Source organism: Schistocerca americana, chromosome 6, assembly GCF_021461395.2.
Source record: "Schistocerca americana isolate TAMUIC-IGC-003095 chromosome 6, iqSchAmer2.1, whole genome shotgun sequence".
Taxonomy (NCBI): Eukaryota; Metazoa; Arthropoda; class Insecta; order Orthoptera; family Acrididae; genus Schistocerca; species Schistocerca americana.
The window spans coordinates 306,471,025-306,615,203 of record NC_060124.1 but is presented as its reverse complement, the minus strand read 5'-3'; positions in this window follow the sequence as shown (position 1 = coordinate 306,615,203).

Sequence of the window (144,179 nt, the reverse complement as noted above, 5' to 3'; positions counted from 1 at the left end):
AATCGAACCGTATCCAGGAAAACGTCTATTCCCACTGATCTTGATGATGTGACATCTTTATCCCCCACGCCAAGCAATCTGCGCCCTGGTGGGTCCCATTGCTTACGCTTCACCAGATCGCTACTGACGACGGACGCATACACACCTCAGCCCAATAATATCTTGCAATCCCTTTTCTCCCTCTGTTCCCCTAATCGCAGAATTCACCTCTGCATACGATTTCGTAGCAACAAATCTCACCGGGAATGACCGTAGGTGGACCTCGGTTCCCGTTGATGTTTAACAGCTTATACTTCCCCGGTCCTCTGCTTTTAAAATACTATTACTTCCTCTTACTTTATTCATAACATCCTGAGGCTAAAAACGCTGCTCCTTACACGGGCTGTTCGTCCACGTCTGAAACATTTTATGCCAGCTGTAAACACTGTCTGTTTACCCTGCATTCCAGTAGACAGATCGAACTCCTCACACTCCACAGCTGACAGCACTGCTGTGCGCAAATATGAGAAACCCCCTGTCTGTACACGTCTTGACATCACCACATGCAACCCTCTTAAAAAAAACGTCGAGCACCCTCTCCTCATCTTCTTGCAAAATAATCCATAGGCACATCCATCAATTTCCCTTATCCTACTAGCGAATTGTTCCACAGTTTCCATACTTCTCTTAGTTATTACCCGTAATTGTTCCCTACAAAAAAAATGGCTCTGAATACTACGCGACTTAATTTCTGAGGTCATCAGTCGCCTAGAACTTAGAACTAATTAAGCCTAACTAACCTAAGGACATCACACACAACCATGCCCGAGGCAGGATTCGAACCTGCGACCGTAGCGGTCGCTCGGCTCCAGACTGTAGCGCCTAGAACAGCACGGCCACTCCGGCTGGCTGTTCCCTACAGTATCCTCGTCTCATATATGTCTGAATTAACCCTGATTTAAGTACTTTGAATGTTGTGGTTCCCTACAGAGCTTCTATATACCATAGACAAGTTTTAGCTTCCCCAATAAGTCTCTGTTTTGCAACACTCAATAATTCCTTATCAGACCAACCTTCCAACTCAGCCAGATTTCCGAGATCTCCAGCAAAAGCCTGTACATCCTCGGTTACATTACCAGAGAAAGGAGCAATTAAACTTGCGACTAACATAGCCACACCTCATTGGGACGACTGCGATTCTACCAACCCACAAAGTTCTCTATAATCCGCTGTTAACTGTGCTATCTTTTCTAGCAAGATGTGTACTGCTTCCAGCTCTAACAAACCTTGTGTCATTTTGAGGACTAACACTCACAAGACAAAATACACTGACCTGATTCTTATATCTAATCATGAGCCATCTCGACTCCCCACACTGCCTGGCTATACGCCCGCAACGAGTTCATGTAAAACATTTTGCCGGAACTGATTCCACGCATGGCGCTGAGTGGCACTCAAGGTTCCACTGTGCACAGCTGACAGGCACTAACCAATCGTGACCTCTAAAACTGTACAAATCCACAGGTTCTCAATTCGCAATAAAATCCACTTTACAAAAGGCATGGCCGTCAAACCTTGTCTCCAATACCAAAATACTATCTGTAGGTTTAGACGCCTTAAGAAGGCGACGTCAATGATCTGACACCAGTGTTAGATGACCCATAGAATATCACGTTTGGAGAGTGAAATGAGACGTCAGGACGACAGTGTATTTATTTAATCAACTTCTTTATTCTGGCCCTCAGCCATAGTGCATCAGGCACAGCTTGGTGGAGGTGCCCAGTTGCCTCTACGTGAAACAATAGACGACCAGCAGTGCTGACAGAGCAGTGAATGGGGCCGAGTGTGGTGCCACTCGAATGCCTCTGGCAGTGACATCTCGGGCTCCGACTGTGATGATAGCAAGGCAATGCAGCTGACTATTCCACGGGGAGCGATCGTGACCTTCCAGCGAGTAGGCGGCACTCTGCTCTGGTGGCGGCTGCTTTCGTGCCTGAGAACATGCTGGCCTGTCCAGTGGTCGAACAGCAGACCCCGTACGGCATTCCAGGATGTCGCTCTCAGCGTCATAGACTCATGATGCGGGCAGTGATACTGAGACAAGAATATTTTAGTACACAAACGGCTGACTACTTATATGTTCCAGACTATGTTCCTTTAGAGATTAAAGCACGTACTCTAAACAGACCATGGTGGCAAGTGACAAAAGGCTTTTGTCTTTAGCTTACTGCACCGTCGGCTGTTGCTATATCGCACCCGGTTGGCTCTTCAAAACGCCTGTCGGCCATGTTTTGCTTCACAATGCTTAGAACACTTGCCTGCCTGCAACTGGCTCAGCTACAGCGCACTTCCGCTCTGGCGTAATTTTTGACTGAATACGGTCGATACGCTACACTGGAAACAGATATCAGAGAAATTGATAAAAAGTGCATACCAGGTGTAGAAGTATGAAACCGGAATATACCTGTTGGTGGTGCTAGCCGTCAGTGTAGGACCCGTGAGACCGCGTCTGCAGTGGCATCTGCTTCCTGTAACGGCTGACGACGAATGTCAACACACGTTAACCCAAGTTCCATACATCGGTATCTGTTAGCACCCCGTATACATGCCGAATTTTATGCCTACGAACTACGATTTGCGGACAGCATTGGTTTTCTGTTAACATTTGAAGAAATCTGCTGCAGAATCACATCGAATGCTTGTCGAAGATTTCGGCGAACATGCTCTTGGGAAAAAACAGTGTTTCAAGTGGTTCAAAAAAATAAAAAATTGTGACTTTGACGTGAGAAACGACGAACGTGGGAAACCATCGAAAAAATTCGAAGACAACGAATTGCAGGCCTCATTGGATGAAGATGATACCCAAACTCAACAGAAACTCACGAAACAATTGAATGCGACGCAGAAAGCCGTTTCTCTTCGGTTGAAAGCTATGGGAAAGATACAGAAAGTGGGAAGACGGGTTCCGCTTGAACTGAATGGAAGACAGTAAGTGAATCGAAAGACCACTTGTGAAACGCTTCTCGTCAGATGCAAAATAAAGTCGTTTCTCCATCGAATACTGACAAGAGATAAAAAATGTATATATTTTGAGAATCCTAAACGTCGTAAATAATGGGTGAATCCAGGAAAAACATCGACATCCACTCCAAGGCCAAATCGTTTTCGAAAGAAGAAAATACTCTATGTTTGGTGGGATCAAAAGAGTGTCATCTGTTACGAGCTGCTAAAACCTGCTGAAACCGTTGACACTAATCGCTACCAATAACAAATGATTGATTTAAATCGAGCATAACGCGAAAAACGACCTAAAAAGGTAACACAAAATCATATTGCTCTATGATAACGCCCCATAACACACAGAAAAACGGGTCAGGGAAACCATCGAGGCGTTCAGTTGGGAAATACTAGGGTATGCACCAAATCCTCCAGACTTGGCTCCTTCCGATTATCATCTATTTGTATCTTTGCATCACTGGGGCACGATCTCACTGAACAAAGCTTCAGTTCATATAAAATTATACTAAAATGGCTCGCTGACAGCTTCGCTTCAAAAGAAGAACTGTTTTCTTGGCGTGGCACTCATAGCCTGTACAGATGTACAAATAGCAATGGAGATTATTTTGAATAGAACATTGTTTATCAGTTTCAAACAACACGAGTAATTATTGCAACCAAATTCCGGTTTGATACTTCTACACGTATTAGTATTTAATTTGGAGGAAAACAGAACCGAAATTGGCAATCAGCAATCAGCAATAAATAACAGCGAAATCGGCAAAAAATTACAAAATATGTAAAAAGTAACGACGAATTTGGCCTTAAAATTTTCCTGTATCTAATTACGATGCGTCCTATTGTCGTATCCCTTCTTTTAATCGAGCTGTGCCACAACTTCCTTTCGTTCCCAACTCCGTTCAGTACTTTCTCGTAAGTTATTTCACCTAGACATCTAGTCTTCAACATTCTTCTATACCACCTCAGTCCAAAATATCACATTCCTTCTTCTCTGAACAGTTTATCGTCCACGTTTCACTTGTGATCCAGGTTACACTCCACACTGCTACCTTGCTAACATTTAGACGTACATTTTTAGCTGAGATGTGCCACGTGGCGGATTTAGGCGCCTTTTGGGAAGGGCGTTTTTCTTCCGTACATATTGGCCCTTTTTCGTGTGGAGACATAAAGGAAAAATTAGAAATAAAACACGCAACCCCAAGCCGCGGAATAATATATTTCCAAGGTGGACATGGTCCGACTCCAATACATTTGCATCGGAGGAGCAACCGTCCGACCAAGAAAGCACATATGGAAAAATTGGCTCCCCTGAATACGTAATACTACACTGCACTGTACATACACAGGATGGACGACAAAGGATGATACACGACAACATATACAGCTCCCTCAGCAATCCAGACAAATAGACAGATCGAGAAAGAACGGCGGGTACTTTTTCAAGAAGATTACAAAAAGAATACGCAAGAAAGGGGCCGTATAGAACCACACCGTTACCAAACTAACCATAACACATGACAGTAGTGATGAGAAAGAAAATAAAACCTCATAGAGTGATCCAGAAACAGAAAATGAAGCAAGCACACTCTAAAACAAGATAATGCATAAAACAAATGTAGCTACAAAAATACGTAAATACATAGAATAATATTAGAAATAAAAACACATACAAAAATAACTACATAGACACTTACAAATATAGACAATGCTGGTCAGAAATGCATAGCTCGATGACCCTGTTCGGAAATACTGTATAAATTCCTACGAGCTGAAAAGCAACTGACAGTAATGACTACTATAATAATTGTCCGTAAAGTGTATTTCACAGTAGTACGCAAACAATAATCAAGTATTGTTGCTCAAGAATGACATAAAAAATCAAATTAATTAATGAAACTAAAAATTAATATATTATCAAATTTGCTTACAGAGTGAGACAGCTAAAACAGCCCACCCCAAATAAATCCAGAATGAGAGAGAGAGAGAGAGAGAGAGAGAAAGTCGAGAATAAAATACGATAAGAAGAAACAGGAGGAACTGATAAAAAAAAGTGAAACTACCATTTTAGCAGCGGTAACATCCAATGCAAATGTTACTAAGAGGCATCTCGGAAATAGGAGAGGGATCGATCACACGTATGTTCTGCAGTCCATCGCATCTCGTCCTCTTCACATTTCGCAGCATCTACAGCTTCGTGGCAATGGCTCTGAGCACTATGGGACTTAACATCTATGGTCATCAGTCCCCTAGAACTTAGAACTACTTAAACCTAACTAACCTAAGGACATCACACAACACCCAGCCATCACGAGGCAGAGAAAATCCCTGACCCCGCCGGGAATCGAACCCGGGAACCCGGGCGTGGGAAGCGAGAACGCTACCGCACGACCACGAGATGCGGGCTTCGTGGCAATGACTTTCAAAACTGGCTGTAAGTCTCCGAATGTTATCGGCAAAAAGTAGGAAGTGACGAATGTTCCATTTTTTAAGAAAGCATTTGGAGAGGATTGGAAAGGCGTTGAGAAAACACAAACTGGTCTGCACACTCATCAAATTTAACACTTCTATACTGTACTCTGTCTACATATACACTCCTGGAAATGGAAAAAAGAACACATTGACACCGGTGTGTCAGACCCACCATACTTGCTCCGGACACTGCGAGAGGGCTGTACAAGCAATGATCACACGCACGGCACAGCGGACACACCAGGACACCGCGGTGTTGGCCGTCGAATGGCGCTAGCTGCGCAGCATTTGTGCACCGCCGCCGTCAGTGTCAGCCAGTTTGCCGTGGCATACGGAGCTCCATCGCAGTCTTTAACGCTGGTAGCATGCCGCGACAGCGTGGACGTGAACCGTATGTGCAGTTGACGGACTTTGAGCGAGGGCGTATAGTGGGCATGCGGGAGGCCGGGTGGACGTACTGCCGAATTGCTCAACACGTGGGGCGGGAGGTCTCCACAGTACATCGATGTTGTCGCCAGTGGTCGGCGGAAGGTGCACGTGCCCGTCGACCTGGGACCGGACCGCAGCGACGCACGGATACACGCCAAGACCGTAGGATCCTACGCAGTGCCGTAGGGGACCGCACCGCCACTTCCGGGCAAATTAGGGACACTGTTGCTCCTGGGGTATCGGCGAGGACCATTCGCAACCGTCTCCATGAAGCTGGGCTACGGTCCCGCACACCGTTAGGCCGTCTTCCGCTCACGCCCCAACATCGTGCAGCCCGCCTCCAGCGGTGTCGCGACAGGCGTGAATGGAGGGACGAATGGAGACGTGTCGTCTTCAGCGGTGAGAGTCGCTTCTGCCTTGGTGCCAATGATGGTCGTATGCGTGTTTGGCGCCGTGCAGGTGAGCGCCACAATCAGGACTGCATACGACCGAGGCACACAGGGCCAACACCCGGCATCATGGTGTGGGGAGCGATCTCCTACACTGGCCGTACACCACTGGTGATCGTCGAGGGGACACTGAACAGTGCACGGTACATCCAAACCGTCATCGAACCCATCGTTTTACCATTCCTAGACCGGCAAGGGAACTTGCTGTTCCAACAGGACAATGCACGTCCGCATGTATCCCGTGCCACCCAACGTGCTCTAGAAGGTGTAAGTCAACTACCCTGGCCAGCAAGATCTCCGGATCTGTCCCCCATTGAGCATGTTTGGGACTGGATGAAGCGTCGTCTCACGCGGTCTGCACGTCCAGCACAAACGCTGGTCCAACTGAGGCGCCAAGTGGAAATGGCATGGCAAGCCGTTCCACAGGACTACATCCAGCATCTCTACGATCGTCTCCATGGGAGAATAGCAGCCTGCTTTGCTGCGAAAGGTGGATATACACTGTACTAGTGCCGACATTGTGCATGCTCTGTTGCCTGTGTCTATGTGCCTGTGGTTCTGTCAGTGTGATCATGTGATGTATCTGACCCCAGGAATGTGTCAATAAAGTTTCCCCTTCCTGGGACAATGAATTCACGGTGTTCTTATTTCAATTTCCAGGAGTGTACATCTATGTGATTACTCTCCAATTCACAATTAAGTGCCTGACAGCGGGACCACCTTCAAGCTATTTCTCTACCGTTCCACTATCGAGCGGTGTGCGCTAGAAACGAGCATTTAATTTTTTCTGTGCGAGTTCTAAAGTCTCTTACTTTATAGAGGAGCTTCATATGGCTCTAAGCACTATGGGACTTAACATCTAAGGTCATCAGTCCCCTAGATTTAGAACTACTTAAATCTAACTAACCTAAGGACAACACACACATCCATGCCCAAGGCAGAATTCGAACCTGCGACCGTAGCAGCAGCGCGGTTCCGGACTGAAGCGCCTAGAACCGCTCGGCTACAGCTGCCGGCTATAGTGGTGGGCATGTCTCCCTATGTAGATGAGCGCTAATATAATATTTTCGCAACCGGATGAGAAAGTTGGTGATCGAAATTTCACGAGAAAATCCTAGTACATCAAAAAACCCGTTGTTTTAATGATTGGCATCCCAAAATGAGCGTGGCATTCTCTCTCCTATATCTCCAAAATACAAAACGAGCTGCCCTTCCTTGAACTTTTTCGATGTCCTCAAATGGTTCTAAGCACTATGGGACTTCTGAGGTCATCAGTCCCCTAGACTTGGAACGACTTAAACCTATCTAACTTAAGGACATCACACACATCCATGCCCGAGCCAGAATTCGAACCTTCGACTGTAGCAGCAGCGCGGTTCCGGACTGAAGCGCCTAGAACCGTTCGGTCACAGCGGCCGGCTCGATGTCCTCCGTCAGTCCCATGTGATGAGAATCCCACACCGCACATCAATATTCCAGAATAGCGTGGTGTAAGCAGTCTCTATAGTAGACCTGTTGCACCTTTAAAGTGTTCTGCCAACGAATAGCAGTCTTTGGTTTTCTCTTCTCACAACATTATCTATGTAATGGTTCCAGTTTAGGATATTTGTAATTGTAATCCCTAAGTATTTACTTGAATTTACAGCCTTCGGATTTGTGTGACTTATCGTGTAATCGAATTTTAGCAGATTTCTCTTAGTAGTGTTGATGACTTCACACACATTGTTGTTTAAGAGTCAGCTGCCAAATTTCCACCATACAGATATCGGGTCTGAATCATTTTATAATTGGCTTTGATTGACGAGACGGTGAATGACATCACTGCAAGCAATCTAAGAGGGCTGCTCAGATGGTCTCCTATGTCGTTTATGTAGACCAGAAACAACACAGGGCCTTTAACATTGCATTGGGGAACGTCAGATATTACTCCTGTTTTAATCGATGACTTTCCATCAGTTACTACAGTGTTTGACTTTTCTGACAGGAAATCACGAATCCAGTCACACACCTGAGGCGACGCCTCATAGGCACGTATTTTGATTAGGAGTCGCTTGTCAGGAACTGTGTTGAAAGCCTTCTGGAAATCTAAAAATATGGAATCAAATTGACATCCCCCTGTCGATAGAGCTCATTAATTTGTGACAGTAATGAGTTAGTTGTGTTCTACAACAACGATACTTTCTGAATCCGTGATGACTACTTCTCAATAAAACGTTTTCTTCGGGGCAATTCATAATATTCGAAATCAACCTATGTTCCAAAATCCTACAGCAAATCGGTGTTAATCATATGGGTCTGTGATTCAGGGATTGCCGGCCGGGGTGGCCGAGCGGTTCTACAGTCTGGAACCGCGGGATCACTACGGTCGCAGGTTCGAATCCTGCCTCGAGCATGGATGTGTGTGCTGTCCTTAGGTTAGTTAGGTTTACGTAGTTCTAAGTTCTAGGGGACTGATGATTGGTTCAAATGGCTCTGAGCACTATGCGACTTAACTTCTGAGGTCATCAGTCGCCTAGAACTTAGAACTAATTAAACCTAACTAACCTAAGGACATCACACACATCCATGCCCGAGGCAGGATTCGAACCTGCGACCGTAGTGGTCACGCGGTTCCAGACTGAAGCGCCTTTAACCGCACGGCCACACCGGCCGGCGGGACTACTGACTTTAGAAGTGAAGTCCCATAGTGCTCAGAGCCATTTGAACCATTTGATTCAGGGATTACTCCTGTTTCGTTTTTTGGGTGTTGGTTTGACTGTAACTGTGGTGAAAATTAAAACAAGACGTTGCCGTTTTAGCGAACGACGCTCGGGCTGTAGACCACGTTTTACTTTTCATCCGTCGTAGCAACATGGCGAAGGACATTTAATTTTCAGTTCTGGACCTCCGTTTCTATATGACGTATTTTATAGACGTTTCTCCACCTCCTTGTTTATAGCTGTCTTCTCTTCCGTCGATTGGGATTGACGTATATTCGTTTTTACTCCTCTCTTTTGTCTTCGTGTTTCACAGTTTTGACATGGGCGCGTATACCCTAGTTGTTTTTGTGCCCTAAAACAAAACAAACTATTAAGAAACACCGACGACTTCCGAAGGAATGAAATACCTTATAGCACTGGCCTGTGCTGCCGTTAACCCCAGAAGAAATTCAGCGTTCAGTACTGTGTGTCCTGAGTCACTTACAGCGTATAGCAATGCTCAAGGTAAATGTTTTGAGCACTTGGTATGAACACACTGACCGCACACGAGTTACTTCATTGATTACATTTGGTGCAATTGGGCAGGCGTTTGTGAAGCCTCATCTCCTGACGGCAGGACGGTGGTTTGCGGCGCTGCTATCTTGATGTTATTTGATCAAGTCCCTTTTATGTTACGTCGTCGAAGTTATCTTGGAAACTTTTTCAAATACCAAAGAAAAAATGTGTAATTTTAGTAGAAAAAAAAGTCGATGTTGTAATTTGACGACAATAAACGATAAAAAATGCTTGCGAACGTGAGGAAAATCATCTTATTTCCCGCTATAACTTGGCGAAAACCGCACCTCGATATATTTATTCAATCTGGATGTATTTGGAGTGGCCAGTCTTAGCTGCCTCAGCCTGTATAAAACGTGTACTGTAAATCCCAAAAGAAAAAGGCTCGCTGCATTTCCGAAGCTTTCCCTTGCGATTATTGACGGTGGCGAGCAACCATTTTATCTATTTCCTAACCCTTTTTTACTCTCTTCTAAATTTCTAACATTTTTACTTGTAACCCTTCGTTTTCTAAGTAATCTGCGGTTTATATTTTGTTATACTTTCTTTTCAAGTCATTACTATTACTATCATTTTCCGTTTCTGTTAATAATATGTGTCTGTATAATGGAAAAAACTGTTTTATTGCATCATACCATAGTACGTACAACCTGTTTTAAAATAGTAGGTAACAGGTCTTCAAATATACAATAGATGAAAAGAAAATTAACTTGCATATTTATTTGGTGTGTCGCATTTGTGATACGTAAGGTGTAGGTGAGTATAATAGGTATGTATAAGTGTAGTGATATGACTGTGTTGTATGATGATTATGAGAGAAGAAACAGAGTGAAACCTAGTGCCACACATAGCCTATTCCTGTCCAATAGGATCAAAGGGGCCGCCGAGCTTAAGTTCCCCATCCGATCGGCGAATCACCGTCAACAGTGTCATATGTCACTTCGTGAAATACTGTGAAGAGGTTTGGAATTTAATCCAAGACACTGGCGCAAAGACTGGAGATCAGGAACTCTATGCCACCACCTGTCCTTCCCTTGCTGGCCAAATACTGACAGCGAAAACTTCATTCGCCACGAGGATTCCAGCGGGCTTATCTAGTAGTCGAGCGTCACCACACAGCGTACGTTAGCTCCCATGTTACGGAGGTAAGTAACATCTAGATTTATACTAGCAGGCCGCCCCGGTTCCGCATTTGTAGCACTAACTCTCCACGGCCATAGGACTTGTCTGGTGTGGCAGTAATGAATTATTATATGCCAACAAACCTCGTGAATCAATCTATAAATGAAAACTGTGTCATAATCCATAAATTTTTTCTGAGATTAGCTTTCGCATACAGCCAGAAAAATGTGGGAGGGGGCGGAGACACTGGTGCATGCACTGTACAGTCCTGATCTTGCTCCACGTGATTTCACGCCTTTGGTCCCTTAAAAATGGGACTGAAGGGCCGACCATTCCTGTGGGACGAGGATGAGGAGCGGACAGCTGAGGACTTCACACAGTAGGAGACCGTGTTTTACCAAATGGGTGTCTTCAACCTCGTGCGTCTGTGGAATAACTGTACGGCTATCGAACGGAAACTTTTTGATTGCCCCTTATATTACACATCCGTCGTTTCTAGAATTATAAATTACAGACACAGCCTTCATGTAGAATCAATCTGATTATTAGTGAAAACCATATCAAAATCTTTACAGTAGTTAGTGAGAATAGCCTTAGCACGCAGAAAGAAAAAACGCGAGAGGGGACTTAGTAATACGTATAGCTTCCAAGTTTACAAATTTCTCTTTTGACAAACGATTTTCTTGCTTGTCGCAGCCTGCGTTTTACATCCTCTCTATTTAAGCCAACATCAGTTATTTTGCTGCCGAAAATTCAGTACACATCAGTTGGTTTTAATGTCTCATTTACTAATTTGTATCTCTCAGAAGCGACGTATTTATTCGAACACATTACAGTACTGCGTTTGTCATTTTGTTGATATTCATCTTATAACTCATTTCAAGACACTATCCATTCCGTTCAACTGATTTTCTGCCTTTGACAGAATTCCTTTGGTCGGCAAACATTAACTTTTGTTTCTTCACCCTGAACTCTGTTTCACTTTCAAAATTTATCCTCGGTTTCCTGTAATGCTTGCTCATATTACACTCCAGTGTCACCCCTTCTCAACCACTTTTTCCCTTTCATATCCTTCGATTCTTATAAGTTCAGGCTTGTTTCTTTACATTTCGTCCCCTGTATTTTATACCAGTTACCTTCATAATTCGTAAGAGTGCATTCCATCGATTTTCAAAACTTCCTCTAAATCTACAAATACTATAAATATTGGTTTGCCTTTGTTCAGTCGATCTACTAAGATTGTCATAGGGTCAGTATTGCGTCGTATCTCCCTACAGTTCTGCGAAACCCAACTAGAACACCTCCCCTAACCTCAGATCGACCTCTATGGGTCTTTCACTTATTCTACAAACAATTCACATCAGTATTTTGCAGCTACGGCATATTACATTGACCTTTACGTAATATTCGCTCCTGCCATGTGGAGCAGCGATATGCCTTGAGATTAGGAAGCTACACTAGTGGCCATTGAAATTGCTACACCAAGAAGAAATGCAGATGATAAACGGGTATTCATTGGACAAATATATTATACTACGACTGACATGTGATTACATTTTCACACAGTTTGGGTGCATAGATCCTGAGCAATCAGTACCCAGAACAACCACCTCTGGCCGTAGTAACGGCCTTAATGCGCCTGGGCATTGAGTCAAACAGAGCTTGGATGGCGTGTACAGGTACAACTGCCCATGGAGCTTCAACACGATACCACAGTTCATCAAGAGTAGTGACTGGCGTATTGTGACGAGCCAGTTGCTCGGCCACAATTGACCAGACGTTTTCCATTGGTGAGAGATCTGGAGAATGTGCTGGCCAGGGCAGAAGTCAAACATTTTCAGTATCCAGAAAGGCCCGTACAGGACCTGCAACATGCGGTCGTGCATTATCCTGCTGCAATGTAGGGTTTCGCAGGGATCGAATGAAGGGTAGAGCCACGGGTCGTAACACATCTGAAATGCAACGTCCACTGTTCAAAGTGCCATCAACGTGAACAAGAGGTGACCGAGACGTGTAACCAATGGCACCCCATACCATCACGCCAGGTGGTACGCCAGTATGGCGATGACGAATACACGCTTCCAATGTGCGTTAACCGCGATGTCGCCAAACACGGATGCGCCCATAATGATGCTGTAAACAGAACCTGGATTCATCCAAAAAAAAAATGTCGTTTTGCCATTCGTGCACCCAGGTTCGTCGTTGAGTACACCATCCCAGGCGCTCCTGTCTGTGATTTAGCGTCAAGGGTAACCGCAGCCATGGTCACCGAGCTGATAGTCCATGCTGCTGCAAACGTTGTCGAACTGTTCGTACAGATGGTTGTTGTCTTGCAAACGTCCCAATCTGTTGAATCAGGGATCGAGACGTGGCTGCACGATCCGTTACAGCCATGCGGATAAGATGCCTGTCATCTCGACTGCTAGTGATACGAGGCCGTTGGGATCGAGCACGGCGTTCCGTATTACCCTCCCGAAGCCACCGATTCCATATTGTGCTAACAGTCATTGGATCTCGACCAACGCGAGCAGCAATGTCGCGATACGATAAACCGCAATCGCGATAGGCTACAATCCGACCTTTATCAAAGTCGGAAACGTGATGGCATGCACTTCTCCTCCTTACACGAGGCATCACAACAACGTTTCACCTTATAAACATCGTGGAATATTCCCGCTTCTGCCCCTATAGTTTCATAAGTTCCGCTATACGTGGCCTACAAGATGGCATCTACAAGATGGCAAGCAGAGAGCTGTCACTGAGTTTCCTCTGGCGCAAAACCAGAGCATCGTAGATATTCAGAGGCGCTTACAGAATGTCTACGGAGACGTGTCAGCGAACAAAAGTACGGTCAGTAGTAGAGTGAGGCGTCTATTATCACCTCAGCAAAGTCCTGCAAACCTGTCCGGTCTCCCACGTGCCGGCTGGCCGTACACAGCAGTGACTCCTGCTATGATGGAACGTGCGGACACTCTCATTCGAGGTGATCGATGGATCACAGTCAAACAACTCGCTGCACAGCGGGATGTCTCTTCTCTGTAATGCTGACACACTTGACCTCCAGGTGCGGTGCTCAAGTGTGTGTACCCGCTGCGTTCCCCGTCACCTAACAGAAGACCGTAAAGAGCAACGAAGGACTAGTTGTAATGAGTTACTTGAGCGTTACAAGTCTGATCGCGACACTTTTTTGTCGAACATCCTCAAAGGCAATGAAACCTGGGTCCATCAGTTCGAGTCGGAAACAAAACGGCAATCCATGGAGTGGCGCCACATCACCTCTTCTCAAAAGGAAAAGTTCAAAGCCTCACCCTCCGCCGCTAAAGACATGCGACGGTCTTGTGGGACTTATTATTCGGTTATTCGGTTTAACCTTCTCTCTCCTGGTGCTATGATCAACGCAGAAGTGGACTGTACTACTCTCAGGAAATTGAAGAAACGACTTCAGTGTGTTTGTAGCCACAAAAACGCAACCGAACTTCTCCTTGTCCATGACAACCAAGGCCGCACTCATGTCTGCGCACCCGAGCGGAGCTCACAAAATTTCGTTGGACTGTTCTTCCCCATCCACTCTTCAACCCGGATCACACACCCTCCGATTTTCATCTCTTTGGCCCAATGAAGGCTACACGCCGCGTGAAGCAGTACGTGAATGATGGGGAGGTTACTGATACAGCAAGAAGTTCGCTCCCACGTCGACCAGTAGAGTGGTACCATGCAGGCATACACGACCTCTCAGGAAGATAGCATGTCGTACTGGACGAAAGTTTTGGTGAAAAATAGTATTTTGTTAAGAAAAGAATGGAAATAATATGATGTATTGGTATCCCGAATAAAACCAAAAAAAAAAGTGGTGTATTGCTTATTATCAGGTGTAGACCTATGAAACCGGAATTTGGTTGCTTATTATCAGGTGTAGACCTACGAAACCGGAATTTGGTTGCAGCAGTTACACTGATAAACAATGTTTTATTTAAAATAATCTCCATTGCTTACATTTCTCCCACCTCTCCGGCAGGCTATGAATACCATCCCAAAAAAACATTTCTTCTTTTGAGGCGAACTAGTCAGTGAGCCATTTTCGTACATTTTCGTACGAATTGAAGAGTTGTTCAACGAGAGCGTGTCCCAGCGATGCAGATAGATGATAATCGGACGGAGACAAGTCTGGAGAATAAGGCGCATGTCCTGGTATTTCCTAACTGAACGCCTCGAACATTTTCCTAACCCGTTTTGCTGTGTGTAAGAGGACTTATCATGGAGCAATATGACTTTGTGTTGCCTTTTTCCATATTTCGGTCGTTTTCCACGTAATGCTCGATTTAAATCAATCATTTGCTGTTCGTAGCGATAAGTGTTAACGGTTTCACCAGGTTTTAGCAGCTCATAATAGATGACAGCCTTCTGATCCCACTAAACACAGAACATTCTCTTCTTTCCAAGGCGATTTTGTCTTACAGTAGATATCGATGACTTGCCTGGATTCACTCATGATTTACGACTCTTAGGATTGTCAAAATACCTCTCTTTTACATCACCTGTCACTATTCAATGCAGAAACAACTTCCTTTTGTATCTGGCGAGCAGCAATTCACAAGTGATCTTTCGATTTAGTTACTGTCTTTCATTCAGTTCATACGGAACCCATTTTCCCACTTTCTGCATCTTTCCCATAGCTTGCAACCGAAGAGAAACGGCTTTCTGCGTTACATTCAGTTGTTCCGCGAGCTCCATTTGAGTTTGGGTATCACATTCATCCAATGAGGCCCGCAATTTGTTGTCTTGGAACTTTTTCGATGGTTTCCCGCGCTCATCGTTTTTCACGTCAAAGTCACAATTTCTGAATTTTTTGAAGTACTTGAAACACTGTGTTTTCCCAAGAGCATGTTCGCCGAAATCTTTGACAAGCATTCGATGCAATTTTGCAGTAGTTTTCTTCAAATGATAACAGAAAACCAGTGCTGTCCGCAAATCGTAGTTCTTAGGCACAAAACTCGACATATTTATGGGTTTGAAACAGAGACCGATGTATGGAACTTAGGTCACTGTGTGTTGTCATTCGTCCTCAGGCGTTACACGAAGCAGATGGCGCAGAAGACGCGGTCCCACAGGCTCTATCCTGACGGTTAGCACCACCTCTATGGATGTACTGGTTTCATACTTCTACACCTGGTAAATGCCCCTCGTAACGGTGGAAGTTACGTACGTTTCAGTTTTCAAACCACAGCTATTGTTTTCACTTGTCTGGCATTACTATTTTCTTTTCTTATGTTGTCAGAGTGAGTGAGGAGATGGATGGAGCATGTACGCGACGCATGAATCTTCAAATTTATTAATAATGCGCTTCTGAATTGCATTGTTATTGAGCAGAGTGTCGCATACATGAAATGATGTGCTTAATGTGAAGCAACCAATTTAAGAACCCTTGAAGTAATTCTTTTCTTCTGTTGTCACGATTAGTTCTATTTAAGTACCCTAGTAGTAGTTCTTTTCTTCTGTCGTTACGATTAGTAAAGATGAGATTATTTTCAGCTTATTTGCTATTTGGTAAATTCTGTGTTTGGAAGATCATTAAAGTAAATAAGGAAATTACTGGGTCGTCTACTAAAATCTGCCAAGCTGACTGGCTATAATACGGTCAAGTCAGTCGTCACTGAGAAGTTTGCACATCCCCTGGACAGAGGTTCGCGCGTGGCAGCCTCGACAAGTCGTAATTCAACCCTCGTGATGCGCGGAGCTTTGTCTAGGTGTTCTAGTAAAAATGTTTAAATTTACTTTTATTACGAATCAGTGTTTCGAAAAATGATTGAGATGTGACATAAATAACGTATCTGAACGTTTCGAGAATTTTAGAGAATGTTCTGAATGTGTTTCGATGGGCTGAAAAGTTCCGCTTGGCACGCTATGCAGTTTTAATTCAGAAAACGTCGGATTACTGAGTGCTCGTGGACTATGTAGTATTGAGCGTGCATACCGAAATTGATGACGATAGTATGAACTTTACAATGGTTTATTGATATTTAAAAAGTTGCGTTTCTTTAGGCAGTACGTGGCGAGTTGTGTACTTAAGCTGATTATTTGTGAGATAATTTGACAGCCGGCCGCTGTGACCGGGTGGTTCTAGGCGCTTCAGTCCGGAACCGCACTGCTGCTACGGTCGCAGGTTCGAATCCTGCCTCGGGCATGGATGTGTGTGATTTCCTTACGTTAGTTAGGTCTAAGTAGTTCTAAGTCTAGGGAACTGATGACCTCAGATGTTAAGTCCCATAGTGCTTAGAGCCATTTTAACCATTTAGAATTTGACATGTGAGTAAACGTTATAGTACAAACTATGAGCAAATACTTGCTTTTGCGTCAAGAGCAGTATATGTGGACGGAATTGGTAGCAACTTGTGTATTGTTAAAAAGAGAATATAGGACAAACATTTCAGTAGCCTCGATTAGCCTGTGTTAAAGAACCCTCTATGCAAAAAGAAACAAAGTCTTATGTACCCTACTGGTACATGTAGTTCAGCCTTTCTTTTAAGTAGTTTTTCCAGGCTTTCCTTTGGGTCTAAGGAGACAGTCAGACAGATCGTCGCCGCCAGAGTCGTTATCTACCTTCTGTGGGTATGAATTATTACCCACTTATTGACGTCTGTGTATGTTTCGTCTATCTGGTATACTTTGCTTACTTCCCAAGTATCGATATAGTTGTAAGGGAATATGGTTTTCTGTAGGTGCCTTGTATCGACTTAGGTATATGGTACTGGGTAAAACTCTTTTCGAAATATCACATCTTCATCTACTTTGTCTTCCCATCCCACAATATTGTCTCCAAAAAATGGCTCAAATGGCTCTAAAAACTATGGGACTTAACCTGAGGTCATCAGTCTCCTAGACTTGAACTACTTAAACCTAACTAACCTAAAGAGATCATACACATCCGCGCCGAGGCAGGATTCGAACCTGCGACCGTAGCAGCAGCGTGGTTCCGGACTGAAGCGCCTGGAACCGCTCGGCTACAGCGGCCGGCAATATTGTCTTCAAGTTTCTGTGCTTTACATAGTCCTCCTATATATTCCTTCCCCGTTTCTCTCTTTTCTTATCTGCATAGTACTAGAGTTCCCCCTGGTCTCTAGATATTCATACAGTTGTTCATCTTTTCTCCTAAAACTTCTTTAATTTACCCAAATGCGGCACCTGTCTTCCCCCTGGACACATTTGCTTTTACAGTTAATCAAATGATCGGATTTTATTTTGTATGATTTAGGAAAAGCATTAAAAATAGTGGAAAAACGTGAAAGGGAAAAAAGGAATGAAATTTCTTGTTGGCTACATGAATTTTTTACAGAGTACATTGCAAGCACTTGATTTAATAATCCGAATGAGGAACTATTTTACTTTTGGTATATTTTACCCGAGTGTGTGCCAACACAATTAAACATTTCAGTACAACTATACTTCGGCACGAAATATAACAGGCAAACATATGGTTCCTGAAGAGGGGCACAACCTTTTCAGTAGTTACAGGTCAGTAGTCTGGATGATTAACTTATCTGGCCCTGTAACATTAGCTAACATGGCCTCATAACGCCATTGTTTCCTGTGAGTGGTACGTTGTCTCGCTTCTCCACACATAGGATTCGCTTTGAATTTATGTTGGGAGCATGTTAGGTCGTATGAACAACTCTATAAGACTGGAAAGGTTCAATTCTTTCTTAACCAACAGCGTTTTTTTTTTTTTTCAAATCACGTCTGAAAGATTGTAGAGTAACCAGAGTGTGTGTGACATTCTATTCAGACTGTCAGTGCCTCATCCTGACTAGTGGGCTAACCAGTGTCCTCGGTGTACACCTCCAAGCGCATGTCACTGCTTTCTGCCATGGGAGGATACATTCTGCGGACTACTGGCTTTCCTTGTGTTCTCATTCGTAGATAACATAAAAGGAGAGTGTTTTGAAAGAAACATATTCCTTGATCATAAAACGGTCGCCTACTGTCACATGCGGTATTAATAGGGATATTTTAAACAAAATTTATACTCGTTTCTTGTTTCCATGTGCCCTTCGACTAGTGTGAGACATCTGAATCTATAAATACGTAGTCTGAATCTGTATAGTTACATTGCCCCAATAATATCATTAAATTGAGTCTATGTGCAATAGATAAACTTATTATTAACATATGAACTCATGGTACATGGTATCATGTGTAATGATGTAATATAGATTGCAGAATTACTTTCATTTCTCTTTTTCAAATATTCGCCATATTATTGGAGCAGTTTAAATGAAAGGAAGTTATGAAGTTTCAGTTCATACATGGTATGAATAAAATGTGAAGAGATGGTAACTACAAACGATGGCGGTTTATTGGTTATTAAGATATGCATTTACCATCAGTCTTTACAAAAAAATAGATGGAAACGTGTTGAACGAATGGATACCCAGATAATAAGGTTAATGACAAAATCTTAATTACATGGTATCCTGAAATGAAGTTCGTGAACATTGGACTTCAATTACAGACGTAGTTGCTTCTTGTAAGTCGAAGACATGGAGGATGGTATGCAACAAGGGCAATGGCAGTAATCTATACAAACTCTAATAAATCAGCAGGTTAGGCTTCAGATATAGACGTGATAGGATTATGCAGGTGCTCAACCATTATAATCAATCCCTTTCAAGTAAAAACGGGGGTGCAGAAGCACGTTACCAGTCAGATGCCATAATGGCAGAAAACACATTAAATTCTATAAATGCAAGAAGATAAAAAATTCGTTATGCATGTTGGTACGCATTTACAATATTGAATACAACCACATGGCATGATTTCCCATCAAGAACAAAATACGATTTCACGTATTACAGTCACACAGTTCTGAGACAAAGATCGACAAGCTTCACTTTCCAATAAGTATTTAATTTAGAAATGAACCAGTGCATGACAAACTCATTTTTATATATATATATAGGTACGCATGAGAGCATCTTATCACAGCAAAAATTCCCTCATTAAACTGCATGTAAAAGTTGAATAAATACCGGTACAACCAAAAATGTTATTTCACTGTAACCTACTGAATTGCAGCACCAAATGAAGCTGATTGAAATCTACCTACGGTCTAAGGCGCTGCAGTCATGGACTGTGCGGCTGATCCCGGCGGAGGTTCGAGTCCTCCCTCGGGCATGGATGTGTGTGTTTGTCCTTAAGATAATTTAGGTTAAGTCGTGTGTAAGCTTAGGGACTGATGACCTTAGCAGTTACGTCCCATACAATTTCACACACATTTTTTGAAATCTACCGTGTGATGAAATGAATCAATTCAGTAACTAACGCTTAATCATATCAGATAGCTCAAAAATGTTTACCGCGTAATACTCATGAAGCCTCAACAAAAGTGCCTGGCAGTCAGCAAATTTCGGTGGGTCAGCATCGCCAGCAAGTGATGGGGACGGCCAAACTGTTACTCGCTACCAACTGCAGTTCAGCGGCCTTAAAAGAGTGCGATACATCCTTGACTCGCCAGCGTTTACTCCTTAACACCGACTACCAGAATATTCTTAAGTTTGGTAGAAAATGTTCAAATGGGTCTGAAATCTTATGGGGCTTAACTGGTAAGGTCATCAGTCCGTAAGCTTACACACTACTTAATCTAAATTATCCTAAGGACAAACACACACACATGCCCGAGGGAGGACTCGAACCTCCGCCGGGATCAGCCGTAAGTTTGGTAGAGACCTTGCTTACAGGTGTCAACTCTTTGGTCCATTTCGGAGCATTCGAAATTGACTGATTCGTTCCTCCAATCATGTGGAAAGATTCAAGATATGGAACGTGGATCAAAAAGGATTACTGCATAATAAATAAACACATCTTCCCACTCTTTCATCCTCCAAAGGCTCGTCACAACAGCAGAGCAGTGACACACTGTATGACCCACACGTTAACATGCACATACAGCTCATCTATGACGCTGCAAAGTATTCAGTCTGTGTCTGGACAGAAAGCATTGCGTAGTCGCCATCTTGTCTGCACGTCACTGTATTTACGAAAAAATAAATTACTGATTTAAAACCAGTGAATCAAAGCAGTTTTCGTCCTCACTGATATTTCCGAAGGCAACAGTGGCGTAATGAAGCTATCATGGATAAACTGAAATATAAAGTGCAAAACTTAATTTCTTCCCACATATCTGTAGACAGTAAATATCGTTATCATCACGCAGTGTTGTATCAACAAAAAATGCGACTGAGTTACAATGATGAATTTGGTCGACTACAAGCGCAAAAAAAAAGTGAAGATACGTGCCAACGGTATAATTAATACCTACGACGCCAGTAGAAATACGTCGCCGTGGATAGCGATCGCAGTGCGCGAATACGCCGCATCCGCGCCGCTGATTGGCTAGCCTGTTCACTTTGTCCTGTTACACGCGAGTCCCCAGGGGGAAGTCCCCTGTAGCGTTAACGAACGCCCAATTACGGCGCGCGTCCTGACGATCTGCCGCCAGGCGTGCCAACCGACGCGCAGATAACGAGTTGGCGCTCCCCAGCTGACAGATTTTGTTGATCCCAGAGGATAAAACGACGGCCTGAAGTCCCAATCCCACTCCACACACCGCAAAAACATTCTGCGTGAATGCTCTCATCTGATATCATTGTTTATGCTTCTATTCAGAACTGACAGAGGACTGCAGACTTTTGACGAAATATGGTGTTCCACAAAAGTACAAAGTCAAAATAATGACCATAACTTGTTTTGTGGAACCGACTTGCTTGTTTTATTCATTCTGGAGAAATAATCTGCTACATATCAGTCATTATAGGGCAGCTTTTCACAAACAAAACGTTCAGTCACCATATTTCTAACGTACTATGAAACTGCCTTTTATCATCGGTTTTTATATTTGTTCCTGTTGAAATATCAACACAGAGGCAAAATATCGTTTTTATTCGCTTCGCTGCCCAAGCGGAAAGTTTCCGCCCTGTTGGTAATTGTTAAACACAGCAGAAATTCCCAAATATTAGGATGTAGCCTATCAAGTAATAGCAGAAGCTGTTGTTAAGGAACATGAAAACATTTCTTTATCGCTTTTATAGCTTCAGCTGCTGTGGCAAGGCAAGAATGTATTAAATTACACGATTAAGTAATTGCTTTTTTATTTCTTGCTTTGCGTTCATGCCTCATCTTCATATACGTAATTATTTCACATACCCTACATCTATATAAATAAAAATTAAATGCTGTTCATTGGTAAGTTTATCAGTTGAGAACTGCTATATCGATTTGGCTATTATTTTTAAAATGTTAGTCCGAATAAGGCTTTTAGGAGAATACAAATTGGAAAATTTGCCTGGAAATTTGGGGAAAACCTGAAAGTGCTTTTTTTCTATGGGGTTTTTGTACGAACTGGAGACCATAACTCATAATTAGAACGATGGATATGTGGATACTTTTTTTTTTCATTATGTTCCTGCGATTAAGATAACTCATGTTTTCGATGTTCGCAGCAGACAACAAAACAAAAAATTTCTTGTATCATAAAGCATTGCAGTGAGCGAGACTATGATGTCACAAAGCACTTCCTGTTTTGATTGTTTTCTCAAACATCGATCTTGCAATCGTAATGTAAATAAAACACCTTGAGATTCTTTGTGATTTCACATATAACGGAAGAAAATAAATAATTTGGTTGACATAAAAAGATGACTTGATTCATCTGAGCCTCAAATTTTGGAACAAAACCACATGGTTCCAAGTCGATGCCATTGCAGGCACATCATACATCTCCAGCATTCCAGTGTCGTAATGAGAACAGAACTGGCGTACTTCCAGACGTACTCCTCCTCAAACTGAATATCCATGGCCACAGTCGTTAATAGATAGAACGCTAACTCAAAACTACCTTTTTCTTATTGTTACTTTGTTTCCACATTTCCCATAGCTTTTCACCAATAAATTATTGAAATTTGGATAGGATAACATCTGTCGGGGCAGCTAGAACAATCATACTTTTCTGGAAAAAATGTACGTTCTGAAAGATAGACCATAATACACTCCTGGAAATGGAAAAAAGAACACATTGACACCTGTGTGTCAGACCCACCATACTTGCTCCGGACACTGCGAGAGGGCTGTACAAGCAATGATCACACGCACGGCACAGCGGACACACCAGGAACCGCGGTGTTGGCCGTCGAATGGCGCTAGCTGCGCAGCATTTGTGCACCGCCGCCGTCAGTGTCAGCCAGTTTGCCGTGGCATACGGAGCTCCATCGCAGTCTTTAACACTGGTAGCATGCCGCGACAGCGTGGACGTGAACCGTATGTGCAGTTGACGGACTTTGAGCGAGGGCGTATAGTGGGCATGCGGGAGGCTGGGTGGACGTACCGCCGAATTGCTCAACACGTGGGGCGTGAGGTCTCCACAGTACATCGATGTTGTCGCCAGTGGTCGGCGGAAGGTGCACGTACCCGTCGACCTGGGACCGGACCGCAGCGACGCACGGATGCACGCCAAGACCGTAGGATCCTACGCAGTGCCGTAGGGGACCGCACCGCCACTTCCCAGCAAATTAGGGACACTGATGCTCCTGGGGTATCGGCGAGGACCATTCGCAACCGTCTCCATGAAGCTGGGCTACGGTCCCGCACACCGTTAGGCCGTCTTCCGCTCACGCCCCAACATCGTGCAGCCCGCCTCCAGTGGTGTCGCGACAGGCGTGAATGGAGGGACGAATGGAGACGTGTCGTCTTCAGCGATGAGAGTCGCTTCTGCCTTGGTGCCAATGATGGTCGTATGCGTGTTTGGCGCCGTGCAGGTGAGCGCCACAATCAGGACTGCATACGACCGAGGCACATAGGGCCAACACCCGGCATCATGGTGTGGGGAGCGATCTCCTACACTGGCCGTACACCACTGGTGATCGTCGAGGGGACACTGAATAGTGCACGGTACATCCAAACCGTCATCGAACCCATCGTTCTACCATTCCTAGACCCGCAAGGGAACTTGCTGTTCGAACAGGACAATGCACGTCCGCATGTATCCCGTGCCACCCAACGTGCTCTAGAAGGTGTAAGTCAACTACCCTGGCCAGCAAGATCTCCATATCTGTCCCCCATTGAGCATGTTTGGGACTGGATGAAGCGTCGTCTCACGCGGTCTGCACGTCCAGCACGAACGCTGGTCCAACTGAGGCGCCAGGTGGAAATGGCATGGCAAGCCGTTCCACAGGACTACATCCAGCATCTCTACGATCGTCTCCATGGGAGAATAGCAGCCTGCATTGCTGCGAAAGGTGGATATACACTGTACTAGTGCCGACATTGTGCATGCTCTGTTGCCTGTGTCTATGTGCCTGTGGTTCTGTCAGTGTGATCATGTGATGTATCTGACCCCAGGAATGTGTCAATAAAGTTTCCCCTTCCTGGGACAATGAATTCACGGTGTTCTTATTTCAATTTCCAGGAGTGTATGTATCCGTGGAAATAAATTGTTACATGCAGAGATAAGTGTTTTACAGTCTTGCGTTAAGTAATAAACATCAAAAGATTTCACGATGTTTTGGTATCATAGTTTGAGTTATTTTTCGTATTTGTAACCCTGTTGTTTTGTACCTTTGAGTATTCCAGATTTATGGAGCTTATGATGTTGTACCGTTTCATAATTTCTCCACATCTACTCAACATCGACACTCTTGAAACTTAAATATTTCAGACAATAACACATAGCTACCAGGAGACCATTTGGTTATTATTCTTGGCATGTCGTAGTAGTTTCGTTCAAAATGGTTCAAATGGCTCTGAGCACTATGGGACTTAACATCTGAGGTCATCAGTCCCCAAGAACTTAGAACTACTTAAACCTAACTAACCTAAGGACATCACACACATCCATGCCCGAGGCAGGATTCGAACCTGCGACCGTAACGGTCGCGTTTCCAGACTAAAGAGCCTAGAACCGCTCTGCCACTTCGGCCGCCCAGTAGTTTCGTAGTGTGCTCTTTGTTCTCTAACGTATCTGAAGATGACATTTATTAAACACGTGTCAATTTATCTGCATCACTAACGTGTGTACGTCCTTTGTTTGCTGAGGAATATCCTTAATATAGAGTCTGGTATGAAAATCCAGCCCAAGACCCTACAATTGCGCAAGTGGCCTACTGTGAACAGAGAGAAAATTGAGTTGTGGCCATTGTAGTGGTAAACTTACGCGAGAATTTTGAATGTTCAAATGGTTCAAATGGCTCTGAGCACTATGGGACTTAACTGCTGAGGTCATCAGTCCCCTATAACTTAGAACTACTTAAACCGAACTAACCTAAGGATATCACACACATGCATGCCCGAGGCAGGATTCAAACCTGCGACCGTAGCGGTCGCGCGGTTCCAGACTGTAGCGCCTAGAACCGCTCGGCCACATCGGCCGGCTATTTTGAATGTCTTTATGATACCTTTGGTTACAAGACATCTTCCTTAGAGTTATGTCACAAACACAACACCTCACTTAAGTCCGTAACTACAAAATAGATTTCTAATTTGTGGACAAACGGCAACTAATTTATTTTACTTGCTACGAGAAATGGTCATAGGTAATAGTCGCATAGAGGCACCCCTTTTATTTTTTCATGATTTATGTACAGTATATGTACATCTAATCGACAGCCTGCTATCTAATATACAGCCTCTTGGCAGCATTTTACCGCATCTCTAAAAGCTGGGGATTAGAAATGGGAAACTGAAAATAAATGCTCGTTCATTATACTTATGTTACTTTGTAGGAACATTTATCAGGTAACAGTGCATTAACGTACAGTACACTAACAATATCCAATTACCTGTGAAAGGTAACTTTGGTTCCTTACTCGATTTCACTTGTACAATTACACCCTGTGTACCTCTTCATCATTTTCCTTCACGTAGACTGAAATGTGTAGACAGTACAGTTACGAGTAACAAATAACATATGTATGTCCCAATAAATATGTGTTTCATTACAAGCCACAATACAACTCAACTTACGAGACCATTACCACCATAGCGACGTCCAACCTAAGATTCAAAATATAGCATGACTGCAGCTTCTCTTCAGAGTGTAGCTATTTCTACAGAGTCTTCGGGAATGCTCGACGTTGTTGACACAGAGTAACGGATTCTGTCTATCTTGCTTTGCAGTCAGCACATTTCATGGACTATTTTGTGAAGGCATTGAACACCAACAGTAACAAACGTGATATCACTGAACCCGTCTCCTAAAGAGCATTTGAGAGCCGTTAAAATGATATAAGCCTTCCGCATGAAAACCTTACCGTTGTCTTAATACCTCGATTAGTCACGCATGACTCTTCTGCATATCTAAGTGCTGGTCATTGAAACTGGAACATCAGGTAACGTGGCAAGTAATGAAATGCTACTGTTATCGTTCATACGCATTATAGTAGAAAGAATACATTATTAAATATGTAGATGATTCGTGGTTATACGAGGGTCATTCCATCAGTCATAGCAACAGTAGTATAAATTACGATAATGTGACAACATGGTAATTCCATGAAGTGCTTTGAACCAGTAAGGCGGCATGTACCCGAATACCAACATACAGTAGGTTTCCAGTACTGAAGGTCCAGCAAAGTGTGAACGGAAACAAAATCACTGGAATTCTGTGTAAATTTTCTGTGCACGTTCGAAATCAACTGTCTTTCTCTCTCTCTCTCTCTCTCTGTCCCTCTCTCTCTCTCTCTCTCTCTCTCTCTCTCTCTCTCTCTCTCTCTCTTTGTCCCTCTCTCTCCACCCGAACTGGCCTCGGAAGGCCCCACTGTATCGACAGACCGCCGTGTTATCCTGAGCAGATAGGCATCACTGTATGCGGATACGGAGGGGTATGTGGCCAGCACACCACCAGGACGTTGTCAGTTTTCTTGACCAGAGCCGCCACTGTTCAGTCAAGTAGCTCCTGAATTAGCCTCACAGGGCCTGAGTGCACCAGCTTGCCTACAGCCCTATGCAGACACGGACTATCACCCATCCAAGTGTTAATCAAGCCCGAGAATTCTTGACTTTGGTGATCCGACGCAATCTGCGACAAGGCTGTTGGCTCAAAAACAACTGTTGTCTTTCCCCCAGTGGATCTGAACAATGTTTTCATGCCGAAGGCGCTGAAATGGTGCTACCTATCGCTGGAAATGCCGTGAACACATCCGCCCTCTCACAGAATGGTTTCTTCAGCTGTGGAATGAGATCGAAGTAGCTTGGATTTTGGTCAGGTGAATAGGGTAGATTGGGAGGATTTTCCAGCCCAACTCTGTATGAAATTTTTTATGACTTGTGATATGTAGACTGTAGCGTTATCGTGCAGTATGGTTGCATTTTGCAGTAGTGCTGGACGTTTTCGCCGTCACCCGCAGCTCCTCGTGGTGCACATGACACCGAGTAGCATTTCTGCCAGCGACAAAGACAATTCTCACCTATCCCGCTGTTCCCCTCTGCTGGCAGAAGACAGGGAGTTCTTCACGCTTTCCTGTCCTCTGCCATCCTCTTCAGGAGCGCTTAATTTCCGCTTCCCTTTATGTCCTCTCAATATCCTCCCACAAGCTAGACCTTCCAAAGAGCCTGTTAGCAAGCATTCCCATCTCAACGAATGTCCCGTCCAGCTCTTCTTCCTTTCTCTCATAACTTCCAACAGTCTTCTCCTCTCACCAACTCTTCCAGCACTCTATCGTTACTCACTTTTTCCATCCGGGATGTGAAATGTAGTACAGAGAGCTGCTACCGCTGGTACTTGCAGCAGTCTTCTCCTGTCACCGACCCTTTCTATCGTAACTCACTTTTTCCATCCTGGAGGTGAAATACAGTACACAGAGATGCCACCGCTGGCATCAACAACAGCTCTGTCCGGCTGGGCACTGAGTCGAATTGAGCTTAGATGACTGACACGGGTCGGGTCTATGTTGCTTCAACAGTATGTCAGAAATCACCAGTTGTCGCTGGCGTTCGGAGGCATGCAACCCGTTACTGATGCTTTGAATGGGTGAGAGATCTGGGGAACGCGCTGGATAGGGAAACAGTCAAACATCCTCTGTATCGAAGTAGGTCAGGATAGCGAGGACAGTCTGCAGTCTTGCGTTATCTTGTTCAAAGATGTCATGGAGACCTGGAAGATAAGGACAGCCAACGGCCATAATATGTCATAAATGTTCCTGCTACTGTTAAAATTACCAAGTATGCAAACCAGAGGTGATGGTGTCGTGTAACCCACTACTGGGCCCATAAGTCGACGACAAATACAATCCGACAACGTTCATTTTCCTCCGAGTCATCACATACATGTACGTAAAAAACAGTATTCCGTTTGAGTCCATAGACGTATCACGGCACTGCACTGAACTGATATTCGAATGTTGTGCGGGAGCAGTCGCATTTAGTAAAACTAAAATTCTAATTTTTGTTGTTTATAGGTTCCCTAACTCTGACTTCAGAGCATTTCTGTTCAAGCTAGAGAGGGTTCTTGATTCACTTTATAGGAAGTACAGGAAATTAATTATATGTGGTGACTTCAATATTAATTTTGTATATGATTCTGCAAGAAAAACGATGTTGGTAGAGCTCCTAAATTCATATGATCTGATGCAGACTGTGTTTTTTCCATCTAGGCTGCAGGGGAATGGTAGCACAGCCATAGACAATTTTTTTTTTTTCATTCTTCATTACTAGATGGGCATTCTGTTAGTAAAAGGGTGAATTGCCTTTCAGAACATGATGCACAAATTTTAACACTAAAAGGTTTTTGTACTCCAGTAAATGTCAGATATAATTACAAACTATGTAGGAAAGTTAATCCAACAACAATAGAGCGTTTTTTAAAACTCGTCAAGGAACAAGAGTGGCAGGATGTTTATAGTGCCGATAACATAGACGACAAATATAATGCTTTCCTTAACACATTTCTCATGCTCCTTGAGAGTTTCTCTCCACTACAAAGTTCTAAACGGGGTACTAGCAGTAAAAGGCAGCCTCGGTGTCTCACTAGTGGGATACGGATATCATGTAGAATATAGCGGGTATTATATCAAAATGTTAGAAGCAGTCACAATCAAGCATCAGTGGCCCACTGCAAAGAGTAATGTAAGGTGCTTAAAAATGTTATTAGGAAGGGAAAGAGTAAGTGTTACGCAAGTAGAATAGCTAAAACCATATAGTCAGTTGTGAAGGAAGTGTCTAGACAGCAGTACAATGTCGATAATATAATCTTTATTTAATTCACCGGCAGTGCTCAGAAAATGATAGTTAAATACTGTACATATATCTGTAGGAGGTAGGAGTAAAACAGTAATAATATCTGGCGCTCCCCACGGATGTGTTACAGGCCATCTGCTGTTCCTCATCTTCATTAATGATTTAGGAGACAATCTGAGTAGCTCTCTTAGTTCTTTGCAGATGATGCTGTCCTTTACAGTTGTGTAAAGTCATCAGATGATCAAATCGAATTGCAAAATGATTCAGACAAGATATCTGTATGGTGCAAAAAGTGGAAATTGTCTGCAAATCATGGAAAGTTTGTTGTCCTCCACATGAGCAATAAAAAGAGTCCACTAAGTTTCATTAGCGCTAAATCACTCAAATTTAAAGGCTGTAAATTCAACTAAATACTTAGGGGTTACGATTACGAATAACTTAATTTTAACGATCAAGTAGACTATGTTGAGAGGAAAGCAAACCAAAGACTGCGATTTATTGGCAGAACAATCAGAAAATGTAGCAGTCTACTAAAGAGACTGATTATACATTACGCCTGTCCGCCCTCTTTTGGGTTAGTGCTGTGCGTGTGGGATCCACATCAGATGGAACTGACGGAGGACATCGAAAAAGTTGAAAGAATGGCAGCTCGTCTTGTATTATCGCGAAAAAGGGGACAGCGTGCCAGTTATATCATAGACGAAATGGCGTGGCAATCATTAAAACAAAAACGTTTGCCGGTGCTGTGGGACTTTCTCATGAAATTTCAATCACCAACTTTCCCCTCAGAGTGTGAAAATACTTCGTTTGCGCCGAACTATATAGGGAGAAATGATCATCATAATAAAATAAGAGAAATCAGAGCTCGCACGGAAAGATTTACGTGTCCGTTTTTCCCGTTCGCTGTTCGAGAGTGGAACGTTAGACAAGGAGCTTAAAGGTGGTTCCATTAACCCTTTGCCAGGCACTTAACTGTGAATTGCAGAGTAATCATGTATGTCTAGATGTACACGTAGATCCGATTTTGATGAAATAAAGCCTACACTGTGCTCTAAACTAAGCTCAAGCCACCTGTAAATACCACAAGAAAATTTGTCTAGTAGTTTTGGAGATCAGCGCATTCAAACAGAGGAACATACAGATACAACTGTTTTAGATAAAACAATAAATCACATTTTTTTCTTTTCGTGATCCGATTTTGATAAAATAAAGTCTACACAGGTCCGAAGCTATGTTCAAGCTACCTGAGAAAACCTCATGAAAATTCTTATTAGTTAGTTACATGTTCCATTGATCAATCTCACGGAAACCGTTATGATGTGGAGCATGTCAAGTTCATAAGAAATGCACACATGAATCAAGTATAAAAAAAAGGCTTAAAATTTTTATTACCTACCCCATTCCCTTAGATGCCACAAAGTGCATATAATGGCTGCAGATTTATTTATTCCTATTCAAGAATTCACATGTGCTATAGAAGGAGTTGTCAAGGAGACATGATTTCAATTTATTTTTGAAACTATTACTGCTATCAGCCATTTTATTTCATCTGGTAATTTATCGAAAAGTTTTACAGCAACATATTTTACCCCTTTCTGTGCCAAATATAGGTCAAATGGACGATAGAGTAAGTATTTCGTTCTTCTGGTATTATAATCATGCGTGTCACTGTTTTTTTAAACTGGTCAATGTTGTTGAGAATAAATTTCATTACTGAGTAAATGTACTGTGAGGCTGTTTTAAAAATTCCTAACCTTTTAAACAGATGCCTACAAGAAGTGCGACTATGAGCCCCACACATTATTCTAAACACTTTTTTTGGGCAGTGAATACTTTTTGCGTAAGCGTTGAGTTACCTCAAAATATTATTCCGGAGGACACCAGAGAGTGAAAGTATGCAAAGTATGTTAGCTGCTAATTTTTATATCCTCAAAATTAGCAATTATTCTGATTGCAAAAGTTGCTGAACCTAGTCGCTTTAGGAGATTCAAAACATGAATTTTCCAATTAAGATTCTCATCTATATGTACACCCAAAAACTTAGTATGCTCTACCCTGGCTACTGTCGTCTGTTGATGTGTTATATTTATGGAAGGAACAGTATTCCTTGCGGTAGAAAATTGTATGTTCTGCGTTTTTTCAAAGTTCAGAGCAAGCCTATTCGCAAAAAAAAAAAAACAATCAATAATTTTTCCAAAGATATTATTTGTATCATTTTCTATTGGAGTTTCTTTTACTGGATTAATAATAATGCTTGTACCATCAGCCAACAGTGTCAGTTTAGCTTCTTGTTTCAGATAAGAAGAGAAGTCATCACACACATGAAAAACAGAAGGGGACCCATGATCGATGTAGTAGTTTTCCAGAAGCGTGTTCAAACAGACAAACAGACACGACAGTTTTATAGATTTATTATTAGTATAGCCCACACACGGCAGCAGCATACACAAATACAAATACAATAATACACATGAATACAAATGTGCAACATATATAAGAGAACATGAAGGGCATAATAAGTGTCACATAATAAACTCACAGAACTAAGATATGTAACATGTAAGACAATTTGTTGACTACACATTGATGTCCGTATCTTGCATCCATTTCATAGTATGATGCCTGGCTTCTATAATGTTTTCATCTGATCCACTATATCTTCTTATATGGCACACTTTTATGATATCGTCCAGAGTGTGATCAGGTGCTCCACAGATTCCCATTGGCAAGGCCACTTCCGAAAAGTTGAGTCTAGTCCAATATTTTCTTGGGAAGTTGAATTCTCGTGGTGTTTTTGAGGAATTAGTTATGAGATGATGGTTACTGAGCTCTCACTGCCTTTTCCCGCGTGTCTGTTAGGTTCAAGATGTCCTGCCCTCTTCCATAACAGCTGTTCCATACTGGCTTCAGTGATATCAAGCGGGTATTTGGTAAATTCGTTACTATGTGCAGAATAGGTGAATATTTTGTTTGATATGTCTGTGGCATTTTTTCCTGTTCTTTAGTAGTTATTTATCCTTGCCTCAGCTCTGTTGCCAATGAGGGAGAGTCACGGTATCGGAGAGATCTTAATGAACCGGTGATTATATTCACAGTTTCCTGGACCTATACGTATGGCTTGTTGGTAAATGGCTTCTTTGCCACAACGGAGCACAGTCTCCGACAGTGTTTCAATATAAGGGTGAGTTAAATGAAAATGAGACAGATAGAACAAAAGTTGAGTAAACTGTTTACTACTTCAAAAGTCATCACCATAGCTGTTATTAGATTTATTCCAGTGTGAGATGAGATGGTCAGTGCCTTCATGGGAATTTTTTTGCGGTTGTCTAAGGAACCACGATAACACCTATGCTTGAACCCCTTTTCCGAAGCAAATCGACGGGTACGAATGTCTTTCTCTAAGGCTCCATTCCACTAACATGGTAATCACATGGGGAGAGACAGGGAGTGTAGGGTGGATGTGTAAACGCTTTCCAGCGAATAATTTGCAGCATAGTCGAAACAACAGACACGCCTATTCGGGAAGTCAGTATGGGATTCGTACTAGATAGGACTGACAGAAGCAATAGAGAAGATCCAAAGAAGAGCAGCACGTTTCGTTATATGGTCACTTAATAAACGCGAAAGCGTCACGGAGATGCTCACCCAACTCTATGCGTTCTGCATCGTGTTATGGTCAACAGTCAAATTTCTGAGAGCGTACCTTCTTAAAAGGATCAACCAACACATTCCTTCCCCCTATGTATACCTCGCGGAAAGATCATGAAGATAAAATTAGAGATATTCGAGCCCACACGGAGGCTTACCAGCAATCGTTCTTCCAGCGAACCATGTGCGAGTGGAAAAAGAAAAGGAGGAAACGACACTGACGTACAAAGTTCTCTCCGCCACTCACCATAAGGTGGCTTACGGAGTGTAGCTGTAAACGTAGATGTAGACATTTTTCTTTGATTGCAAGGGCCCCTGCATGTTGCCTTTCTGGCAGACGGATCCACAATTAACAGGCAGGAGTACGTGGACACTTTGCAGAAATTGAAGCGTGTCATCAAATCGAAACACATAGGAATGATGACGGACGGCATTATCCTGCTGCAGGATGTTCGCCCACATCTTGCCAACATTGTTTCAACTACAGTGCAGAAGTCTAACTGATATGACCTCATAGATTCTCCACACAGTCCCAACCTCTCCCCATGCGTCTCCATATTTGTGGAGCCCTGAGGCAAGACATTCGTGGCCGTAGATTTGCTTCGGAAAAGAGATACACGCCTGGGTACAACCATGGTTACCTGGATAATTGCAATCATTTTTCCACAAAGGCACTGATTGTCTTGTCTCACCTAGGACAAATGTCACATTTGTGACATGGGAACGTTCGCTATCGTGAAGCAGCAACACCCAGCACGGAACTTGGTCCAGCATTCCACAGTGGTGATTTTCGACAGACATGATGTCCCATACACAAAATTCAAATTGAGACGTCCCCTTAGAAAAATTGTAAATGACTCTGCTTAAACTGACACACAATTTTTAGCGCAACGCAATCTGACTTTTAATAATCCCTACAAAAGAATGGCCCTGACTAACATTAACCTATACCTTTCATGAATCACTTACCTCACAAAAATCTTCGTTACTCGAACTACTGCAATACAGCGACCGCCACTACTGCCAGCTAAATGAAAGATTCTAACTACTGAAGGGACTAACTATTGATAGGCATAGTTAGCAAATGAAAGATTTTGATAGAGAACAAACAATGTATTTACCTTAATAGTGTTCAAAAGTCATTATATATATATATATATATATATATATATATATATATATATATATATATATATATATATATATATATATATATATATCAGTTCATGACATCCAGTCTTACAAATTTACTGTCTCTGATGGACACACGTCCAGATCATCCGCTCTCAAAACTCCGCCATTTCTCTCCCCACATCCACCACTGCTGGCGGCTCACCTCCAACTGCGCAACGCTACGCGCTGTTAACAGCCAACTGCCCAACACTACAATAGCGAATATTACAACAGTTCCAACCAGCCACAGACTGCACACAGCACATCCAGTGATTTTCATACAGAGCACTACGTGGCGTTACCAATATAAAACCTAAACAGCCTACTTACAAAATGGCTCTGAGCACTATGGGACTTAACATCTGAGGTCAGCGGTCCCCTAGAACTTAGAACTACTTAAACCTAACTAACTTAAGGACATCACACACATCCATACCCGAGGCAGGATTCGAACCTGCGACCGGAGCAGTCGTGCGGTTCCAGACTGTAGCGCCTAGAACCGCTCGGCCACACCGGCCGGCTGTCCCATACACAGTCTTCATTCTTGGATGGACGGAGTGTAACAAAAATGTAGGGCACAAATTGCAGGACACGTTTTTCACACGTAGACGAAGAAATTATGTTATGTGAACATGGGACTGGAAACGTTTTGACCCCATGTTGCAACTCATTTTCTCCAACGACTTTCAAGGAGGTCAGATTGTAAATTTTCACAGTCGGCATGTATGGTGTGAGGTATGGGGCGAGTTGGCATGGCCGCGCTGGCCGCTCGCCGGCCAAGGGGCTCCACGGCGGCCGCGTGAGATAGAAATATTTCGTAGTGCCAACTCGTGCACTTGTGGGAATTCCGTGGCCTGTGCAGTGAAGACGTAGTATTCATTTAGGAGTGAATATCTTGCAAGCTATATTGTTGTTCATAACTAATTACGTGGAGTAGGAATCTATTGTTTCCCTGTTATGCAACTCATATTTTATTTAATTACTGGACCATCGACCCCAATAAACTGCATTCTTAAAGGTACTCCTGCTTTTGTACTCATCATTTAAAGTCGTTAAAAATAGTACCTGTAGATTTCATTTAATGGCAATCTTTCATTTATAAATTTCTGTGTTACATTCAAAATTCGCAATTGCCGAGTGATAGGAACCCTCGACCATTCGATTCATGTACATATTCATATTGTATATTGTAGACTAGCAGTATTTGGCTTGTAATGCGGCAACTACATATCCCGGCTCCTAGACAACGAAACCAGCAAAAACTTTTAATATTTCAACTCTGAGTCTAAGGACACGTAGTTGAGGGCCACACCACATTTCATTTTCTTTCAGTATTACCGCAGTGGGCAGGCATCAATCCTTAAGCAACTGGTGAAGCAAGTCATCAACAAAGATTTTCTGTCAGTGTTTTAGCTGGTATTGATGGTGACTGTTTGGTTGGACCTCCCTTTCTTCCACCCAGGGTCAACGGAAAAAGTTAGCATAAGTTGATAAAGAATTTTCTACCTGATCTGTTAGCGATGTACGTTAGCTGTTCTTCATGCACGATGAAGCATGTTCTCATTTTAATGTTAATGTCCGTTGGCTTCTAAATAACAGATTCGGTGACAGCTGGATAGGCATAAATGAACCAATTGCGTTGCCTCTACGCTCTCCAGACCTAAACCGAGTGGACTTTTACTTGTGGGGGAAGTTGACAGTTCTTGTGTGTATGGAACCCCAGTACAAGATGCTCAGTCTCCGTTCCGGTATGATGGAAGTTGCGAAACCACACATAGTATTCCTTGCCTACATCAGCACATCCGAGATTTACTACGACGGCAGGTTGACACATACATCAACGCCCACAGAGGGTGTATTGTCAGAAAGAGTCGCGTGGGTATGCTGGTGCGTTCTGTTCGTGTGTTTTCCCTTATTAATGGGTTAGAGAAAGTGCGTTGTAACCTGGGAACAATGTGTTTTCATACCCATGTTCATATAACATAATTTCTTCTTCTGCATGTGAGGAACGTGTCCTGAAATTTGTGTCCTACACTATGTATATCCCTAGAGCAGGGAAATTACTCTTCAGTGTTTAAAAGAGTCGAACGCATGATAGTCTTGCCCGTTGCTGCTTTTCTCTCCTTCTCTGCAGGCAGCTATATGTAAATAAAGTGCGAAATGATTAATGGTGCCTGTCATCGACATTGAGTCTGGTTTTTGCAAATGGCCTTGCAAAAGAAGTGAGCGTTATAAGACTACACGAGACTCGAAGCATTCACGCCGCGTGTGCCTGATACAAAAATGCCGTACAGGACTCACCAAAAAGCTGTCTGGCAGGCCATCGACACACTTTGCGCGATCCGTTGGGCGTTTTAGTTTTCCAGTGCACCTGCTTTGATCGATGGGTGGAAAAAGGAAAGAAAGTGGTAAGGGCGTGGGCGGGCAATCGACGCTAATTGAGGGCGGAGTGGGTGGGGGCGGGGGGAGGCGGTGACGGATGGGCGAGAAATGCGGACACGAGCGGCAATCTGTAACACTCGACGCGGCGCCGGGCGGTCAGCGCGGCCGGGCGGCGGCGGCGGCGATCGGCTCATCCATCACGGCAGGCGGCGCTGCCCGGCTGTCCACGTCGCGCGGCGCCATCGGGCTGCCCCCGATGACGCGCGATTTAATAACCCGGGGTCTTCTTTTTCTCTCACGTGTAAATACAAAACACACACCGGACGTCGATCTGTATATTGCTTGGATATGTTAAAGTCGCGATTCTACTGAGCAAAGCCGGCCGGCTACAGTCTGGATCCGCGCGACCGCTACGGTCGCAGGTTCGAATCCTGCCTCGGGCATGGATGTGTGTGATGTCCTTAGGTTAGTTAGGTTTAAGTACTTCTAAGTTCTTGGGGACTGATGACCGCAGCTGTAAAGTCCCATAGTGCTCAGAGCCATTTGAACCATACTGAACAAAGAGGGTACGAACCAGTTACTCCTGCTGTGAATCTTACCTTTCTATTGTCGTGACAATAGTTCGGCAATGGAACTGCGTTTTGGGTAAGATAATGTTCCAGATTCACTAATACGAGCGTGCATCAAAAGTAATGCCTCCTTTCCATGAGAAATTTAATAAAGAAGGTACATAGCCCAGTAATATTAATGTGACCACCGTCTATATTCGACGTTAACGTGCAGCAACCATCCACAGAAGCCAAGTGGAAGCACTAGCAGATAAGGGTGTATACAGGGTGGTCCATTGATCGTGACCGGGCCAAATATCTCACGAAATAAGCGTCAAACAAAAAACTACAAAGAACGAAACTTGTCTAGCTTGAAGGGGGAAACTTGATGGCGCTATGGTTGGCCCGCTTGATGGCGCTGCCATAGGTCAAACGGATATCAACTGCGTTTCTTTTCAAATACGAACCCCCATTTTTATTACATATTCGTGTAGTCTGTAAAGAAATATGAATGTCATAGTTGGACCACTTTTTTCGCTTTGTGATAGATGGCGCTGTAATAGTCACAAACATATGGCTCACAATTTTAGACGAACAATTGGTAACAGGTAGGTTTTTTAAATTAAAATACAGAACGTAGATACGTCTGAACATTTCATTTCGGTTGTTCCAATGTGATAGATGTACCTTTGTGAACTTATCATTTCTGAGAATGCATGCTGTTACAGCGTGATTACCTGTAAATACCCCTTTAATGCAATAAACGTTCAAAATGATGTCCGTCAACCTCAATGCATATGGCAATACGTGTAACGACATTCCTCTCAACAGCGAGTAGTTCGCCTTTCGTAATGTTCGCACATGCATCGACAATGCGCTGACGCATGTTGTCAGGCGTTGTCGATGGATCACGATAGCAAATATCCTTCAAATTTCCCCACAGAAAGAAATCCGGGGACGTCAAATCCGGTGAATGCGTGGGCCATGGTATGGTGCTTCGACGACCAATCCACCTGTCATGAAATATGCTATTCAATAGCGCTTCAACCACACGCGAGCTATGTGCCGGAAATCCATCATGTTGGAAGTACATCGCCATTCTGTCATGCAGTGAAACATCTTGTAGTAACATCGGTAGAACATTACGTACGAAATCAGCATACATTGCACCATTTAGATTGCCATCGATAAAATGTGGGCCAATTATCCTTCCTCCCATAATGCCGCACTATACATTAACCCGCCAAGGTCGCTGATGCTCCACTTGCTGCAGCCATCTTGGATTTTCCGTCGCCTGCCGGTTTACGCTACCGCTGTTGGTGAATGACGCCTCGCCGCTAAATAGAACGCGTGCAAAAAATCTGTCATCGTCCCGTAATTTCTCTTGTACCCAGAACTGTACATGACGTTCAGAGTCGTCGCCATGCAATTCCTGGTGCATAGAAATATGGTACGGGTGCAATCGATGTTGATGTATCATTCTCAACACCGACGTTTATGAGATTCCCGACTCTCGCGCAATTTGTCTGCTGCTGATGTGCGGATTAGCCGCGACAGCAGCTAAAACATCTACCTGGGCATCATTATTTCTTGCAGGTCGTGCTGGAAGTTTCACATCTGGCTGAACACTTCCTGTTTCCTTAAATAACGTAACTACCCGGCGAACGGTCCGGACACTTGGATGATGTTGTCCAGGATACCGAGCAGCATACATAGCACACGCCCGTTGAGCATTTTGGTCACAATAGCCATACATCAACACGATATCGACTTTTTCTGCAGTTTGTAAACGGTCCATTTTAACACGGGTAATGTATCACCAAACAAATACCGTCCGACTGGCGGGATGTTTTCGTGATACCACGTACTTATACGTTTGTGACTATTACAGTGCCATCTATAACAAAACGAAAAAAGTGGTCCAATTAAAACATTCATATTTCTTTACGTACTACACGAATATGTCATAAAACATGGGGATTCCTATTTAAAAAACGCAGTTGGTATCCGTTTGACCTATTGCAGCGCCATCTAGCGGGCCAACCATAGCGCCATCTGGTTTCCCCGTTCAAGCTAGACAAGTTTCGTTCTCTGTACTTTTTTCGTTTGAGATATTTGGCCCGGTCACGATCCATGGACCACCCTGTATGTTCTGTCTGGGGGGGGGGGGGGGGGGGGGGGGAGCGGGAAACAGTTCAGTCGCTGTCGTAATTCGGAAACAGAGCGATTTATCTGAGTTCCAATAGGGAGATGATCATTGACTTTCGGGCCAAGAGTGGAGCCATTTCAGAAACGACCAAGACTGTAAACTGCTCACGTGCCGCAGTGCTTAAATCAAACAGCGCATGACGAACTGCCACTACCCGAAACCGGCGCCGAGAAAATTGTGGTGCACCACTGGCCATTGATGACAAGAGCGAACGACGGCTGCAGAGATGTGTCCGGGTGAATACACATGCAACTGTTGCTTAATTGATCGCCCAGATGAACCAAGGGATTACCAACACTGTCGCCTGAATGACCGTTCTGCGAACGTTGCTGGGTATGAGCCTCCACAGCAGGTGCCCGGTTCACGACCCCATGCTGACTGCCGTTCAACGGCCACGAAGGCTGAAATATGCAGACCAAAACCGCAACTGAACGTCATCTGAGTGGCGATAGGTGGCCTTGTCAGATGAATCACGTTTTATGCCTCATCGGACAGAAAAGAAACGCCCTTAAAGAGACGGTGCGTTGTGTTCTGGGGAACGTTTTCGTTCCATTCCCTGCTTACTCTTGTCATTCTGAAAGGCACAACCGATCAACACAAGTATGCATCTACCCTTCGGGACCATATCCATCCCTACATGCAGGTTGTTTCTCCTCGGCGCGACGGCATCTAACAGCAGGACAATGCATCGTGCCACACGACTTGCACTGTAAGTGCGTGGTTCAAAGAGCACCACGATGAGTTCTCTCGTTAGGGCTGTTCGTGCTATAGCAGCTGGTCTCGGTTGTGTAGTTGACATAGCTCCACTTCCCTGTCAGGATCTTCCACAACCTGATTGACCCTCTTCCTGCACGTGTCGCAGTGGTCAGCGCTGCAAAAGGTGGTTATTCATAATTTTTACAAATGGTCACTGTATAGCCTCAACTGTCCTCTATACAAGATTACTGTTCAGCATAGTCGCCATGGATTTGTACACATCTGTATCATTGAATCCAGGCATCAAAACCAGTTTGGAAAATTCAAGATGTTGCCTATTGACCCACGATATTTGAAACTCAGGCTACGCTTTTGATTGTAAACTCTACCGCGTCTGCCCCCTAGAAGCATTTAATCAGCACCTTCTCCATTGGTATCTGTAACGACGCCGTCGGCTGGCCGGTGATAACTTTATCTCCAGTGTCCGTTCCTCTGCTACGAAATCACTTCGCGCAATGCCCCACTTCGTTGATGTCCGTTACAGTGCACCATACAATTTATTCATAGATGAAATTACAACAGCTTTTAAATCACGTGTCAGGAAGCCAAATCAGGAATTTTTCCGAACTGGTTTTGACGCCTTGATTCAACGAAGGCGCAAATGTCTACAAAAACAAAGCGGCTAAGTTGAACTGTGGTGTAGTGTAGAGAACAACTCTGGCTATCATCTGTACTGAGCTCACCACACAAAAAATAGTCTCCCCTATAGTAAACATTTTAAGCGTCATGTAATACCGTGTAATTCTGCTCCTGGCCTTGATAACCGCCTGGATTCGGTTACGAAGAGACTTCGCAAAATTGTGCAGATTCGTCGCATACAGGTTTAACCACTCGCTGAGAATTTGAAAGCGCAATTCTCCCAAATTGCAGGCATACTGATGTTGTCGTTTTACCCCCTGTTCCAACACAGCCGGTGGATTTTGTATGGGGTTCAAGTCAGGTGGAAATTGAAAATTTGTGGTAAGTTCCTATGGGACCAAACTGCTGAGGTCATCGGTCCCTAGGCTTACTTAATCTAACCTAAACTAACTTACGCTAAGGACAACACACACACCCATGCCCGAGGGAGGACTCGAACCTCCGACGGGGGGAGCCGCGCGGATCGTGGCAAGGCGCCCAAGATCGCGCGGCCATCCCGCTCTGCAAATAAAAAATGGAAATGTCGTGTGGCTAGGGCCTCCCGTCGGGTAGACCGTTCGCCTGGTGCAGGTCTTTCGATTTGACGCCACTTCGGCGACCTGCGCGTCGATGAGGATGAAATGATGATGATTAGGACAACACAACACCCAGTCCCTGAGCGGAGAAAATTTCCGACCCAGCCGGGAATCGAACCCGGGCTCTTAGGATTGACAGTCTGTCACGCTGACCACTCAGCTACCGGGACGGACACTCTGCAAATGAGGTGCTTTTGCAGGCTAGTCAAGATGTGATATGGTGGGGGGTTGTCAGAAAATCATTCATCCAGCCGAATTAACTTTGCTGTCATCGTCTTTATGTGCCCGTATGAGCAATGGCCTCTTACAAGGAGACCGACTCCCAATGTTCATTGCATGCGATTCCCGTCGCAATGTTATTTCGCTAACGGTTGGGGATGGACCTTTGTTCTCTGCCGGCACCAATTCTTGTAAGGTTTTGAAGCGATTTTGATTCAAAAACCGTGAAAAGCTTCCATGATCCCTCTCAGTCAAGATCTTCTCCCGACCACAATTCTGACGTCGCCTTTCGTGGCCACGTGTGTTTCACCACTGCTTGTAGAAACGTTGAACAGTCCGCCTTGAAACACCAGCAAATCAACTAAGTGCACCGTATCGCCTTGGGCGCGGCCAAACACGATTACTCCGTTTTGCCACTATGTCACGTCCTTATATTTTCCTGTATTTACATACAATGTCCGCTTGAAACATAATTGTCTCGCTGATGGCTACTGCCATATGCTCATGTACAGGCAGTGCGCTGTCGGTTTGTGCACGTGACTCGATCGCTGCTGCATCTGTAAAGGCGATTCATCCGTGCATGCGCATTGGGGTGACAGGCTTTTTTTCCGGTGAGCTTCATTTACAATTTGTACAGAAACCAGATGGCAGTTACAAGAGTCCAGGGGAATGAAAGGGAAGCAGTGATTGGGAAGGGAGTGAGACAGGGTTTTAGCCTCTCCCTGATGTTATTCAATCTGTATATTGAGCAAGGAGTGAAGGAAACAAAAGAAAAATTCTGAGAAGTTATTAAAATCCATGGAGAAGAAATAAAAACTTTCAGGTTCGCTGATGACAGCAAAGGACTTGGAAGAACAGTTGAACGGAATGGACCGCGTCTTGAAAGGAGGATATAAGATGAACAACAACAAAAGCAAAACGAGGATAATGGAATGTAGTCGAATTAAGTCGGGTGATGCTGAGGGAATTAGATTAGGAAATGAGGCACTTAAAGTAGTAAAGGAGTTTTGCTATTTGGGGAGCAAAATAACTGATGATGGTCGAAGTAGAGAGGATGTAAAATGTAGACTGGCAATGGCAAGGAAAGCGTTTCTGAAGAAGAGGAATTTGTTAACATCGAGTATAGATTAGATGGGTAGATCATGTAACTAATGAGGAGGTATTGAATAGAATGGGGGAGAAGAGGGGTTTGTCTCACAACTTGACAAGAAGAAGGTACCGGTTGGTAGGGCATGTTCTGAGGCATCAAGGGATCACAAATTTAGCACTGGAGGGCAGCGTGGAGGGTAAAAATCGTAGAGGGAGACCAAGAGATGAATACACTAAGCAGATTGAGAAGGATATAGGTTGCAGTAAGTACTGGGAGATGAAGAAGCTTGCACAGGGTAGAGTAGCATGGAGAGCTGCATCAGACCAGTCTCAGGATTGAAGATCACAACAACAACAACAACAACGAGCTTCATTCCGCTGTTACGTGTCCAATATGAAATTATGACACGGGTAGCATTACTTTTTCATCCTATACCGTATAACCCTCTCAGAGTCGGAACTTAAAAGGTTCCTAGGCGCAGACGGACTATAACTACACGGTGACAGCTATTGAAATATATGGAATAAAATTATCATAGCTTACGAGCGGTTTCCGTTAGGACATTGAAACGGCACGTTGCTGGCGTCGCATGATGGGAATTGTATGATCTGGTTTACTGACGAAGCCCACTTTCATTTAGATGGGTTCGTCAATAACCAAAATTGGCGCATTTGGTTGACTGAGAACCAGCAGTTCGCGATCCAGAAGTCTCTTTACCCTCAACGGGTGAGTGTGTGGCGTGCAATGTCCAGTCAGGGAATATTCGGTGCAATATCCCTTGATGTCACGGTGTCTGCCGAACGGTACGTGAAGGTTTTGCAAAATGATTTCATCCCCATTATCCAAAGTCGCCCTAATTTCGAAAAGATGTGGGGGCTCGACCCCATCGAAGCAGGAGAGTGTTTCACGTCCTGGAGGAGCACTTTGGGTATCGCATTCTGGCTCCGGGGTACCCAGAGGCCACCGGCATGGGCCTCCAGTAGCCGCCATGTTCCCTGGTTCGGAACAAATGCTACTCCTTTCTGTGGATCTGTATTAAAGAGAAGGTTTACAGCAATAATCCCGAAATCATTGCTGAGCTGAAAACAGCCATTCAGGAGGTCATCGACATCATCGATGTTCCGACGCTTGGCGGCGCATGCATAATTTCGCTACTCGTCTGCACCACATCATCGTAGATAGTTCAAATGGCTCTGAGCACTATGGGACTTAACTGCTGTGGTCATCAGTCCCCTAGAACTTAGATCTACTTAAACCTAACTAACCTAAGGACATCACACACATCCATGGCCCAGGCAGGATTCGAACCTGCGACCGCATTGTTGATGATGGCAGGCATATTGAACATGTCATAACCTAAATTCGAGTATCTGTAGAGTGACGTTTACATGTTGGATAAAGTGTGTGCACGTAGTAGTTTGTAACTAATTTACATTTTTTTTTATATTGATCAATAATTTTCACCCTGTAAGTAAGCTTCCGGGGGGTAAGCCACCACCTCTGCTATCGTATTCACCTGGGACAGTTAGCACTGATCTTTCGCAAAAAGACAACTTTCAACTAGTGCAGTGAATACATTTGGCCGGCCGGAGTGGCCGAGTGGTTCTAGGAGCTTCAGTCTGGATCCGCGCGACTGCTACGGTCGCAGGTTCGAATCCTGCCTCGGGCATGGATGTGTGTGCTGTCCATAGGTTAGTTAGGTTTAAGTAGTTCTAAGTTCTAGGGGACTGATGACCTCATATGTTAAGTCCCATAGTGCTCAGAGCCATTTGAACCATTTGAATACATTTGTCCAAGTGAGGAGTTACCTCAGAATATTACCTCGTAACACATCAGCCAACGAGAATATGAAAAATATGTTAACTTATTGAGTTATATATGCACAAAATGGGCAGTTATTCTTATAGGAAAGGTAGCCGACTCTAATTTGATGATTTCTTTCCGTTTTTTTAGCTTATGGAGAGGGGAATGACTTGTTAAATGTTGCTGTGCGAGCGTCAATCAGTGTAATATTGTCTTCATGATCGATACCTACTGGACTTATCTCTACATTCTTCAGTTAATGTTGGTATTTGGAGTATTGTAATTAGGCATTCACGGGACAAATTATGTCTATCTTGAGGACTTTGTCAGTTCAGATGTTGCAACGTATTGGTATCTCTCTCCTGTCAGTCAAAGAAAGCTGTGACGATTGGTGCTGCTTTTCTTAGTCTATGTTCAATCTCCCCTTAAATGTTATTTGGTGTAAGTCCCACACACTGTAGCGGTATTCGAAGATTGCCTGTGCGAGTGCCTTGCAAGTTGTCTCCGTTGTACACAGGCGGAGCATACAGGGCGAGTAAAGTATCGAATATTCCTGTAGCCGTTGCAGTGTGATACCTTGTGTGGTTATTCACACAGGAAACTCATTCAGTAATATATTTAATTATACCACATCCGATTCTTGTTACTTTTGTCAGTCAGCCATGCTTTGATTGTGCAATAAATATTTGAAATGTTCGTTGATTGCACCGTGGGTGTTAGTTCACACCGTTCCAATTAAATTAAACACGTCGTTGCAAAAATAAACAGGCGGCCGTAATTTCATTTAATTTTCATTTTAAATATTCCGTCGAAATGCTTTACCGAATACTGCTACAGATTTTTTTTATTATTATTATAATGTGGCGCGAGGTACGCCAGTTGAGATTTTTTTCCCAGCCGCTATGCGTAGTATAGAAGAACCAGCCCATACTCGCTACATCGCCTCACCGGATGAGGTGGCCAGCCCTCAGGATATGCAACCAGGAAAGCCGGCTACCGCAGGGGCACGCAGAGGCAGGCCCGGACAGCTAGGCCGCCGATGGCGATGGCAGAGCGGATAACTCCTAATGGCGGAGGCCGGCTTCAGGCAAGGGAAGCGCATCTGTGCTGTGTTCAGGGGGAGGGGAAGTGGGCGGAACTTCCAGTAACGGTTCACGTTCTCCTCCTAAATTGCGCCGGCTACGCATCACTATAAAGCGTCGGCACACAACCTCCGTATCGTACTGTTGTCTGTTCAATATTTTGCTTTGATAAGCAGGTTGCTTTTATGAATATCAAGATCTCAGATGGAAACCCTGTTCTAAGCAAAGAAGGGAAAAGCAGAAAGGATGAAGGAGTATATAGAGTGTCAATACAAGGGCGGTGTACTTGAGGACTATATTATGGAAATGGAAGAGGGTGTAGATGAAGATGAAATGGGAGATATGATTCTGCGTGAAGAGTATGGCAGAGCACTGAAAGACCTGAGTCGAAACAAGGCCCCAGGGAGTGGACAACATTCCATTAGAACTACTGGCAGCCTTGGGAGAGCCAGTCCTGACAAAACTCTACCATCTGGCGAGCAAGATGTATGAGACAGGCGAAATAACCTCAGACTTCTAGAAGAATATAATAATTCCAATCCCAAAGAGAGCAGGTGTTGACAGATGTGAAAATTACCGAAATATTAGTTTAATAAGTCACAGCTGCAAAATACTAACACGAATTCTTTACAGACGAATGGAAAAACTAGTAGAAGCCGACCTCGGGGAAGATCAGTTTGGATTCCGTAGAAATATTGGAACACGTGACGCCATACTGACCCTACGACTTATCTTAGAAGCTAGATTAAGGAAAGGCAAACGTACGTTTCTAGCATTTGTAGACTTAGAGAAAGCTTTTGACTGGAATACTCTCTTTCAAATTCTGAAGATGACAGGAGTAAAATACAGGGAGCGAAAGGCTATTTACAATTTGAACAGAAACCAGATGGCAGTTATAAGAGTCGAGGGACATGGAAGGGAAGCAGTGGTTGGGAAGGGAGTGAGACAGGGTTGTTGCCTCTCCCCGATGTATTTCAATCTGTATATTGAGCAAGGAGTGAAGGAAACAAAAGAAAAATTCGGAGAAGGTATTAAAATCCATGGAGATTCGCCGATGACATTGTAATTCTGTCAGAGACAGCAAAGGACTTGTAAGAGCAGTTGAACGGAATGGATAGGGTCTTGAAAGAAGGATATAAGATGAACATCAACAAAAGCAAAACGAGGATATGGAATGTAGTCGAATTAAGTCGGGTGATGCTGATGGAATTAGATTGGGAAATGAGACACTTTAAGTAGTGAAGGGGTTTTGCTATTTGGGGAGCAAAATAACTGATGATGGTCGAAGTAGAGAGAATATAAAATGTAGACTGGCAATGGCAAGGAAATAGTTTCTGAAGAAGAGAAATTTGTTAACATCGAGTATTGATTTAAGTGTCAGGAAGTCGTTTCCGAAAGTATTTGTATGGAGTGTAGCCATGTATGGAAGTGAAACATGGACGATAAATAGTTTGTACAAGAAGAGAATTGAAGCTTTCGAAATGTGGTGCTACAGAAGAATGCTGAAAATTAGATGGGTGGATCACATAACTAATGAGGAGGTATTGAATAGGATTGGGGAGAAGAGGAGTTTGTGGCACAACGTGACGAGAAGAAGGGATCGGTTGGTAGGTCATGTTCTCAGGCATCAAGTGATCACCAATTTAGTATTGGAGGGCAGCATGGATGGTAAAAATCGTAGAGGGAGACGAAGAGATGAATACACTAAGCAGATTCAGAAAGATGTAAGTTGCAGTAGGTAGTGGGAGATGAAGAAGCTTGCACAGGATAGAGTAGCATGGAGAGCTGCATCAAACCAGTCTCAGGACTGAAGACCACAACAACAACAACAAACAGGTTGTGTCGGGAGGGTAGGTACATGCTTTGAAGGGTGGCTTTGATTCGGGACAAAAAACTTCATATGACTTCCGAGATAGAACACTTTTAATGTTATGTGAATTGAGTGCAGAGGGGCGGAGGGGAGGGGCGGGGCGGGAGAAAGGAAGCGAAAGGTAAGGAACTGATGATATCAGCTCCATCGGGACTTAATGCGGAATCAGCAGCGACGAGCGAAAATATGTGCAAGACTGGGACCCGAACCCAGGTCTCCTGCTTACTAGGTAGTTACATTAATCACTGCGTCACCCGGACGCAGTGTTAATCACAAATGCGCGGATTATGGCACTCTTCTGGGCCGACCCTCATTCGCACCCAGTGCCAACACTTACTCACATTCCTTGACCATGTCCTCCGTGCTCCCTAATTTTAGATTTGCGCTGGAGATCGAACGTACACGTGCATCCGCACTGATGGTTGTAGATTCATAGCCCACCGATGCATATCAATTATACAAATGCGTGGTGTGCGTTCATGTAGACATATCCGAAAGAACAGACATAATGTATCGATGTAATACATTTAATTTTGTTTGAGAACGAAGTCTTTCGCAATTGCACTGTTGTATAAAACATTCTCGGACTTCTTGCCGCGCAAATTCAGGGTAAAACCTCGTGCTTTCGACGATTTGCACCATCGTCTTCGTCAGAAGCAACTGGCTGTCAAAACTGCTGCTGTGGTATCCTTACACGGCCCAAAGGCGGATTCTGATTAGTCGCTAATCGCGTCATGGTGTCGCAGATGGTGTCAACGTCTATGCTGATGGCACCGCCGCTCACGCCGTAGCGTAAAAATTGCTATGAATATCTCTGGCTCTTCTCTGCATCGAGAGCTCGCTTCCGTGCACCGCTAATATTGAATCCGCAGTCATGGTTGAAGGATTTTTCACACCAGTTTGCTTTTGTTCTACAATATTATTTTTATTGCTAACCGGTTTTCGGCTTACAAGGCCATCTTCAGGCATTTACTGAGTATTATCACCAAAGAAGTTAAATGTTAGCAGACAACACTGGAAGAGAAGTAACACATCTAGAGTGAAGTAGAAACATACAGTGAGTAACATCTTTGCAATGAAATAGTAAAAACTGAACAGTACATAAATAACAATGGAGTTGACAGGAAAACCTTTAGCACAATATAAGAATAACATGCCTACATAACGGTATCTATTGATAAACAAAACTATTGAAATAAGATAAACTTAGTACTAGGCAAGTCTGTATCAAGAGGTATGAAACATGGAGAGTGATACACAACCAATTAAAAAAGAAGAGACAGTTGTCAATGTAAATACAGAATACACGAAGAACTTAAGCTATATTAATACGATAAACAGAAATTAATAAATGCAGGAAAATTGAGGTGTTTGAGGGAACCTACAGTTTGAGAGTGTGGTGGTACTGCTGTATACAGCCACTGCTTTGATTATAAAGTTAATGTTAAAATGCAGTACCACCACACTCTCAAACTGTAGGTTCCCTCAAACACCTCAATTTTCCTGCATTTATTAATTTCTGTTTATCGTATTAATATAGCTTAAGTTCTTCGTGTATTCTGTATTTACATTGACAACTGTCTCTTCTTTTTTAATTGGTTGTGTATCACTCTCCATGTTTCATACCTCTTGATACAGACTTGCCTAGTACTAAGTTTATCTTATTTCAATAGTTTTGTTTATCAATAGATACCGTTATGTAGGCATGTTATTCTTATATTGTGCTAAAGGTTTTCCTGTCAACTCCATTGTTATTTATGTACTGTTCAGTTTTTACTATTTCATTGCAAAGATGTTACTCACTGTATGTTTCTACTTCACTCTAGATGTGTTACTTCTCTTCCAGTGTTGTCTGCTAACATTTAACTTCTTTGGTGATAATACTCAGTAAATGCCTGAAGATGGCCTTGTAAGCCGAAAACCGGTTAGCAATAAAAATAATATTGTAGAACAAAAGCAAACTGGTGCTTTTCATTTATTATTATAATGTTGTTCTACCAAGAACCGACGGAAGATTCTGTTAATATGATTTTTCACACATTCTTGTTTCTACAGCATCTTTAATTATAGAGTCCCAGTATGTGGGAGACTGCTACAAAACTTTTGTTTCGTCAAATAGTATTTTATATCAGTTTATGAGGCTGTGCTCAGCAACTGCAGGTTTCTCCGTATCTCGACTTTTAATATGCCATTGATGTTCTGCACAGAGATCGGAATCGGTCCAAATGCACTAACCGATGTAACTGCTTCCGCGCACAGATGGGATGCTGTAAACCCGGGAATCCTGACGCCGAGACTGTCCTTAACAGGGCATACCATACGTTTTATCCACACTCCTGGCCATTAAAATTACTACACCAAGAAGAAATGCAGATGATAAACGGACAAATATATTATACTAGAACTGACGCAATTTGGGTGCATAGATTCTCCTCTGGCAGTAATAACGGCCTTGATACGCCTGGGCATTGTGTCAAACAGAACTTGGATGGCGTGTACAGGTACAGCTGCCCATGCAGCTTCAACACGATACCACAGTTCATAAAGAGTAGTGACTTGCGTATTGTGATGAGCCAGTTGCTCGGCCACCATTGACATGACGTTTTCAATTGGTGAGCGATCTGGAGAATGTGCTGGCCAGGGCAGCAGTCGAACATTTTCTGTATCCAGAAAGGCCCGTACAGGACCTGCAACATGCGGTCGTGCATTATCCTGCTGAAATGTAGGGTTTCGCAGAGATCGAATGAAGGGTAGAGCCACGGGTCGTAACACATCTGAAATGTAACGTCCACTGTTCAAAGCGCCGTCAATGCGAACAAGAGGTGACCGAGACGTGTAACCAATGGCATCCCATACCATCACGCCGGGGGATATGCCAGTATGGCGATGACGAATACGCGCTTCCAATGGGCGTTCACTGCAATGTCGCCAAACACGGGTGCGCCCATCTTGATGCTGTAAACAGAACCTATATTCTTCCGAAAAAATGACGTTTTGCCATTCGTGAACCCAGGTTCGTCGTTGAGGCGCTCCTGTCCGTGATGCAGCGTCAAGGGTAACCGCAGCCATGGTATCCGAGCTGATAGTCCATACTGCTGCAAACGTCGTCGAGCTGTTCGTGCAGATGGTTGTTGTCTTGCAAACGTCCCCATCTGTTGACTCAGGGATCGAGACGTGGCTGCACGATCCGTTACAGCCATGCGGATAAGATGCCTGTCATCTCGATTGGTAGTGATACGAGGTCGTTGGGACCCACCACGGCGTTCCGTATCACCCTCCTGAACCCACCGATTCCATATTCTGCTAACAGTCATTGGATCTCGACCAACGCGAGCAGCAATGTCGCGATAAGATAAACCGCAATCGCGATAGGCCACAATCGGACCTTTATAAAAGTCGGAAACGTGATGGTATGCATTTCTCCTCCTTACACGAGGCATCACAACAACGTTTCACCAGGAAACGCCGGTCTTCTGCTGTTTGTGTATGAGAAATCGGGTGGAAACTTTCCTCATGTCAGCACGTTGTAGGTGTCGCCACCGGCTCCAAACTTGTGTGAATGCTCTGTAAAGCTAATCATTTGCATATCACAGCATCTTCTTCCTCTCGGTTAAATTTCGCGTCTGTAGCACGTCATCTTCGTGGTGTAGCAATTTTAATGGCCAGTAGTGTACTTACGAGATCGGAAAACAGATCGGATATCTCATCTTCCCAGGACTCTGCCTATTTTGCTGGATGTAGCATCACATGGCTCATCACGTGAATGTTAGACATTTCCACGTTTCGTTAGATATATGAAGTCAGCGTTCTTCAAGGAAAGAATATACGAAGTCAGCGTCCTTCAAGAAAAGGAAACGTGAAAATGTTCAACATTCATGTGGTGAGCCACCGACTGCATTCCTTCCCTTATGTGGTGCTACATCCACCGCAATAGGCAGCGTCCTGGGAGGACGAGGTATCCGACTGATTTTCCGACCTCTCAAGAAGACAAACCAGATGCTATGCACTGTTACGGACAGTCTCGACCTCAGGATTCCTGGGACTTACAAGATCCCATCTGGGAGCGGAAGCAATTACATCTGACCGCTGTGCAGAACTCAATGGCATATTAAAAATAGAGAACTGGAGAAATCCTCAGTTGCTGAGCACAGCCTCATAAATAAACATAAAATACTGTTTGACGAAAAAAAAGTTTTGTTCCAGGCTTCCACATACTGGTACTTTAACTATAAAGAGTCTGTAGAAATAAGAATGTGTGAGAACACCTTCAACCATGACGGCGGATGTAAGCTTAGCGGTGCATGGAAGCGAGCTCTCGATGCAGAAATGAGCCAGAGATATTCGTAGCAATTTTTACACCAATTATCGACCAGTCAGAATCAGTCTTTGGACTATATAAGGCCATCATAGCAGCAGTTTTGACAGTCAGTTGCTCCTGAAGAAGACGATGGTGGAAATCGTCGAAAACTCTAGGTTTTACCCTGAATTGACGTGGCAAGAAGTCCGAGAATGTTTCATGAAATTTAATTCTGTTATTTGTTTCCCGTATAATTCAAACATTATCATTGTGTACAAACTGCTATAGTAGTGTCGAGTAAGTTGAGACGAATAATTTGATATGGGATACTTACAGTCTATTAATTCGGTAAACTACCTAATTGGCCTACAAAAACTACCTAAGCTACGGCGCGTATGCATCGCGTGATGTTTTCAATATTCTTGAGCTCTCTTCGCGCAAACTATTAGTCCTAAAAAAAAAAGTAATAGAATCTTTTTTGTAAGACTTTAATGCAGTTTAATTTTGTACTGCGGCAGGTTTCACTTGGTACGAACAAAATAAGAGGGCACGTACATTCGCGAGTGAGTGGTTCAAAATATGAATTAATACTGTAAGGGAAATGGGTCAAAGTATTGTTATGTCTGTAAATACTCAGTTGTGTGCGAACGTACGATCGGGACAGAGGCAAATACGTTCTAAGTACTACCATTCCCCGTGGCCTGGGTAAAAAGAATTGTGGTTAAAATGCATTTATTCATCAGAGAAAGAAAATAATCGGACTTCGTGATAGAATGAAAAGAAAGGCTGCAGGTTCTGAATGTAGCGGCAAATATGACCTAAATATTGAAATTGTCATTGGCGGTCATGAGGGGAAAGAGATGAACACATTCACGTACCTCTATTGTTGAGCAGCGCCATCGTGAAGATCGTCGCCTGCATCTAAATTCTCCATGCAAAATTAAAATTACAATAACATTCCAGAGTTACAGGAGCTGGGATCCAAGGTATCGTAAATGAGAAAATCGTGTTGTTTCAGAAGTTGCTTTCATTGTTTAGCACAATTTCACTTGAATTTGACGAGCGCTTCGTTTATACATCTAATCACCAGGACATGAGAACAACGAAAGGTAACTATTACTAAAAGTAATAAACGAAGAGCGTGAATCTTCTTTTGTCCGTCAGTGTTAAATACTTTTGAAATATATCTTTGATATGAAAGTCAAATAATTATCTGTAAATTTATAAATAATAAAAAATTACTATAAATGAAAAGCACCAGTTTGCTCTTGTTCTACAGTACTGTAGAAGAAAATTAATTGGTGCTTTTCATTTTTTATAATGTTGTTCTACCAAGAACCGAAGGAAGATTCAGTTAACATAAAAATTTATTAAGTTCCTTTACATCGCCCCCTTGGGCGAATTGTCCGAAGGAATTTCAAATTCCAGTCAGTGAGCCGAAACACTTCACACATTGGTAGTTCCTCCATTCCTTTACACACGTAACTGAATTGTCGTGTCTTTTAAGGGATTTCTCATCACCACTTTGCTTATAAAGTTCTGGTGCCGGCCCTGGCATTTAGCTAATCACTTGTAACATTCCTTTCTTTCATACACTGGACATTTATGGTTTTTTAGCAATGACAACAAAACATATACACTAGGGTACACAAAACATAGATTAACTTACATACTACACACAAAAATTACTGCATCGTCTTTTACATCAAATACATGAATATTACATTACATTTTATAAAAGCCCATACTTCAGTACTTTATGATTGGTTTGTAGCGTCATTTTTCCTACGTGCAAATAACATTTTCAATAGCACGTTGACAATAAAATTACATTTCACAAGTCTGTTCTATAGTCCCACAATTACATTCTTCATGAAAATAAAAAAAAATGTTTCACAAGAACGTCGTATATTTTGGCGTGTCGATCCTAGCTATCGGGTTACCAAGGATATCTGGAGTGGTAAGTGTAATAAATTCTTCCCTATTGTTGCTTATACTCTTCACTGCCTCCCTCTTTTGTACCAGAATCTATTTGATAACGTCCCAGTATATCTTCTCGCTGGGTTTTACAGTTGTCTCATCATGGGCAACATAAACATGTAACAAATAAAATTCGCAGGTATTAGTACTTAGTTTAACTTAACACTAACACATACATAAAAATAGGTGCTGTTTTGCCTTACGTTCAACGAACATGGGTGTCGTTTTTATTTCGTAACGTGGGACTGTATTTAGTGCGTCAGGAAAGCGTGTCTCTACATCTCTTTGCACTACTGTGAGTGTCCATTTGAATGTAGATTTTGCTTTCTATTCAAATTGCCGTCCTGTATCACGCCGTCAGTCAATAATACGTCAGTTGTTAGTAACCGCACACGCAACAATTAGTCTGGCAGCCTGCTACGCACCGTTTGGAGTCCAGTAGCCAGGTACCGATGCAGTGCATGCTGGTCAACACAGCTTTATGAAATGTTTTGTGCAGCGTTCACAGTATTTACAAAACTACTGTTCCTGCTTCAACTCGACATACACCGTGGCTGCGAGAAGGGACCACAGGGCACCTCGTACGTTCACTGCACGAAGGTAAGTACTGCACTTTATTATTTAGCTTGCGAACGGCACAGTGTCCTAGTGCACAAACACACGTACCGTAGTAGGCTTCTTCTATTCACCAAGTCTTATTTATTTCGAAGTAGAGGGCTCATGGTATAAAACTTGTTCTCACTTGCGTCTATACGTATAACTCACATATCACTAAATAAATCAATGTCACTGAATAACTCACTGCCATTGGGGACTATACACTGTTCCATTCATATTTACCATTCAAAAAATGTAGCTCATGAGACCACTGGCTAGGTTTTAGAAGTTTATGCCCACGTTCGTTATTTGTTCCTGTGACCTCTTCCAAAACTTTACCTGCGAACATACAGCTCAAAATATTTCATTACACAAGTCGGTAGTTGAATGCGCTCTCAGAAAATACGTCCTCTAGTTTTACAGTCCGTGATCGCGATACTACACACATCAAACAAAATTTTGCATCACCCTGGTTCCCAGAACTCCTGAAGATAGACATTGACTGTGGATATTGTATCACAGGCACAGTACCTTTGACTGGTCATAGATGTCACTAAACCCACGCAAAAATGTAATCAACCATGCATGAACCGCGCCTATTAGACCGGAGGGGGTCCGACAGCCGATCAGTTCCAGTCATTCCACCAGGAAGGAGGTACACGGCTCGTGTTGTCTGTAGTTCAGCCATGCCTAGACGGTCAATACCGCGGTTCGATCGCGTCTGCTTTGTTACTTTGTGCCAGGAAGAGCTCTTAACAAGAGAAGAGTCCAGGCGTCTCGGAGTGAACCAAAGGGATGTTGTTCGGACATGGAAGAGACACAGAGATAAGAACTATCGATGACATGCCTCACTCAGGGCGCCCAAGGGCTACTACTGCAGTGGATGACCGCGACCTACAGATTATGGCTCGGAGGAACCCTGACAGCAACGTCACTAGGTTGAATAACGCTTTTCGTGCAGCCACAGGTCGTCATGTTACTACTCAAAGTGTGCGCAGTAGGCTGCATGATGCGCAACTTCACTCCTGACGTCCATGGCGTGGTCCATCTTTGCAACCACAACATCATGCAGCGCGGTACAGATGGGCTCAACAACATGCCGAATGGACCGCTCAGAATTGGCATCACGTTCTCTTCGCCGATGAGTGTCGCATATGTCTTCAACCAGACAATCGTCGGAGACGTGTTTGGAGGCAACTCGGTCAGGCTGAACGCCTTAGACACACTGTCCAGCGAGTGCAGCACCGTGGAGGTTCTCTGATGTTTTGGGGTGGCATTATGTGGGGCCGACGTACACCGCTGGTGGTCATAACGACTGTACGATACGTGAATGCCATCCTCCAAGCGACAGTGCAACCATATCGGCAGCATGTTGGCGAGGCATTCGTCTTCATGGACGACAATTCGCGCCCCCATAATGCACGTCTTGTGAATGACGTCCTTCAGGATAACGACATCTCTCGACTAGAGTGGCCAGCATGTTTTCCAGACATGAACCCTATTAACATGCTTGGTATAGATTGAAAAGGGCTGTCTATGGAGGATGTGACCCACCAATCACTCTGAGGGATCCACGCAAAATCGCTGTTGAGGAGTGAGACAATCTGAACCAACAGTACCTTGATGAACTTTTGGATAATATGCCACGACGAATACAGGCATTCATCAATCCAAGAGGACGTACTGTTGGGTATTAGAGGTACCGGACCACCACCTCTGAAGGTCTCGCTGTATCGTGGTACAACATGCAATGTGCGGTGTTCATGAGCAATAAAAAGGACGGAAACGATATTTATGTTGACCTTTATTCGAATTTTCTGTACAGGTTCCGAAACTCTCGGAGTCGAGGAAATGCAAAACTTTTTTTGATGTCTTTAACTTACATCTCACAGGGCGTAAGAGAACACGTTTTCGAGAACATCAGGACTCCCCTAACTTAAGATCGTGCTACAAATGCACTTATACATCGAAACGGCTATACAAAAAATGAATGCTCCAAAATTGCTTATAGAAATTGTCTCCAAATGAGGTAAAATCTGTGCATTAATTACCCGCGAGTTACTGTGTGTGTGTTTGTGTGTGTGTGTGTGTGTGTGTGTGTGTGTGTGTGTGTGTGTGTGGAGGGGGGAGGTGGGGAATTTCATCTTTACGTCACACAACATTATAACAAGTGGAATGAAATGAAAACACATAAATAAACAAATCAGTATACTTAAATTCACACGTAAATAGAAAATTAAAATGCTAGGTAATAATGAAGCTTGGCTGCTATACACTATACTGCTTCCTAAGTCTGTGTCTATGTATGTACATGTTTTCATGTTCGTTTGTTCGTCATTCCACAAATTATCTTCATCTCAGATTGTATAAAATATTATACACATAAGAGAAAATCAGTGTATGTCTTCTTCTAAAGTCAACATAAATTCTTAGTACTTTCATGTCGAAGAAAAGGCAAATTATGACAAATCTCTGGTGTTATTGAGCGTCAAGTAGTGTACTTCTCAGTAATATTTTATAACGTCGATCGTAGATCGTAGTGATGTTAGTGTAACTTACCAGGAAAGTACTTGGGCTCGAACAAACAGATCTGTATGAACGTTTGGTTACAAGACCATTACGTACCTTTGAATGTGCTGGTGGGTGTCGTTTTTCTGCAAAACTCTGCAGTCATGCTCTAGATATCACTGTAGATGTAATTGTAGACGCCATACGCAATGCAGCAATCTTAACCATAAATGTAAATGCGGAATGTCAATAAAATGCTCCTAGCGATACAAATGACTGCAAAACGCACAGTGAAGAAATGCAAGTTGATCGCATGGCGTATTTCCACATTCTGTAATATCAGTGTTGAACGCCACGTCAATGACACTTTTGAAGTTGTTCACTGGTTCATCATTATCGTAGCCAGCGTTCTGCCACGCGTAACGAAGCATTTGTCTGTATACTCCCCCAAATAACTGATTGTAAATGACAGAATGCATATTCATGATAAAGAATCTGTCGTGCAATTTCGGTTGCATATTACTGGAACGTAGATTAATGAAGTCTGTTATTCTCTTGGCATATATTTTATATTGCCTGAAGAAATACACATCCAGAGGTTGTGCATATTTTGTAGTTTTAGGCGGAATGATTTTTAAATCTACATGTTTTCCGCCAGATGCTTCCAGTAGTACTCGTTCATCCTTATGTCCAGACCAGGAGTCACAAAGTGCTAATGACTTTCTCGAAAAATGTTGATTCAAAACTGACAGAAAAAAAGTCTTCAGATGTTGTTTCGTCATCTTCCCACTCACACTTGCATCGACGACGATATTTGGAGGGCACCCCGTTTCTATTTCCCTTGACACACGGGGTCCAAACTTTCCACTGGATTCTTGGAAGCAAACATTGAGTTTGTCTGCCAATCGTCCGTCCATTGATATAGCAACATCGATCGTGTAACTATGTGTTGCACAGTTAACTGATTGCAACATCGCGACAGTGTTAGGTTAGGTTAGTGGTGTTTAACGTCCCGTCGACAACGAGGTCATTAGAGACGGAGCGCAAGCTCAGGTTAGGGAAGGATGGGGAAGGAAATCGGCCGTGCCCTTTCAAAGGAACCATCCCGGCATTTGCCTGAAACGATTTAGGGAAATCACGGAAAACCTAAATCAGGATGGCCGGAGACGGGATTGAACCGTCGTCCTCCCGAATGCGAGTCCAGTGTGCTAACCACTGCGCCACCTCGCTCGGTCGCGACAGTGTTTCTCTCCCCTTTCATGGATAGTGTTCTGTCACAAGAAAGTTCATAGTTGAACTGACTCTGATCACAGTTCCACGTAGAACTAATATCGATGTTTTCTCTCGTGATATGTTCATTGACGCCAGCAACATACGTTTGAGCTCTTTCAATCAGCTCTTCTTCGTCATCCTTATCTTTTCGTGCTTGGAGCATAGTGATACGGCGTGATGTTATCCTAAACTCTTTTTTCAAATTAGTAATAAATCCTAGTGAATCTGAAAAGTTTGTACACCCGAGATTTCTGGCTACGTCCAATGCCCAATGTTGTAAGTGCCAATAATGAACGCCGGAACCGCATTCTCGCGCTTCATCGAATTTCGCCATTACACGCTCCTTGATGGTCTTGAACAGCAGTGTACGATTTCCTTTGAAAACTGTATTTCCTTCTCTTTTCTTTGCCACGTAATCCAGTATGTTTTTAATATTGCTTTTAGATTTCAGTTTAGGGTATCTTTTCAGAAGCTTGTCGTATGTGTCGAAACTTCTTACGTAATAATCAACGTACAGGTTCTCCAGTGTGTTGTCATCAAACGCCGTAATGATACTTGCAACTTTAACCTTCTTCTTCGGAGACGGTTGGTATTCACTGTCACCGCTTCCATCGCCTCTTCCCGCACTTGCCGTAGCACTACCGTTTGCAATGAGTTGTTCGTCATTATCATCCCTATCATCATCATTATGTGTTAGTGTTACAGCAGTATCTGTTTCTAACTTATGCTCATATTTCTGCACTGTAATAGATACCAGAAAACATGCGAATGATTCGTCTTCTACATCAATACCATCTTCACGAAGAAGGGTTCTTCGTAACTTCATCTCAACCAATCGCAATACATTAGCAGGATTGATTACCAATCGCCGAGCCATCTGACGCTTCAATACACAAATAATGTCACAAAACGCAACTTCAGAGGCACACTGCACCGTCCCTACTGGTCCCGACTGGCGTACCGGCAGGTCAGTGTGCAATGCGGCATAGCATACGCAGACACCTCTAACGGACGACTGCAGAGTTTTGCAGATGCGGGAGTATCACTAGTGCAATAAGAGACCTTTACATTACTTCTCACACGATTTTTGTGTATTTGTGTTTGTTCGAGACCAAGTACTTTCCAGGTTAGTTGTTTTTCATCGCCGGTTGAAGTTTCGTAGCATCTCGAGCAAGGCCACCCGTAAAGAATTATGTTTGTTTCGCGTTACCTTAATTTCTCTGCCGGTCAGTTTCCTGTAAATTACTCCGCACACTTTTTTTTTTAATTGTAAGAGACGGTGTTAAGTTTGCCTCAGATAACGTTTAAAAATCGTTCCTCAACGGTGTATTTGCACTCTAACGTGTGTATAAAGTTGAAAAATTACTTGTATTTCAGTAAGATCACGCTAGTTTTTATTCATAGGTTATATCTTTAGATGCACTTTACTTAGATTAGGTTGCCATGCCTATGGTATGTACCACGCTAAACTTTCGTTAGCAGCCATAAATCATTTAATGATCGCAACATTAATAGCGTTTTGCTCGATCTATTCATAGATAATGCCTAGCGGTGTGGATACATAAAAAAAAAGTTCTCTCTACAACATGACATGTACTCGCGTGACGATAAACTCATGCAGTACCTTAGGGAGTCCAACATTTTCTGTAACTTACGCTGTACCTTACAACCTTGATGCACAAGTGCCATAAAAAAATCTTAATGTACTTTGTTCCGAGGTCTGTGCTAATTGTTCGCTCCAGAATCCTTCCTTCATAAACTAAAATACCACTGTTCTCATAAACTGTTAAATCAAACCTTCCAAGTACACTCTGTGCTGACATTACTAGTTATCAATTGATGTGTATGTCCTAGCTTGCTTGTGTATTGTGTACACGGTCACTGACAAATGTAAACAAAGGTAATTCACGTAGCTGCATAAAATATACTTACTTTAGCCTAATCGTATTCCTTCTTTTTACCATAGGTTAATAATTTCACTCGTGTGCGTAGGTAGATGTGAAATATTGTACTTAAACATGCTAGAATTTCCTCAAGTCCATGTATGCATGGAGTCCTTTGATTTACCGTTGTGAGGATACGCAAGTAAATAACATCTGTCATGAGGAATATGTACAATAATGTACGGGCCAGTATACCTTATTTTCTGCTTAGCGTTTTTCTTGGCTAACAGAGAAGATTTCACATGGGTTTTAAGTAATAGTTTTTCTCTGACCACAAATCTTAACACCATGTAGTTGTTTGTCAAAGTGTTTCTTACGACGTTGAGCTTGTTCTGTAATAGAAATCAATATCTGTTTTGATATTTTCATCTTGATACCTTAGCAAATTACTACCATGGTAGCATGGATCGCCCACACGACTACCCATGGCCAACATTGGGGAGCATGACGAGGCCACGTTTAGTTTAAATCCATGTTATTACTGTTTGTAGGTGTTTCGTTTGTCACTTCGATAGTATTCACTCCCGATGTGTTGTTCGTCTGTTGCGCATTCTGATCGTGATTCTGCCCTGAGTTTATAGGCGTAATGTTACTTTGCACTTGGGGCTGACGGGACTGATTACTAATTGGATAATGCCACTGCACATTTCGTGGGTCAGCCGTGTTGTTGTTGCTAAATTGAGGCTGAAAATTACTATAAGCATTACCCCACTGATTCCCGTTATCGTTTCTATTCCAATTTCGTTCCCGGTTACCGGAGTAGCCAGAGTAGTTTCTGTCACTATTTTTTCTTTTCCTATTATACCATGGGTTAAAATTTTGGTTATAGTTATTACTAAAATTGCCTCCCGAACTCGGGCCTGGCATATGCGCTGCTGTGGCGATTCGACAAAAGCCGGTCGTGACTCAGCCGCGCACGCTACATTGTTGAACCCGTACTGCGGCTGGCGCTGCGGAGGCTGATTGCCACCACTGCTACGGAAATTATTTTGGTTGGTGTGGCTCTGTCTTGCACCTTCATTAATTAAGTCAATAGTGTCCAAGACAGATAGAAAATACTCCAAATTCCTTTCGGGTATTTGTACTAGCTTTTCCCGAATATTAAGGAGTAGTTTAGCTTTCAGAATGCGCAGGGCGTCAGTGTGTGTCAATGGCTCGTACGGGAACGTCGTCTTACTTAAATATTTCTCAAAATACTTTCACAATGATCCAAATTTTGGATTATATTGTTTTGGGTTGAATAGGGCTTTTCTTAATCTCTCTTGAACACCATGTGACCAGTACTTTGAAAGAAAAGCGTTTTCAAACTGTTCTAATGTCTGACAAGTTTCTGACATTATCGTCACCCACAACGCTCCATTGCCTTGCATGTGACCCGTAACATATTGTATCTTTTGCTGTTCCGACCACGTTTTTGGTAATACATTTTTGAACGACTTTATAAAAATTGCGAGATGCACAGACTTCTTTTCAGGGATAAACACTTGAAATTGACGGTGTTTTAAAAGACTCTCTTCTAACAAAACTGATGACAAAGTGGGTTCCGCTATTTGAAGTTTATTTCTTTCATCACAGTGTCTTTGGTTACCGTACATCTCATAATTTGGTGAACACACATGTACATTTGGGGTAGGATAGTCACTAATTGCACTATCGCTCTTACCCGTGGGCAGGTTGTCAAGCTCTTCTTCCGTGTCTTGGTGTCGTTCTTTCATTGTACTAGGTTTCCTGTTAAGTTGCTTGATTATTTGATTCTGCCAGCCTGGTAAGTCCTATGTCAAAGTTTTCTGTATCAGGCCTATGTCAGTTTGCAGTTTAACTACAGATGTATTTTTTGTAGTGTATACATGTTCCATGTGTTACTTATTGTTTTTTGTAACTCTGTTTCTAGATTACGGTTTATGTGTGTGTCTTTTTCTTCTAGAAAGTCCTCAAACTACTGTTTTTGCTGCTTTGTCATGCCCTCGACTTCATATAGAGGTTCCTGCAATTTTGTATTGAGCTCGGTTTGTTGTACTCTCATGGCATTGAAATTTTCAGTTAACTTACGTATCTGATCTGGCACATCCTTAACTGTGGTTTTCAAATTGTCAATATCCTGATTCATGGAATCTAAATGTTCACGTAGCCTACCACTTCTATTACCTGATCCGCTATTTCTATTTTTAGTCGCGTCAGTTGTGTTGTCAGGTTACTGTACATATCACTAAGGGTTTTTACATCACTGCCTAGCTTGCTCATTTGAGTGATTACACTCCGTATCTGTGTTGTGACATTGTCCACCTGTGTAGTGACATTGCTTATCTGAACTGTTACATTCCCTATCTGTGTTGTGACATTGTCTAGCTGTGTAGCGACATTGCGTATTCATTTGAGGGGTTACATATCCTATCTATGTTGTGACATTTCCTATCTGTGTATTCGTTTGGACTTTTATCTGAGTTACAAATTGTGACATCAAATCTGTCTGCATTACTCTAAACATTTGCATAATGTCTGGCTCTGCTGGACGCTGTACATATGCGGAATCTGGAATAGTTTCCAAAGTTGACATTTTATCGTCTGTTGCTAGCGACTGAGTACCACTAATCGCTGCGACTGCGTTATCAGTATAAGTATCAGTACATAGGTCATCACACACATCCATGGCCGAGGCAGGATTCGAACCTGCGACCGCAACAGTCGCGCGGTTACGGACTGATGCGCCTAGAACCGCTCGGCCACAGCGGCCGGCCGTCGTCATCTGACCGTGGTGATTGGCACTAGAGATAGTAGAGTGATATGACAGTAGATGGCGCGACCAATCCGATTCTCTGATTGGTGTGTCCTATAAACAAGTACCTGTCAGTTACTTTGTTATTCTGATCCAGGTGCAGTTTAGCCAATTTAAAGCAATGGCACAGACGAAGACAGTGTCACTAAATTGGTGAAACATAACTTTCCCTACCAGACTAAGACTGACAAACAGTTAAACGTGAAACCTCGCATAATACCGTTTAGGTAATTTGAAGATTAATGTGAAGTTTGGCACACAGCCAAAGAAACACCTCTCAGATCTATGATAAGAAATCTCTCTTTGGACTAAGATCTACCTATGTGGGCTAACATTGTAATGCCGGCACAGAAACTGTAAACGCTGTTGTCAGCAACTGCAGCAACTGCGTCGATGTAGAATAAGCAGATTTCATGCACTGAACAATGCTTTCTTCATCCCCCTCATCCTACTCTTTACTTATTTTCCATAGTCTCTGCTGTGAATACGAGAGCTTTTTAAAAAGTACCACACCTTTATTTATAAAATCAATCTTTGTTGCGATACTGCTGTTTGACAGCAGTCACCTTCAAAGCAGTCCCCTTCAGTTTCCAGGCATGTCTCCCAAAGCTGCAGTCACCGAGAGAAGCATCGTTGCGATGCCTCTTTTGGAACTATGGGCAGCTGCTCCGTCAAATTCTGCATAACATTCTCCCTGTTCTGAAGTCTGGTCACGCTTGCACAGTCTTTTTCAGTTTAGGAAAAACCCAAAAGTCGCGCGATGCTAGGTCAGGGGAATAAGGAGGTTGTGTTTGGCCAAAAAACTCTACATTAATGGAGAACGATGAGCAGGTACTTTATCTTGATGAATGTGGCAACTGCCCGCTGCCCACAGATATGTTCGTTTGCGCCTCAATGCTTCTCGAGGGCGACATAGAACTTCTTGGTAGTATTCCTTTGTACGTGTCAGGATGGGTTAAGAAGCATATGTGGGCATCCAGAACTGTTCCTGGTCACTCTACAATATCGAATGAAAAGTAGAGTTGCCAAAACAATTCAGATTTATTCTCCCTCTCCTATTCTACGGGGTACATTTTGGCTGTCTTCTGCTACGACCGCGGAGGGAACCGCGCCTGGTGTAGGTAAGCATTTCACTCTCAATGGGAGGAGCAGGCGGACACGTCCGCAGGGTAGAAGGGCTGGTAGACGAGAGAGGGATCCGCTGCTGCGGCCACTGTCCCGCCGGCCAACCCGCACATCCCACGTGACCGGTCACTACTCTCCCATTGGTTGGCTTTGAACTTCCTGATGGCGTTACTCAGTAGCCCCGTGGATAGCGCCCCTGGCTCAGCAGAGACGAGTGTAGGACCCATCTCCGTTGCCGTAGAGCAGCTTATGTAACATACAACACGCCACTGAGGGGCAGTGGTGATTGCAAGAAAGTATTGCAAAATATGAAAAAGAAAATAATGTTCTTTCCTATCCTGAACATCATTTTCTGCTGCACAAGTCCCTCCCCCTTCCGTGGGAGCCGGTTACGGGTCGTTAATTGATTACATCCTGTTTGATAATCAACAAGTGGCTTTCCAGAAGTTGGTCGACATTTAATGTTTTAGTAAAAGGGGACATCCTAATATGGGGTGTAAATCAAATGTTAAAAACATACTAGGGACAGGGACAAAGTTTCAGTATTGTAATAAATCGTGTTCACAAGCATTGTTTGCTGAAGCGCCTTGCTTAAGAATTTTATTTGAAATGTGACTTTCCAAATGTGCGACCTGGTCGGAGTTGGTGCAGTGGCCGGTTGTTAACTGGGCGTTGCTGTGAGCGTGGTAGCGGCAGTCAGCTGGGCTGTAGCTGGGCCGGCGCATGGTTACACAGGCACCGTGATACGGTCCCGGTGTCAAGTCTGACGGGCAACAACTGGGTCGGCTGTTGGTGACTGCAACACTCGCGAACGGGAGTCGCATCAGCAGGGGACTCAGTAGTTTACGTTTTATACAAAAGCGCGGTAGAAGGGTAATAATTACCACGACCAGAAATACAGTAATTTGTCATTGAAGGAGTGATTACAAAAGAAACGAATTGAAGAAACTTCACATAACTCATAATAGTTGCCGGCCGCGGTGGTCTAGCGGTTCTGGGCGCTCAGTCCGGAACCGCGCGACTGCTACGGTCGCAGGTTCGAATCCTGCCTCGGGCATGGATGTGGGTGATGTCCTTAGGTTAGTTAGATTTAAGTAGTTCTAAGTTCTAGGGGACTGATGACCTCAGATGTTAAGTCCCATAGTGCTCAGAGCCATTTGAACCATAATAGTTGGTAAACTCTTGAAATTTAAAGTTAACAAATATAGTTTTCCCTTTACAAACCAGGTCTGATTACACCTGCAGAACAACTGGACTAATTAGAAGCAGAGTTCGTACCTTAACCTAAAGGAGGGCTACGCCTATGAAGTGTCATTGTTTACCCCGACATTGACCAGCCGGTTGGGGATCTGGTACAAGCTGTGGTGCTGGCTTACGTGACCGTAGCCATATTTATATAAAATCCACGCAGTAAAGTCAAAGAGAAGTAGAGCTAAAGGCACAGACTTAATACTCGGAATGACCACTCGATTGTCCGCAGCTCGTGGACGTGCAGTAGCGTTCTCGCTTCCCACGCCCGGGTTCCCGGGTTCGATTCCCGCTTGCGTCAGGGATTTTCTCTGCCTTGTGATGACTGGGTGTTATGTGATGTAGTTAGGTTAAAGTATTTCTAAGTTCTAGGGTGACTGATGACCATAGATGTTAAGTCCCATAGTGCTCAGAGCTATTTGAACCATTTTTTTGACCACTCGATTGTAATAATTTTGAGTGTGCCATTCAGCAAGGTGTGCAGTAGCACTATCGAGAGACATTTGTCCATGCTCCTTGGCTAGGAGTTTATTGATGGACTCTAAGAGGTGACTCAGTGATGTGTTGGATAACATAGGATAGCTGTTCAGTTGTGGCAAGGATAATGGCACTTCAGGCAGTTACAGGAGGAATGGCCTAAGGCTAACGTTGTGTGTGTAAACTAAATGAGTTGAAAATTTAATAGTAGGGCAATTATGTCACACGAAGAAATATTAAGTACAAGACCACTGTCTGCTAATGCGACATGATAGGTCTGGGACATGGCAATGGGCTGGTAACAAGTTAAAAATATGGTAGTGGGTTGATGCACGGAATATATTAAACTGTCGCCAACAGGGGCGAACCAAGGTCCATGCATTGCCAGACCAATGCGTCGAGTGATAGAGTGATACAGTAGGACACATGTAGTAATTAGTACGTGGACAAGGGTGAAGTTAACAGACTGACATTGGGATGTCAGAGAGTGACACTTTACAGAAAAAAGTAGCGAAAGAACAGAGATGTTTGGGGTCACCAACAAGGCAGAATATGTGTCCGCGCTAGAAGGTCCACCCGGTGCACACCTAGTCACTGGTGCTATCAGCATAATGTCGAAGTAGGGGGCTTTTATTGGCGTCTTTAACACGACGAAGATAGTCGTGTGTTATCGTGTTTCACTTTCTTTAAGCGGAGTTGGTGTGCCCGACTGGCGGTTGGTGTGGCGGCTGGTAGTTCACGATTTGATCTCAATAAAATAATATGGATACTGCAACAAGGGAGGATCGCCACCTCGATATTAAATGACAGGGAAAAAATGGTATTGCTAGTACTGTCGGAGGGCTTAATCCCGATTAATCCAGCTAGCTCCTCATGGAACGAACAAAGAAATACAGAACAGAGCTGACAACACGGCAGTAGGGTAAGTAATTAAAAGGGGGGTGAGGGGGGAAGGCCGGGGGAGTCTCAAAAATTAACCGCAACGACAATGCGGTCGTGGGAGCCCCCTGGCCGGCCGGTGTGGCCGTGCGGTTCTAGGCGCTTCAGTCTGGAACCGCGTGACCGCTACGGTCGCAGGTTCGAATCCTGCCTCGGGCATGGATGTGTGTGAAGTCCTTCGGTTAGTTAGGTTTAAGTAGTTCTAAGTTCTAGGGGACTGATGAACGCAGATGTTAAGTCCCATAGTGCTCAGAGCCATTTGAACCATTTTTTTGAGCCCGCTGGCCAATCCCAGCAGAACGGATGCACACGTTCCGTGTCCCGTCAGTAGTGTGAAGGAACCGTGTTATCAAGATTGTTCAAAATTTAGCCGGTCCAACCACACACGGAAACATTCTAGTGCGTATCTTGCATTGATTACCAGTACGCTGTGCGAAGGTCCCGTTTGCTTATGGGCTAGATAGCGATATTTAGTACGCTTTAGTTCAGGTGCGAGGTAGAGCTCGTGGTGTTACGAAGGTAAACAAAAGTACACACAGGTAACTACTGCCAGTTCTTAAATCCGCTGTAATCCGTAAGATGGAGATTATTACCATAACCCATATATAAATGAAATGCTTCTGAATGCGAGTATTGTGCCTCAGGTCGGGCACGAAAGACGTCCGTAATTCACGGAACGAATATTTATATGTCCCATTACAAGGACAGTAATACATTACAGTATTAAGTTCAAGAAGAGATATGTCCTCGAAGCTAGCATTTTCCCCCTAGATATTACTTACAAATAAACCAAGTTGCTATCCCAAGCACTAACTACATTTGTTAATTCCTAAAGGCTCGTGCGGTGCGATATATAACTGTACTGAAATACTCACACACATTGACATCATAAAATCTGTAAAAATGGCGGGTAAGTTCAGAGAGAGGGGTTGGACTGTCAGACGAAATTCACCAACATATTATATGAAATACAACACTCTAAGGCGGAGCTCCAATCCTTAAATTAACGAAACATATACATCCGTAAATAACAAACGTAAATGGCAGCACAGCAGGAGCAGATGAAGTATTGGTTTAGTCCTCATGTCCAGTATTGCATATTTCTGACTCTTTATTAGCGTAACTTACATGAAAGTACTGAGCAGTGTCTCATGGTCTATTATGGCCCTATACATCAATAAGATTAATCTCACGTTGTAGAAGAAATGCGTGATTTTTCTTACGTATTCCTAGCAATTCCTGGCTCTCTGAAATGAGTTAATAACTGTGCGGTATATTCCTCAAGGTCTGGTATCTGAGCATGTTTTTATTCCTTGCGCCTATGTTCTTCATTACGTAGTCTTTGCTACCAAGTTATCCTTCAGTGCTAACACCTCAGTGGTGTTTGCGGCGATTACCTCCAGTATCTAATCAGTTATTGAGGCAAATTAAAGACTCTCGTAGACGACGGCTGCAGATTCTCATGCGATGAACTTACTTGCTCGTCGGTACAGTATATTGAACACAAATCGGCTATAGCGTAAGATATTTGTTTCAGGACATCGTGTGTTGTGTAGCATCTGATAGAGGGAATAAAATTAATTCCAGTTAAATTGGTCGTTCGTATCAAATGTATTGTTCGCAGATGTGTAGATAGTTACGTAAAATGTCGTTTTTATTCAGAAGTTTTTAAGTGCTTTATGTACGCTGTTGAGGACTGCAGGCAGCGAGGCTACGCTCGATGCGGGGGGTGTGCTGCTCAGCACTTATCAGCAGTGCTATGGGAAACCCAGCTGGTCGGATGTCTTTCCGGTGGCTAGAACGTCGCTTCTGGAGCGCATGCAGCTAGCGGCGCATATTGTGCGAGCAAAATACGTTTATTTGCGCGTTAACGAGATCAGTATTGATCTATGGTAACGCGCAGATTTCGTTTGATTCTAGGTGAAATGCATATGTATTTACCTTTACACAAGTACGTCAAGGAAAACGAAATGCAAGTAAAACTAACATTTCATTGGACTGGACACGCATGCTTGCTTTAGAGGTTCAGATTCTCCCACTTCAAGTACAGCTATTAACGAATAACAAGTTTTGTCTCATTGTGTGAAACGTTACTGCATATTGTCAATAATAAACATCATTCACATCGTACTACGAAGTAAGATTTTATGACTTTGAATTTCCATTAGGAATCGCTGCTTGGACTAAACTCTGTCTTAAGACATCGATCTGCCTGGCAAGTTCTGACTATACTGTAGTTTATTGTATTGCCCCTCTCTCACGTCGCGAGAACTTTCGCGAAAATGCATACTTTAGCGTCACCGGCTAAAACATGACTTCCGTTATTCATATCGACTAGGGCGACAGATAGAACGGCCAGATCTGCGGCAATCAATAATTGAACAGGGCCGAAATAATTCCGTTTATTCAAGGTTATTGGCATTAATATCTTGAGTTTCCAGTCACACAACGCAGTTAAACTACAATGTTGTTGTTGTTGTTGTTGTTGTGGTCTTCAGTCCTGAGACTGGTTTGATGCAGCTCTCGATGCTACTCTATACTGTGCAAGCTGCTTCATCTCCCAGTACGTACTGCAGCCTACATCCTTCTGAATCTGCTTAGTGTATTCATCTCTTGGTCTCCCGCTACGATTTTCAACCTCCATGCTGCCCTCTAATACTAAATTGGTGATCCCTTGATGCCTCAGAACACGTCCTGCCAACCGAACCCTTCTTCCAGTCAAGTTGTGCCACAAACTCCTCTTCTCCTCAATTCTGTTCAATGCCTCCTCATTAGTTATGTGATCTACCAATCTAATCATCAGCATTCTTCTGTAGCACCACATTTCGAAAGCTCCTATTCTCTTCTTGTCCAAACTAGTTATCGTCCATGTTTCACTTCCATACATGGCTACACTCCATATAAATACTTTCAGAAACGACTTCCTGACACTTAAGTCTACACTCGATGTTAGCAAATTTCTCTTCTTCAGAAACTCTTTCCTTGCTATTGCCAATCTACATTTTGTATCCTCTCTACTTCGACCACCAGCAGTTATTTTGCTCCCCAAATAGCAAAACTCCTTTACTACTTTAAGTGCCTCATTTCCTAATCTAATTCACGTAGCATCACCCGACTTAATTCGACTACATTCCATTATCCTCGTTTTGCTTTTGTTGATGTTCATCTTATATCCTCCTTTCAAGACACTGTCAATTCCGTTCAACTACTCTTCCAAGTCCTTTGCTGTCTCTGACAGTATTACAATGCCATCGGCGAACCTTAAAGTTTTTATTTCTTCTCCATGGATTTTAATACCTACTCCGAATTTTTCTATTGTTTCCTTTACTGCTTGCTAAATATACAGATTGAATAACATCGGGGAGAGGCTACAACCCTGTCTCACTCCCTTCTCAACCACTGCTTCCCTGTCATGCCCCTCGACTCTTATAACTGCCATCTGGTTTCTGTACAAATTGTAAATAGCCTTTCGCACCCTGTATTTTACCCCTGCCGCCTTCAGAATTTGAAAGAGGGTATTCCAGTCAACGTTGTCAAAAGCTTTCTCTAAGTCTACAAATGCTAGAAACGTAGGTTTGCCTTTTCTTAATCTAGCTTCTAACGTAAGTCGTAGGGTCAGTATTGCCTCACGTGTTCCAATATTTCTATGGAATCCAAACTGATCTACCCCAATGTCGGCTTCTATCAGTTTTTCCATTCGTCTGTACAGAATTCGCGTTTGTGTATTGCAGCCGTGACTAATTAAACTGATAGTTCGGTAATTTTCTCATCTGTCGACACCTGCTTTCTATGGGATTGGAATTATTATATTCTTCTAGAAGTCTGAGGGTATTTCGCCTGTCTCATATATCTTGCTCACCAGATAGTAGTTTTGTCAGGACTGGCTATCCGAAGGCCGTCAGTAGTTCTAATGGAATGTTGTCTACTCCCGGGGCCTTGTTTCGACTTAGATCTTTCAGTGCTCTGTCAAACTCTTCACGCAGTATCAAATCTCCCATTTCATCTTCATCTACATCCTCTTCCATTTCCATAATATTGTCCTCAAGTACATCGCCCTTGTATAGACCCTCTATATACCCCTTCCACCTTTCTGCTTTCCCTTCTTTGCTTAGAACTGGGTTTCCATCTGAGCTTTTGGTATTCACACAATTGTTTCTCTTTTCTCCAAAGGTTTCTTTAGTTTTCCTGTAGGCAGTATCTGTTTTACCCCTAGTGATATGCGCCTCTACATTCTTACATTTGTCCTCTAGCCATCCCTGCTTAGCCATTTTGCACTTACTGTCGATGTCATTTTTGAGACGTTTGTATTCCTTTTTGCCTGCTTCATTTAATGCATTTTTATATTTCCTCCTTTCATCAATTAAATTCAATAACTCTTCTGTTACCCAAGGATTTCTACTAGCCCTCGTCTTTTTACGTACTTGATCCTCTGCTTCCTTCACTATTTCGCCTCTCAAAGCTACCCATTCTTCTTCTACTGTATTTCTTTCTCCCATTCTTGTCAATCGTTCCCTAATGCTCTTCCTGAAGCTCTCTACAACCTCTGGTTCTTTCAGTTTGTCCAGGTCCCGTCTCCTTAAATTCCCACTGCACTAGAGGTCCCCAATATGGCGGTTTTTTTCTCCGGAAGAGACTCAAATATTGGCTTGCTATACAAAGATTCTACCAATTAGCTGGGTTAGTGCTGTACCTTTCAAAATTGAGTAGCACGACGCAGAGCTTACGGCTTAAGGTTCTGTGATGTCACACAGCAGCCTTTTGCTGTTTTGACGTCACGGAGCCACGCGGCTACACAATCTGGCGATGAGAGCGGCGTCACACGTAGTGGCGACGGAACTCTTCCACTCATATTTTCTCCCATATTCCTTACGGAGAAGAGGTGAAACGCATTTATTGATTAACATGTATGTGATGCTACGGTTTGACGGCCTGTAATGATACATTCGGAGTTCTGCTGTCTCCAGGCTGGCAAAAGTTGTTCAAGGTTTTTTCGTAAGTAGGCACACGGGGCACAAAAGCATTACTGTTGTGAAGAACTTCAGCGGTTCTTACGAATTATTCCAGTTCTGTATCAAGTATCTGAATGAATGTGTAATCAGTGGTTACAAGTGTTGAGCTTTGGTGTTTCATGTCATATATAAGTATCCTTAAAAGCTTGCTCGTGGCGATGCAAATCTTTTGCTGAAAACATCTGTAGTTGACTCCATCAGGTAGAACTGCAGTGTACGTAAAATACTCAAAGAAAGTGTAAAATACTGGGTTAATGATGCACAGATGTTTCACTTAAGTGTGTGTGTGTGTAGCTCTTGGCTCGTTCATATCATCGAGATACAATGACTCGTCAACTCATGTGTGTTGCAGGTTATTTGTTGTTAATATTCGTAGCTGTGATTACATTATAACAGTGTGATTTCCGTGTTCGGGTAGCTTCAGCATTTTGTGACGTAGCAATTAACTGAGAGTGAACATTAGAATAAAATTAACACAACATCAAATACGTAAGTTGAGTATCAGGTCCTCTTGCAGGAAGGCTGAGTCGATAAAATTCAGCAGTTATTGTCCAGAAGTGTTCAAGATGTAGCACAAGATGTATTTTATGATAAATCGTCTCTGACGTAGAGCAATTTCTAGTGCTTAAATGTATTTAATGCTCGACTTGCACGTATGCACTCCTGAATGATGGTTACTGGTAAGCATTTGAGAGGGCTTTTGCGACATCTTACGTCTGCTTCTACTGCCAATAATATTGTGTACACTAAATACCTACATGATTGACAGAGGTCTTTTGTGTTACATGACTTGTGAATGGAATGACATTGTAATTACTTAGTCTTTTCTACGCGAGGTATCCTCGTCCATAACCATAAACAGTCGGTTGGCAAATACTAGTCGGTGTAACTTAGAGACTGTTGTCTCAAAGTCTCAGCTGTACTTTCAGGCTTTCTTGCAACTGACATGATTTTGCCACGTTTGCGAAAGCAGTTACTATTACTTCCATTGACTTTTAACCCCATTTCCCATTGCTAATTTCAAAATTATTTCTCTCTGTTCTGGCTACTAATTCTCAAAAATATGAGTTATATAGAACATGTCACAAATACAGATACATATGATCATAAACACGAAAAGGGCAAGCAAATTCTTACTGCGTTCAGGGGGCAACAATTCATCTTCTTGGCAACTGTCTTCGTCCTCCGAGTACATTGCGTATACAAAACTTCCAATAAACGTCATTCAGCAATAACATTGATGTTTTTGCTCACTTACGAAACGTATTTAGTCCCAGGAGCGTAGGGCATAAGCGTGCTTATTCCTTAAAGCATAGCGGGGACGAGCTGGTATCAGGCGTCCCGTCTTGTCCTTTAGCTTCGCCGTTGCGGCATTTTCGCGGGCTGTATGGTTTAGAAGAAGAGGCAGGCGGAGCTAATCGAGACGGCGTAGCTAGTCCGCGTTACGGCTTTAACCGGTCAAAATATACTATTATAGTAAGATCAGATAACTGTAACACAATGGCGGCAGGTAGTGTCAGGCGTTCCCCAAGGCTCAGTATTAGGTCCTATACTCTTCTCTCTGTATGTCAATGATGTGTCATCGGTTCTCACCCATTGCAAATATCATATGTATGCTGATGACCTTCAGTTGTATCTAAGTGCGAAACCAAGCAATCTTAAGAAAGCTGTTGAAAATTTCAATACTGACCTCGATGCACTATCAAAATGGGCACAGGACATAGGACTAAAACCAAACCCATCTAAAACCCAAGCGGTACTTGTTGGTCACTCTAAGCTCATTAGCCCAAAACATCGGGAATCCGTACCATCTCTTATCCTAAATGGAACAAATATTTGGACAGAGCACGTAACTGCAGTGTGCAAAAAAGCATCAGCATCCCTTTATGTCGTACAAAAATATAAAAACTCTTCCCTTTCGATCTGAAAAAGAAATTAGTACAAACGCTTATACTCCCAATCATTGACTACAGCGATATTATCCAAAAAGGCCTCTCTCAGGAAAATTCGCGACGTCTGGAACTGGTCATGAATTCCTGCGTCCGATATATCTGTGACGTTCGACTTTTTGATCACATTTCACCAGTATATGCAAAATTGTCCTGGCTGCGTGCAGACAAACGCAGAGATTTCCATACACTGTCTCATCTACTGCTTTATAAATGTACACTGTCCCTCATATCTCTCCTCGTCCTTAACGCTTATGTCGGAACAACATGACAGAAACACACTTCCCATCATAATAAAATCCTCTCTGTTCCACTGCATAGCTCAGTCATCTTTTCCAAGTCCTTTACAGTAGCGAGAACCCGACTCTGGAATAACCTCCCTCGTTATGTTAGAGAACTTAAAAACATGTCCGGCTTCAGTAAACAGTCAATGATGTATCTACTTAAGCAACAGTAATGCCTTCCTCTGTACATGAATGCACTTCACCTCATTACTTCCCTCTTTCCCCCTCCTTAAATCTCCCTTCCCCAAAAGTCGCTGTACTAGCAAACATCTACTTTACACACCAAGATATTAATGTACATCTGCACAAATCTTCATTACTATTGCCAATTTTTCTCATGTTTATCATTATTATTTGGTTTTTTTACTGTTATTAGTACTGCTTTTATCATAATTTGTATGTATAGCATCTGTTGTAAAAGTACTGCCAGCATTTACTTTATTAGGTCTTAGTCATTACTCTTTATTCATATTGTCACTAGAGTAATCTAATTTTCTTATTTGAACTATTGTCATGAGGTAACTCTGATGTGTGAAATGCTGCATGTGTGGAACGCTGGTCCGATGTAAGAGAGGGCCTCATGGCCCTAATCTGATCAGGTTAAATAAATAAATAAATAAAATATTTCAGAATTTACCGGAGAAGTTATTGGTAAGAGTGGGTAAGAGCCCTCATAAGGAGGGGTGAACTTCTTGGTTCGCCCTTTCTTCAGCACGGGATTTCGAAGCAATACTAAATCGCCGGACTTGTACTGAGGGAGCGTAGCGCCTTCTTTGCTGCGTTCCAAAGGTTTTTGTGTGGCCTTTTGAGTTACATTGTTTAACCTGTTTCAAAATGGCTCTGAGACCTCGGGCTAGCATTTTCACTTCGCCTACGTAGGTGCACGGGGGCAATTTGTCAACTTCAAAAGATCAATTCATGTGTCTCCAAAAACGGTTTCATATTCTCGTGGACACGACTGTTATACGCAGAAGCGAATAATCCTACATACAGGAGATAGGCAGAATAATGTGAACAGTGGTAGTAATGGGATGGTTGTGTTTGACGGTCAACAGTGCAGGTAAGGCACGTGTCGTGCTGGACTGTGGGTGTTCAGTATGGACTAGGCGTCAGTGCAAGTTGTTTACGTGTAGTGCACTCTTCGTACTTGCATTCAGAGGCCGAGGTCGACGAGCAGTGAAAGACCTAGAGTTCCAAAGAGGGCAGGTTGTGGGGGCCCGATTAGCTGGAGCATCAGTAAGCAAGACAGCCAACTTATTGAGTGTTTCAAGAGCAACTGTTTCAACGGTCATGACATTCTACGCAAAACATGGAAAGACATCATCGTGTAAACGTAATATTGTGCGCAAATCAAAACTAAATGACAGAGATAGTCGTACGCTAACACGAATTCTGTTGAAACAACACAAAACTACTGTGGCTAAAGTGACTGCAAAACACAATAGCCATCTTCGACACTTCTTATCTATCGACACTGTCCGCTGAGAACTCCATAAAGCGAATATTTATGGACTGGATGCCATATTGAAATCATTAGTGGAGACAACCAACGCAAAGGAGCGTAAAACATGGTGTCAGGAGCATACATCCTGGACCGTTGATCAATGGAAACACGTCATATAGAAGCCTACAATCCTGATTGGTTGATTTCAACTGTTAAGCGTGGAGGTCGAAGTGTGATGGTGTGGGCGGCCATATCATGGTATTCCGCTGGTCCCATGATCACTCTCAAAGGCCTTGTTACAGCTAACGATTATGAGAACATTTGTTTAGGTGATCAGGTGCAGACCATGAACCAAATGTTGTTGCCCAACAATATCGCCATATTCCAGGGCGATAATGTACCCATTCACACAGCCAGGACAGTACAATCGTGGTATGAGGAGCACGCAACTGAACTGCAGCGTCTTCCCTGGCCAGTACAGTCCCCGGACTCGAACAGCATGGAATCCTTGTGGGCGGTATTGGAGCGCAAACTCTAGAGCAGAGTTCAGCCTCCATCGTCACTACAGGAGTCAGAAAAGGTTATGATCGAAAAGATGCATAACATTCCTCTGTAGACTATACAATCATTATATGCCAGTATTCCAAGAAGAATCGCAGCTGTATTACAAGCAAATGGGGGTCCAACCCCTTATTAATATACCATTCCCAAGTAAGTACAAGTGTTCACATTATTTTGCCTATCCCCTGTACCTGCCCCAATCTATGTGTGTTTTCGATACGTACTACGAAAACACTCACTCAGTAGTTCTGTGCACGCGCTTCAGGCGTCTGTTAGCTTTAGGATGAAACGACGTAGTTCACCATTTTTTTTTATTTCTAACATTTTGCAAACTTCTGCAAACAGTGCAGACAAGAAATTTGAGCATTGGTCACTGAGTATTGCATGGGGACTTACAAAAGTCATTACCAAGTGATTGTCAAAGGCGCAAGCAACAGTTTCAGTGGTCATATCCACAAGTGGGATCAAAATTAAGTACCTTTAAAAGTGATCAATAATTGATAATATGTGTTTATTATTCTTACTGCTTTGTGGAAATGGGCTGCAGGTATCCAAGGCCACAATTTGAAATGATTTCGATGCTTCTCGTTATATTTGTAAAGGAACTTTAGTCCTTGTTGGAGGCGATCTTTTCGCACAAGGCAGAAAATTTTGTATATACTACCGAACGTCGATTTTTCGACCTCTCCGCCAGTAATTTGTGGCTATTCTGCATTCGTGGCTCGTCGTCCATTATGGCAGGGCTGAAACTGTCATGACACTGTGCTATTATTCGTTGTTGCTGTTCTTTATGTATTACTATTCTGTTACCCAACAGAATCTTGCGGTATAGTATACTGTCTTCTGAAACAGAACAAAGTAGTGAAGCATATCGGTGCATTCTACATCTCTCGCGTGTAATTCTTTCAATTCTTCTATGGAAACATCATCTGTTTGTGCAACTCTAAATTTTCTGCATCAGCACTTCTTTGCAAATGGCTGGGTTTATGGTCAACTGTATAATCATAGATAACCTTAATGCCCACCTAGTCAAACGACTGCTGAGGTGAATGGGCATCCAGGACTGATCCTGTCCACTCCAGCATATGGAATGAAAAACAGGGTTGCCAAACAGATGGAGATTTATCCTCCTCCTGCTCTTCTATGGGGTGCATTTGGTCTATCGTCTGCTACGACCGCGGAAGGAACCGCGAAAAATGGCGGAGAGCATTTCGACCTCAATGGGACGAGCAGGTGGACATATCTGTAGGGTAGGAGGGTGGTAGAGTTCCGCCGCTGCGGCCACTGTCTCGCCGGCCAACCCGCACATCCCACGTGACTGATCTCTACTCTCCCATAGGTCGGATCTGAACTTTCTGAAGCCGTTACTTACTGAGCAGCCCCGTGGATAGCTTTTCTAGCTCAGAGGGACCGAGTGTAGGATCCTTCCTCGTTGCTGCAGAGCATCTTATGTAACCTATATCATGCTCTGAGGCGCAGTGGTAGACGCAAGAAAGTATTGCAAAATCTGAGGAAAAAATAATGCTCTTTTCTACCCTTAACACCACTTTGGGCTGCACTCCTTATTGACATTAGTACCCTCTGGGGCGTACTCGTAATGGATCACGCTACTGGAGTCAAAAAAAGACAGTCAGCATGACGTTCACATCGCTACTGACCTACCTCGCTTTTGTTGGATCTCAGGAATGGTTGATGCTTTCATTGCAATGACTGGAACTTTGTTTCTGAGTTGTACCCATAAACCCAGGACTCATCACTAGTGACCACTGTGATAAGAAAGTTGGGATTACTGTTCACAGTACCCAGAACGTCCGGTGCGATCTCCGACGTTTCTGGTGCTCAAATGTTCCTTCAAAACAGAGTGAATGGATCTAATATTTATTTTAACTTCGTCTAGAAATTCTCTGATAGTGATTCGTCTATCCTGCAACATCACGGTTCCTATGTGAATGGTGAGGGCCTCCCTGAACGCGCTTCACTCTTCACGGATGGGCGTTCATCTTTGACGAGTTATACCACTCCTCTATTTGTTTGCTTTATCTCCTTACTCGAGTCGAATCTTGCGAATTGTTTTAACTTAAGAATCGCCAAGCTTAAAAGAAAATTTGGTGCAATAACGTTGTTCACTCTTTCCTTCATATTGTCCACAACACAAAGTGCGTCAAAGGCTTGCCAGCGACTGATAGTTTCCACAGTCGTGAAAAAAGTCAGGCATGCTTGCTATGTATGCCTATAGACATAGTGCTCGTGCGAGCCCCGATACCATTGTTGGTTTCACCAATAAAAAATAAGATCGAATATTTTTTGAAGAGCCCTCATATATTCCGACATAAATTACGATTAAAGTATTACCGTCATTGGTATCTCTTCCACATTTCCACAAGCGTTCTCACGCAGGCCTTTAAGGAGATGGCAGTTTATTCATAGAATCACGTAATGGGCTTGTACCAACACACTGTTACAGCAAAACGCGAAGCTATATGCAGGCGCTGTTATGCTGCCCTATTAGACGAGTAAACAAGCAACGTGAGCGCGTGCATATAGGCCCTGTTTGACTGTTTACCCGGCCCCTACCCAACATAAACAAGCGGCGACGTGGCAAACTGTTGTGCGTTGTGGGGAGGGAGGAGGGTGGACTGGCTTGATGGTGGGGTTGGGAGAGGGTTGGAGTCGTTTGTCTTGCGGGACCCCACCCAGAGGCTAACAGGTGCGGCCGCGAAAATTACAGGAGAGGCGCTTCGCCTTAAAGTTTCACCCCACACTCCCCTAAATAGGGCGGTTCTCGGAGAGAGTTGCGTTAGTACTTAGAGCAACAGCGGCCTCTGCTATTAAACGAAATATATTTCTGATATTATGCGGGCAATCCTGCAAAGAGCTAATGCTGTGAGCTTTTCGCAGCAGCTGCGAGGTTTTCTCGGGGCCCATCTCATTATTTCACTCTCTTGGGGGTTTATCGGACGTATGAATATGTATGCACCACATTAATAAGCCAAAGAGTTAGCTGAACGAGGACAGAGGTGGGCGGAAATCGTAATAACTGCTAGTGGGCTATCTTGTTACCCTGAAACATTATTAGACACAATACATTCATCATTTCTGTTCTTAACAAAACTACCTGCTTTTTCTTTTCAAAGGACTTGAATGTACATCTACTTACCTGACAAATCATCTTGTATTTTTCAAGTTTAGTTCATAGCATAAAATATAATTAAGGCATTACACTTTCTAGCTGAACACAATTATATGTTTGTGTTTATTAAAAATGTTACACGGAAGGATACATTAAAAACGAAATGTAATCTGAAGCTAAGATAAAATTAGATAGACATAATACAAACTGTGAGAATGAGTTAGTGCAGGCAGTGTCCGTCACTGCTACAGTTACTTTGATGTAAACGCAGTCGTATTTAGTATGCTGAATATATGTATTATTTTATTTCCAACTAGCATTCATTGGAAACTGAATAATGACATTAGAAATGTTTCAGATGTAGCATCAATCAAATTTTGAAAGTCGAACAGTACAAGTTTCCCATAGCTTGCTTGAGTTATTGTAGTGATTCACTAGATCCAATGTAAATCACTTCTAAATGTGTTAGCGTAATTTTTTTTTAAATTACCTTGTCTAGTGTTAAAATCTCCCATTAAATCACACTCTTAAATATTTCCGCACGTTCAGTGAATTGTATTAAGTAGCTTAACGTCATTCTTATACAGTCTAGGTTATACGTAGATGTTCGCCAAATATGGCTGCAGAGGTATCAGTCAGGTTAGGCGTTTAATTAATTAGATGTTAAATTAATTTGTTAATATAATGTTGACAAGTGTGTTTTTCTATTACTGTTCCTTGTTTCATAGGGCTGTTGAAAATGACATAAGTACCGATATCGTAATACTTAAGAAACAATATGCTTAAGCATTGACTGATAACCTGCGTAGTCAAATTTAATGAACTCACAGGCTCTCTACGCCAACAACATGGCAAATATGAACAAATTACTAAGTAGTTCTTCTTCATAGCAAGCCGGTGTGGCCGAGTGGCTCTAGGCGCTTCACTCTGCAATCGCGCGACCGCTACGGTCGCAGGTTCGAATCCTGCCTCCGGCATGGATGCGTGCGATGTCCTTAGGTTAGTTAGGTTTAAGTAGTTCTAAGCTCTAGTGGACTGATGACCTCAGATGTTAAGTCCCATAGTGCTCAGAGCCATTTGAAACATCTTCGCCATGGCATAAGTTTAATTCTGAGCATCGACCGCCATTCTGAGCGTGGAAAGCGTGTCCAATGTTTCGGGGTATAGCTCTGTGTTGCCCAGGCGTGCTCATCGTTGACTTTCTCCGAGTAACTGGAACGCATTTATCATACTGTATTGGACCGTTTTGAGACTTATATTGTTACCAGGAAGACGGAGTGTGGAGCGCGATGCAGCAGGCCGTTTGGCGCGCTGGGAGCTAGTAACACAACATTAGCGGATTTATACTTTGAAGTCTACAGGTGTATATTGTCTTCTGTGCCGGCGCCCAGGCTGGTGGTGGTGCTACCTCGTAGCCTCTGAATTTGCTGCTGCGTTTCTGCGAACTCCGGTGGGTGTCGTCGTGGCGTGCGGCTCACGTAATCACAAGTGTCGTGTGAGTGGCAGTCCTTGTGGCGAACGGCGTAGAACGTCCGACAGGCAACGCTGGCCCATGCGAATTACCAGAGCAATCTCGCTGAGGTCGAAGGGGATGTGCTCAGGTAATCTCCCAGCAGCACTGCGTGGTGTGGAGTTGAGCAACAGCGTAGTCCCTGTACCAAGGAAGGCCAAGGACGTCGATTACTGCCAGTCGGGGGCATCAGCGATTAGAGTGCCTCCTGAATATTGCAGTAGGTGTACAGTGCGTCAAGTACGATCAGTTAAACTCAGCAAACCATAGCTAGATATCTTCAAATGTCCTCATCAGCGGCTGTGATGTCGGCAGCTCACAGCTCCAGAGTCCAGTAGACCAGACAGATGACAGCAGCGTATCACAGGTTCAGCCTCGTATTTGGTGTACTGCAACGTAAAATACTGAACAAAAATGCTCAGAAGCCTGAGTATTTATTACTACTCATTTCATACAGTGGTGCTTTTCTGTCACATCAGTAGGCTGATGCGTGTTCTTATGAAATTTTTACTCTCTCTTATTAAATCAAACTGAGCTGTGACAATGACGTGATACCTTCTGCTCGCGTAGGTCTTGCTGCTGAGGTTACATTTTAAGATTATCGCTCACGCGATGCTAGGAAATCGCTTCTGGGTTAGTTCCGTTTTCCGATGTGTCTGCTTTGTGTCCGTTCGTCGTTTTGATTGCAACACGGAACGTTTACCTGGTTTGCCTGGCTTGGTGGTAGCTTGAGAGGACTTTGAAAAAATCTTACGTTTGTTTACATTTCTGCTGCGTAACATTACCGATAAGGGAGGTAGTCTTAAAGTATAAACTATCGCCCCCAAAAAACTCAGTCACCTCTTAGTTCTATAACACACTGAAATACCACCGCCACAGTCCTGCAGTATGCTTCTAAACAATCTAAAAACCAAATAACGCAGCCTATTGGTAAGGCGAGATATTTTGTTGTCGCTGGAAGTGTGCTACGATACTGTACTGTGGTAGTTTCAATATGCACCAGGACTGTGGATATGTACCTCTAAATGAATAAAAAAATAATTACGTATCTTTACATTTACAATGTGATAGTTAAAACTTTATAACAAGCGTTCATAATCACGGTAGTACTGCGCGTTGGTTTTTCCCAAGTAATCATTTTCTTTAGAACTGCGTGCACTGTGTGTTCGTGACTAATTTTGTAGCTCTGGTTTTACCTCACTAACATACATTTTGACGTTTTAAAGACTTTGGAAAATGATCAGTTATTAGATAGGTATGAAGGTTAGGGTTTAACGTCCAGACGATCACGACGCCTTTAGAGGCGGAACCGAAGTTCAGGATGGGAAGGATTCCCTCATTTTCCTTAAACGATACGAGGAAACCATTGAAAACCTAACTATAGAAGTCCGCGTCGGGGACTGAAGCGCAATCCACCCGAATGCAAGTCCAGTGTCTACACCTCGGTGCGCCGTTGAGCGCCCATAAAGTCAAAGCACATACATTTACCTCTGCGCCACCGGTTTCTGCAAAGATTGCATGAAAAAACTTGTTCTGCTTCTAGCAGTTGTGTATCGTAGGTCGCTGCAAAAACGACGAGTCCCCAGCTACTGAAAAAGAGCACAGGTCATTCCCGTTTTCAAGAAGCGTGGTCGGCCAGATACACGTAGTTAAATGCGTACGTCGCTGACGTCAATCTGTGTTCTGTAGTGAAACTTTGCAGCAGAGAACTGTTAAACAAAGGTTAGAAACAACTTGTGCTTAATGTCTTAGAGAATTTACTTATAAAATCATCCATCTCTACCAGTACAGCTGGCTCCATAAATAACATCTGAGTTCACCAGATTTCTGTGACATGTGTATTAGACGCACTAAAAGAAAAGCAGAGCACAGTAATTTGGAGTTTTGTCGTTTCGCTGTGAGAATACGTTATTGGCCCAACTGTAACCTGCACCTGTATCGGAATAACAAAGTGATTAGGAGTTTAGCACGGCAGGGAGCGATGTTTTCGATACACGTTTTGTCTGTACAAACAATGTGGCTGCAGCAGCAACAGCAGGGCGTTTCTATTCTTGATTCCGCCTTAACTTGCAGTATTAGGTTTGCTTAGCAGAGTGGTAATAGACTTACGTTATTTCTGCGCAGTTTCCCAACTAGTTTAGAGCGCTCTGTTGCAAAAAATAAAAGCGTTTCACGGAGACGCTATCCAAAAAATTTGAAACATAACATATAAAAGGATCCGCACCCAGAAAACCCGACCGATCCACTGCATCCTGGACAACTACAGTGAATCGCCAAAGAAACTGGTATAGGCTTGCGTATTCAAATACAGAGGTATGTAAACAGGCAGATTACAGCTCTGCCTTCGGTAAAGCCTATGTAAGACAACTAGTGTCTGGCGCAGCTATTAGATAGGTTGCTGCTGCTACAATGGCAGGTTATCAAGATTTAAGTGAGTTTGAACGTGGTGTTATAGTCGGCGCACAGTATCTGCGAGGTAGCGATGAAATGGGGATTTTTCCGTACTACCTCTTCACGAGTGTGCCGTGAATATCGGGAATCCGATGAAACATCAAATCTCTTGACATCGCTGAGGCCGGGAAAAGATCCTCCAAGAATGGGACCAACGACGACTGAAGAGAATCGTTGGACGTGACGGAAGTGCAACCCTTCCGCAAATTTCTGCAGATTTCAAAGCTGGGCGATGAACAAGTGCCAACCTGAGAACAGTTCAACGAAACATCATCGATGTGGGTTTCGTGTACTCTTGATGAGTGCACAACACAAAGCGTTAAGCCTCTCCTGAGCCCGTCAGCACCGACATTGGACTGCTGGTGACTGGAAACATGTTGCCTCGTCAGACGAGCCTTGTATCAAATTGTGACGAGCGGATGGACGTGTACGGGTATGGAGAGAACCTTATGAATCCATGGACACTGCATGTCAGCTGGAGACTGTAGAAGCTGGTGAAGGAACTGTAATTATGTGGTGCGTGTGCAGTTGGAGTGTTATGGGACCCCTGATACGTCTAGATACGACTCTGGCAGGTGACACGTACGTAAGCACCCTGTCTGATCATCTCCATCAGTTCATGTCCACTGAGGATTCCGAAGGACTTGGGAAATTCCAGCAGGACAGTGAGACACCCCACATGTCCAGAATTGCTACAGAGTGGCTCCAGGAACACTCTTCTGAGTTTAAACACTTCCGCTGGCCACCAAACTCCCCAGACATGAACACTGTTGAGCATATCTGGGATGCCTTACAACGTGCTGTTCAGAAGTGATCTCCACTCTCCCGTACTCTTATGGATTTATCGTCAGCCCTGCAAGATTCATTGTGTTAATTATCTCCAGCACTGCTTCAGACATTAGTAGAGTCCATGTCACATCGTGTTATGGCACGTCTGCGTGCTCGCGGGATACCTACGCGATATTAGGTAGGTGTAGCATTTTCCTTGGTTCTTCAGTGTATGTTGCACAACATCAGATGTGCCAATGATTACGTTTGCGCTGGCAGCCGAGCAGTCGAGAAACGTGGGTGAGGCTGTGGCGTCTTGTCCACTGGTTGACATAACAGGCCCACAGAGGCCGACAGACGTGCTGCCTAGTACGACAGTGGGTAGTATCATTAGAGCAACACCTGCATGTGCACTCTGCCCAGGCGACAGGCTCGACAGCGAGCTGACAAGCTGAACGAGATGGAGAGGGGGCACAACGTGGGATTGCAGGAGACTGGGTGGTGCCCCACACAGTTCGTACAAACATCACTATCTACCGTTATTGGTGCAATGGGTACAGGAAAGCACGCATCCACGACACGTAGAATCTGGACGTCCGATATGCACCATGAGGAAGGAGCACCGACGAAATGTTTGCCAGGGATGAACAGATAAAACGACAACTACAGAGGCCATTCAGCGGGCTGTCCTGCCTTTTATGCAACACCCCGCAATTGCTAGTACTATCGGCAAGCAGTCGCATGAGGCAGGGCTCGCCGGACGCTGACTGTTACGACGCCTGCCACTCACACCCTCGCGTGCCACACGCACCCCCTCGCTTGGTGTCGGCAGTGATGGACACAGGAACCTGCAGAATCGAAGTGGGCCATCTTTAGTGACGAGTTCAGCATCTGCGTCGAAGGTGACAAACACGGGTTCGTGTCTGTAGGTGGAGAGAAGAGCGCCAAGGAAGAGTGGTTTGTGGCCTCCCATCACGTTTCCCGCCGGGCTGTTGTGATACTGTGGCGTATTCTGTGCTGCCCATTCACCTTTAGTATCCCTTGCCGGCTTCGTGACAGTCGAACGGTACCTGGAGGATGTTATGCAGTCGTGGAATATCTGCAATTTTTGAACGCCAACGCCCATGCTCTATTTCAATAGGGCTACGCTCGTTGTCGTACAGCTGCCACCTCCTAAACGTTCCTCACAGCTGTGAATACTCTGTCATGGCCGGTCGCATCGCCCAATCTCTCCCCGCCTGCGTGGATTGCCGAGCGGTTCTAGGCGCTACAGTCTGGAACCGCGCGACCGCTATGGCATGGCATGGATGTGTGTGATGTCCTTAGGTTAGTTAGGTTTAAGCAGTTCTAAGTTCTAGGGGACTGATGACCTCAGAAGTTAAGTTCCGTAGTCCTCAGAGCCATTTGAGCCATTTGAACCAATCTCTCCCCGATCGAGAATGTGCGGGGTGCCATGAACCGTGTCATCAGGACTCCACTTCCACGCATCAGTCTGCAGGATCCGTGCGCTAAGATTCAAGCAGCTTGGGATGGAGTGTGACAGGAATACCTCCGGGACCTGGACGACTCCATGCCGCGCCTCACTTGCATTACAACAACTTGGCCCTAACACCATACTAACAGGTACGTTGTGTGGCCGTGAAGTGTAATAAATATTGCTTCTTCAAAGCTGAAAAAGTAATCATTTCTTATATGTGGGATCATCTGCACTGTCCTCCTGGACGCAACTTTTTTTACAACGACCAGTGTAATTCCTAATCTTCTTTCAGCTTTCCCTCTGTAACGTTCTTGACGTCAAATATTTAAGTCGTCAACTCATTTGTAAAGTAAACGTAAGTCTGAAGCTGCTTTATACATCGGAGTTCAATTCTTTAAAGATTCGGGGGTTCAATAGTATTATTTACTAGGGGATGTTCAATAAGTAATGCGACACTTTCTTTTCTCTGCCAGTTTCGATTGAAAAAATGAGGAATTTGTTGTGGAACATCGTGGAATATTCCGGCTTCAGTCGCTATACTTCATGAAGTTCCGATACGTGGCGGCGCCACACGTAGCCTTCAAAATGGCGTCTGTAACGGAGGTGCACTCCAAGTACAGAGCTGTCATTGACTTTATTTTGGCGAAAAACGAAGCATTCTAGATAGTCACAGACCCTTGTAGAACATCTACAGAAACCTAACAGTGAACAGAAGCAATATGACTCATTGAACGAGGCGTCTATGATTGTATAAAACAAGGTCGCGCAAAGCTGCCATTTCTCGCGTGTCCACCAGTCACGCAGTTGTGGCTGCTGCAATGTTGCAACGTGCGGACACTCTCATTTGTGGTGATTGACGGATCGCAACCAAACATCTCGCTGCACAGCTGGACGTCTCTGTTGTTAAAGTTGACACACTCGCCTACCGCGCCGCCTGGCAGAAGACCATAAAGAACAACGAAGGACCATCTGTGCGGAACTGCTTGCGCGTTACGAGGCTCATCGCGCCAATTTTTTTTTCGAACATCGTCACAGACAATGAAACATGGTTTCATCACTTCGAATCCTAAATAAAACTGCAATCCATGGACTGACGCCACACCACCTCTCGTCCCAAGAAAAAGATCGAAGCCGCACCCTCAACCAGTTGTCATGACGACGGTCTTCTGGGACTCGAAAGGGGTTGCTCGGTTTGATCTTCTGCCTCATGGCGCAACGACCAACTCGGAATGTATTGTGCTGCTCTCAGGAAACTGAAGACCTCAGCATGCTCGTCGCCACGAAAATGCAAACGAACTCCTCCTTCTTCATGACAACACTAGGCCTCATACAAGTCTGCGCACCCGAGAAGAGCTCACAAAACTTCATGTTGGAATGTTCTTCCTCATCTACTCTTCAGCCGGGATCTCACACAATCCGACGTCCATGAGTCTCTCAATGATGGATGCACTCCGCGGACAAAAGTATGTGGCTGCTGGAAGGTTATTGTGCAGCAAGACATTGGTTCTGACTTCGACCAATAGAGAGGTACATTGCGTACAGGCCCCCCAAGGTGGCGTATGGCCGTCGGATTGAAGGGAGATTATGTTGATTGTACCTGTAGTCCAGGGATAGCGTCTTCGATTCATATTCAAAGCGTTCTCGCACCCAGCTTCGAAACCCGCCACCACTTAAATTTTGATTAATAATCAGCATTGGAGGTCGAAGAATTCTGGCATAAGAAGTCACCCTCATTCCACCAACAGCCTTATCAAATAAGGAGAGGAGCGGAGAGAGGTTCAGGGCACTCTCTTGTCCTTGGGGTGGGAACTGCCGCTAAAGGCGGAAGAACCAGCAATTATCAACGGCATGAGGATGCAGAAGGCAATGGAAACCACTGCATGAAGGACGCACAACGTGTATCCACAGGACATGTGACCTGTAACTGAAAAAGTGTCATGATGATCTCACATTGGCAAAAGATCCCGCAATAGGCCCCCTACCTCGGATCTGGAGGAACCGTCATGGGAGAGGTGAGCACGAGGAAAAGGTGAATAATCAACGAAAAAAGGATAACATTCTACAAGTCGGAGCGTAGAATATCAGAAGTTCGAATGTGGTAGGGAAGCTAGAAAGTCTAGAAAGGGAAATGCAAAGAGTCAATCTAGATACAGTAGGGGTCAGTGAAGTGAAATGAGAAGAGGACAAGGATTTCTGGTCAGATGATTACAGGGAAATATCAACAGCAGGAGAAAATGGATAATGGGAGTAGGATTTGTTATGAACAGGAAGGTGGGGCAGAGAGTGTGTTACTGTGAATAGTTCAGTGGTAGGAGTATTCTTATCAGAATCGACAGCAAGCCAACACCGACAACGACAGTACAGGTATACATGCCGATATCGCAAGCTGAAGATGAAGAGAGAATACGCAAAGACAGATCAATATCTAAAAGTCATGGCAGACTGTAATGCAGTTGTAGAAGAGGAGTAGAAGAAGAGTAGAAGAGTAGAAGAAAAGGATACAGGAGAATATGGGCTTGGGACAAGGAATGAGAGAGGAGAAAGACTGATTGAGTTCTGAAATAATTCTGTTCATGAATGACAAGAGGGTGAGATATACTTGGAAAAGGCCAGGTGATACGGTAATATTTCACTTAGATTACATCATGGTCAGACAGAGATTCCGAAATCAGATACTAGATTGTAAAGTGTACCCAGGAGCAAACATTGACTCAGATTAGAATGTAGTAGTGGTGAAGAATAGGCTGAAGTTTAAGAGATTATTCACGAACAATCAATATGCAAAGAGTTGGGATTCTGAAGTGCTAAGGAATGGCGAGATACGCTTGAAGTTCTCTAAGATTGTAGATACAGCAATAAAGAATAGTCCATTAGGCAGTACAGTTGAAGAGAAATGAACATGAAACTTCCTGGCAGATTAAAACTGTGTGCCGGACCGAGACTCGAACTCAGGACCTTTGCCTTTCGCGGGCAAGTGCTCTACCAACTGAGCTACCCAAGCACGACTCACGCCCCGTCCTCACAGCTTTACTTCTGCCAGTACCTCGTCTCCTACCTTCCAAACTTTACATAAGCTCTCCTGCGAACCTTGCACAACCGGTGCTCCTGAAAGAAAGGATATTGCGGAGACATTCCTTAGCCACAGCCTGGGGGATGTTTCCAGAATGAGATTTTCACTCTGCAGCGGAGTGTGCACTGATATGAAACTTCCTGGAAGATTAAAACTGTGTGCCGGACCGAGACTCGAACTCGGGACCTTTACCTTTCGCGGGCAAGTGCTCTACCAACTGAGCTACCCAAGCATGACTCACGCCCCCTCCTCATATCAGCGCACACTCCGCTGCAGAGTGAAAATCTCATTCTGGAAACATCCCCCAGGCTGTGGCTAAGCCATGTCTCCGCAATATCCTTTCTTTCAGGAGGGCCAGTTCTGTAAGTTTCGCAAGAGAGCATCTGTAAAGTTTGGAAGGTAGGAGACGAGGTACTGGCAGAAGTAAAGCTGTGAGGACGGGGCGTGAGTCGTGCTTGGGTAGCTCAGTTGGTAGAGCACTTGCCCACGAAAGGCAAAGGTCCCGATTTCGAGTCTCGGTCCGGCACACGGTTTTAATCTGCCAGGAAGTTTCATATCAGCGCACACTCCGCTGCAGAGTGAAAATCTCACTCAGGAATGAACATCTCTAAAAGCGGCAATCACACAAGCCGGAAAGAAACATGAAAGTACAAAGAAGGTAGCTCCAAAGAAATCATGGGTTACCATGTGTATTACTACATCTCTTTATCAATTATTCGTTCACTACACGTGCAGGGTCTTAACGCATTCTGACTGGATTGTAAAACATTTAAGCCCTATGATTTTGATAGATGTGACCGAACAAAGTAAATGCAACGCAAACGCAAAATGCGGGACAATGATATAGTGAAGAAATTATTTACTTTACTTCAGTATGCGCTTTGAGTACGCCATATATCTAATATGTTGTCTCCATAAAAGTAATGGGATTCGGAATAATCTTGATGGACAAAAAAAGAAAAACTTCAGCTGATCGATGAGAGAAGGAAGTACAAAAATGTTTAAGGAAATTCAGGAATACAGAAATACAATTTGCTGAGGAATGAAATAAACAGTAAGTGCATGGAAGCTAAGAGGAAACGGCTGCATGAAAAATGTGAAGAAGTCGAAAAAGAAATGTTAGTCGGAAGGACTGGTTCAGCATACACGAAAGTCAAAACAACCTTCGGTGAAACTAAATGCAAGGGTGGTAACATTAAGAGTGCAACCGTAATTCCATTGTTCAATGCAGAGGAGAGAGTGGGTAGGTGGAAAGAGTACACTGAAGGCCTCTGTGAGGGGGAAGATTTGGTTGACGTGACAGAAGAAAAAGAGGAGTCAATTTAGAAGAGATAGGGGATCCAGTATTAGTTTAAGAATTTTTAGAGGTATGGAGGACTTAAGATCAAATAAGGCAGAGGGGATCGATAACATTCCATCAGAATGCCCTTTTTGCCAGTGCTAGTCTGCTTTTCATGACCACCTTGATCCGTCCGTCATTGGTTATTTTGCTCCATAGATAGCAAAATTTCTTCACTTCATCTACTTCGTGATCATCAGTCCTGATGTTAAGTTTCTCGCTGTTCTCATTTCTGCTACTTCTCATTAGCAGACTAGCACTGGCAAGAAGGACATTCCTGGTCAAGGTTCAGGAGTGGAATTAAAATTCAAAGTGAAGGGTATCAATGGTTCAAATGGCTCTGAGCACTATGGGACTTAACATCTCAGGTCATCAGTCCCTAGAACTTAGAACTACTTAAACCTAACTAACCTAAGGACATCACACACATCCATGCCCGAGGCAGGATTCGAACCTCTGACCGTAGCGGTCGTGCGGTTCCAGACTGAAGGGCCTAGAACCGCTCGGCCACCAGCGGGCGGCAGGGTATCAATGATACGATTCGCTAATGACATTGTTATCCTGAGTGAAAGTGAAGAAGATCTGCTGAATGGAACGGAGAGTCCAATGAATACAGAATACGGATTGAGAGTAACTCGAAGTAAGACGAAACTAATGAGCCTTAATTTGAGGATGAAATTTCAGAGAATATACGTTTGGAGCCGGCAGTGTATTGTAGTGAAACATTGCCTGTGGGAAAACAGGAGCAGAAGAGAATCGAAGCATTTGAGATCTGGCGCTGCCGACGAATGTTGAAAATTAGGTGGACTCATAAGGTAAGGAATGAGGAGGTTCCGCTCAGAATCGGAGAGAAAGATGTGAAAATCATTGACAAGGAGAAGGGACAGAATGATAGGACATCTGTTAAGACACCGGGGATTGACTTCCATGGTACTAAAGGGCGCCGTTGAGAGCAAAATTGTAGAGAGAAACAGAGATAGAATACATCCACCATATAATTGAGGAAGTAGGTTGTAAGTGCTACACTGATATGAAGAGGATGGCCCAGGAGAGAAATTTGTGGTGTACTGCATCCGACCAGTCAGAAGACTTATGTCTCAACAAAAACTGTTGAGTGGGGAATAATATGGTGTAGCGCAATCCTGAATAAAACTAATCTGCTTTCAGAAAAAAGTGTTACATTACTTATTCAATGCCCCTCATATTAGGAATGGAAATTTTTTGGAAAATTTCACCAGTTATATTAAGAACTGAAGTGTCAGCCCTTGCCATTCAAGGAGTGTGCTCGAATGTTACCCACAACGTTTCATAATATAATGGACGCTATGAAACCTCTTCTGAAATTGAATTTCATTAACTTCCAGCGACCTATATCTACTGATGAACGTTTTATGGTGAAGTCAAGGTAAGAAAACAAGTAAATAATAAATCAGTTCTTTTATTCATTAATTATCATAAAGATGTTAAAGGTTAGTGGTCTCTAAATAATCATGTTGCTGCATTTGTGGTGTGTTTAGATTCAACAACTCATTTAATAACAACTCCTGAATGGCAGTACTAGAATGTTCTTTTGGTTCTATAATATCTAAATCAAGGATTTTGCATAAACCCATCGGAACCAGTGTATAAAGTGCAGTAAACATCACGAAACTTATAACTTTATTACTCAACATCATACGTCACCTCGAATCAATAAACGAGGCTAAGGTTGCATTTTTCCAGGATGTATACTCTAAACACCTCAAGACATTTTATGAAACAGACATAAAGCTTTATCGTGAGCAACCATGCAAATGAGGGGAAACTTTAAATTCTATTTTGAACAATACCCGGTACAAAAAATGTAAAACACGCCCTTAGTAAACGTGTTATACGAACTTATTTGCAGTATTAGCTGTTTTCCAACAGAAAGGAATATTTTAAATTGTATGTTGAACAAAATCCTTTTCAGAGAATACACTGTTTACTAAATGTAATATACGTACTTACTTGCAGCACCACTTATTTCGTCAACTGCCGGCCGGTGTGGCCGTGCGGTTCTAAGCGCTTCAGTTTGGAACCGCGTGACCGCTACGGTCGCAGGTTCGAATCCTGCCTCGGGCATGGATGTGTGTGATGTCCTTAGGTTAGTTAGGTTTAAGTAGGTCTAAGGTCTAGGGGACTGATGACCTCAGTAGTTAAGTCCCATAGTGCTCAGAGCCATTTGAACCATTTCGTCAACTTCCTCCCATTCGCGGTACGATAGTAAACGGTTATTATCTTTTTTCTTTCTATTTTAAACGGATGCATGTAGTTTTCGTCTATACTCTAACTAATTTAGCGTGGTAGTGGCTATTAAATTAAAGTCCTAGGTATTACCACATCTCTTTATCAATTATTCGTTCACTACAAGTGCAGGGTCTTACCGTGTTCTGACTGGATTGCGAAACATTTTGATAGATGTGACCGAACAAAGTAAATGCAAAGGAAACGTTAAAATGCGGGACAAATATATAGTGATGAACTTATTTGCTTTACTTCAACACGCGCTTTGAGTACGCCATATATCTAGCATGTTCCCTCCATAAAAGTAATGCATTCTGAATAGTCTTGATGGACAAAAAATTTACCGTTCACGAATTTATTAATTTATTGACATGGGCTATTTCGGACCAAAATATTGTCATTATTTCTCACTGATCAATCATAACTGCTGTAGTTCCATACCTATACACGAAGTAGAGGAATAAGGTGAAGTTGGGTAGCCTCATTATAGACACGGATTATGATATACTTGTGAATGGGCTTATTGCCATACATAAGAATAAGCCTGTCAGATCAACAGCGAAATGTAAGAGGGGAAAACTGTGACTTACATGAACAGTAAAAATTGTACAAGGATTCGATTAGTACCAAATAATGCAACTCGTTAGATTGGCGGGCTCTAGACTTCTCCAGCAGAAAAGGCCACTGACTAAATAACGGTTATAGCTGATCACGTGCCGCTCTCTGCCTCAATAAGACCTAAGTGTGGAGATTCAGGAAACTGCAGCCTCTAATCGCGCAGGACGCTGATCCTGGAGTGCTGGAATGTAGTCCGGTTGAAACGACTGAGGGCACAGTGATACAGCATTTATTGTAAATACATTTGTATTCAGGATTTACAGATTGCAAACAGTTTCTCCATGGCGTTGACCGAGGGCGGCAGGGATGCGCACGCAGTCAAGAGTTACTGATCCATTCATTTCAGCAGCGTCTACGTTGCCTGAATTAACGCTCTGCTCATCTAGCAGAATTCAGTTATCTTAGAGAGAGAGTGTCGGTACAAATCTAAGCAGAACGAGCATATAGCGTTTATACCAAAGGATACAAGACCCTACAACATATTGAATGCATAATTCCAAGATTCACCCGAAATAACACAATTTCACACGCAAAAAGTACTTTAGATATGAATGTAGTAACTTCCTATCCCTGAAACTGCTGGCTTCAACATGTTTCAAAGTGTCCTAATACACAAGACATTCGGACTTAAAACTGCACCTCAATGTTTAATCAGAGCGTCAATTCACACCCAGTTCCCAAATCACAGTGTCCACTGAGTCTTCCGCCGCAGCCCTGGGCGTTAGTTCTCTACGGAGGGGGAGGCCAATTGGCCAGTTTCCAATGCCCACCAGAGCCCGATGCACTAATCCAATGAGGGGGGCTAGAAAAGCGCAGGCTTTCGTTGGCCTCAGCACTTTCAGAACAGAGAAAGCTTCGAGAATGTTCTCGAATAATTTATGTGGCAAACTGAAGGATCAATCAAACGTCAACATTTTAAAGACGCGGGAAGCTTCGGTTCTGTACTGAGACTTGGACCACCAACCAAGTTTGAAACAAAAGGCAAATGAATCCTCTCTAACTCCCAGAGAAGGAAAGACAGGAAATCTCCAATGACTTGGAGCTTCGCTGCCATATTCCCATTTCCTGCAGATGCTACTTCGTTTATGAGTGCACAAGAAGGCATCAGGCTGGTGATCACAGACGACTATATAAAAAAAGATGAATAAAATCAAGCGTTCCACAGAATTCCTTCTCCAAGCAACGACGTATGAAAGTGAACCTGACAGAAAAATAAACACAGAATGGTAATAATTGAAAAAACAACAAAATTATAGAACAGGTACGAAAATAACGTACGTCTTTCATCTTTTCACACAATACACAACGTTCTTGAATATCACTGGCCAAAAATTCAGACGTTGTAACCAGGAACACAAACCGCAGACCGCTTCGACTTCGAGCGGAAATACTAAACTCATTTATCGTTCAGCTTCGTTGCATCCCGTGACGCGCAGTACCCTGTGTGTGTGTGTGTGTGTGTGTGTGTGTGTGTGTGCACGTAAGACAATTCGGTGGCTGGCGAATCGCCTAGTAGTTTCATTTCGAAAAACAAAGTTCATACTGAATCTCTATAAGTAACATAGCTATGAAAAGGGACTATACGTGATTTGGTGAAGTTTTCCTCACAATTCATACGGGTCAAATCAGAATTACGGTATCCTAAACGGTTCAGAAATTATGTAAGGTATCCATCTTAACCTAAGCACTCCATATAGAAAGTGTTCAAATCTTTAGTTTCCAAACTGATAGAAAGGATTACGGAGATACCAACAAATATATTTCGTTAAGCACGCAGGTGTCGGAAATGCGTATTGAGTGAGCACTAAGCGTGTGTTAGCACGCCTTTGGTCAGAGGGACGTAAACTGAAAATTGCCTGTTTGAACTACGCTAACACAAAGTTGAAGTGTTGTCCTATTGTTCGCATTTAGCCGGTAAACAGCTTGTAGTCTTGTAGTGCCTGGGTGATGGTCGCAGTACATAACATGGAGCACTACAGATTGCTCTCAAGACCTCCACACTGGATTTCTTTATCTGGGGCTACATGAAAACCAAAGACTATTATTCTACTCTTGTGGGCTCAGAGGAGGAATTAGTTGCAAGAGTTCTTGTTGCGGCCACACGTGTACAGAACATGACACACATTTTCCATTGAACGCGGGATACCCTGCAGTATAGATAACCGATCTACGCTGAAGTTTACAGAGCTAATTTTGAACATTTGTTGTAACACTATTTATACACAGCCATGCGTTGCTGTGGATCAGTCTGATTAAATGGAGAAGAAAGAAAAGAGAAAGCAAACGCTTCTAATATGTATGGAAATTGCATATACAATTATCCCAGTCTCCTCTACCCCTGTCTCCGTCCATCTCTTTCTCCCCTGTTCTTTGTCCATCTCCTCCTCCTTCCCTCACCACTTCCCATCACCTCCTCCCAGTGTTCTCTCTTTCCATAACCTCCTCCCCTCACCACTCTGTCGATCTACTCTCCCACCCCTCTCTGACTTCGTTTATTGTTATCGTAAATTCAGATTCCGTATTAGTATCCTAATCACAAGCTGATAAGCTCCAAATACAAATTTCCTTTCTGTCCGTGGGGAAGAAAACAAAATAGAACATTGCTGTCAATACAATTTATGTTTAAAAATTTACATAGTGTGTTCAATTTATTTGAAAACACTGAAAAATCTAGAAAACTACAAGTTGGATCCAAAAATTTATAGTTAAAATTTGTTCGTCTCTGAGGAAGGAATTCAGTGCTACCGAACTCCATCCCCCATCCCACCTTGTGTGTGAAAGCGGATGGGCAATTTTTAAATCTTAAATAGAAACCTCCTTTTTTGTTGCTGATTAGGATTCTACGGACAAAAATACGTAAGTTTCGTCTCAAACGTATTTTTCGTTTCACGACGTATGACGCTGTGATCGGAAAAATCAAAATGGGTAAACAATCGTATGCTTCAAAATACTATTCAATGAAAGTTGAGTGAACGCCCCACTTCCACTGTACGAGGGTAAGACAGGCAATTATTTCAAAACTTTTAATGGGCAACACCGTTCGTCCGACAAAACGAAAAAAGAACTGATCGACACGGCAATGTGGCCGTGAAACGAACTACAACTTATCACAACAGGGAGTGCAATCTCGTTAAAAGCTACGAAAGAATTGCCTGTCTTACCCTGGCAACGTAGAGATGAGTGGTTAACCCAAGTGTCATTGGACAGCATTTTGAAATATAAGATTTCCCACCTATCTTGATTTTTACGAATGCAGCTCCATCTATTGCGTAAGAAAAAATGTTTCATACAAAATTCATCAATTTCTTTCAGTAGAATCTGAATCTCCAATAATGAATGTGTGCTTCCGTTTAAGATTTCAGAGTTATCCTCCCTGGTCACCTCACGGGATGGGGAGGGGGCTTGAATTTGGTATAATTGGATTTCCTCCTACGAAACAATCAAATTTTACGTAAAAATTGTTTGAATCCTATGTGTAGTTGTTGAGATACTTCGATGTCCTGAGATAAATTGAACACCCTGGGTATCCTATACTTGCCCTAATGTTTATTTAGTGCTCTTTGAGATTTTTTATAACAATGATACCCTATCATATATGACATATTACATACATTAAATAAATATATAGCCTACTGTCTGTCTGAATGTTCATTAGAGCATCGAGTACAATTTTAAGTAAATCTGCCAAGAACGTTTCGAGATTTTTGGTAACAATGTTTCCTCTGTATATGTTACATAATATATACTTATACGTATATTATCCATACCAAGAATATATACCCTATGTCCGTCAGATGTCCATTAGAGTACCGTTAAAAAATTAAACTTAAGTCAATCAAGAACTTTTCGAGATTTTTGTATATTACATATTTACTTATATACGTATGTTACATGTATTGAAAATATGAATATAAAAGAAAGCGCATATTCGCATACAACGTTGCGTCGAAATTTCAAGTCAATCGATCGATCTCTTTTAGAGTTTTGCGAGCACAAACATAAGCAAGTCAAATTTTTATTTATAAAGATTGATAAGAAGGATAAAGGACTGAAACATATTTAACATTGCTTTTTCCTCAGTCACACCCAAAGATGTTTCGGATACTCCGCGCATACTCAACATGCATCTCCGAAATCTTGTTGCGTAATGAAATATATTTACTGTTATCGCGGTCACCCTATCTGTGAGACATAGCGTGGAATGTTTGAACACCACGTGTGAACCATAAAGAGAAGCAGCGCACGAACCATCCCACGACTTAAATACTTAGCTCCCTCACTGTACCAGTGGCAGCCACGTTGTCGCTTGGTCTCGTTGCAGGCTCATTATGATGCCGACCGCGGCGTGGCAATTTGCACGCTCAGCGGCTACGGCGCAAAATTTCGCTGCGGCCCAATGAATGGGCCATCACTGACACGTGATGGCTCACCCGAACACAGAGCGAATGGCAAAAGACTGAAAGGCCGGCCCTATAACGCAAGTGGATCGCGGTAGCACCACTGCAGTAGCATTTCCACGATCTTGAATGAAACTGCACATTATCGTTGCTGTCACTTTCTCTGTGCTTCAGATCATCAGACTTTTTCGTATTGGGAATTTATTATGCCTTCAAATTCATTCTGGTCATTTTTTCATGGAATCACGCGTCTCTCCTACTACAAAGTTAGCAGTAATCCTAATGTTATTTATGGTTGAACTGTGTAAGCATTCACTAGAGCACGAACAACTGCTACAATTCCGCACTCCATTGATAATGACCTGACACAGGTCGAAATCTGATCTGCGTTGTGACTATAAATGTCATATTAAAGCAACTTAATTCTACTACTCATTGCTGCTCTATCTAACCCAATATAACCACAGTCGTTGCGTGCACTCACCCCATAGAGGGCAACCTGATGAAATAATTAACTGTTCAGATGCAAATACTATGAAAGCTTAAGTGGAATTGTGGTCACAAAAAATGAAGAATAAATCACATCACTAACTTACGTAAAGTACCTTCAGCCATTGTCCACTTTCAGCAACATCAGCCACTGCAAATGAAGAGGTAGTTATAAAGATGTATTTAGCACCTCGAAAAAAATACCAAGCTGCGACTACAAAGTTTGATGATGGCGTAATTCTTCTCTAGAGATTGACCTCTTCTACACGACACATTTTTGTTTCCTAATGGCGACAACAGGTCGGAGATCTTGAGTAGAGAAGCCCGCAAATTGACTGTCGAACAAAGTTTCCACTTCGAAAATTGGCTCATTATCACTCTGGAAATTCACATTTTCTACACCCAGCATGGCTCTGTGCTAGAGCGCCTACCTCCTATGTGAGTGGCGTGCGTTCCATTCTCACCTGCTTCAAACTTTTAAACAAAAGTGCATATTCTACCAGCATTTCCTTAAAGTGTAAAATACATGAAGGTGGGGAAAAAATCGGTAGCGTTCTCATTTCGTTCATTGTTTTGTTCGTTTTTCCCGTTCAGTTCCATAACTTACATCATTTAAACTAATTAATTCAAGAAATGTGTGCTAATTAACACATATTCAACGGTCATTTTAAGAAACTTCACCTCTTCTTATTTCTTAACATATTTTGCACACAAAATGCCCGTTTTATTGATAACTCAAATTTTCAGTCGTCGCCGTTTTATCGATTTTATCAAGGTCGTTAGAATTTAATAAAAGTCTTTTTTCGTTTTATTTCTCATAGATGAATTTTATAGTTAAATGCAATAGATATTCGACAGGAACGAAGGTAACAAAAGAAAAAATCATCGAAACAAGACTGGATCCAGTCTTTAACAGTCTCGAAATCTAAATTTTTTTTAGACCTTGATGTATTTTTTACTTCACCGACATTTTATGCACCATACAGATTTTGTATAACATGCACACTTCCCCAAAAATTTAAATGCATCAGAACTTGATGACACAACCCACCAGACGGCTTTCAAGCTGTCTACAACATAGCCGCTCTACATATCGAAACATTATTGTTATCTTAGCGTACTGTAGAGAGTCGTGAGGAGAGGAGAGGAAAGCAGAGAAGAAGAGAGGAGAGCCCAGTCGGGCCGCCTCTACCCTCCTCACCACTCCAGGCTAGAGCTTGCTGGGCTGGGACGAGCTGTTGTGGGATGTACGGTGCCAGTCCTCCTCTCATTCTACCTCCTCTCCAGGCCGGGACACGCAGGGCTCGGATGGGCCAGGCCAGGCCTCGTCCCTCTCCTCATGAAGTTCTGCAGTGCCAAGATGGGACAGGATGGACCAAACAGGTCCCAGACCTGGTAGGGCCTGGCCAAGCTACCTCTCCTCTCTTTTCCTCTCCATGAAGGGGCAGCTAGGCTGGGAGGGAATATGCTGGGCCACCTTTTTTCTCCTCTCTTCTCTGGGCCAGGCCATCAGTGACTGGGCGAGCTAGGCTGGAATTGGCCAGTTCAGCCTCCTCTCCTATGCACTCCTCTACAGACCAGGTCACACTGAGCCAAGATGGGCTGGGATGGGACAGGCCTGATAAGCCTCCACCCCTCTCATCTCCTCTCTGGACCAGGATGGGCCGGGCCAGGCCTCCTCTGCTCTCCTCTTCTCTGCTCTCCAGTCCAGGCCCTGCTTGACAGGGACAGGCTAGGTCAGGACAGGCCAGGCTGAGTCCTCTCCCCTCTCATCTCATCTCATCTCATCATCTCAACTCATCATCTCATCTCATCTCATCATCTCATCTTCTCATCTCGTCTCATCATCTCATCTCATCTCATCATCTCATCTCATCATCTCATCTCATCATCTCATCTCATCATCTCATCTGCCGCCGTTGGATAAGCAGCTGCAGCAGCAAGTCGTATACTCCTAGCTCACTCATTTGTTACATAGTTTAATTCTTAATTTCTTTGCGTGTTTTTGGTACTTGCATTGTTTACTTCATAAATTTCGGGCGTATTATAGTATTTGAGAGTTGTAGCATCGCAATTTAGTACCTGAATAGTGTAAATTCGCGTAGTCGTTTGTCTTCTGTTTTTGTTTTGAACGGCCAGTGTCGGTTGGTCACAGTCAGTGTGCTCCCTGCCGCCGTTGGATAAGCAGCTGCAGCAGCAAGTCGTATACTCCTAGCTCACTCATTTGTTACATAGTTTAATTCTTAATTTCTTTGCGTGTTTTTGGTACTTGCATTGTTTAATTCATAAATTTCGGGCGTATTATAGTATTTGAGAGTGTAGCATCGCGTTTTAGTACCTGAATAGTGTAAATTCGCGTAGTCGTTTGTCTTCTGTTTTTGTTTTGAACGGCCAGTGTCGGTTGGTCACAGTCAGTGTGCTCCCTGCCGCCGTTGGATAAGCAGCTGCAGCAGCAAGTCGTATACTCCTAGCTCACTCATTTGTTACATAGTTTAATTCTTAATTTCTTTGCGTGTTTTTGGTACTTGCATTGTTTACTTCATAAATTTCGGGCGTATTATAGTATTTGAGAGTTGTAGCATCGCAATTTAGTACCTGAATAGTGTAAATTCGCGTAGTCGTTTGTCTTCTGTTTTTGTTTTGAACGGCCAGTGTCGGTTGGTCACAGTCAGTGTGCTCCCTGCCGCCGTTGGATAAGCAGCTGCAGCAGCAAGTCGTATACTCCTAGCTCACTCATTTGTTACATAGTTTAATTCTTAATTTCTTTGCGTGTTTTTGGTACTTGCATTGTTTACTTCATAAATTTCGGGCGTATTATAGTATTTGAGAGTTGTAGCATCGCAATTTAGTACCTGAATAGTGTAAATTCGCGTAGTCGTTTGTCTTCTGTTTTTGTTTTGAACGGCCAGTGTCGGTTGGTCACAGTCAGTGTGCTCCCTGCCGCCGTTGGATAAGCAGCTGCAGCAGCAAGTCGTATACTCCTAGCTCACTCATTTGTTACATAGTTTAATTCTTAATTTCTTTGCGTGTTTTTGGTACTTGCATTGTTTAATTCATAAATTTCGGGCGTATTATAGTATTTGAGAGTGTAGCATCGCGTTTTAGTACCTGAATAGTGTAAATTCGCGTAGTCGTTTGTCTTCTGTTTTTGTTTTGAACGGCCAGTGTCGGTTGGTCACAGTCAGTGTGCTCCCTGCCGCCGTTGGATAAGCAGCTGCAGCAGCAAGTCGTATACTCCTAGCTCACTCATTTGTTACATAGTTTAATTCTTAATTTCTTTGCGTGTTTTTGGTACTTGCATTGTTTAATTCATAAATTTCGGGCGTATTATAGTATTTGAGAGTGTAGCATCGCGTTTTAGTACCTGAATAGTGTAAATTCGCGTAGTCGTTTGTCTTCTGTTTTTGTTTTGAACGGCCAGTGTCGGTTGGTCACAGTCAGTGTGCTCCCTGCCGCCGTTGGATAAGCAGCTGCAGCAGCAAGTCGTATACTCCTAGCTCACTCATTTGTTACATAGTTTAATTCTTAATTTCTTTGCGTGTTTTTGGTACTTGCATTGTTTAATTCATAAATTTCGGGCGTATTATAGTATTTGAGAGTGTAGCATCGCGTTTTAGTACCTGAATAGTGTAAATTCGCGTAGTCTCCTTCCGCCGCCGAGCAGTGTCAGCAGTGCGCAAGTAGCAGCATTATTGCATTTACTAGGCAATCTTGCATTTTAATAACCGTTTAAATTTTGTCGATTTGTTTGCACTCTCTGTAGATCAGTTCAGACGTTCTTTGAAAAACAGTTTTTAGCATGGATAGGGACTGCAACTCCTGTGTTCGGATGCAGGCTGAGTTGGCATCCCTTCGCTCCCAGCTTCAGGCAGTGTTGGCTTCGGTCACACAGCTTGAGGCTGTTGCCAATGGGCATCACTTTGGGGGTCCGGATGGGGGTTTGTCGGGGACGGCCAGCTCGTCCCACGCATCCCCTGATCGGACTATGACTGTGGTTGCCCGGGACACTGCCCGCATTGAGGCTGATCCCTCACCTGTGGTAGAGTGGGAGGTCGTCTCAAGGTGTGGCAGGGGGCGAAAGACATTCCGGAGGGCTGAACAGAAAGCCTCTCCAGTTTGTCTGACGAACCGGTTTCAGGCTCTGTCTCAGGCTGATACTGATCTTCGGCCTGACATGGCTGCTTGTCCTGTTCCAGAGGTTGCCCCTCAGTCTGCAAGATCCGGGCAGTCGCAGAGGGTGGGCTTACTGGTAGTTGGGAGCTCCAACGTCAGGCGCGTAATGGAGCCCCTTAGGGAAATGGCAGCAAGAGAGGGGAAGAAAACCAATGTGCACTCCGTGTGCATACCGGGGGAGTCATTCCAGATGTGGAAAGGGTCCTTCCGGATGCCATGAAGGGTACAGGGTGCACCCATCTGCAGGGTGCTGGTCGCTCATGTCGGCACCAATGATGTGTGCCGCTATGGATCGGAGGAAATCCTCTCTGGCTTCCGGCGGCTATCTGATTTGGTGAAGACTGCCAGTCTCGCTAGCGGGATGAAAGCAGAGCTCACCATCTGCAGCATCGTCGACAGGACTGACTGCGGACCTTTGGTACAGAGCCGAGTGGAGGGTCTGAATCAGAGGCTGAGACGGTTCTGCGACCATGTGGGCTGCAGATTCCTCGACTTGCGCCATAGGGTGGTGGGGTTTCGGGTTCCTCTGGATAGGTCAGGAGTCCACTACACGCAACAAGCGGCTACACGGGTAGCAGGGGTTGTGTGGCAAGGGCTGGGCGTTTTTTTAGGTTAGATGGCCTTGGGCAAGTACAGAAAGGGCAACAGCCTCAACAGGTGCGGGGCAAAGTCAGGACATGCGGGGACCAAGCAGCAATCGGTATTGTAATTGTAAACTGTCGAAGCTGCGTTGGTAAAGTACCAGAACTTCAAGCGCTGATAGAAAGCAGCGAAGCTGAAATCGTTATAGGTACAGAAAGCTGGCTTAAGCCAGAGATAAATTCTGCCGAAATTTTTACAAAGGTACAGACGGTGTTTAGAAAGGATAGATTGCATGCAACCGGTGGTGGAGTGTTCGTCGCTGTTAGTAGTAGTTTGTCCTGTAGTGAAGTAGAAGTGGATAGTTCCTGTGAATTATTATGGGTGGAGGTTACACTCAACAACCGAACTAGGTTAATAATTGGCTCCTTTTGCCGACCTCCCGACTCAGCAGCATTAGTGGCAGAACAACTGAGAGAAAATTTGGAATACATTTCACATAAATTTTCTCAGCATGTTATAGTCTTAGGTGGAGATTTCAGTTTACCAGATATAGACTGGGACACTCAGATGTTTAGGACGGGTGGTAGGGACAGAGCATCGAGTGACACTATACTGAGTGCACTATCCGAAAATTACCTCGAGCAATTAAACAGAGAACCGACTCGTGGAGATAACATCTTGGACCTACTGATAACAAACAGACCCGAACTTTTCGACTCTGTATGTGCAGAACAGGGAATCAGTGATCATAAGGCCGTTGCAGCATCCCTGAATATGGAAGTTAATAGGAATATAAAGATCAAAACGAAAATTTCTGTTCCGACATTGACAATGTTGAGTGTTTATGGAAAAAGTTCAAGGCAATCGTAAAATGCGTTTTAGACAGGTACGTGCCGAGTAAAACTGTGAGGGACGGGAAAAACCCACCGTGGTACAACAACAAAGTTAGGAAACTACTGCGAAAGCAAGGAGAGCCCCACTCCAAGTTTAAACGCAGCCAAAACCTCTCAGACAAACAGAAGCTAAACGACGTCAAAGTTAGCGTAAGGAGGGCTATGCGTGAAGCGTTCAGTGAATTCGAAAGTAAAATTCTATGTACCGACTTGACAGAAAATCCTAGGAAGTTCTGGTCTTACGTTAAATCAGTAAGTGGCTCGAAACAGCATATCCAGACACTCCGGGATGATGATGGCATTGAAACAGAGGATGACACGCGTAAAGCTGAAATACTAAACACCTTTTTCCAAAGCTGTTTCACAGAGGAAGACCGCACTGCAGTTCCTTCTCTAAATCCTCGCACAAACGAAAAAATGGCTGACATCGAAATAAGTGTCCAAGGAATAGAAAAGCAACTGGAATCACTCAATAGAGGAAAGTCCGCTGGACCTGACGGGATACCAATTCGATTCTACACAGAGTACGCGAAAGAAATTGCCCCCCTTCTAACAGCCGCATACCGCAAGTCTCTAGAGGAACGGAGGGTTCCAAATGATTGGAAAAGAGCACAGATAGTCCCAGTCTTCAAGAAGGGTCGTCGAGCAGATGCGCAAAACTATAGACCTATATCTCTGACGTCGATCTCTTGTAGAATTTTAGAACATGTTTTTTGCTCGAGTATCATGTCGTTTTTGGAAACCCAGAATCTACTATGTAGGAATCAACATGGATTCCGGAAACAGCGATCGTGTGAGACCCAACTCGCTTTATTTGTTCATGAGACCCAGAAAATATTAGATACAGGCTCCCAGGTAGATGCTATTTTTCTTGACTTCCGGAAGGCGTTCGATACAGTTCCGCACTGTCGCCTGATAAACAAAGTAAGAGCCTACGGAATATTAGACCAGCTGTGTGGCTGGATTGAAGAGTTTTTAGCAAACAGAACACAGCATGTTGTTATCAATGGAGAGACGTCTACAGACGTTAAAGTAACCTCTAGCGTGCCACAGGGGATTGTTATGGGACCATTGCTTTTCCCAATATATATAAATATTTATATATAAATGACCTAGTACATAGTGTCGGAAGTTCCATGCGGCTTTTCGCGGATGATGCTGTAGTATACAGAGAAGTTGCAGCATTAGAAAATTGTAGCGAAATGCAGGATGATCTGCAGCGGATAGGCACTTGGTGCAGGGAGTGGCAACTGACCCTTAACATAGACAAATGTAATGTATTGCGAATACAGAGAAAGAAGGATCCTTTATTGTATCATTATATGATAGCGGAACAAACACTGGTAGCAGTTACTTCTGTAAAATATCTGGGAGTATGCGTGCGGAACGATTTGAAGTGGAATGATCATATAAAATTAATTGTTGGTAAGGTGGGTACCAGTTTGAGATTCATTGGGAGAGTGCTTAGAAAATGTAGTCCATCAACAAAGGAGGTGGCTTACAAAACACTCGTTCGACCTATACTTGAGTATTGCTCGTCAGTGTGGGATCCGAACCAGATCGGTTTGACGGAGGAGATAGAGAAGATCCAAAGAAGAGCGGCGCGTTTCGTCACAGGGTTATTTGGTAACCGTGATAGCTTTACGGAGATGTTTAATAAACTCAAGTGGCAGACTCTGCAAGAGAGGCGCTCTGCATCGCGGTGTAGCTTGCTCGCCAGGTTTCGAGAGGGTGCGTTTCTGGATGAGGTATCGAATATATTGCTTCCCCTACTTATACCTCCCGAGGAGATCACGAATGTAAAATTAGAGAGATTAGAGCGCGCATGGAGGCTTTCAGACAGTCGTTCTTCCTGCGAACCATATGCGACTGGAACAGGAAAGGGAGGTAATGACAGTGGCACGTAAAGTGCCCTCCGCCACGCACCGTTGGGTGGCTTGCGGAGTATAAATGTAGATGTAGATCTCATCATCTCATCATCTCATCATCTCATCTCATCTCATCTCCACTCCGCTCTTCTCCGCCCCTCCCCTCCCCTCCCCTCCCCCCCCTCACCTGTCCTTCCCTTCCCTCCCCTCCCCTCGCCTCCCCTCCTATCCCCTCCCCTTCCCTCTCCTGTCCTCCCCTCCCCTCCCCTCCACTCCCCTCCCCGCCTTCCCCTCCCCTGTGACAGAAATGGTGGGCCCCCTCTCCTCTCCTCTCCTCTCCTCTCCCCTCCCCTCCCCTCCCCTCCCCTCCCCTCCCCTGTGACAGAAATGGTGGGCCCCTCTCGCCTCCCTCCTCGATGGACCAGTCTACACCAGCCTGTGTAGGGGTTCCTCTCCTCTGTGAGATGGGATGGGCAGATTAAAATGGACCAGTCTGCACCTCCTGTACAGTGCTCTCCTCTTTGTACCACACTTCACCGCACTATGATCGGTGGGCCAGTCCTCCTCTCCTCTCCTCTGGGCCTCACTGCACTAAGCAGGGATCTGCTTCATCTCATCTCCTTTCCTCTGTGGGCTGGGCTTCATCCTGCCAGGCTGGGCCTCCACTCCTCTCCAGACCAGGCCACTCCAGCCTGGGTCAGGTCTCTTCTATGAAACTTCCTGGCAGGTTAAAACTCTGTGCCAGAAAGAGACTCGAACTCGGGACCTTTGCCTTTTTCAGGCAAGGAGGCGAGGTACTGGCAGAAGTAAGGCTGTGAGGCCGGGGCGTGAGTCGTGCTTGGGTAGCTCAGTTGGTAGAGCACTTGCCCACGAAAGGCAAAGGTCCCAAGTTTGAGTCTCGGTCCGGCACAGAGTTTTAATCTGCCAGGAAGTTTCATATCAGTGCACGATCCGCTGCAGAGTGAAAATCTCATTCAGGTCTCTTCTAGTCTCCTCTCCTGTGAGCTGGACCGAATTGTGGTGGGACAGGCCAGGAAATGATGGTCTGGGGCAGTCTCTCGCACCTCCCCCCAACTTGGCTGAACAGGGCCAGGCCTTTACACCTCTCCTCTACAGGCAACGCCATCGCTTAATGGTCTGGAATTGGATGGGTCAGGATGGTCCTCCTCCTTTCATCTCTGGGCTGGAAACGCTCCCCTCTCCTTCCTTCTACAGGCCAGGCAAGGCAGACTGGGAAATACTGGGCTGGGCCACCTCTCCTCTCCTCTCCTCTCCTCTCCTCTCCTCTCCTCTCCTCTCCTCTCCTCTCCTCTCCTCTCCTCTCCTCTCCTCTCCTCTCTGGGATGGGATTGCTAGAGCAATATCGACCAAACCAGGTCTCCTCTTCTCTCGAGGTAAGGCAGGAAGGGATGGGCTGGGCCAAACCTCTTCTCCCCCTCTCTCTCCTCTGCTCCTTGCATGGCTGAGCTGGCACAGGACAGATCACTTCTCACCTCCTCTCCCCCCTGGGCTAGGCTCCTTTGGGCCAGGGTGGACCTGGCCTAGACAGGCCAGGACAGGTCTGCTCTCTGGGCCTGGAATATCTGTGCTGGGTTGGTGCCAGGCATGGCCTCCTGTACTCTCCTCTCCAGGATGGATCCTGCCAACCAAGGATGGGTCTCCTCTCCTCTCCTTTTGAGACCAGGCAGCACCAGTGATAGGACCCCTCTCCTCTCCTCTCGCCTCCAGGGGTGGTTACATCATACCGGAACCTACTTCCTGTCCTCTCCTCTCCTCTTTTCTCTGGGCTGGGCTGTGCCAGTCCAGGACGGGTCAGTAAAGGACTGGCCAGACAGGCTTCATCACCTCTAATTTCTGGGCTGGGATGTGCCAGACAGAGATTGTTCTCCTCTTATTTCCCCACCTCTCTGGGCTGGGCAGCTTTGTACTGCGACAGACCGGGCCAGGGTGGGCACCGTTTTCTCTCCTGTCCAGGCTGGGACTGTCTGGGCAAGAACGGGCCAGGCTGGATCTCCTCCCCTCTCCTCTCCAGGCTGGGCCACACCTGCCAGAGAAGGCCCACCTCCTCACCTCTGTTTTCTGGGTCAGGCTGGAATGGGCCAAGCCAGGCCATTCCAGGCATGGCTTCCCTCCTCTCCTCTCCTCTCCTCTCCTCTCTGGACCAGGCTGCGCCTGGGCAAGAACGGGCCAGGCTGGATCTCCTCCCCTCTCCTCCCCAGGCTGGGCCACACCTGCCAGAGAAGGCCCACCTCCTCACCTCTGTTTTCTGGGTCAGGCTGGAATGGGCCAAGCCAGGCCATTCCAGGCATGGCTTCCCCTCCTCTCCTCTCCTCTCCTCTCCTCTCTGGACCAGGCTGCGCCTGACCATGTCAAACGTAATCTCTTCTTCTCTGCTCTTCATGCTGGGCCACGCCAGTACTGTGCCACAATGGGCCTGGCCAGGTGATTTTCCCTCTTCTCTCCTGTACTGGCCAGGCCAGACTAGTCAGGGTGAGCTGGGCCAGGACTTGTTGGGCTGGGCATTGCCTCCTTTCATATCCTCTCTAGGGCATGTCTCCTCTGATTTCCTCTTCTCTCTAGGCCGGGATGGGCCACACTGGGACAGAATGGTTTGGGTTACCTGTCCTCTCCTCTGCTCAGGAAAGACCAGACAGTGTCTGGCCAGGTTGGGAAGGGCCTCTACTCCTCTCCTTTCCTCACTGGGTCGAGCTGCACCAGGCTCTGATGGGCCTGTCCTGGTCTGATGTGGCTCCACCGAGAGAGGAAAGAAGACTAGAAGAACCAATCCCAGTCTGGCGCAGACTGGTCCAGAGAGGAGAGAAGGCCCAGCCTGTTCCATCCCAGCATGATCCATCCAGCCCAGAGATTAGAGGGGACGAGAGGAAGTCTGGCCCAGCCTGGCATGACCTGACCGACTGGTCCCAACCTGAAGAGAGGTGGGTGTTCCCAGCCCAGAGAGTCTGCAACAGCAATAAAATGCAAGACAGACCTTATTTTTTTCTCGACTTTGTCTATTTATGGACACGCCCACAGAACTCAAAGTGAGTCTGCCCCTGTTCACTCCAGGGTCCTTTCCAGTAACCCTGTGTTTGGTCCACTTTCTAGACCATGTTGGCTTAGCCTACTGTCGGGGGTTGCTGGCTGCATCTGTCCCAAAATAGGCTATCTCGCCTCCTTGCACGTCGGTTACTGTTGAGTTAATTCTGATAGTCTCACTGAATTAAAAATCAAATGTCTCAACTGTACACACCTTGATCGTCACTTTGTTTTCGCCATTCGCGTTTTAACAAAGTACTGCATCAATTAACATGTTTACCAACTAATTGCTTTTGTTAATTATAGTACTTAATTATTTACATTGTTTAATTATTAACTCCAGCATGCACAGTGTTGTGACTGACGTTCTCATATCTCATGTATCTTGCACACCAGCTAGAATAATTTTGTCATTCTTGCCTCTCCCAAGAATGTCAGTAGTTCTGATGGAATGTCGTCTACTTCAGAGACCATGTTTCCAGTTAGGCCTTTCAGTGCTCCGCTAAACTCTTCTGCAGTAGCATGTATGTCATCTTATCTTCACATACTTGTTCTTCTGTTTCTGTACTAATGTCCTCAAGTGGCCGGCCGAAGTGGCCGTGCGGTTAAGGGCGCTGCAGTCTGGAACCGCAAGACCGCTATGGTCGCAGGTTCGAATCCTGCCTCGGGCATGGATGTTTGTGATGTCCTTAGGTTAGTTAGGTTTAACTAGTTCTAAGTTCTAGGGGACTAATGACCTCAGCAGTTGAGTCCCATAGTGCTCAGAGCCATTTGAACCATTTTGTCCTCAAGTTTTTTCCCTTACACAGACACTCTACATATTTTTTCCACTTCTTTGCTTAGTATGGCCTGCCGTCTGAGCTCATGATATTCATACAGAAGCTTCTCTTTTTTCCAAACGTCTCTTTAATTTTCCTATAGGTGACATCTGTATTTCCCCTAGTTATGCATGCTTCTAGAGCGCTGCGTTTGCGCTTTAGCAATTCTCGCTTTGCCATTTTTCACTTCCATTAGCCTCATATTTTACACATCTGTATTCCTTAACGCCTGCTTCATTTGCTAAATTTTATATTTGCTCCTTTCGTCAGCTCAATCGTCTGTTTTATCGAGAGTTTTCTACTAGAGTTTGTCTTTTTATTGACATGATTGTCTGATGCCGTCCCCATATCACTTGAAGCTATTCACTCGTTTTCTATTCTATTCCTTTCACCTGTTTCTGTCCACCATTGCCTAATGCTCTCTCTGAATCTGAACAACATTTAGTTCTTTCAGTTTATACACGTTCCATCTTCTTCATTTCCTAACTTTTTGCAGTTTTTTTTAGATTTAATCTGCAATTACTAACACATAAATTATGTTCTGAGTCCGCATCTGCCTATGAAAACGTATTCTAGTTTGAAATCTGACCTAGAAATCTCTGTCTTACCATTACATAACCAATATGAAACCTTCCAAAGTCCTCAGACCTCTTCCACATTTACACCCCTATTTTACATGATTTTTAAACAAGATATCAGCAATGATTAAATTGTGCTTGGTGCAAAATTTTACCAGGCAGCTTACCCTCTTTCATTGCTCTCAATTAGTCCATATTCTACTATTACTTTCAGTTCTCATCCTTTTCCTTTTCCTTATTGGTAAATTCCAGTTCTCATCTCCATTAAATTGTCTGAATAATTTCCTTTATCTCTTCATACATTACTTCAATCTCTTTATCATCTGTGGAACTAATTAGAATATAAAATCCTTTTCGTATGGTGGCTGTAGGCTTCCACTATGCTGTTTATAGTTGCTTACACACATTCCTATTTTCTTATTCATTATTAAACATTTTCCTGAATTACCCCTATTTCATTTTGTGTTGATATCCCTACACTGACCTGATCAAGTCCTGTTCATCATGCCTCGGCATGTCACTATATCTTCTTTCAACATATCTTTTCCTTTTCTAAAGTTCTCTAACCTACTTACCCAATTAAGGTACCTAACATTTCAGGCTCCGACGCATGGACTGCCAGTTTTGGCTTCCTTGATGATGACATTCTCCTGAGTAGTCTCCGGCCAGAGACCCGAATCGGGGACTATTTTACTTCCAGAATACTTTGCCCAAGAGGATGACATTATCACTAAGCCATACAACAGAACTGTACGCCCTCGGGGACAAAAATAGCGGCTGCAATTTCCACTTACTTCAAGCTGTCCGCACTACGAGCACATGAAGGCCATATTGGCTAATATTACAATGCCAGATGTGTCAATCACCCAGCCCGTTGACCCCGTTGCACCTCTTCCAGAACTACAGGTTAGTCTGACCTCTCCACAGCTACCTCCCCCCCCCCCCCCCCCCCGTTGTCGTTTCGCCTATGGTATGGTTATCTGTATAGTTGATCTACACAAGCCACCCTACCTTGTCAAGATCCGTAGTTTGTGGGATGGGGATGGGGGTGTATATTATTACTGTTATCTAAAGCTACCACCATCAGCATGACATTCTATTCCACCATCAGCATGACATTTTAGTTCCAGAGTAGCGTTTTTCTTAATTGTCTGTATTTTACTTAATTTTACTCACGTAAATATGTTTGCAATAATGATACCTGACAAATTTACGTCATCAACATGGTTTTTGTGTCGTAGCTGCTCTCCAGTCTGCTGTGAACAGCAACAGCGTAGACGGTATAATCATACAGGTACTGTAGCTGAGCCTGCACTGTAGGCCTCATGTTACACCTGTTCGACGATGTCAGGCGAAGTTTGCAATTATCTTCTGGCGATTTCACTTTGTCTCAGACAGCTGGGCTACCCCGCGCGGCTGATGTAGGGCTTGTTCTGCTTTTTTTTCGGTTATGTTCCATCACATATACATATTAATTTGGAATTTTCTTCACATATGAAATCAATACGTCTTCATTATTCTATACTTAATTGTTTGCAAGACGTATATTGTCCAGCAGTTGCATTTGGTTTCCCTTTTGCTGACAGATCTGAAGATGGTTATTATGGTCCGAAATCGACAGTCTGACTACAATTTCTTTGTGGTCCTTACCTGGAATTAATTAAAGAACAATAGAGGGCAATAAAAGAGGGTAACAGGGCATATACACTATGTGATCAAAAGTATCCGGACACCTGGTTGAAAATTACTTACATGTTCATGGAGTCCTCCATCGGTAATGCTGGAATTCAATATGGTGTTGGCCCATCCAATATGGTGTTGATGACAGCTTCCACTCTCGCAGACATATATTCAATCTGTTGGTGGAAAGTTTCTCAGGGAATGGCAGCTCCATTCTTCACGGAGTGCTGCGCTGAGGAGTGGCATCGATGTCGGTCGGTAAGGCCTGGCACGAAGTCCGCGTTCCAAAATATCCCAAAGGTGTTATACAGGATTCAGATCAGGACTCTGTGCAGGCCAGCCCATTAAAGGAATGCCGTTGCTGAGTAGCCACTCCGCCACAGGCTGTGTTACATACAGGTGCTCGATCATGTTGAAAGATGCATTCGCCGTCCGCGAATTGCTCTTCAACAGTGGGAAGTAAGAAGGTGCTTAAAACATCAATGTAGGCCTGTGCTGTGATAGTGCCACGCAGAACAACAAGGGATATAAGCCCCATCCATGAAAAACACGGCCGAAATTTACTGTTGGCACTGCACACACTGGCAAATGACGTTGAGGGGGCATTCGCCAAACCCTCACCATGCCATCGGATTGCCACATTGTGTAACGTGATTCGTCATTCCACACTAGTTTCTCCACTGTTAAATCGTCCAAAGTTTACGCTTGTTACACCAAGAGGGACGTCATTTGGCATTTACCGGCGTGATGTGTAGCTTATGAGCAGCCGCTCGACAATGAAATCGAAGTTTTCTCACCTTCCGCCTAAGTGATACTACTTGCAGTGAATCCTGATGCAGTTTGGATTCCTGTGTGATGGTCTGGATAGATATCTGCCTATTACACATTACGACCCTCTTCAACTTTGGCGGTCTCTGTTAGTCAACAGACGAGGTCGGCCTGTACGCTTTTGCGCTGTACGTGGCTGTTCGCGTTTTCACTCCACTATCACATCGGAAACAGTGGACCTAGGGATTTTTAGGAGTATGGAAATCTCGCTTACAGACGTATGACACAAGTGACACCAATCACCTGCCCACGTTCGAAGTCCGTGAGTTCCGCGGAGCGCCCCATTCTGCTTTCTCGCGATGTCTAGTGACTACTGAGGTCGCTGATATGGAGTACCTGGCAGTAGATGGCAGCACAGTGCACCCTCTATGAAAAACGTATGTTTTTGTGGGTGTCCGATACTTTTGATCACATAGTGTATGTTCAGAAAACTAGATAAAGAGGCAGTAGCGTAGTGTCTAGAATAAGGAACCCAAACGGAGACTCAGTTTCGACCGTGTACTTGGCAAATATTTGTATGTACCTTGCAGAACACTTGATCGTGGGAGGGACCCTCCGTGGCATACAGTTACCGCAAAGACTACTGCGTAATAGGTGTAAAAGAAAGCGGAGGGCTATAGATAGTTAGATGCCGAATGAAACGAGTTCGGCCGTCAAGAGTACAATGCGTGAAGGCATACCCTAGCAGAATATTATCGAAGGACTTCTCACAAGCCGGCCGGGGTGGCCGAGCGGTTCCAGGCGCTACAGTCTGGAACCGCGCGAGCGCTACGGTCGCAGGTTCGAATCCTGCCTCGGGCATGAATGTGTGTGATGTCCTTAGGTTAGTTAGGTTTAAGTAGTTCTAAGTCTAGGGACTGATGACCTCAGATATTAAGTCCCATAGTGCTTAGAGCCATTTGAACTATTTGAGGCAGGGCCTTGAACTGAGGGCAGCAAGACAAAAGTAGGAATTCTGAGCTCGGTTTTCAGCTATTTCTTTACAAAGCAAAATCAAGGGCTATTGCCCAAATTTAGTTCTCGCAGCATTGCAAATAAAATTTATGTTCCACAAGACAAACTGCATCTAGACCATTTCGTCATAAGCGGATGTGCTAAGGCTGAAAAGATATAGCACTGATCGGTAATTAATCCACAGTTTTGGCGCCTTCTGTTTGTTCATTAAATCCATGTTTGCGGAGAACGAAGCCGAACCTCTCGATGCGGAGGTGTTACTGTTCCGAGCTCTGGATTCAAGCATTGTAACTGCTCCCTTCTACACTCATAGAGATTGTATTTTTAATGACTGCCTTCACTTGGTTTGGATTCGGGTACGTGTAATATGACATTGTTTAAGTCTGCGTGTGAGCGATTTGTTTTTGGTTGATGCATTTATTTGTACTGAGAATTATTGGAAATTTTCGTGTGTTCTAGTATTTCCCACTTGTACCGCTAAGCTTAAACCACGGTTACGTCACTAGACTGTCATTCCGCGGGTGGATATGACATCTTATTTACTCGTGTACTCACTGCTGGAACTGTGGTGGTGGTGGTGGTGGTGGTTAGTGTTTAACGTCCCGTCGACAACGAGGTCATTAGAGACGGAGCGCAAGCTCGGGTTAGGGAAGGATTGGGAAGGAAATCGGCCGTGCCCTTTCAAAGGAACCATCCCGGCATTTGCCTGAAACGATTTAGGGAAATCACGGGAAACCTAAATCAGGATGGCTGGAGACGGGATTGAACCGTCGTCCTCCCGAATGCGAGTCCAGTGTGCTAACCACTCCGCCACCTCGCTCGGTGGAACTGTGGTAAACTGTAAGATATTGACATTTAAATTGCCTTCTTTTGAGTTCTGGAATTTTAAGTGTAGCATATTGCGCGGAATTGCAGGTCTTGATAATGGAAATTTGTGACTATCTGTTACATTACTAAAACTTTTTTCGATTTCTATAAATTTCTTGTGCTGTCTGCACATAAAGTTAGTGGCATTTTATCGTGTTTGTTCATATTATTGAGGTTTCAAGGTCGTAAGGCCCAGTTATTTCGGGCTATTGCTGAAATTTGTTACAGTCTCAAGCGTGGTGGCCTGGTACAAAGTTTTCCTAAAGAAAATTTAATATTCATTCTGCTGTTCAAATTTGGCCCATCCCTCTTTGCAGTTAACACGAGGTTTCCTTCCTGTATCTCGACTAATAAGTTTTGTATCCTAGATCTGCCTTCCATCCTAGTTGTTGATATACTTCCTTGCGTGGAGCTACGTTGCTTGCGTTAGTCGTCCACGCATGGGTCGCCGAGAGGTTCCCGCTGGCCAGTTCGCAAGTCTGTGATCCGCAAGGGACACCTACACATAGCGTGACCCGCCTTGTTGTGTGTAACTGTTCCAAAGGGACTCCTTCAGTACATTGTATCTGTTGCAACCAGTTCACGCAAGAAATTGACGAAGTTAAGATGTTGTTCATCGTGCTTTGAACCTGATCTTGGACCTTTAATATTTCATGTAATAACTGAAACTTGTTTTTTCTGTTCCAAGAAGATGCTTACTGTACTGTTTGATGTCCTTGCATCTCCCCTGTTACTGTGCTGATTAATACACTCCTGGAAATGGAAAAAAGAACACATTGACACCGGTGTGTCAGACCCACCATACTTGCTCCGGACACTGCGAGAGGGCTGTACAAGCAATGATCACACGCACGGCACAGCGGACACACCAGGAACCGCGGTGTTGGCCGTCGAATGGCGCTAGCTGCGCAGCATTTGTGCACCGCCGCCGTCAGTGTCAGCCAGTTTGCCGTGGCATACGGAGCTCCATCGCAGTCTTTAACACTGGTAGCATGCCGCGACAGCGTGGACGTGAACCGTATGTGCAGTTGACGGACTTTGAGCGAGGGCGTATAGTGGGCATGCGGGAGGCCGGGTGGACGTACCGCCGAATTGCTCAACACGTGGGGCGTGAGGTCTCCACAGTACATCGATGTTGTCGCCAGTGGTCGGCGGAAGGTGCACGTGCCCGTCGACCTGGGACCGGACCGCAGCGACGCACGGATGCACGCCAAGACCGTAGGATCCTACGCAGTGCCGTAGGGGACCGCACCGCCACTTCCCAGCAAATTAGGGACACTGTTGCTCCTGGGGTATCGGCGAGGACCATTCGCAACCGTCTCCATGAAGCTGGGCCACGGTCCCGCACACCGTTAGGCCGTCTTCCGCTCACGCCCCAACATCGTGCAGCCCGCCTCCAGTGGTGTCGCGACAGGCGTGAATGGAGGGACGAATGGAGACGTGTCGTCTTCAGCGATGAGAGTCGCTTCTGCCTTGGTGCCAATGATGGTCGTATGCGTGTTTGGCGCCGTGCAGGTGAGCGCCACAATCAGGACTGCATACGACCGAGGCACACAGGGCCAACACCCGGCATCATGGTGTGGGGAGCGATCTCCTACACTGGCCGTACACCACTGGTGATCGTCGAGGGGACACTGAATAGTGCACGGTACATTCAAACCGTCATCGAACCCATCGTTCTACCATTCCTAGACCGGCAAGGGAACTTGCTGTTCCAACAGGACAATGCACGTCCGCATGTATCCCGTGCCACCCAACGTGCTCTAGAAGGTGTAAGTCAACTACCCTGGCCAGCAAGATCTCCGGATCTGTCCCCCATTGAGCATGTTTGGGACTGGATGAAGCGTCGTCTCACGCGGTCTGCACGTCCAGCACGAACGCTGGTCCAACTGAGGCGCCAGGTGGAAATGGCATGGCAAGCCGTTCCACAGGACTACATCCAGCATCTCTACGATCGTCGCCATGGGAGAATAGCAGCCTGCATTGCTGCGAAAGGTGGATATACACTGTACTAGTGCCGACATTGTGCATGCTCTGTTGCCTGTGTCTATGTGCCTGTGGTTCTGTCAGTGTGATCATGTGATGTATCGGACCCCAGGAATGTGTCAATAAAGTTTCCCCTTCCAGGGACAATGAATTCACGTTGTCCTTATTTCAATTTCCAGGAGTGTAGTTTCACGGTCCTGGTTTTCACTTAATTATATATTTTTCTGACTCATATTTTTTCGAGACTATATTATTAATAAGACGTTAATTATTCTTGTAATTCTAATCCAATTACTTTTCTTAAAGAGTGCAATTTATTCATCTAGTTGTGCTTAAGGAGCTGGTTTCATGAGGTAAGTGAATCTAATTTTTTCTTTCTATGCAAAAAAGAAATAAAGTAATGTACAGTTTTATTCTGAGTTTTGTCCAACCCGGAAACCCTGATTTTGATGTTATTGATTATAGTGACATTGTTTAGTCTTGAGATTCATAAAGCTACTTCTGGATTAATTAATCGTTGAAAGTCACAATTTCTTTTGTTGTTGTTATGGTCTTCAGTACTGAGACTGGTTTGATGCAGCTCTCCATGCTACTCTATCCGGTGCAAGCTTGTTCATCTCCCAATACTTAACTGCAACCTACATCCTTCTGAATCTGCTTAGTCTATTCATCTCTTGGTCTCCCTCTACGATTTTTACCCTCCACGCTGCCCTCCAATGCTAAATTTGTGATTCCTTGATGCCTCAGAACATGCCCTACCAACCGGTCCCTTCTTCTTGTCAAGTTGTGCCACAAACTCCTCTTCTCCCCTATTCTATTCAATACCTCCTCATTAGTCACGTGATCTACCAATCTAATCATCAGCATTCTTCTGTAGCACCACATTTAGAAAGCTTCTATTCTCTTCCTGTCCAAACTATTTATCGTCCATGTTTCACATCCATACATGGCTACACTCCATACAAATACTTTCAGAAACGACTTCACTTAAATCTATACTCGATGTTAAGGAATTTCTCTTCTTCAGAAACGCTTTCCTTGCCATTGCCAGTCTACGTTTTATATCCTCTCTACTTTGACCATCATTAGTTATTTTGCTCCCCAAATAGCAAAACTACTTTACTTCTTTAAGTGTCTCATTTCCTAATCTAATTCCCTCAGCATCACCCGACTTAATTTGACTACACTCCATTATCCTCGTTTTGCTTTTGTTGATGTTCATCTTATATCCTCCTTTCAAGACACTGTGCACTCCATTCAACTGCTCTTCCAAGTACTTTGCTGTCTCTGACAGAATTACAATGTCATCGGCGAACCTCAAAGTTTTTATTTCTTCTCCATGGATTTTAATACCTACTCCGAATTTTTCTTTTGTTTCCTTTACTGCTTTCTCAATATACAGATTGAATAACGTCGGGGAGAGGCTGCAACCCTGTCTCACTCCCTTCCCAACCACTGCTTCCCTTTAATTCCCCTCGACTCTTATAACTCCCATCTAGTTTCTCTACAAATTGTAAATAGCCTTTCGCTCCCTGTATTTTACCCCTGCCACCTTTAGAATTTGAAAGAGAGTATTCCGGTCAACATTGTGAAAAGCTTTCTCTAAGTCTACAAATGCTAGAAACGTAGGTTTGCCTTCCCTTAATCTTTCTTCTAAGAAAAGGCGTAAGGTCAGTATTGCCTCACGTGTTCCAACATTTCTACGGAATCCAAACTGATCTTCCCCAAGGTCGACTTCTACCAGTTTTTCCATTCCTCTGTAAAGAATTCGCGTTAGTATTTTGCAGCTGTGACTTATTAAACTGATAGTTCGGTAATTTTCACATCTGTCAACACCTACTTTCTTTGGGATTGGAATTATTATATTCTTCTTGAAGTCTGAGGGTATTTCGCCTGTCTCATACATCTTGCTCAGCAGATGGTAGAGTTTTGTCATGACTGGCTCTCCCAAGGCCGTCAGTAGTTCTAAAGGAATGTTGTCTACTCTCGGGGCCTTGTTTCGACCTAGGTCTCTCAGTGCTCTGTCAAACTCTTCACGCAGTATCGTATCTCCCATTTCATCATTTACATCCTCTTCCATTTCCATAATATTGTCCTCAAGTATATCGTCCTTGTATAGACCCTCTATATACTGATTAAATTGTTTTCTTTCTGCATAATTATGATAAATATGTATTTGTGTTTGAAATTGTTTGTAACATCCCCATTTCACAGCTTTGTGGAGCGAAAGTTTCGGAAGGCTAATTACTATTTGGATCTACCTACGATTTTTTGTCATCTTATTTTCATACACGTACTGGCCTGGAATTGTTCCTTGTTGTCCTACATACATCAGGATGTTGGGATTTTCGGTGTTTGCCGACACATTTCTCTTAACCGCTTTAACAGTTTCACAATCGCTGGGTGTTTTCCTTAAAAACATGTGTTAGTTGTATTTTTTTACTATTTACAGTGTTGGCAATTATCGCTTTGTGTTTTTACATTGTCTGTGGTTTGTGTTGTGGGTCCTGTATGCAGTTTAGTACTCGCTTGTGTTTCTTATGTAGGTACGTGTGTTACTGTGTGTTATTGGAGGTACTCTGGGAGTACTCGCAGTTTAATAGTCGCTTGTGAATATTATGTAGGTACCTGTGTTATTTTTTGTGATTGGAGGTGCTCTTGGAGGTGGGATAATGGGAGTGAAGAGAAACAAATACTGTGGTTTTTTTAGAAGTGGTCTTGGTGGGGAGATTACAGTGCTGTACTGCTCTGCAAAACGTAACCACGAGATAGGTAAAATAACGTAACATATTAATAACTCAGCGAAAATTGCTTAAAGTGCAGGACTCCCAGTGACGCAAAGAAAGCTGGACGTGACATGACGTAACGTCAGCGCGGCTACAGTGCCATATGGTATTAGTCGCAGCATCATGAGGCAGTTGAGAGAATAGCAATAGATAGTGTGTGCCACACGAATTTCCGGTGCACAGTAATGGTGTTCCTCATGACAACACAACCGAAAGACAACATCTGGATGACTTCACAGATGGAAGGATCGTCGGGAAACTGTAAAAAGGACGAAGTGCGACGAGTGTAGCCCAGGAATTTGATACTCCTCACAGCATTGTTTCAAGTGCATGGTGTGCGCATCGAACCACAGATACTGCCACCGGAATTAGAAGAGGTAGTGAACCACGATGAACTAAGGGCAGCACATGACCGCTGTATCGTGCACAGTTAAGATGGGACCCACGACAAACAGCGAGTGCAGCTGCAACTTAATTTAATAAGACTGCAAGGCATGCAATTCTCACGCTGCACAGGAGCAGGCAAGTGCAACGGGGTGGTCGCCTTGCCGGACGACCAGTGCGTTGTGTTCCGTCGATGTCCCGCATATCGGCGGCGCCGCTTGCATTGTGCCAAAAGCACATAAACCAGACCAACGAGAAGTGGGGTCGCGTGCTCGGTGTTATGTGGGAAGGCATAAATTTGCGCAGGCGTAGTGATCTCCAAATCTTTGAAAAACGCACACTCACCGATCAACGCTATTGTCACACTGTAGTTCCCCATGCGCATCTCTACAGGTGTGCATTCGGCGCTGAGGAGCTCTTGGAACAAGAGGATGTATGGTGAATGGACTGGGCTGCGCGATCGCTCAACTTAAATTCCATCAAGAACTTGTGGGATGCGTTGGGGAGACGTACTGCAGCACGTCCACACGCAACATCGACCGTTCAGCAGTTATGAAACCCGCTGGTGGATGAATGGAATGCCACAAAAACTCCTTACCAACCTTTCGACCAGCATGGGAGCACATTGCAGAGCATGCATGGGGGGTGTTGTCTGTAGTGATGACACACCCTATAGAGAACCATGTGTAGGCTTTTTGCCGGCCGCTGTGGCGGAGCGGTTCTAGGCGCTACAGTCTGGAACCGCGCGACCGCTACGGTCGCAGGTTGGAATCCTGCCTCGGGCACGGATGTGTGTGATGTCCTTAGGTTAGTTAGGTTTAAGTAGTTCTAAGTTCTAGGGGACTGATGACCACAGCAGTTAAGTCCCATAGTGCTCAGAGCCATTTGAACCATTTTTTGTCGGCTTTTCCAGTGTGCGGGGTACCATAATATGTATATAGCGATAACTTCAGTCTAATAATTGTCTTTGAATAGCAGTGTCATTCCTGTTCGTCGTATTACGTTTTTTTCGTGTTACCTTCTATATTACACTTCAGGTAGTCTTTCTACGTTAAGTCTAAGTTTCATCGAGGTACACTACTTGGCAGCGACCCACAACACGAACGTTACTTTCATCTGTAAGTTTTGCATACCTGTGTATTTAGTTCTGTTATGTTCTACATCTCTAACTGTTGTCGTTTTAGTGTCTGACATGACTAGTAATTGTATGGTTGTATTAATTTGGTCACGACAAGTTTCATTTTCACAAAAGTATCACCTCTCCAAGAAGATGACCACAATAAAAATGTGAAAGTAACTAAGGGTCGGAAAAAAATAACTAAGGGACGGAAAAAAACTAAAAACTAGCGAATGAAATGACATGTAGTTGTTGAGCTATATGATGAGTTTTGAAAAAAAAATTCTTTTTCAAAAGAACAATTGCAGATAAGCTGTTTCGTGGATATACTGTGAGTGAAATCCGATTTCCTGGAAGTTGTTTGGCTTCTGCAAGGCCACAGCAACAGAAGAATTGCAAAACTGAGACCAGACGTGTCCCCTGCTGGAGAGAATCCAGGCTTGTGCGTGCATCACAGGGCGGATGAGGCCGTTCCTCGGCCGCTGTCTGGGGAGGAGCGGGCGGACCATTTGGCACGTCGCGCCGCTGACCTGGTGGCCCACTGGTCCCCGGCAGCCTCCCTAACGGCCGCGCCGGCCTCAGTCCCCGCCGAGCAGCGCCGCTGCTCTCCCATTGTGCGGCGCGCCATCAGCTCTGCTCTGCTGGCGCAGCCGAAACGACGCTGGCCTGCCTGCACCACTTCCAGCGCTGACTCCGGCTGCTCATATCAAAGTCCCTTCTCCAAATGACACCGAACGTGTGTTGCGGATGGTACGAGGTGTGACGGTACGTCACATAAATATTGACATTTTTATCGATTGTAAACCGCTAATGTATTTTATGAATATAATAAGTGTAAAAGATATAGTTAATGTTCTTGAAACAACTGATATGCAGCGATAATTTAAGAGTAGCATCTTTATTTAATGTCTATGAAAATAAAAAAGGATCGAAAGAGACGCGATTGTACGGCCGAGGAGGAACGTCGTACTTTATGGTACACACACTGTTTTGTTTCTCGATACGGAAGGCAGCCATTGAGCGGCTACGCATATTTTATGTAAGTTATTCTGTATTATTCTAAAATAAACTTATTATTATTATCATAAAATGAATTTATTTGTAATAGTTGTCACCTCAAATGCTCGCAGTGGCTAAGTATTTTTAATAAACATTTTTTCAGTAATTTGCGCTGGGAGAAGCTCATCTTCCGATGCAGCCTCTGGTCGGCCATTACGCGCCGACGTATTAATTTATTTTTCAACGTGTTAACAGTAACTGTAAATGCGAGAGATTTCGTTGAAAGAACCTTTTTAAATTGCAAGAGGTAATTAATTTACGTTAAAGATCATTTTTTAAATTATACAGTTTCCATGACTTCAGTAAGTTTTATCTTGACCGCTCCACGGCAACAATCGAAATTCTCTCGAGCCTTGCTTTGCAATCAATAAATAGAAATTAACAAAATTACATTCAATTTAGTAAACGGCAACTATATTTTAGTCATCACGTTCAAAATCTAAAGTTGGTACATGAATAACTGAGGCCCTTCAAGATCCCGTTTCATATTTACATGCGCACGTAAGTAAAAGTAATAAGAAAAGATAATATCCCTGAGAGAAAGAATCATGCTCTAACAAAAGAAAAATTCATGCTGATAAATTAAAAATAATATATATATATATATATATATATATATATATATATATATATATATATATATATGACGTAACAAATGGCACCGACGTCACAGAGGGCGTGCTGAAAAGCAATGATTCCGAATTTTTATGCCAAAACTCTTAAGGCATTTTAAACAAAGGAAATTTTATTAATATTCTATATCTTCAATTTCAAGTCTACATATTTATTTCTCAACATAGTCACACGGTAGACGAACACATTTCTGCCAACGAGAGATCAGTTTATTGATAACGTCATGGTAGAATGTCAGACTCTGTTGACAAAGTCGCAACCTCTTCTATGCTTGCACCACATCATCACTATCAAAGTGAAATCCTGGAAGGTATGCTTTAAGTTTTGGAAACAGATGAAAGTCCTATGGTTCCAACTCGGGACTGTTTGGAGGATGAACGATAACAGCCAACTCAAGGCGTCCGATTGTTGCAGAGGTCGCTGCGCTCGTGTGTCGTTGGTTTTGACGCACTGAAGGAGAGTATGCTCCATGCATACGGACGAATTCTTCGAATAAATGATTTCGGTTTATTCAGGGCCTCGCAGTATTCTGCAGACTATTTTAGGGATGAATTCTAAATGCACCATACCTTGAACATCCCGGAACACTGTGAGTTTGACTTTACCTTCTGAAGGCATGGTCCTAAACTTTTTTGGCGTTGATGATCGCTTGTGGCGGAACGCTATTGATATTCTCTTGTTTTCAAGGTCAAAATGGTGAACCCAGCTTTCATCACCTGTCACAATGTTAAGGAATCCATCATCCTCACGCTCAAAAGGCAAAAGAAATTGTTGACACATGTCCAGTTTCCTCAGCCTCATGTGAGGAGTGCGCATTCGAGGCTCCTGTCGTGCACACAGTTTTATGCATCGCAGTTTTGCAATGACAGGCTGTACATGCTCTCGCGATAAGCCACACTTACCTGAGAGCTATGTCTGTGTTATCAACTGATTTTATCTGAATTCATCGACCCGATTCTGGCGAGTCTCGCCGGTTGCTGTACGCTGTCGTCCACTATGAGCTCTGTAACACACGTTGATACTAGCGCTACCGTTTCTTTCATTGCGAGCACGAAAAGTCCAACGTTGCACATTACTGACTTCGATACAATCATCACCATACACAGCTTTCACTCTTCTATGGTTTACAGCGGGCATCACGTTTGCTGGGGTTAGAAGCTCGATTACAGCACGCTCTTTCCCACGCACCGACGTACTTACGTTACACATCACCCTGTTACATGCTACAATTTGGAGCCCTTTAGCGGCAGACGGTTGGAGTCTGCGTCAGCGAAGCAGGAAAGTCGACCGAGTAATATGTTTGACATGTAATACGTAAACAAGTATTGAGAACGGAATAAAAATTTTGAAGGCACTACTTTTCAGCACGTCCTCATTCTTGGTCTCTTGTTTTATTATTGACATCTCTCCTCTAATCGTAGCAACCTCTTCGTCTCAAAGCAGCCACCCACTCTCCCAGATATTAGAATCTGACCCAGGTGTAAGAAGAATTAATGATGTCCGTGATGAGTTTTTTCGGCGACGCATTTCATTACATTTGCTGCTTGTTATCTGAGAACGTTGAGCTGATTCACTGGAGTTTCTACTGTGTTAGATAGAAATGCCAGATTTCGACAAATGCCATGCAATCAACACTGAACCCATTCTGCTTGTGCCACAGAGAGATCACATTTGCGAGTCCCTGTCTATCTAACTCCTTTCGTCACTCGCTTATTACCTTTGCCACTGCAAAATTACAGGAGAGGGGACAGACCATCATCCTGTCTTACCTCTGTCTTGACACCAAGACTTCTTGAAAGTATTCATCTCAACTTTACTCACGATATTTTGTTGTTTACAGTATACTTGACAAGATTATGTGTCTTCTAGTCCAGTCCTAGTTTCTGCAGGATCTTCATGACAGTAGGCCTGTCAGTCAGTCTCGTTGAACTGAGATATAAGTGAAGACAGTTCTTCCAACCCCTAAGGCCCCAACATCTAGGCCGCTCTGTACAACAGGTGTGTTGTGTGGGTAGTACTGAAATGCATTGCAGGGGCTTTACATATGGCTGGGCATGACTGAGCAGAGAGAGGGAGGAAGAGAAGATGAATGGTGAAAGAGGGGAGGATAAGACAGACAGAGAAAGGAGGAGGAGGAGATGGATAAACAGCAGGGTAGAATTAGGAAATGGATAGAGACAGAGAGGGGATGAGGTGCTGGCCTCAGATACTGGGGAGAAGAAGATTACCAAATATACAGGGTGCTTCCGTAAGAGAGTGCAAAAATGTAACAGGACATAGGGAATGTTCCACTGAACAATTTGAGGTAGGGAACCTGGTGTTAGAAAAACCAGATTAAGGAGATATGAAAGTAAACTTGTCTATCACTTTGCTTAGTATTACTGTTTTCCAGCTTATTTGCAACTAACATGTGTACAAGTTTACCCGTACTCTGCCATTTATTTACATATAAATCCTTTATTTTCTGCGAGGAAACGAGTAGGACCAGCCTGATTGCCAGGAAGTCACGATTCAGGTTTTTTTCCTTAACTAATCCATAAGGTGGCTCTTTCGTATTATATTTACATTGTCCCATGACAGAACATGCTATGAATCAACACCAGACCCACTCATTATTCCGTGCTATTCAGAGATGTACAGTACAATACGATGGAGCAATATCGGTGCACTATTTTCTGGTCGCTAGATTGGAAGAGGAAGTCCTATATCAAGGCATGCGAGGTCACTTGATCTGAATCCGCTTGAGTATTTCCTATGGGGATATCTAAAGTCACTTGTATATGAGACCCCAGTGGATACAGAGATGGAATTAGTTGCCAGCATTGTTGCTGCTGTGATGTGATTCGAAACATACCAGGGAAATTTGTCTGAGTGCTTCAGAAGCTTGTTCGCCGATGTCATACTCTTGGATTGTTTCGCCACATTTTATAAGATATAATACAAATGATATGTTTATTGTGTCACTGATGGTATCTACAGGTAACTAACGTAAGTCAAAAGTACACAGTAATGTGATTTTATTCCTATTATCTCCTTAAGCTGGATTCTCCGACCCCAGGTTCCCAACCTCAAATTGTTCAGTGGAACATCCTCTATGTCCTGTTAAATTTCTGCACACACTTACGGAAACACCTTGTACTGGAGAGGAGGACATCGACAGAAAGAGCGCAAAGGAGGGGATAGTCAGAGGTAGGGGGAAGAAGAGCTGGACAAAGAGAGGGGGCAGGAAGAGATGGACAAAGAGAGGAGGCGGGGGAGGCATCGGACACAGAAGGGTGAGGTTGAGATGGACATATGGGGAACGAGATGGACAGAGATAGAAGTCAAGGACACAGAAAACCGTAGAGGAAGAAGTAGACACAGCGACGATGGACGGGAAGATGGACAGAGACAGCGAGAAGAAAGAGACGGACAGATACGTGGTACATGCATTAGATGAACCATGTATACATATACTGTGGTGATAAAGCACCCCCCCCCTCCCCCATCAATAGTCCACATAGCGTAAGGTGTCCGCCCCAGTAGCTGAGTGGTCAGCGTGACGGATTGCCGTCCTCTGGGCCCGGGTTCGATTCCCGGCTGGGTCGGAGATTTTCTCCGCTCAGGGACTGGGTGTTGTGTTGTGTTCATCATCATTTCATCCCCATCCGGCGTGCAGGTCGCCCAATGTGGCGCCGAATGTAATAAGACCTGCGATATGGCGGCCGGACCTGCCCCGCGAGGGGCCTCCCGGCCAATGACGCCAAACGCTCATCATCATCATAGCGTAAGGTAAGTCTGTTGCCTATGACTGAGTGCCAGTATGACCATGTAGTACCGCGTAAAATAAAACATTTGAAGAAAATTTGTAAGACGCAAAATACCGCTTTGTCACACCGTCTGGTGACAAGAAATGCTTTTAACACTTCATACGGGATATACAGATGGGATCCGGTGAGCTATTTCGCAAAATATGATGCGGTAGTATAGTGCACTCTATTTAAACGATCTACTTACCAGCAATTCTAAAATGTCACTAGACTGATGGTCAAGGAACTCTGTGGTTTAATAAAATTTCTCCATCTTTTTGGAGTTATGGGATATGGCCTATAGATATGAGAATGAAACCATCTGCATTTTATTTTAATGTGTTACACTTCCCTTTTCCTGTCTATAGTGAGGTATAGAAAGTCAACGAACTAGCCAAAGATAGTTACAGGGAAAGAGATTGCCTGTAGGCTTCAGAAAAGATCGGGAGAGTCGAAGGTAGTGGGCGTGAGGTGGAAACAACTAACAGGAGAGGTTGACCTCCGGGCGATCTGAACAAGAAGATGCTGTCTCCGGAAGTGTGGCATGCTGGGGCACTGTTAGACGAGCTGCTATGATACCCGGTCACTGCTGCTTCGGAGCTGTTGCTGATGTTGGATAAAAGGTACAAAAATGAGTTATACACTCCTGGAAATGGAAAAAAGAACACATTGACACCGGTGTGTCAAACCCACCGTACTTGCTCCGGACACTGCGAGAGGGCTGTACAAGCAATGATCACACGCACGGCACAGCGGACACACCAGGAACCGCGGTGTTGGCCGTCGAATGGCGCTAGCTGCGCAGCATTTGTGCACCGCCGCCGTCAGTGTCAGCCAGTTTGCCGTGGCATACGGAGCTCCATCGCAGTCTTTAACACTGGTAGCATGCCGCGACAGCGTGGACGTGAACCGTATGTGCAGTTGACGGACTTTGAGCGAGGGCGTATAGTGCGCATGCGGGAGGCCGGGTGGACGTACCGCCGAATTGCTCAACACGTGGGGCGTGAGGTCTCCACAGTACATCGATGTTGTCGCCAGTGGTCGGCGGAAGGTGCACGTGCCCGTCGACCTGGGACCGGACCGCAGCGACGCACGGATGCACGCCAAGACCGTAGGATCCTACGCAGTGCCGTAGGGGACCGCACCGCCACTTCCCAGCAAATTAGGGACACTGTTGCTCCTGGGGTATCGGCGAGGACCATTCGCAACCGTCTCCATGAAGCTGGGCTACGGTCCCGCACACCGTTAGGCTGTCTTCTGCTCACGCCCCAACATCGTGCAGCCCGCCTCCAGTGGTGTCGCGACAGGCGTGAATGGAGGGACGAATGGAGACGCATCGTCTTCAGCGATGAGAGTCGCTTCTGCCTTGGTGCCAATGATGGTCGTATGCGTGTTTGGCGCCGTGCAGGTGAGCGCCACAATCAGGACTGCATACGACCGAGGCACACAGGGCCAACACCCGGCATCATGGTGTGGGGAGCGATCTCCTACTCTGGCCGTACACCACTGGTGATCGTCGAGGGGACACTGAATAGTGCACGGTACATCCAAACCGTCATCGAACCCATCGTTCTACCATTCCTAGACCGGCAAGGGAACTTGCTGTTCCAACAGGACAATGCACGTCCGCATGTATCCCGTGCCACCCAACGTGCTCTAGAAGGTGTAAGTCAACTACCCTGGCCAGCAAGATCTCCGGATCTGTCCCCCATTGAGCATGTTTGGAACTGGATGAAGCGTCGTCTCACGCGGTCTGCACGTCCAGCACGAACGCTGGTCCAACTGAGGCGCCAGGTGGAAATGGCATGGCAAGCCGTTCCACAGGACTACATCCAGCATCTCTACGATCGTCTCCATGGGAGAATAGCAGCCTGCATTGCTGCGAAAGGTGGATATACACTGTACTAGTGCCGACATTGTGCATGCTCTGTTGCCTGTGTCTATGTGCCTGTGGTTCTGTCAGTGTGATGATGTGATGTAACTGACCCCAGGAATGTGTCAATAAAGTTTCCCCTTCCTGGGACAATGAATTCACGGTGTTCTTATTTCAATTTCCAGGAGTGTATAATCGTGGACAGCGTTCGTAATGCGTCGTCTCGAGTCACTTTAGATATGGCAGTCTCAGGAGAGGATATAATTTTGATAAATTCGTTGGTATAAAGTAACTGTTAAATTAGGGTCAGATGAGTGTTAGCCATGGACTATGCACTCTGTTTGTGGGATAACTGTGAGTAATATCTATTCATTTCAGAGAATGTGTCGCGTTATTGCTTAGTTAGTAAAGTTTTTTGGGATAATGTTAAATGTCATACCAGTTTTTTTTGTGATGTGTTCATGAGCAGATGTTCGCACCACTTTGGTGAGCGCAGATTAACAACTAGAAATTCAAGATTTTGCGTGTTGTTACGCATCTTAAATGCTTGCTAAGAAGAGCAGATGCTCGACCACAGTATTTTCATTCAGTTATTTTATAAATTTTAGGCAGTTTTCTTTGTGATTTGTAAAGCACTGACGTGGGTGCATGGAATATAGTCTGAGCCTCTTCGGATGTCAGTGGATCGAAAGTGTATTTATTAATGTTTTCCAAAAGCAATTCTATGAAGTCTCTTATCCCCTTACATGAAAATTATTGCTCGATTTAACTTGTTCTTTGTGAGTGGTATTTGGCTATGTGTGTAGCAGTAGTTCATATGGCACATAAATCTAAGAGTGATTCAGATGTTATTTAATTTCCTACCGAACGATATAAGTATTCTGATGGCCGTCAGCAATTTCGTACGTAATAATTTAATAATTTTCAGTCAGCTGCTTTTGTGTATGCTGCTAAACTCCTTCTGCTCTCGCCATCGAGAATTCTTATCCCCTCGTCCGTGCAGGCCGCTTTTTTTAATCCCTTGGTGTGGAATAATAACTTTTGGAATCTAATTCATTAATTGATCTCAAACTTTAAGCTTCGCGGTATACTTTACAGGTTGAGTCCATCCACACCACTTCGTTTTGCTAAACGTTATCAGATACGATGAATGTTGCGTTAGTATGTAACATAATTAGTATAAAAGCCCCTCAGTAATCTGTTTTGTTTAGCTTTCCTACAGTGCACGCTGGGGCAACTGGTCACAGTATTTACCACGACCAAACCGTACCTCTTCGTTGTAGGTCTTACGTGCTCTTCAGTAATTGTGATGTTAAATTCTGGTACATGGAAAAACATTGACTTTAATCCATATCCCTTCCATATAACGTACAGAAGTTCCCTTTTTATATCTATGAGGCCAAATAACATAAAATTCATAGCTACTGTCATTATTCCAAACGTTATTACAATGCTTTGAATGAATTTCGTATTTATATAACTTGATGTGGAAAGTAGTGCTGTAGATCAATAAATGTAGATAGATGATTATAAAGAATCACACTTTGAGATCATTATTACCTGGGGGACTGATGACCTTAGCTGTTTAGTCCCCCTTAAACATCCCAACAACCACCATCTCATTATTACCACATCACCTCTCCTCTTCCCTACTAAACGCAGATTGTGTTGAAACCTAATGCAAAGAATTATTTGAAATATGAAAGAAAAAGAATGTATAAGAATGATTAGCCATTTAGTGGACTAATATCAAATAATAGTTCAATTTTGGCCACGACCAGGCAAATGGTTACCTCCCTCAGTACTGAATGTGCTGGTTCGAACTGCAGGAATCGGGCCGTTACTCTTAAATAGTATAGCTGTACCAAGAACCCCAGCATCCAGTAAGAGGATAAGATGTGCGTAGGAAGTATCAGACAGCAATTACGGCCGGCCGGGGTGAGCGAGCGGCTCTAGGCACTACAGTCTGGAACCGCGCGACCGCTGCAGTCGCAGATTCGAATCCTGCCTCCGGCATGGATGTGTGTGATGTCCTTAGGTTAGTTAGGTTTAAGTAGTTCTAAGTCCTAGGGCCAACAATTATCAGATTTCACTTCTGCTCTTATTGTTAATTCAAGTCTACACTTATTCCATCCACGCATTATTAATAAGTTGTTACTAATTTTCTTGAAAACTGTGTAATTGCTCTCCGCCAATTAATTTTCTTGGGATTTCTTCCTCCCTTCTATCTTCTATACTTCTTCTGCGAGGAATTTAGTTTAGTCTTCTATCTACCCTCTTTCGAGTCTTCTATTTTTGATCTGCCTCTTCAGTGTCTGAATATTCTGTGTACATAAAATGCATACACCTCTAATAATGACGCCACGACTAGACTCTAACAAAATCTGCATTATGTTTATTGCTAATCTTCCAAAAATTGTTTCAGTTGAACTATTTTTCCAAATCGTCCTTCATTCTGCTTCTACTCCACACTTCACAGGGCGAACTTAATTCGAAAGAAATTTCTTCACGCAATTATTCGAAATCATACTTTTGTGAACGCGTATTCATGAAAAAACCCTCTCATCACTAGAGTCCTCTTTAGTTTCACTTGTCTCTCTGCTACTCTTTAATTACAGAGATCATTTTTATCCTTATGGGCCAAAGTACTTATTTTATATAATTCATAAAATTTACATTCACTTATACAGAACAATACACGTTAAACACAAGAAGACATACATTCACAAAGAGCGTTACATACATTCACTTATGTGGTTCATTTTAGGATGCATACATAAAAAAATCTGTAAAACGTATATCACATCCAATTCAGCATTACAGCCGTAGTCTATAAGGAAACAGACGTTATTCGATCCTAAAATTGAGTAAATCTTCGTCACATGGCTTTGGAGAAAAATATTGTATGCAACAGGTTTCAGCGACATCTATTGATCATTACTCTTGTCAGTCAAGTCTTCTTTGTTGTGCAAGGAATAACTCAAAGCAGAAGTCCAATCACTACGTCAGGTTCCAGTCACCATAATGTTTAGTAGTATCTCTATCAATTTGCTTTTTGTCCTATCTTCAGCTTGCTTCCATCGTTCAACTTCTATTGAGTCTTAACCACATTCTTTGTTTGTTCGGTTTTTTTTTTCAAGGACTGGATGATTCATTTGTTTGTTTGATGTTATCTTTAGAAGTAAAAACTTTATCGAATAGTTCGCAGTTAAGGAGAATCTCAAGCAATTGCCGTAAGATGGTAATTATCTACATTATTGTAGGTTATTTTCACGTTTGGTCCTCGAAGGTGAGCACTTGGTGGCTTATAGCAGCTGAGGTTGTGTTTAATGCTTCTGAACAAATTTCTGGTATCGGCCTTCGTGACGCCTTCATCCAGCTGTTTCAATTGGTTCTTTGTGAACCGCCGTTTTACTTATCTGATGATTGTGGCAGATAATTTCTATTGTTCTGTGTACTTATCCCTGTTGTCATACGTCTTTTGCGAGTCCCACCTTAACCATGTTGCTTTTCTGCGCATTTAGCAATTGAGCTATGTCTGTTGCAACTTTCACTATGTTATCCCTCAGGTAGTCCTAGTTACTACATTCCAGTGCTTCCAGTTTCGTCTCTTTGAATTTAATACAAGATGAAAGTTTCTGTAAATCAGACTTCGTAAGCTTGAGCGATTTGATTTTATTCACATTGCTGGGTAGAAATATTAGTCTTATTTTGGATAGGCAGTGGTCTGAAGATAAATTTGCTCGTCTTAATACTCTTACATTCTGGATCTCTGTATGGGATTTCTTCAAGATACCTATGGGATTTCTTTGAGATACCTACAGGATCTATCTGGATTTCTCCCAAGAGGGATTGGGCGATGTCCGGTCTTTTTCTTCCTTGGGAGTCGCTTGGAGACCGTTGATTTCATTATCAAGCTGAAAGCCTTATAGGGTCCCGCTAAATGCTCTCAATTCCTGTTGATCCTTAGGTGGGCTAGATATTCTTCCACGATGTGGATAAACTTGCGCCCTATACCTGACTGAGCAGTAAAATCAACTAAGATGTTTGTATGACGCTCTTGAAACTTGCTAGTTCTTTCCGAAATTTTTCAGTACTTCCAAGGTTACGTTTAATGCCCTCTTTGCAGGATGCGTAAACATATACTGCAGTATACATCTTGTTTGTGATCGGGCAGTCTAACAGCGACATTCGGTTCCTGATTGACCAAAAGTCAACAACTGATTTCAGATTTTGTGGGTTATGATAAAATCAGTCCTCAGGTGTGGAACATTCTTCATTCTTCTACATCATATGTTTCCTTTAAGAATGCGGTAGCCCTGTGGAACAGGGGCATGTTCGTCTATTTACCTGCTCTCCTGTTTTGCTATGAACGGTATCTTGTTGTGAGTAAAAGTGTCTGATAAGTGTTTCAGTTTGGTCAGTTAGAAACTCAGGAGACCAGTACGTGGAAAAAGAAAGTATGTTCCAAAGTGAATCGTAGTTTGTAAATGCCATAAATACAACTAATTTGGTAGATTTATATATGTATCTATAAATAATTATACTGAACAGAAGAAAAGATTTACAGCTTGTACAGCAACTGAATATATACCAATGTAAAGTAAACTGGCAGTCACAATAAAACAAAACGAATAAAAGGCCAAAATATTGGAGAATAAAATGAAAAGGCATTGTTACGGGCGGTGATAGAGAAACAGAGTAAAATGTTTGACTGGCAATTGTAACACAGTGGGAAATACATAAGCTGAACTATGTATCAGCAAGCATGAATAATTAGATTTTACTGGAGGGAAGATATATCCATGATAAAACAGCAAAATACATGCAAATAGATTCCAACTGCCTTTTGATGACGATTCTTAGTTGTTATCTGACGATGGCCTTTTAAGTCGAAAACTGCCAAAGCAAATAAATTAATATTCTAGAAAATCCATATACCGATTTGATTCATAATGGATATGAGGTAATGGTAGTTATGATCAGAGTTGAAATGTCGGTTCAACCAACTCTTTACAGCGAAAAAAATACTAAAATTTATGCCTTGCGAAGGTCAAGCCTTCATCATTAGAATTGTTGTACGAGGATTAGGTGGCTGCGCCATATCGAGTCACATTTTTGTGCTTTTCATTTATAAACAAAATTTTGTCATTTCCAATATAACCTGCTCGGAAACAAATATCAGTATCTGAATTTGAGAGATCAGGCAATTTAACTTGAGTTGTTGTTGTTGTTGTTGTGGTCTTCAGTCCTGAGACTGGTGTGATGCAGCTCTCCATGCTACTCTATCCCGTGCAAGCTTCTTCCCCTCCCAGTACCTATTGCAGCCTACATCCTTCTGAATCTGCTTAGTGTATTCATCTCTTGGTCTCCCTCTACGATTTTTACCCTCCAGTAGTAAACTGGTGATCCCTTGATGCCTCAGAACATGTCCTACCAACCGATCCCTTCTTCTAGTCAAGTTGTGCCACAGACTCCTCTTCTCCCCAATTCTGTTCAGTACCTCCTCATTAGTTATTTGATCTACCCATCTAATCTTCAGCATTCTTCTGTAGCACCACATTTCGAAAGCTTCTATTCTTTTCTTGTCTAAACTGTTTATCGTTCATGTTTCACTTCCATACATGGCTTAACTTAAGTACTACGTTAATTACTTTGCAGTAGAACATAGAGTTCATTTGTATCTAAAGTAATTGCTTCATCTTTCATATTTGACATATAATTATATGACTGTATAGTTAGTTTTGAAGCTTAAAAAGCAGTCGATACAAAGTAGGGACTAGCAAGTCACCAAAGTTTCCCCCGTGTAATTCCATTACAGTCATAGAATTCCTACACTGAAGGAGACGAGAAATATTACGCCATAAGACGCAGTCCTATGTTTATCAGACTTCGTGAAAACGTTCGCCACATAACAGGCATTAAATGAATTAACTTTCATTCCACGCGCAACTGATGTCCATCATAAATACCATTTAAGGTATGACTTCTACAGGGACGAATCGAAACGCACAGGTGTATTCGTTGTGGCAGTCTGGAACCGCGCGGTTGCTACGGTCGCAGGTTTGAATCCTACCTCGGGCATGGGTATGTGTGGTGTATTTCGGTTAGTTAGGTTTAAGTAGTTCTAAGTTCTAGGGGACTGATGAGTTCAGAAGTTAAGTCCCATAGTGCTCAGAGCCATTTGAACCATTTTTTCGTTGTGGCATGGAGACACACAGACTCCGATTATGCTGTGTGGGAATTTCTTGCAGTACCTGAAACAAAAATTGTGCCAGTTGGAATATAACTGGTTAGAGGCCGGTATGACTGCATACAGGGGTTGGACAAAACACGGAAAAATGGCGAGAAATACATGCTTCAACGCAAATGCAGATGCTAGCCAAACCTGAACAACGAACGGACCTGTGCACGGTTCTCAGTACCTTGCAAGTGTCAGTCGTGGTCAGAACAGAGTTGCGTAGTTGTGAGCACATCATGTCGGAGATAAGTGAATTAGAACGTGGACAGATTGTTGGTGCTCTTATGGAGAGTGCTTCCGTAAGCTGAGGTAGTCGGAGCGTTTGGTGTTTCATGAGGCACCGTGTCGAAGAGCAATATCGCATACAGCCAAAGTGGAAACACATCATCCGCTAAGTCACAACGCAGACGAATATGTGTGTTGAGTGATCATGACAGACGATCATTCAAGAGGACTGTGACGCAAAATAAAAGGACGAAAGTTGCAAATGTCACTGCAGACACGAATAACACTCTAAAGAACCCCGTCAGCATCAAAACAACACAGAGAGGGTACCATAAGCAGGGAATCACAGGGCGAGCTATAATTCCAAAAGCACTCATCAGCGATGCAAGTGCCGCTACACGAAAACGTGTTGTTAAAGCAATAATGCCTGTACTGTGGAGAAAAGGGAGAAAGTCAATTGGTCGTACTTCTGGCCGAGTTTGAGCCTCAAGAGTGAAACATGGGGCGGGTTCGCTGATGATTTGGGCAGCCATATCGTGGTATTCCATGGCCCTCATGGTTGCTGTTCAAAGATAATATGAACATCACACGCAAAAGGTTTGTTCCCTATTGGTGATGCTGTGTTTCAAGACAAGGGAGCTCCTCTTCACACAGGTCGTGTCGTGCATAACATGTTCTGTCAGCACGAGGATGAATTGCCGCCTGTCCCCTACCCGCCACAGTCACCAGATATCAATACTATTGGGCCTTTGTAGTCCACTTTAGAGACAATGGTGCGTTCTGCCTGTTCACCTCTATCGTCGTTACCTGAACTTGCCACTGTTTTGCAGAAAGAATGGTATAAGGTTCCCCAGATAACCGTGCAGGACCTGTGTTTATCCATTCCGAGACGACTGGCAGTTGTTTTGGATGCGAACGGCTTTCCTACACTGTACAAGCATGGTGGTGTGTTGTGTTTGCGGTGTTTCAATTCTTTGGCCAACCCCTGTATGGCTGTGAGTCGCATCCAAGACATGCACTACGCGTGAAAAATCAGGGAACTGGACATGCCAGTCAAGAATCTATACACACCTAAAGTGGTTTGTGGTGTGAACTGCAGTGGGCATTTTCCCTTTATCCTGCTCTAACACGTTAATTGATACCCTGGGTCACGCGGGGTAGCCGCGCGGTCTGGGGCGCCTTGTCACGGTCCGCGCGGCTTCCCCCGTCGGAGGTTCGAGTCCTCCCTTGGGCATGGCTGGGTGTGTTGTCCTTAGCGTAAGTTAGTTTAAGTTAGCGTAAGTAGTGCGTAAGCTTAGGGACCGATTACCTCAGCAGTTTGGTCCCATAAGACCTTACCACAAATTTCCAATTGATACCCTAGGTATGCAGAGTATGACAACCAGGTTTCCCATTCTTGCGACGTATTGGTGAGCATTTGGCTTCTATCGACCAATTGCCGAATGAGCCCTTTGTCATGTACAGTAGCTGCACACACCGGAATTTCATGAGTGGGAACAGTGAGTCGTTACTTCTTGTGAGCCATGACCACTCTGGTGTCGATCTGACCTCCAAAAACAGCAGCGAGAGTCATCGCTGAACAGCATAGCATGCTGCTCAGTGACCCAGATGACTTTGAATGGCGAGTCAACTTGAAAATCTCTGTTGTCTACGGCATTGTGTCACCGATAAACGACGGATGGGGACTTGAGGTCTCAATTCAGTTTCCAGTAATCCCTTGCTGACCGTTCATTGTAACAGTCCATCTGTAACCTCTGTCCGGATTTCATCTGTCGTCGTCTGTCTCGCCAGAGTCTACGATCTTGTCATGATGCAGCCCCTGTAAAAGGACCTGTACCTGCTCTACTTGCCACACTGTGGTCTAAATCTTAAGGATTCCCTCCAATCATTGCACTACAGCCACCTGGACTTGCGATTTACCATCACAATGCCCTCACATTCCTCATGGTAATAATTGGATGTTTCTCCAAGTACGAGAAATGAAGGTAAGCTCCGTGTGCACGTCTTTTGGACATGCTGTGTTACTATTTCCACCTGTAGAGCTTCATTAATATTAGGAACATCCAATAATCGTCATGCCTTCGCACTATTTGGCATCTGAAAGAATGAGTTTTTACTATCTTGAAAATACTGAAATAAATTTGCGTAAGAATGAATTTTTAATTAATGTAACTAAATACCGGAGTATTAATTTACTAGCGTTCGATCAAGTCGTTCGCGTTGCAAGACATTCTATTTATGTGAAATTATATATTGATTTGTTGATATATATAGTGTTTCGATATATGATTTGATTACGCCTTTCGTGATTGATGGAACACATAATGCCCACTATAGTAGTAGGCAGTTTTGAGCCTTGGGACGTCTGTATCCCATCTCTGTCTGGTGCTACTATCTCGTCAGAAGCTCTTGAAACTTGGGGGAAAACACTAAGGACTCTCGGCTGGATGTACAGGGTGTCTCAGGAGAAATGGTCGATATTCAGATATATAACAGAAACCATCATTCCCTATTCTAAATTGCTTCGGAAATACAACACATGTAACGAACAGTCTTATTTACGTTGTGCATTACTCAATACATTGTCAGGTATGCACATGTACAGCAGTTAGCTAACATTACAAAGTACGTTTTACGAAGAATCAATTGAAAAATACGTATTTTTAACCCATTCACCTCTACGACCAGGAATACTACATGCTGGAAAGCGCTGTGGGTATTCATCATCTGCATCAGGGCGAGTACCGTCGCAGAATCCGCATACTTGCACCGTATCTGTCCATTCTTGACTTTTATAGATGAATGTCACTTAGCCAGTGCGCATAGAAAAACAGTTACCGGGACTTCTCTCCGATACACGCTCCGTTCCTGTAGCTACTTCACTCATAACACAACACGAACAACTGCGTGTTCATTGGGCTAGTTTCACGGCAGAAAGAGGTTGAAAGCAATGAATTAGATCAGGCTGGAATAAAATTTCAAAGATGTTTGGTAGGTTAGACACATACATGTGTGCCGCTAACTCTAAAACAAATCTACGTTTAATGTGTTCTATCTCGGAAACCATCCGGAACAGGGCATATGTTCAAACGGAGTTTATTGCCTCGAATGAGCGTTTCTATCGTATCCCTGAATATTGACCATTCCTCCTGGATCACACTTTATAGAAGGCTGTGTGCTATCAAACAAGACGGCCTTTGTTTACAAATGGCTCAGTGCGTCGGTTCCCCAAAAAAAATTTTTAGTGGGACATATATGTCCCAGGAGAAACTTCACAGAATGTAGAAAATATTCGTTTGTGACATGTCAAAGCCATCTAGAAAATTTGTATTCGAAGTTTCCTGTTTTTAACTGTCACGAGAACAAAAACGTTTTGGTACTGATGTGTTATACTTTTTCCATACTTTCCATCCTGATAAAATCACTCTTGGGACACATGTGTTCCATGTCATCGATTCTCAGGATCGGTTGTCTTAAAATTTTGTTTTGGTATTGAAAGTATATTATTGATCATAACAGAATACAGTTTCTGCCATTTTATTTTTCAGGTGTATGCAAAGTAATTTCAGGCACGAAAGTTCCTTTCGACACCTTGCAGTGGATGCTTATAACATGTTCACCTTATGACTTGAATAGTCGTTAGGCGAATAGCAACACCAGAAAAACGACATATATTCTCGTTTTTCTATCCTTAAAAAGTGTAATTTGGATATTTCATTTTTTTTATTATTGTTACGTTTCAGGTTCGTCAGGTGCTATCAGAGGAGGACGGACAGAATCTTCGTCATTTACTTTATTCTAACTCATGTTAGTTAAAACTAAAATTATGAAGTAATTCACCAAAGTCAAAGAATTTCACTGTACATAGATAATATTTCGTTACAGCTGATTGCTAATATCGTAGCTTATTACTATTATTTGCATTTTCTTGAAGACATTTCAGTATATTTCAATCACCGCACTTTTCAAATATTGAAAATTGACTTTTTATCTTGACATACATTAAAAGGATTTCTGGATAAAATTAATATTTCTTTCTAATTAGATTCAAGTCATGCTTCACCATTGAGACAGAGTTTATTGCAGTATTTTAAACATAGAAATACGCAGTGTCATACCACGGAAAATGGTAGACTCAGCAAGAACATATTATTTCATCTTTCAACGGATAATACATAGTTCATTAGAAATTTTGATATGTATTAATAAAAATAATGCGTGACGAGATCCTAGACAAATTTGTCGGTCGGTCGGTCAAATGGAAAAAACACACATATTCGGTGCTAACGTAAGTAATTAGAGTTAAAATACTCTGTCGCATTTAGAATGGCCACCACAATCCAATAGTCTTTATCGTGTTTAAAATTATACAAGGCCTAGTGTGTTATATAAGTATGTGAACATCGTCAGATGTTGAGTGATTACTGTGAAAGACTCATAGATGCCACGTATTCATCTCAGACAGCGTCTTCAGCACCTGAAAGAATTTGTAAGGGACCTCGTTGCGTATCTCCATTTGGGCGTCTGGTCGCATCGTGCAATATCCAGATTCGTCGGTCACTCGTATGTGACAGGCGCCTGATGTTGGACTGCATGGGAACATGAGGGCAACATGCTCACCATCAAGATTCCGCTCCACCACGTCTGAACTCTACGAGGGAGAATCGCCATATTCTGGGCCCCCTTCACATATGTGCCTACCAGCCAAGAACAAGTAATGGACTCCCTGAAACTTTTCTGTGTCATCCCGCAACATTGGTCGGAGACTAGCAGTAGCCGGCCTGGGGAGTTACCTTCCCATTCGTAGGGAGCTGTCGACTACAAATACAAGCAGATGCGTTTGGCGTCGTAAAATGGTAGTATGGATACTTGACGAATGGGTTTGTAAGTAGGCTGTTTAGGTTTTCTTATTGGTAACGCCACGTAGCTCTCTGTGTGAGAATCACTGGCTGTGCTGTGTGCAGTCTGTGGCTAGTTTGCATTGTTGTCCGCCATTGTAGTGTTGGGCAGTGGCAGCTGGATGTGAACAGCGCGTAGCGTTGCGCAGTTGGAGGTGAGCCGCCAGCGGTGGTGGATGTGGTGAGAGAGATGGCGGAGTTTTGTAATTTGTCATGAACTGCTATATATATTATGACTATTAAGGTAAATACATTGTTTGTTCTCTATTAAAATCTTTCATTTGCTAACTATGCCTATCAGTAGTTAGTGCCTTCCGTAGTTTGAATCTTTTATTTAGCTGGCAGTAGTGGCGCTCGCTGTATTGCAGTAGTTCCAGTAACGAAGATTTTTGTGAGGTAAGTGATTTGTGAAAGGTATAGGTTAATGTTAGTCAGGGCCATTCTTTCGTAGGGATTTTTTGAAAGTCGGATTGCGTTGCGCTAAAAATATTGTGTGTCAGTTTAAGCACAGTCTAGTATAATTGTTTAAAGGGGACGTTTCAGGTTCAGATTGTGTTCAGCCAAGAATCGTGATTTGCACTATCCTGGATGACTATCATCAGCGAGTATGGCTGCAGACTATGCAGACTAGGGAGACATCCCATCCTTCCAATTTTTTTTTACTTTTTTTTTTTTTTTTTTTTTTTTGGCAGAGCTGTGTTAGTCCTGGCGCCATGGTGTGGGGGGCCATCGAGTATGACACTGACTGAGGAAACTCTGGTGGCACAACTTTGCGTCACGGACATACTGCATCCACATATGTTACTTCTCGCCCGACAATATTACGGAGTCCTTTTTCAACAGGATATTGCTCATCCACACATGGGATGTGTCTCTACGACCTGTCTGTATAACGTTGAGGTACACCTATGAACAGTAACGACCAGTAACGTCCAAAGATTTGTCCCTGTGTGCAAGAAGACAAGCTCGGACATCAGTCACATCGTAGTTCCAATTTCCATGCTATCGAGCACCAGTTGTGAGAGTTACGGGCCAGCTTGCCTCAGTAGAGGATTTAACGGTTTGTGACACCCTTACCAACCGAATCGGTGTACGTATTGTAATGGTTCTTTATTTACGTGACCATTACGGCACTCCAACCCCAGTTCTCGATACCAGTAATATCGTACTACTTTTCTGCAAAGTAACAGACATATTTTTGTGACAGTATTCACATTTGGATTTATTGATGTATAGGTACTCCGATGTATCGATGTATTACAGTGATATGGTTCTTGTGTGTATTCATTTCTGTGAGACTGTCATAATCTTTGACTTACTTGTAACCGTTTTGGCGCGAATGCGCACAGAGCAGTCTTTGTTTCACTTTGCAGAAGTTAAGTTGTTATTTCGCTTTGTAAAAGAACAGTCAAGTCTTGTGTTTGGTTAAAGTGGAAATTAAATATATGAAGATTGATACAAAACTGTTTTCTTGATGATGTGACAATTAAGAAGAAGTATATGTGAATTTAGAAAAAGTTTAATAAAAATGTGGATCGTGAACACCAAGTCAAAAATTATTTCTAACATACCATTGTTCTGACCTGAAATTGTTTGATCATTAAGAATTTCCTGAAAAACGCATTTGTTAGGTCTTCAGATATTGCTAAAATACAGATCTGGACCTTCTAGCAGTCAACTTTGTTGTTGCCCAATAAAGCGAACATATGCTGCGTGAGCAACACTATTAATCTGATTTCTAGCCTACTTTGCATGTGGTGGTATTGTTAGAGTATCCAGACCAGAGAGGCTACAAGTGTCATAGTGGCAAGTGGGCTCTTGCTGCCAAGTTGTTTGTAAATTTCACTCGATTTTGTTTAAATGGCTCTAAGCACTAATGGATTTAACATCTGAGGTCATCTGCCCCTAGACTTAGAAATACTTAAACCTAACTAATGTAAGGACATCACAAACATCCATGCCCAAGCAGGATTCGAACCTGCGACTGTAGCAGCAGCGTGGTTCTGGAGTGAAGCGCCTAGAACCGCTCGGCCATCGCGGCCGACCTCGATTTTGTAATCACAAAAATAACATCGCACACCCCCTCAATGCGTGAAGTTTCGTTTAGTTTCCTCCACCACTTCTGGGTGCTCCAGTTTTTCTTGTCGGCCAGTGTACATAAAAAGTAAAATTATTATTATTTACCTGAAGCCGCTCAGGCGGAAATGACGCCAGTGTTGAAGGTAATATTGTGTAACATTAGACAGTACAAACGGTTGCTGTTCCCAGTGTAACAGTTATGTGGAGACACACTGTTTCTCTCGGTAACTGCTTTGGTTGGTTCACTTATTGGCCAGCGTCGAGCATGAGTGCCGTGGCGGCAGCTCTTCGCCAGAGGAGGAAGCCTCAGCGGCGGCGCTGTCAAGCGGTGCGGGGAATCCGCTCATTTCTCCACCCCCCTCCCCCTCCTCGCCCGCCCGCTCTGCGCTGGTTACAATTTCTGCGCCGCCGCCCCAGATAGCGCCTTATCTGCTGAGAGTGCGCCACGCCATGCTCTCACAGCTCTGTGTGGTCTGGCCTTTCCCTGCACTGGCAGATAAGGCGCCGCGCAAAAGTGGCGCTCTCCGCCGCACTCGTAGCCATAAACACTTGACGCCGCAACCACGGGGCGAGTTTCTGGGCTCGGGCGCTTCACGCTGGGTTTCTTTTCTCTTTAACAGAGCTGCCATCCAAGACGTGAATAGTACACAAAATATTATAACATGAGGGTACTTCAAAAAGTAACTCACCTTTCACTGTGTCTGAGCAAATAACTTTTAAGTGTAGTGCATAGTGAGGAGATATGGGACCTGTACTAAACGGGACTGGCAGAGGATATTGGATGTATACAGAGAAGGACAGCACGAATGGTTTGTTTGACCTGTGGGGGAGTGTCACTGAGGTGCTGTAAGAACTGAATTGACAGACTCTTGAAGAAAGACAGTAACCATCACATGATAGTTTACTAACAAAGTTTCAAGTACCACCTTTAAAAGATGACTCCAGGAGTATACTAAAATCCCCTAGATATCGCTCACATAGGGATAAAGAGGATAATATTAGATTGCTTACAGCATTCACACAGGCATTTAAACATTTTTCCTGCGCTCCATACGTGATTGCAACGGGAAAAGCCTTAATAACCAGTGCAGTGGGATCTAGCATCTGTTACGCACATCGGAGTGGTTTGTTGAGTACTGCTGTAGATGTCGATACGGTATTTTATATGTCGCAGAAACAACCCAAATAGGCGTATCACTTAGAAACATATTGGAAGACGCCAGTGCTGCAACACACGCACCATTGTCTGTCGTATCGCCAAGAGCAATATGGTGTGCAGTTTGCTCCACACAACTTGCGTTCAAATGCTTCAAATGGCTCTGGGCACTGTGGGAATTAACATCTGAGGTCATCAGTCCCCTCGAACTTAGAACTACTTATACCTAACTAACCTAAGAACATCACACACATCCATGCCCGAGGCAGGATTCGAATCTGCGACCGTAGCGGTCGCGCGGTTTCAGACTGAAGCGCCTAGAACCGCTCGGCAACAACGGCCGGCCACAACTTGCTTCGTACGATCCATGGTGAGGGAAATTTCAAGTCATCACTGACATGGCTGAAAAAGTATAAGTGCAGTTTACGCTATGCAGCCGATCTAATTAGATTTTGAGGAAACTGGGTGGTAGACAAACGTTGATTTTTTCCGCGTCTTATAGTCTGACAGCCTAGCTTGACAATGAACTGGTTTTCCTTTTCAGTATATTGGTGGGTATTAAATATAGCCAACATATCGAAATTGGTTTTTACAGTGGAAGGAGAGCCCTACCGCTGTTCATTACTGAGAAAGTACGTGAGATATACTGGAACTTGTCTGCTAAAAGGTTGGCAGCTTTGCGCCGCACCGACACTATTGCCGCTTGCTCTCACCTGCTATGTGGGGTGCGGAGCTGCCTCGTGTTCTCGTGTTTCTCTTTTTTGTTTTCTGCCGAAACAAGCCGAAGCTCGAAATGAAAAACTTACAGAAAAGAAAAGACGGCAGGGGTCATCAGCTGATGATACTGACTAGAAGTTTTTCAATCTGTAACCAGCGAAAACTTTGAGACAGTCGTAGAAGAGAAATGAAAGCTAAATTCCTATTAATTCTGAAAGAGCAGTTGGACGAAGCCAGGGAGGAAACGTCGGGTTTGTACTCATCATGGTGGGCTTTTTCCATTTCTTCAAAGACATCGTCTACCCCTACACAGCGTTCACCATCCACTGTTACACCGTCGATGGTAACTGATTCGCTTCAAACCCAAAACGTTTCTTCTGAACATTCCTCGAACTGAATCATATACTAACCTGTGGTACTGAAAAGTTGTAGAAATACTATCCTAGCTTTATCAATCTGTAACTATTATTTGTACATGTACAACACTGAATGAAGTACCACTCTAGGTGGTATTAAACGAAAGTAATTTCTTATGGTGGTATTTTTAATGTCATTCACACACTTTCATCATCTTACAGCAGGATAAATAACAAGTGTGTTCTGTATTGTCAAAACAACTGCAAGTACATAGTTGCCCGAAAAAGTGGAAATTGTCTGAACTTGTGCTGTAGAGTTTCAACAGCTTACGTGAAACCACGCGTGAACAAAGTTTGATATTTATGGCTTTGTACGAATGCACCCAGTACCTTCTTTTCTGTTTCAAACACTTCAAATGACGATAAGCCACAACAACGTCCTTCAGAATAGCCCATGAATGCAACTGAAACTGAGACAGAAATATAAATCGTGCTTGCATGTTGCTTATCGTATAGCGAGTCGCATTGCGCATCACTTAGAATATCATTTCGTCTCATCCTAGTGGCAACACAAGTGTCGTGCTGATAAGTGTCGCGTCGCGCAACCTTCTCTGCGGTGTGTCGTACTGCGTATCTTTACCCCCTCTGTGAGAAGTGAGCCTTATTGAGCGGTGCACTTTATTTCAAAGTGACACAAATACATGAGAGAATTTTTCAACTTAGTCACAAGGCCTCTTTAAACAACAGTCGGGACAGGTTACCAATCTTTCAGTTCCTCGACGGCAGAAATTCACTCCTGAGTCACGAAGCCGTTGGAGAACATCTACGTGAACGTCCTCTCCCTTGTAAAATCTCTTTCGCCTCAGGTATTCTTTCAACTTGCCGAAAATATGTAAATCGCGTGGTGCAAGATCTGGACCGCAAGGTGTATGCTTCCAAACATCCCTCCGGAAACGCTGAAGCAAAGCTTGTGTTTTGGGCGCCGTGTAGGGTGTCGTATTGTCCTGGAGGAGAACAATGTCTTTGCTTAATTTTCCACGCCTCTTTTTATTTTGGCATTGCGCAGCGACGTCAATGTTGCACAGTACGAATCTGCACTTAAAAATGAAACTTGGTGGGCCTGTTTGTACATCTGGAAGATGATGTCTGTTGAAATTTCGCACCAGTCGCATAAGAGTGGATCTAGTGACACTGTGAAGATGCAAATCAGCTTCGTTTTAAATATACGCTGGCAACGGTGGTCACGAGAATGTACGGTCGCAAGAAGAAGGGGCTCCCGATGGCCGTGGCCCACACACGCTGTTGTAACCCAACGTTGCTCTACACTATGTCCAGATCTTGCCTTGGCATGCTCGATCACCAGATCTGTCTCCAATCGAGTAAATATGGGACATCATCGGACGAGAACTCCACCGTCATCCACAAACAGCATTAACCGCCCATGTACTTATCGACCAAATGCAACATACATAGAACTCCATCACACGAACTGACATCCGGCACCTATACAACGCAATGCATGCGTGTTTGCATGCTTGCATTCAACGTTCTGGCGGCACACTGGTTACTAAAATACCACTATTTGCGATGGCTTATGTCGCGCTTACATTGGCCTATGACCTTGCAATGTTAAACACTTAAATGTGTTTCTTAGACAAATATATTCTCGAAATTTCATTACTCTACGATAATTATCTTTGGCTGTTGCAATTTTTTTCTGTCAGTATAAGTGTGACCTTTGCCGCAAATTCTGT